Here is a 144,179-nt window from a genome sequence, read left to right as displayed (position 1 = left end):
TTGGTGTGTTTGGGCTTGTAGGGTTTAATTTTGGGGTGGTTGGTTTTGGTTTTTGGGGTTTTTTGTTTGTTGGCTGCTTTATTTTAGGGGTTTTTTTTTTGTAGTTTAAAATAGAAAGAGTAGCTGTACAACCAACACCCTGATAACAGTTATTTCATCATTTCAGGAGCACATAATGCACAAAAATTCTCATTCTGCCTGATTTTACATATTAAGCTGACCATTTTATCAGATACATAATTTCTTATTATTGACTCATTATATCTATCTGCTGAAACACAAATTTGCACACGATACAAACCGATATTTTTGGCTACTATTTCTTTATATTACATTTACATTCAAATGCCAACCATCTGCTTGTGGTTGACAGCATCTAGGCAAATCTTTCCTTTAAATCCCAGCATTTTATTTCACCCTTATTGGGTGAAGCATGTAAGTCACATTTCCCTGCTTTATACTGTGCAATCCATTCTGTCTAACCTATGCATTTTAACATTAGACATAGTAACCTATTGAGCCTAGACCTAGCAGAACAAAACAGAACTTCATGAGCATAGTTTATCTGAAATGTCTTATATGTCTGTTACGGAATGAGATAAATCTTTGATGATGCCTTCTGTCTCCCTGACATTAGGAGAGACTAGGTAAATAGTTAGACTTAAAAGATTAACTTCTAACACTGGTATTAGAGTACCAAGCATAAGCTTAGAAGTGAAGTTTCAATTAACTAAGACTAAGAGATAAAACAGTTTTCTAATCTTCAGCCAAGCATTTGATGCACAGTTTCTCTAACCTACGTGATGTGTACATCAAGTATTTCAGAAAAGTATTTTGGTAAAACACTTTTAATACCTAAAAAACAGCAGACACACTGCTGGCTCATAGACATCTTGTTGTCCCCCAGTCTTCCACAGAACTGTTTTCCTGCAGGTCAACCCAAACAGAGGGTTTGGTGGCTGTTCAGAAGTGGCAAAGGGAAATATAAGATAAACAGAATTAATCAGTTTTATTATAGAGCCTCCTCTCTCCTCGAGTTTCAGAGAAATCGGTAAGATAAGTTAAAGCAGCCCTCAGGCAGCTTAAACATGTGCATTCAGTCTTTACACAGCAGATTGTCTAAACTCTCTTTGTCCCTGGCAATATAACAAGGGCCACGTTTACAAGTGGGTGACCTGCTTCTGAAAGACAACTGAAATGTTTAGAACCAGATAAAAAAAGAATACTTTTCACATTACTCCTCACATCCATTATAAGGTCTTTTTCAAGGATGAGAGATTATTTATTACAAATAGTGCAAGGAGAGGACTCCCACATCACAGTCAAGGTCCCCATGTGCAGCACCATGTGCACACAGCTCTTGAGCCCAACAAGGGTGATTGTTTTGCTCCCTTCAGTGCCCGGAGCCCCTAGAGGAGTTGGAGGGAACAAGAGATGCCTGGGTCCCTTTACAAGACCAGCAGCAGCATTTCCTCCTCCTGCAGCCCTGTCAGCCTCCCAGCTGTGCTGCATCAGCTCAGTGCTCCTATTAGGGCCCCTGGGCACTACTACTAGATAGTGAGCATTAAGGGATGTAACATGCAGCAAAGTCTAACAGTGTTCATGCGTCACTAATTACCATAATGAGAAACTTGCAGCACATCAGCCAAGAAGAATTTGCATTGATTGTTTTTTTTTCCCTGTTCTTCAGCTAGAAAAGGAAGAATTCCCTTGGATCCCCACTTGACCTTGAGGGCTTCTTCTCCTCTTTCTGAGCGTAGATATTCCTTGGAGGTGCATGTAAGGCGGATGAATAAACACAGATTTAACCCCAGAAATTATTTGGTTTTTAATAGGCTTCCTACTGAGAGTGTATATGTAAATTCTAGTTGTGACCAAGGAAAATAAATGGACAAATTTCGTCTGATTTCAATTGGCACAGGCACATTGAAGAGCAACTGCTGTTTTCACACTGCTCCTAATTCACTGTAAGGCCCTGCTGCATGTTAGCTATTGATCTTAGACGTTTCTGCTGGTGATTACAAGCAGTGACTCATGAAGTATGCATTCCTATTTCACTACAACAGGGTTAATATTAGAATTGCTTGAAGAGTAAATGCTCACAAAACACTGCTATTAGCTAGAACAATTTCTTAACAACAGGGTGTTTTGTTAAAACCTGTCTTCTGTGATGAATCTATGCTTACCAGAGAAAAGGCAACAAAAAAAGGTTTCTTGAGCACAAGATATGATACTGAAAGGCCTCCCAGGCCATTGATTCCTATTCTCTGCTCTAATAGGCATTTCCTGTTTCCTATAATCCATTCAAAAATGTATTAAGCTCCACTTTAAAGCTACTTAAATTGTTTCCCTCTTTTACTCTTATTGGAAGGCAGTTCCAGACAGGTGGAAGGTGGCTAGACAGTTGTATTGATCTCTAAATTCCCTAGAAATTCTATTTATAAAACGTTAAGCATTTTGTTAAGGATTTCCAAGTGGGTGTTTCTGATGGCTCAATACATAACAATTGTTCTGCTGATAACAATCCTCTGCATGTTTCATTTATAATGATCCATTTTATTTTCCTTGTAATAATAGCATATTGCCATTTCATGCAGCTGTTACATGCACTTTATGAATGTTCCACTGCCTTTTTTTAACATAATTGACTCAGTCCTTTGAGTTGCCAAGCACCTGATCTCTGATTCCAGTGAGAGAGCCTTAAGCAATACCCTAAGGAAAGCCCTGTACCCAAGGACCTTGTTTTAGGTATACATACTTCTTTTTCTTAGTCATGTATTTTACACTGATTCATAAGGGTGGTTGGGATGGAAAGGGGCTTCTGGAGATCATCTAGTTCAGCTTCCCTGCTAGAGCAGGCTGCACAGGCTGGTTTTGAGTATCTCCAGAGGAGCAGAATCTACAACCACTCTGGGCAGCATGTTCCATGAGAACATGTCTGTCACTCTCATAGTGAAAAACTTTTTCCTTATATTCAGATGACACTTCCTATGTTTCAGTTTGTGCCTGTTGCCCCTTGTCCTGTCACTGGGCACCATTGAAGAGAATTTGGTTCAGAGTTCTTGACTTCTGCCATTTAAATGCATTTATAAGATCCCTCTCAGTTGCCTCTTCTCCAGGCTAAATAGGGCCCAACTCCCTCAGCCTGAGGGAGATGCTCCAGTCCCCTAATCGTCTTCAGAGCCCTCTGCTGGGCTCTGTGCCACAGTTCCTTTTCTTTCTCTTTCCTTTTCTGGAATGGGGAGCACAAAGTTGGACACAGCAGTCTGGGTGAGGCCTCACTAGGGCTGAGTAGAGGGCCAGAATCAACTCCCTTGACCTGCTGGCAATGCTCTTCCTAATGCAGCCCAGAAAAAATTGGCCTTCTTGGCCACTTGGGCACACTGCTGGCTTGCACACATTTTGTCGTCCACCAGGACCCCCCCAGTCCTTCTCCACAGAACTGCATTCCAGCAGGTCAACCCCCAGCCTGTCCTGGTGCCTGGGGTTGCTCCTAACCAGGTGCAGGACGCCAAATTTGCCTTTGATGGATTTGGCTGGGTTCCTCTCCAGCCCGTTCAGGTCTCACTGAACAGAACAACTTTCTGGTGTGTCAGCCACTCCCTCCAGTTCTGTATCATCTGCAAACTTGCTGAGGCTGTGCTCTGCCCCTTCATCCAAGTCTTTGATGATTAAGTGGAACAAGACTGGATCCAGTACTGAATGCTGCGGAACACTGGAAGTTCCAGGCCTTAAGCTAGACTCTGTGTCACTGACCACAGCCCTGTGAGACCTACCATTCAGCCAATTCTCAATCCCCCTCACTGTCCACTTCTGTGCCCTTCTTTTTCTCTACGTGCCTATAGATCATATCTGAGATGAATTGTTCCATCACCTTTCCAGTTGTGGAGGTGAGGCTGACAGGCAGTCAGCTTGCTGCACAACCTGCTCCCTACCCTAAGGATCTCAATTTCCACCTTTTCATCATCACTCCATATGAGGCTTTCTTTGAACTTCACATTCCCCAGCAACCTGCCCTTGCTGGTGAGATTAAGGTCCCCCAAAGCACCTCTCCTCATAGCCCCGCTATTACTTGGAGAAGGAAGCTGTCATCAATGCATTTCAGTAACCTTCTGGATTGCTTATGCCTGGCTAAGTTGTCGCTACAACAGACATTAGGCTGGTTGGAATTCCCCATTCAGACCAGGAACTATGACACTCCTATTTATCTATACAGGGGCTCATCTGGTCAGTCTTGCTGGTGATATGGCCTGTGGCAGATCCCCATTATAATATCACCTCTCCCTCCCCTCTCTTTAATCCTGATCCATAAGGTCTCAGTCAGTTCCTCATCCATCCCCAGGTAGAGCTCCATGCATTCTAGCTGGACAAAAAAAAGTGAAAAATAAATTACTCTAGATGGTTTAAATAAAAGTAAAACTTAGCTGTGCTTTTTTTATGTACCTGAATATAAAAAGGTAAATGCCATGTATGGTAGCAGTCTATTAACTTCCTGTAGTCACTCTCACTGTCATGGCTCATTTGACTGCTCATCAATTCTGAAGTGTGGTTACAACAATGACATTTAATCAACAGAGGTCTCCACTGCATCGTCTCCATGAAAGCAGGTTCTTACTGCTGGGCTGTTTCTTAGCTTTAAGGATCTAAACTGATCCAGCATTTGGTCTGGCCTCATGTTTAGAGGAAGCAATGCTCTAACACACTTTTTTTTTTTTTTAACAGAAAACAAACATTAAGAATGCAATTGGGAAACAACTTTAACCTACATATCAAACTTCTCTTTGAGTGCGTTCTGCATCTCACTGGTAGATAGAATACCTGATGATTTTGACTGTTCCTTTTCTGTATCTGTCTCTGACACTCCTAACATTATCTATTATTAAATGAAAACTCGACCCCTTTGAAATTAATGGAAAAAAACCTTCCTATTTTTAGTGTGAGTTATTATCTTTCAGTAAGGTTACTGCATGGATCGAATCTTTGTGCTACCAGCAAGTGCTGTCCCTTGACTTGAAAAGAACTCTGCAAACATGTAGATGCTCATGTTATTATATCCTGTTGAAGGATGTGAACATTGTACTTTGAAAAACAGCTTTAAAAAATAACAGCTAGTAATATATCTCATTGGACTGCTGTGAGATCATTCATAGAGTACAAATTAGTATTTGTACTGTGAAGCACCTTTGGATCTTTGGATGAAAGATGATCTGTTTAAACATGAAGAATTAAAATTAATCTCTCCATGGAATTTTTTAGGAATAAAAAAGACGAGCAATACAGTTTAATTAGTAAACTAATAAAAAATAAAAATGCTTAATAATGTACAATTTCTATTTCTCAATGGAAACCAATATTATACTTAGATTATAGTCAAGATATTATTAATAGAATAACTGAGTCAAATTAATCATGACTGAAAATCTGATTATCACAAGGGATCATGCTGCTACCATAGACTTCACAAACCTTTACTTTTATCTTCTTATTACAACACCAAATTTCTCCCTCTGTGCAGAGGGTGTACGGGATTTTCAGTTTTCAGCATCTTCAGACTGCTGCTTTGATATTCTAATGCACATCTTGTGAATGACGGGCCTCAAATTAATTTTTTCTTACAAAGAAGAGACTACAGACAAGGACAACTGTTTTTAATAATATTATTTACAAAGCGATAATATGCAATTTGTTACTTGTCAAAACAGCAGGAATTATGTTCTCATTCTATGTTAAATATAATTAGCTAATATTTTCCAAAGAGTATGCAGACAGAAGAGGTGTCTCATATTTTTAACTTTGTTGCAAATGTCATTGTTTGCCTTCGTTTGTTGTTGCCCTAAGAATGCAAAAATTTAGGTTATGGTTCCAGTATGCTCAAAAGAAATCTATTATTAAGAACTTGTATTTCCTCAGCCCTACATGCATTCATGTTCAATGTATGTACACATCCATAAAGATCTTTTAAAGGAAATATTTATTAATAAGATTGTGAATAATGAAGTATAACATAAATTTTCCTCAGAGATTATTAAGAAAAAACAACCAATAATACAACCCTACCCCCCAAAAAAACCCAAACTTCTAGCCTTTGTATCTTTTAAAGCACTTTTTTCCTCAAATAAATTATGTCTAATGTATTATAAATATATTTATTTTGGTTAATTAAAGCAGTTTCCAGTATATTTTTTTGGGACTAATACATTGCTTTGATGGTCTTGCTTAATGGAAAGGGGCTCTACAAGTCTTTTGTAAAAATAAGCCATGCCCTAAAGAGCTCACAGTAAAATGATGAGAAAGGTACATGAAATAAAAAACAGAAAAAGAAGAACAAAATAACAGCCTGGTGACATGCAATATAATGTAATAGAGAAAAGTTGTGGGTACAATTTGTAGTAAATCAGACTAGATCTGCTCTCCTAACTGCATCCACCCCAGGGAGGGGAAGCCTGGCAGCCAGTCTCAGAAATAGTCTCCTCTAGGGCAGATTAGTTGGATTTGCATGAGGAGTTCTTGGCTTTAGATCCTTTAGATCCTTTAGATCCTCTCTGGGCCTCACATAGTTTATACAAACCATTTTTAAATAAAAAGAGAGAGAGGGAGTGTGTATATAAATACATATTTGTATTTCTGTTGGTCTGACTGTGTCAGTGTGTGTGGTGTATAGATATAATTATTGATTTGAGGTTTGAGGAAAGAAGTTTAAATAACATGTCAGAAATAATGAGAGCATTGTGTTTTGGCTCACCTGAATGTTTTTTTATAGCATTAAAAGGTGCCCATGTATCACATATTTTGAGGCAGTGACGAAGGACATGGGAGGGTAGGAAGTTCCCCAGCTTGGTAGACAATAATGGACTGGGCAGGGCAGGGAGAGCAAAACCCCTCTAATCTGTAAAAACCATTTGTTGGGGTATGCAATCCAGAGAAACATATTTGGATTTAATTTAGGAAGGAAGTGCTCGGGTCAGAAGAGAACTTGCAAACAAATATTTTTAAACCATGGGCAGTCAGTACTCTAAGACCGAAATTGAGCAGGAGGAACAAATTACCTCATATTTAAATAACACTAATGAGCTACAAGAAGGACACTGGAATCACACATTTCTATAAGGATCAATAGTAGGATAGTTAATGCAAAATAAATATAAAAATGTCAAATTCATTTCACCTAGATTCAAATGTCTAATAAAGTTTAAAATTATATTTTTTCTTTTTAGAAAAAAATAAAACCTGAGTTTAAGAGGTTGAATATAGAATCTCTCTGGAGACCCTTTCACTCCCAGTGAGAGACACTGTCTCTGGAGAAGCCTGTTTTGCTGTACTAACTATGGAAAAACCTAAGGCACCTCCAGTCTTAATTATTAAGTCCTTGATTTTAAACATCTATAGATGGTTGGGTACCTGAGTGAGGTGATTATGTGCTACAACCCTCACTCTTGCTTGTCTTTATATCTCAGGTATAACCATGCCAATTGCAATTCATAGCAATGGCAGGTATTCCAGGGGCGAAAAAAAATTAACAATACCCACTCAATCAACCAAAAAAAATCCCAAGACCAGAGTCAGCCGGTGCGGCAGGAGCTAAGAAGGAAATGGAAGAAAGGGGTACTATGACTTCTATCCAAGCAATAGAGATCCCACCAAGGCATTTACCTTTCAGATTACAGACCATGTGGGAATGCAAAACAATAAAGGGACCCCACCACATCAGCTTCTGAGATACCCCCAATATTTAGCTGAGATTTTGAGAATCATGGGGGAAGTAAATGAGTCAAGGGGAAAACTGATATGGCAGTTTAAAGGCCAGAGCATAGACCTGAGCAATTATAAAACCTGATCTGGTTGGTTTTTTATGAATGTTTTATTAGCTCTCAAAGATTTGAATGCTGGGGAAAAGAAACTAAAAGACAGGCTTGTCCTCACGGTTCCCAGGCAATAGAAATAAGGCAATAGTAGTAGGTAGTAAAATAAGAATGCATGCCCAGTGCATGCCCAAGTTTCTTCTCCCTTATTTTTCTTTTGGTGTCATGATGTTTCTATTCTTGAGCACAAAATAAAAAAGAGGCTTAGTGGTAAGGGACCCCCAAATTCATCACCTAACTCCTCCTTTTCCAAGAGACAGAGTTGGAGGTCCGCTATGCTAATATGGCAGATGAATTTTTTCTTGTAAAAGTGATTTAACCAAGAGGATACAGTGCAGAAGAATTTACATCTGTGATCTCTGCCAGCCTAAATATTACTCGTAAATCTTGCATATCCTTTCTGCCCAGCACAAGCAATCTGGTGAATCTGCTTGGCATGTGTAGTAACAGGATATTAAGTTGAAAAAGATAATTTATCTTGAATGGAGTGTCTGCCATCCTGCCATTTTCTTAGACTGAAACTTCTCAATTCTGACCAGTGTGTTTTCTAGATTCTTAAATACCTTTAAAGATCTTAATTTAATTTTCTTTGTGCCTCAGTTTTCTGTCTTAAAACAATAATGTTTCCCTGAAAAAGTAAAGAAATTCATATTTGTAACTGCTCAGAAAATCATCCAGTGCAGCCCAAACAAGAACCTACATAAAAAAGGTAAAAAACTAAATGCCATATATTTCCAACATACATCTTCTTCTATTTATGAAAACACAGAGCATAATAAAAACTAGCAGACAGAGCTTTCTAGAAAACCTCTTACTGCCTAAAATAATAAGGAAGTTGTTTGATCATGCTACAAATATTACTCAAATGTTTCTGTCAAGGTCAGATTCTGGCAAGTGTCATTTTCTATTTGCTACATGAAGTACTATGTGTTCAAGTTACTGTGCAACTACCCCAGGGCTTGCAGAGCTGTTGCATGTAACTCTTCAGAACCATTTTGTCAAACATTTTTATCTACATTTGTTGTTCCTTTGTTCTGGCTCTACCTGTGTTTCTTCTAATTGTCCATTTCAATTTATGTTGGCCCAGTCTCATTCTGAGTAAGTTCAATATGCTTAAAGATGCATAAGTTAATACCTGTTTAAAGGACACTGGAGAGACTTGAAGCTACGCAATCATTTTGTATATGATACACTGTGCAAATGAAGGCAGGTAGAAGAGTATATAACTTATGAGATTCCAAGGAGTGTATCTCAAATGGATGCTAAAGAATACAAAGCATGTCTATGAAAACAAAAAAAAAACAGACAAACAAAAGGCCCCAATAAAACTTTTCTTGTTTTAGGTCATCTGTATATAGTGACTCACAGTTCTACTCTGAAGTAAAACTTACCTGCATTTCCAAGGTTGAAGGTCACCTGAAAAGCTTTTATATAATACAACATTTTAGTGTTTTGTTCTAATTTGCAAGAAACCTTGTAATGAAAAAGCTACTTTATGTTAATTAGTGGAATCCATATAAAAAATTCAAAGTTGTTCATCCCTGTCTTTTAGTCTTTCAGTAAAAATAATACTTTTGTTTCACCAAAGCTTCCAGCTTTCTGCATGTTTTACAAACTTTTGCATTACAAGCTATGAGCTAATTTTTTTATTTCTGGTGATATTGTTATCACAAAGCTATTCTCTGATACTAGTATATAATAGCTGATGCATTGGCTATATTTTATCATTCAATTGCCATTTATTTTATCCTTTCAAAGACAATTTTTAAAACAGAAGAAATCATTGGCACACCGACATAGGGAGAGAACTCTAATCTTTACATGGTATAATCCTTTTACAGTTGTTATTATTTTAATCTTCTGTAAAGAAACCCAGTTAACCTGGCTGCTGCCCAGGTCACCTCTCTTTGACAATGGCCAAGGATGACAATTTTCTGAAGAATGCACTGACACTCTGCTGTGGTCTGATGTGCTGCAGAATGTGGGACACTGCAAAGCTAAAGTGGGAGCAAAGGTCATGGATTAGAACGAATTAAGCAAACGTGGATTAAGAAAGATCAATGAGCAGGGACACAGACTCATCAGGCTCTGTTTAGATAATCTGCTTGCTCTGACTAACATTTGCTTCCAGTGTTACAGCTGAAGAAAATTTACTTGAAGCTCACTCTTGTCAGCTCCTGAGAAACTATCTGTAAATCAGGCAGACGAGACAGTACCCTGAAATGTAAAAACTCTGCCAAGGACTGATATTGACCCTGATCCCCAGATACTACAAGTACTGTGACTAAAAAGACAGGTCTGAAATCCCAGATGATGAAACCATCAGGTCAGTTGCTCTGGCTCAGTGTATTACCAAGGAGGAACAGAGAGAGGCAACAAACGATACTGTACTAAACTGTGGAATACTAAACCAGTGCTATCCTTTATTAGTGATGACAGAAATGTTGGCAGAAGAAACCTGTCATTTCAGAGGAAATAGCTTGTAGAAAAATATAATCCTACAAACTGATCAGAGAAAATTATCAGGGTCATAAAAGCTGTGGGAAGAAGTTGAAATGAGTGAAGTTCCCATAAGCCACACAGAGAGTAAGGACATGAAAAGTGTGAAGAGAAGCATTTGGATATTTACTGACTAAGAGTAGTCTCATAAGGAATTTGATCTGTCAGTCAGTAGGAAAAAAAACAATGTCCCAACTCCTGTTCATAGGATTGACATTTCCTACCCTGAGATCTACCTTTTATTGGTATATATTCCACTCACTTGCAAAGTTAAAGAAACAAAAATGCAAAATCTACCAAATTGAAATGAAAATGTAGTAGACATCATCCTATAGGAACCACCTCAGAAGTGACGATGTATGCTGAACGTCTCACCCAGTGTGACCTCATAAGATCTCGGATCCTAACCTCAAACCACTTTCGCTTCCCTAAATGACACCTAGAGAACAATAATTCTGTATAATCTAGAAACAGAAAAAACTTGTATAGCCAAGTTGCTTTTTTTTTCTGTTGCTGCAGGATTTTCTTAGTGGTGCACATTAACTGATTTGTCACACTAGCTATGTCACAAAGGTACTAAAGAATATTACAGATAAACCTGTAAGATTTCTGCTCAAGTGACAGTATACAGACAGAAAAACTACCTTTAAAATTAGGAGAAGGGTTGATTTCTCATAAAGTTACTGATGATAAAATACTTCCCTATCAGGGAAGATGTTAGTAAACTGTAAAAAATATATTTAACTTCCTATCTCTGTTCATGACTCCACAGGACAAGGTTAGTTCCACACAAAGGAAGTGTGGGGTATATGAAGATATTAAAATCAGAAAACAATGTCAAAGCAATCCTTTGTTCACATAATGAATAAAGCACTGAATTTGTCCCTTATAGACTGCTAGAACAGAAAGCGACTTGCTTATGTCTAGAAACTCATCTATTCTTAAAAGAATAAGAAACCTCATGATTTATGTTTACCTAATACTCAGCTTGGTTTGGTATTTTTTGAGGGACAGAAAAAAAGAAAAAAATAACAAATTCAGGTAATTTTTTTTTCCTTCCTGTTTTCCCTTTTTCTGGCGTTCAGGGAATGACACAGGAAATAATTACTGCAGTGCTGGACCTGAATTCAGTCCAATGTAGCTACCATAAAGCAGATCTTCTCAGGACAAGGATTCACCAGGTCCAAGATCCTTCCCTCAACAGTCATGAGTATGAGGGATGGGCATGCCCAGACTGTCCTTGCTCCTGGCATGCACTTGCAGCAGTAAGAGCCCGAGGGACTACCTGAGATGAAGGCTCCAGACTTCTGTGTTCAATAGAGAAAATGGGGCTGACCACAGTCCTTTAAGGATTCTAATTACACTGTTGGCTCCTGAAACATCTTGCAGCAATGAGTTCCACAATTTAATTACAGGCGTGATATGACAAAGTACTTCCTTTGTTTATTCCAAAACTGCTGTATGAAACTTGCATTGAGGGCTCTCTAGATTTTGCATTGTGAGAAACAATGAATAGCTGAACAGTTTACCATACATCTGAGATAAAGACTAAATTATCATTCTCCAAACAACTTATCTGGTTTCTCATCAGGATCTCTAAGAACAGAATACTCTCAAAAATGTACATAAACATATGGAAAGTGTATTTGTGTGAAAATCACCATATCTTGAAAGAAGAGAGGGAGAGAAATTATAGTAGCTATTTGTTCTTGGGTCCATGGTTTGGGACTTTTTTTTTTGTTTGTTTTATATTGACTAAGGAATCCTTGCTTCTAGCCATTTGTACAGGCAAATTTTAAATTATTTAGTTGTGGGAATATTCTCAGATATGCACATTTTTAAAGAGTATTCTGTTAGTGTAAGAGTAAAATAATTCCTGAAAGTACAAAGTTCATAATGTATATGATTACAAATTCCTTTTGCAATTTGCATAATGCCTTATTCACTCCTTGATATTTAAGGGCACTTATGGAAGGAATGTAAGTGTTATTACAGTGAGTGACATCCCATATGGCAAGTAGGATCAGCTGCAGCTTTGCACACTGTTGTCATTTTTCTGCTTGTACTACAGTCTTTGCATGATGTAATGTTTTTTTCTGTGGCTGTTCAACAGTCTACCATTTAAGCCTGCCATATTATAAAATGCCATTTTAAGGAGTTGCAGCTGAACCTGCTCACCAGAAGTCTGCATTTATTTCACAGCTGCCTGTCACACTGTCATCCCACAGGTGTATTCCAACTGTACAATTTTCCTGGGCCTCATCTTGTGATGTAAGAAAAATGTATTATGCAAGATGAAGAAATGGCAGCCAAAAAAGTAAATGCTGCTAAATGTCATTTTACAATACAACCTTGGCATGCAAATGCAAGTAACCTTAGAGGATGATAATATTTGCACTCTCAGCTAAATATGGTGTGCAAATGATAGTGGAAAGGCCAGATCCTGAAAAGTAAAAGTCCTCTTGAGGGTAAGCAAGAAATAGAAATGAAGTGTTGGGAGGGGGGAAGGTGTGCAGTGTCCATTAAAATAGGAGAAATTTGGGTGTTTTCTATGCTTCTGATCAACTGCCATCAATGCAAATTTTGGAAAATAGAGTTCATCTGGAGGCTATTTTCTGACATAAGTGGAATTACAGGTCTTTAAGTGTAATCCTGTTGCTCCATTCTTGAAGAGTATCAGAAAACAAGCAATGTAGACTGTATAAGTAAAAAAAAAAAGGAAGAAAATATATTAAATATTAATTTAAAATTTAAGTATAATCACACATTTAAGGAAACACTTGAGTATTTCTTTGAAGTTCAAACAACTATGAAGAACATTCTCTCTTCACTTAATTTCACTACAGTTGATCTCACCCTTCTTCTTTCCTCCTCAACATGCCATGCCTGTTTTTCTATCTGCAAGTCATCAGCAGTGATGTGACCACAATAGGATTCCATTTCAAGGTCAAACACTGTTGTATGTCTACATGAAACTTCCCTTTGACTCACTTAGCCTGCTGAAATACACAGGCACACTGGGAGGAAGATAATGGAAAATTAACTAGAGAATTTTTTTTAAGTGGGACATGGTGACTGGTCAAAAAAAAGAATTTCAAATCTCAGTTTGAATTTTAGATCTCCATTAGAAAGCTAGTTTTATTTATGACCCAATCAGGGAAACTGTAAAGGTCAACAACTAACAAACTCTTCAATAACAAAGTGTTTAAAAACCACTTTTCTGAATTAGAAGGGTAGCGTTAATAGAAATATTTTCAGTGTGCAATCATATAGAATTCCAATCCAGTGTTATTTCTAAGTCAAATAAGAGTTCTTGGGTTTGACATTTTGAAAATTAAAGACAGGGTAAATGTGAAGATAACAAAAGTTAAACTTGGATGTAAAGGAAAGGGTAAAATTAAAATACAAATACACTTTAAATTAAATAAATCACCATAACTTGTTCATAATTTTGGAGTATAGGTTATTATAGCTGAATACATTTAATGCTGTATTCTCATTTCATATTACTTTGGTGCCAGCACTGAGTTACAATAAAAACGAATGCCTTGTTTATTCTTAAAACTAATTGAGAGTAGATATGGCCTGATAATTTTGGTAAATTCTTCCCTGATTAATTTTTTTGAAACTGTAATAAGAAAACATGGCTTTATAGACAAGATAATAGAAAATACTGAAATTGGTTTATAGCTGCAATTGAAGTTACTGTTCCTTATCAAGGCCTTTACGCCTTGCTTTAGCTTGCTTGTTTTCATCAAATGAAAGACAAAGTACATTAGTGACAAAAATCTCTGCAACAAGGAAAGTTAAAATCCTACTCCTTCATTAATGTGTGTATTTCACGTCTTCCTTAATCTACTTTAAGTACTGATTTACCAGATATTTTCTGACTCTTGGTTAATAACTAGAAAGGACAGCCAAAATATCTGAAAATATATATCTTTATTTTCTATGCAAACAACAAATATCTTTCTTGACAATCTTTCTTGACAATAGTGTGGTTTCGCTAATTAATTACCCAGAGTAAATTTCACTGATGTGAAACAAACACCTAAGGCCTATTCTTTTTTTTGACTTGGAAATCTGAAAGTCTCTTAAAGAAAAAGATTCTTAAAGAAAAGTGTTCAGTTAGAATTTTGTTAATTTTGTGCAGTTATGACCACTTGCTTCTTTTATATGTTTCATATTAATTTCCCATTGAGGGATTTGCATTTAAATAGCAACAGCTGCAAGATTTATGGCTTAAAATATTGACAAAAAATACAGTGGAAAGGTACTGAAAAGTCTATTGCAATTTCATTATGCTGGCTTAAAATTTTACTTTCCTCTTAAAGATTTTAATTCCACTGGTGAGCTTACTTGTTATTTATACAGGAAACAAAACCAGTTCCTCTTTACAAGCTTCACTTTCACATGTATAATAACAGCTGCAGATACTGTCCAAGCTGAGACAGAAGGGGGTAATTCTTTTGATCACTCTGATTTTTGTGTTTCTGCTAAATTTAGGTAAATTTGCAAACTAGAAAAAAGAGATCTACAGAATGAAAAAAAGTAAATGTGATTCTAAAGTAAACAGAGATTCAAAAAGAAAGTGATGACAGCAGGGTACTGAAAAAAATATATACTTTGATATCCCAGAAAACTTTCTATTTTTCATTTTGTTTCAATTCTTTGAAGGCTAGTTTCTTCTTTTTCTAAATGATCATTCATAAACAGGTCTCATAATGTTACAATTTCTATTGAAAATAAATTGTATTGAGAACATAACTTTTCTAGTAATTTTTTACCATTGAGCAGTTTCTTAGAATCATACTTGCTTTTCATCCAGCTTTTGAGCAATTTACTTTTATATAACATCCATATTTTCTTAGTATTCACTAAATTGCTGGAAATCCATGTATGGTCACTTAACAACAATTATACACGTAAAATTATATTCCTCAATGTATAAGAAAGTTTAGCAAGTTTGGAATGAGAACTTTAATGAGCATTATCTTCCAAGAGTAGTTACGGCAAACACAATAAATAGTAACACTTAAATGCAGACAACCACTGCTATTACTGAAAATGTAGTGTTGTACTTTTTGGTGAGCACTGGGAAGAGTAAAATCAGAAAATAGATCAGTGAATATGAAGAGCTGATACAAAACATAATGAGAGATGAATCACTTATTCTAACAATATCTTGATGGATGTGGGAAAGACTTCATTACATAAAAAACCCTCCTAGTTATTGATAATACTAAATAGATTAAGTAGTTGGACACTCAAAGAGATATATGACAGTCATATGGAATCCTCTATGGAGTCACAGAAAATCACAATCCCATGTGCAGTGGGTTGATGTGCATGGACAAAGGAAAGGAGAAGCTTCTGCTCGTATTTTCCAGCTACAGATTATTTTCAATAACTTCTGGGGCTTGTAAAAAAAAAAGAATAAAAGCTACAAGAAAAAAAGTCAAATATTTATCACTGATGTGACAAAACTTTACAAAGAAGGCATCATATTCCAGAAAATTTTTAAAAACTTGTATTAATTCAACATTAGTTAGAATTAAATGCTGTTCTAAATTAAGAATCCCTCATTAAAAACAGAACAAATGTTTTTATCATCTAGAATTCTTTTTCATAGCAAGTCTAATAATAAATGGGAAAGACATTTAAGCAGACTGAAAAATTATTAAATGAATGGCAATTTTTTTACATTTTGTATAACAAAAGAAAAGAACTGAAACCTTTTTCTTTAAAGAGTACTTTGTGTCCTGCATATAGTTTTTGTTTAGTAATAGTATTTGTCAGTGCACAATGCTTATGTGTAGAACTTCAAATATATTGCATAAATTCTCATGTTCAACTATCATGATTGATCTTACCATTACCTCCAGTTGTAGAAATGCCAATAATTTAAATTTAAGTTTTTGCTGCTAGTTTGCCTTTGAGAAGATCAAGCTATTAAAATTCTATCTTTCTAAAAAGAACTACTTCTTTCCAGTGAAAAAATTAAGGATCCTGTTACTCCATCTGTAACAGTATTTAGATTCTGCAGCAAAGAAATCTAACAAATCTGGGCAAACTGCTCAAACAGCTGACAGTGAACCATTGAAATAGCTCAGACTCCAGGGTTTGAAATTCTCCTTTGGCTCTACATTGTCTCAACATGCTATAGAGAAATGCAGAGCTCCTGTCTCTCAAGGCCTGAGTTGGGATAAGGAGTAAATAAATGTTCTTTAGAGCACTCTTCATCTCAGGAATTTTGTGCAACTCATAAGCAATTCAAAACAGATGTGCCACAAAAACTGAATATTAGATTAAATATTTTATGATTTCATAAGATAGAAGGGAGAAAAATAGAACACCATTCTCTAATAGGATTCTTTAATACACTTTCTGAAAAGATGCATTCTTCATTTTTCCAAATAATGCAGAGTAGAAAGTACTTTGGACCAGAGAATGTTTCTGTTTCCAAATGTCAAGAATGCTGTGGGGTGAGAAGTCCCAGATAATTCCAGACACAATGTCTGCTTCTAATATTCAGCATAATTGTACACACCTGTATAATGTGCCAATTTACCCAGGATGGTAGTAGGGTATACTGTGTCTTCTTGACTGAGTGTCTAAAAGTATTTTGCATGAAAAACTTCTCTACTGCTGGACACAAATAACAATCACAAGGAAGTTCAGCCCTGACCTCAGTATCAATGTGCTCAGTGCTAGACAGCCAGAGTATGCACAGCTTCAACTACTAAAAGAATCTGTGGAGCAGATTTGCATGAGTTTAAAGAATTATGAATATGGTCTAAGGCACTTAGTGCATTGTATCACTGGGTGTATTTAAATTCTTCCCTGTTTTTGATATCTATTTTCTTCTTGCTTTCTCCAAGCAGATGCTTGTTTCAGACTGCTAATCTGTGAAAAAAAATCTGGGCCAGAACTCAATGAGGAAAACTAATAGAAAAATGCAGAGCAAAAACAACAGACCACCAGCTTTAATTAGTTATCTACTTGTTGTAATGTAGTCTGATGTCCAAAAAGCAACTGTATAAGTATTACTTCTTTATATATCCAAATAGTAGCATAAAATCATTAAAAAAACTATAAGTGACATTCTATTATGTCTTCTAATTTAAGTAGTTATTACTCCACAACACATCTACTGTGTTAGTAGACATTAAGCAAACATTAACAAAAACAGAGAAATTTCATTAGAATGGAACTGCATTATAGGCTGATTTATTTTATTTTTTTTTCATCTGCAGTGAATCTTTTAGCCTAATAACAGTTATGACTAAGTTTAGAATTCTTACTGGCCCTGAAAGATGTCAAAAGAATTTTCCAATGAAAATGTCTTACCACTTTATCCCCCAGCACCAGACCCCAGCAGCCTGCTCTCATTTTTTGTGACCTACTGCCACATGAGAAAAACTCCAACAATCTTTAATAAAAAAACCCCACTGCTGACCTTAGCTACAACTTTTCAGTACACCAGTTCCTGCTCATACATTTCACCTACCACAGGCAACTTTTCTCTGATGGAGCTTCTTTCCCAGCATACAGTCTTCTCCAATTTACCTTCATGGGAACTTCTCTCTATACTGTAATCTCCACATAGCCAGGACATACATCAATGTCGATAAAATGTTTTGAATGCAGTGGTTTGTTCCATGTGTGTCATTAGCTTCATCCCATCCCTGCTGGCATCCCTGATATATTCTTTGTAGTTTAAAAGGTAATGATCATTTTTTTCACTTCCTCCTCCTCAGTTTCCTATCACATGATATTAATAAGTGTCCATTAGTGGTGCTGAAGTTACCTGTAGATAAAGAAGCATCTTTCTTATTAAATAAGGTTCAGCTGCAGCACAGACCAAAGAATGTGTTCATCCATTAAAATGGACTCATTAGCTTCACAGGATTGTTTAAATGTGCATATTTTGATAATTATTGCATAAAAACTTTTGGTCAGGTTGTACCTAAAAAGCATCAAGTATGGAAATGTCAGCTGTGATAGTAAAATAATATATTCAGTTTAGGGAACTCTTTTAGTTCCACAATGCCTTTTTGGCTAACAAATACTGCTGTACTATTCTTAGATGTTTTGCTTACAGAAATATTTCAGAAAGTTAGCATTAGCAGCTTCTTTGCTTCTCTTGTCTCCCCTGAGAAAAAGTTAGCAGAGAAGAGCATTTGGTAAAGAAGCACTTTCCAATACATTTCCAGTGTGTTTTACTCTAAGAAGAGAAAGGTTGGTGAAACAACAGCCAGCTCTTTTGTCACTGAGAGCAAAGGGAAAGGATTTTTTTTTCATTCTTTCAATGGTATATGGAAGACCACTGAAATTTGAAGATCAGAGATATGATTCTCTGCCCTCTAATGTGAAGAAGGCAACAGAGGTCTGAAACCAGAATGAAATTCCCAAGTGCAGGCACATGAATAATTGAATAACAAGCTGTTTAGAGAATACTGAAGAAAAGATTTCAGGAGGGGACAAAAGAAAAGAGGAAAAAAGAGAGAGATAAAAAGATAGATTTTATTTTTTTTATGAATAAAGAAAAACGTTCCTATAATCATAGAAATCAGTAAAAATCCCCAAATTTTGGGTTTTTTTAAGATAAAAATATTGAATTTTATTGTGGATTTACTTTGGTTGGCTGCCAGGTGCCCACACAACCACTTTCTGACTTCCTCTCCTCAGCAGGATGGGGGGAAAATAAGATGAAAAATCCCATAGGTTAAGATGAAGGCAAGATTATTCACCAATTACGATCACAGCCAACACAGATTTTACTTGAGGAAGTTTAATTTATTGCTAATTAAAAATAGACTGATGCCTCAGGTTTTAGCTTTTATATCTTTCAGCTTCTGTTCTGCTTTAGTCTGAAAGTCTAGGGTGCATATTAGGGCATAGTAAGCTCTCTTCACAGAATAGGTAGACAAAGCAATTGCTCCTCTATCTGGGGACCCGAGGACATCTGATCCAGATCTAAGGCCCAAGAGCATAAACAACAGTGGACTGAAGAGAGAAAACAAGAAGGATGGGACTCCATGGGCTAAGGCTGTAATTGGACAATTAACTCCAATATGCTAATGGACCAAAACTTACAGAAGTGTGAGACCCCGTGACTGATCGTGCATTTTGTGGCCATTTTGGATTGTGCTGCCCAAGTTGGATCTATGAAGGCCTCTTAATAAATACCTACTTTATTCTTTAGCTCTGTCTAGTCTCTTCTAGGTCAGTTTGCACAAGGGTTCATAATCACAGCCAACACAGATTTTACTTGAGGAAGTTTAATTTATTGCCAATTAAAAATAGACTCAGTTACTCCGAAACAAAAGCAAACCAATCCCCCTTCCTCCCTCCCAATCTCCTTTTTTTCAAGGTCCAAACTCTCTTTCTCATTCCTGACTATTGGACCACCTCCTCATGCTGAGCAGCATGTGAGGCAGGGAATGGAGCGGTGGGGTCAGCCCATAGCAGCTCCTGTGTGTCACTCCTTTCTCCACCTGCTTTTCTGAAGTTCTAGTATGGCTCCCAGCAGTTTGAACTTTCTCCATGACACATCCACCTGCCCTGGCATGGAGTCCTCCATTGGCTATAATGTGGATCTTCTCTTCCCTGTGGTCCTCCACGGGCTGCAGGGGCACAGCTGCCTCACCATGGTCTGCACCAGGGGCTGCAGGGGAGTGTCAACTCCAGTGCCTGGAGCAGCTCTGTCGTCTCCTTCTGCACTGACCTGGGTGTCTGCAGGGCTGTTCCTCTCATATGTTCTCACTCCTCTCTCACGCAGCTGCTGTGCAACACTTTCTACCCTTTCTTAAACATGTCTTGCCCAAGGTGCCACAGAGCCCCTGGCTGCAGGACCCAGCTGTGCTCTGTGCCCTGTGTGGGTGGGTTGGAGCCACCTGGATCCAGCTGTATGCAGCTTGGGGCAGCCCTGGGCAGTCCTCACAGTGGTCCCTGGAGACCCCACTGCCTGTGCCTGGACACCAAACACATCAGTTCATATAGAAAGCAATTTTGGTTTAATGTGGTTTAGTTATGAAACAAAGCAAATAAATCTTAATAATTTCTCCTCCTGTTTGTTGTGATCGTGAAACCTAATCAATTTAATTAAAAGAGACATCTTCTCAGAAATTCTATTGATTTGGATGAACTCCCATTTCTCCATGAAATACTATTTTTAAAAAAGTGGCCAATTATTAGCAATGCATTATGCCCACCTCTGCAGGCTAACTAAGCTTCATTAATGACAAAAAAGGGTTCTAAAACAATCTGCCACAAAAACTTTAAAATTTAAATCAATATCAGAATTTTCCTGCTTATTTTAATATTTAAATGCTATTAAGAAAGACACTATGCTGTTTTTAGCTGGAGTAGTTATCTTCCTTCACGGTGGCTGATATGGGGTTATGTTTGCATTTGTGCTGAAAACAGGCTTGAGAATACAGAGATGGTTTTGTTATTGCTGAGCAGGGCTTACACAGAGCCAAGGCCTTTTCTGCTTGTTGTTTGTACTGCCACACTGGCAAGGGGGCTGGGTGTGTATGGGAGGTTGGGAGGGGACACGGCCAGGACAGGTGATCACAAATGACCAAGAGGAGATTCCAGACCATGTGACATCATGCCCAGTATGGTGGCCCAAAGAATATTCAGTGATTACCTTCTACCTAATATATGAAATTACTCACAAAAGTAGACAAGAACCTTTTTTCCACTTTTCAGAGAGCTGAGTGCTAGGTTGTCCATTTTGATGATATTGCTAGAGGAAGGCAAAAATGAGAAATGTCTTGGATATGGGGTTGTGAAAATAACTGAGCTTTGGGTGCAACAGTATTTCACACTGTGTCCCAGTAAATGACATCCTCATGCACAGCCCTTGAAAGGGCACATGGAGAACTGGATTGGCTCTCTCTAAGTGCTTGCCTTTAAGGAAGAGAGGATAAATGTCTCTTTGACTTTTAAAAAAATAGATAAAGTAGCAATAGTACATATTATAATTAATAATGATCACTTTCAGAATACCTTACAGCTTCAAAGCATGAAACCATTGAAACCATCAAGTAATTAATGTTTACTTAGTGAAATTAACATAATTCAATATGCAAAGATGATGAAACAACAGAGGAGTTTTAAAACACACAAGCTAAATCCCTGAGCCCACCTGAGAAGCTGCACAACTTTGTACTATCCTTGATGTGCTATGTAAGCTGACTGTCCAACAGCAGCAGAGTAGACTAGTGGAATAAATCATTTGTAAAAAAAATACAGTCTCAAAAGCAATCCAGGCTTTTAGATGGTTCTCTAGAGGGTCAAAATCACACACCTTGATGTTCAAGCTACTCATGCTACTAATAGATAGAAACGAATTGACCAAACAGACATTAAGATTTTGTCTTTTTTTTTCTTGTAAGCAGCATTTTATTGCTAATTGATTCTTAACATCTTATTCACAGTATGATTCTGCATTTTTATCCACTTAGAAGTTCCATTGACTTAAACAGGAGTAGTGAGTGCACAAGGAATGGAGAATAGGGCCTTTGAAGTTCAATATCATTATTTAGATTTTAGGCATGCCTAGAGACAGCACTCTAGATTAATAAAATGCTTTGCTTCAATTAGATCTGTGTCTCCTGCATCCCTCCCCAATTCCCTCTGCCCTTGTTTAACATACTCCCTTATCCCTTCACATTATCCAGACAGGTGCTCTCTGCTACCAAAGTGTTGCAAGTTTCACAGAGAAGATTCATCGTGGGGAGGCATGGTATATATATTGGTTTCTTGGCTGTGATGTACAAAGGGAGAATGTATGAGTCTGTGTACGAGTCTGATTTGTTCTCCCTGAATATATTGTTTCAGAGATTCTTTAAAAATATCTCTAACAAAAAATAACCTTAAAAGATCTTTTAAACAGACATATTAACTTCTCTGTGTTGCAAGCACATTTTCACAATCTAGCACAGAAAATTTAAATCAAAGGAGTATTACTTCTAGCTGATTAATCCTGGGGGAGAGGGGAAAAAAATATAAAGAAAAAATATATATTCTTTAGTATATATGAACTCAGATTTATGCCATGATTTTCTCTCATTTTCCACTGTATTAAGGCCCCTCGTTTCAGATTTCCTTGAAAGAGATTTAGGAGCATAATGCAATGGCCACTGAAAACTGACACATTGTGCAAAGTGGGGCCAGGAAATTATAAGTTTCACATTGAGTTCAATGGGAAAGTCATAAGGCCCTGCTCCTTCTCCCTTGGGGTATTTTCCTGTTTTATTGTCAGTACTATAATGGGCAATCAGTTCCTGAAATGGTGCCCTGCTGTCTAGATGAAGCATTTATAGGGTTTTTAAGCAGTCCATTTGAACACTGCAGAATAAAAAAAGTCAGCCCTTGTAAGTTCAGATTTTAGGGCTCTGATCCTGCACTGAGCCGTCAGCAAACCTCCTGCCCACTTGGAATTCAGAGCAGGATAAGGGTCTTGATTTCCACATTTTCTGCTGCAATTCAGACCTTTATTTATCATAGCTGGAAACAACACTACAAATAAAAATGGTTCTAAATCCAAGTGTCTGTCCCTTTTAAAAGTTAACTTCCTAGATTTATGCACATATATTTACATAGTAATCCTCTGAATGGAGAAACAGCTCCTAATGAATTAGGGGATTACTACAAAAATATATAAATCATCACAGATGCTTTCCATGCAGAAACATTAAAAAAAAAAAAAGGTTCAAAACTCAAAGGAAAAAAGTCTGTTTAAGGGCCTAACATCACAAGCCAGATCTAAAAAAGAGCTAGAACTTATGGGCCAGATTCAATATAAAATTTAGGCCTAAAGTGAAATGGAAAGAATTTAGGGATCACTTAAGGTTAGTCTAAATTAAGATTTAGAAGCCCAAACTTGACTAGAGCCCAGATCATTATCTAGGTCATCTCTTTTCAGCACTTGTTAATCCTTACTATATACCTAAATCTATAAAATGTCTTCCTGTGAGGCTTAAAGTTTACTACTGCTAAAAGTGGCCATACTTGTTCAGCCCTGGATACTGAAGATATATGCCCATTGCCCAGATTATAGTCCAGGCTTAATCAAGAGATAGTAAGTCAGTGAGCTACTTCTCCAGGAAAGTCTGAAAATACTGCTATGTTGTTTGCTGGGTTTTTTTTTTTTTTTTGTTTGTTTGTTTTGGGTTTTTTTTTAACATAAATTTAACAGCAGCCACAGGAAAGAGGATGTTCCACCTGCCTGCAGACGTAGGTGGAACCTCCATGAAGCAAGAGGTAGGGTATTGGAATAGATAGAAAGTTTATGGGTAACTCCCTCTTAGTTTAGCTGGAAGAATTAAATATGATGTTTTTTATTTCAGGTCTTTATTTCTAGAACTAAATTCCTCACAACCAAATGGCATAGGCAATACATTTGTATTCTGACATAGAGAAATTAATTTCTGTCCCACTCAAAGGACAGTCAGAAAACATTCTCTATGGTCTTTTCCAGTTACAATGGCTTAATTTCAAGACCCAAAGCAAACATTTTTCAGCAACTGTCCTCACCAAATTGTGATGCTGTTTCAGGTAGTCACAAAGCTTAGTGATTCAGGCCACTGTTGTACAGAGGAGGAATCAATTGCTTTAAGATTTAAAAATCTCTCAGTAGACCAATGGTTTGCAGCCAGCCTACAGTTCAAAAGGCAGGAAGTGCAATTTATCACTTTTCAAAATCATTCCCTTTGGTGTTTATCCCCCCAAGGTGTTTAGGCTTTTAAAATCAGCATCTCACTCTTTTAATCTGAATTCTTTAACATCAGAACAAGAATTTATTCATGGGAACTAGCTACTTACTCTCAGCTGAATGACATATATCTGAGTTCAGGATACCATTTTCATTTTGGGCTCAATTAACCTTGTCTCATGTAAAATAAAAAAAGAAGGATAACAGCATAAGCGGAACAGAATTTTCTGTGAAGACTGATTTTTTTTTTTTAACATACATTGAAAGACTGAGGACATACATCCATAGATAGATGTAAAGATGCACAGGCATCTATCCCAAATTTAACCTGTCTGGCTATAAGCTGACTCCAGTTCCAAGGCTGGATAGTAGTATTAACATGGCACCAAGACCAAGTTAACCAAGAATCAGGCGACTCCTGAGAAAAGAGAGAGTGTTGGCAACTTTGCAATTTTGAAAGGTTTGAGACTATTTCAGACACTCCCTCAGCCTCAATGAATAGTTCTATTCAGTAGCAGGTGATAATCCTTAAGAGCAGGACCTATATACACAGAGAGAGCTAGTAGAGACACCCTACTGTGAGTGGTTTTTTGGCAAGCCTCACCAGAGACTTTGGCAGCCTCTCTTCCTCTAAAGTGCTACTGTGCTTTTGCATGGTTGCATTCTTCATGCAAACAAATACCAATGCCAACCCTAAGAACATGAAGAACTGATAATAATTATTGTTTTCACTGCTGGATAGCGGAGAATAACTGCAACATCGAGAAATATCATGCTCTATGAGAATTGTTTTAGAAAATATATCTATTTCCTTAAGCTTAAGTATTAAAATCCAGTTATCTGACAACACATTTGAATTGTGTTTTCATTATACACATGTACATTTTGAAATGGATTACCATTTTTAATTATGGCCCCATGTGGTTATCTGAAAGGAGTAATTAGTAGCTTCCAATAAAAGTTTTATGTTAATGCTTGTGAAATAATGTATTAGACAATTTTAGAATAAAATAAAATAAACTAAAATGAGGAATGTCTTAAATATCACAACATTTGAGTCCAAACAAAATATATCTTTTATTCAATATTTTCTACTTGATGTCATGTTTGACAAAGTACTTTCAGTAAATATGCATTCATATAATTTCAAAGCTGGAAAATATTTACTTGCTTGGGTTGGAAATATTCCTTTACAGTATTTCTAGTGCTCAACCTAGCCTCTTCTGGACTACCTAGTAAAGATTTTAATTCTGGAAAAAGGAGAAAATAAGTACCACAAAAAATTGTGATGAAGAAAAGACATGAAAGAGAAAGAAATCTAAACAGAGACATAAAGAGCAATAGGTTTTACAAATTAGGGGCAACACACCAGGTTGGATGGGGTTTTGAGCAACTGGTGTAGGGGAAGGTGTCCCTGCCAACGGTAGGGGAGTTGGAACCAGATTAACTTTATGGTCCGTTCTAATCAAATGATTATATGATTCTATGATTATCTATTCACAAGTTAGCAGTGAAAACTATTTCCGAGTTTTCTAGCAATACTCTATCATTTGCATGCAACATAATACAACTAAAAAATCACTTAGGTTAGGTACTGACTGACTTCAACTAGTGTTAACAATTGTTGAGGTGGGAATAAGCAGGGTTTTATTGCTTGTCCACTTGCCTACAGGCTGCAGCTCTTTGAAACATATTCTCTTTTTGAACCTTGCTGTTCCAAATCAGGGAACAATAAGATTTGTTCACAAGAGGAAAAGTCCCCTACCTCTAAAAAAGATAAAATGTTCATGGCAAGATGACTCCAAAGAATTTCTCTGAGACACTGACAATTTGGGCTAGCCTGAAGGCTTTGCTCTGTTGAACAAACACAATTCATTCTGTTTTGTGAGGAATGCCACAGTGAGTATGCAGGGAACAGTGAAGTGTCTGCTGGGTAAGCTGAGAGATTCTTTCTCCTAGAGTTCTGGATTGTGATACAGGAACAGTTAAAGCTGCCAAAAATATATGCGTAAATGACTAGTCTTAATTTCAAGATCTCAGCAGCAAATGACTCACCTCATGCATGACAGTAGTTCCTAACCTCTTGATACTGGCTTGATGTTAGACAGCCTAGAAATCTATTGGAGAGAAATGTTATTGCAGAGCTCTGAATTATACATATTTTAGATGCACCAAGGCTGACAAGGCTGTGTAGGTGGAAGATGTCACTCCTACTGGCTGTGTCTTCATTACTGAAATTCAAACATTAGCTCTTTTTCACTCCAAGTCTTTTGTTTACAAATGAATAATGAGAGCTCTAATTTGATAATTAATTCTTACTCCACATATTTTTGACTGTGTCTTTTGTTTACTCGTAGTTGGCATACAGGGGTTTCCTGGTCTAAGGGTGAAGGGAGAAGGATACACAACAAATGACAGATGACCTAACCACTATTTATGTTCACTTTTGGTGGTTTTCTCCTACATGGAATTAGCACACATATGAGTTTACTTGTTATTGCAGTTTTAAATTATTTGGGCCAGCAGATGAAAAGCAAAGCATGATAGTGATGCAGATGAAAAGCAAAGGAGGATAGTGAGGACAGTGGTTCTCTTCTTATCCCTTTGCCTCTAGCACATGAGCTATGCTTTTTTTTTCCTTCAACAATCTATACATCAAATATTTATATTCCTAGTTCTTTTACGCTGATAGAGAAATTCAGTTGGTATTTCCATGAGAAATTCTACTTCTTCAAGAAAAGAAGAATCTCAAGACTCCAAGCCATCTGCTTCTCAGAAAAAAGGAATCCTTGCAAAATGTTTAGAATATAAGAATATTTTCAGCAGTTTGTAGGATTTAAATACAAATTAAAATTTTAAACTTAGGGGTCATTGTATGGAGACATTACTATTTATCTGTTTCTACAGTTTGAGTAATTTTACCTGATACATAGTAGGTTTGTAATTGCTTCATGAGGGAGTCTTGCTCCCTGGTAGACTATTACAGCTAGATCATGCTTCTGTTTTTCTCTTGCATCTGATTTACCTCCCACTTTATTGTCCTCTAAGATAATGACACTGCACTTGATACAACTATTTTTTTATCTCTTTCAACACTGTAGTTATCCACAATATTCTAAAATTTACTCAGATTATGATCTTCCATTGAACTGGTGATCCCTCACAATGCTGTTATGATGTTTATATCAACGACCTCGATGGAATACAAATAAATTTCCCATCAATGATGTTCCTGGATCTTAATACTTTTCCTTCTAACATAAACTCTTTTTTTCTAAAGCATGAATGACTGTTGTTTTCATTCACAGAAGTATTTTCAGACAATAATCCAAATTGCAGAAGAGATTGTCTTGAGGAAAAAACCCTAATCAGATGTGCAAACAGGTGGCAGCTCTGATACACCACTGCCTGGATGTCACTGAGAGACCCTGTTTATTTAGTTGTATCTGACACAAATTTAGCAGCTTACAAAAAGAAGAAAATATGACATTTTCTTTATTTCTTATTTTTAAATAAAAGTTACAAACTCAGTAGCAGCCCGTGAACAATATTTGTAAATTTAATGACTTTGCAATAGATTGGTGGAAGACTTAGGGATTAGAAGGTATGTCTATGTTAGGAAGCAATATAGTGCAATGGGGATCAATCTGTGGAGTGAAACCATTAATTCAAGCACTCTGCACTACAAACATTTCAGATGGGGTACTTTAGAACAGCTGCAGACTTTTCTTACTTGCACCTGCCTAAAGTGCAGGGCACAATTCATCACCTGTCTTCTGTGTACCCCATATCAGGGATTAAAACGTACTCTTTATCTATCCCTTTAATAATTACAAACACTGGCAAAAATACAGGGTGAAACATCTCCCTAGAGATAAAGTGATGTACTGACTTTGACATGTAATGAGAGACATCAGAGTAAATCTGTTTAAGAACTCTTCATTTTTTACCAAAGATGTACCAGCAACACCCACAACTCTTACGATATCCCGTAAAAAGAATTGTCTTTGAATTTCAGTTACCTACTTTTACAAGTTAGAAGCCCTAAAATATCTCACAAAGTTTTATATAAATTTGAATTTTGAATGTTTTTTATTTGACATCTTTCATATAATTACTAACTTGTTTAAATATCACTGTGCTATTGCCTGAGGTAAATGCAGAAGAAAATCACTATGTTCAATGTTATTGTCTTACAGTTTCATCCCCTCTGTCAAACTGAGAACTTCCGTTAATTCTGCAGGGGAATTTTTATTTCATTTTCTTGTTCATTCTAATGTGGATGAATAAATTGCTGGCTATCTACTTACAGATATAGAATATTTCCTGTGTCAGTTAGCCAAGCTTAAAATGGATCTGTGCAATTTTGTCATTGTCACAGAAAGGGTTTTTTCCCTACTGCACAATGAAATATAGAGAAAATACACATTAACTTTTCTCAAAAATTTATTTAAATGATTGATAGTCAAATCAACTGCTGTTCATTCTAAGGCAGGTTCTCAAACTTAATACAAACTAACTTTAGGAAAGAACCAAGGCATACTTAAGTAAGACTTTTTCTTCAGAAGAGCTTGGGTGCCAAGCAAGAATTCTACACTTACATACAACAGCAGTGGAAAAATACAGCACAGTGCTTGAAGTACTCAGTAGCAGGGGGAACTGGGCACTGACTTCCCTACCCAATTTACATTAAAGTGCCATTAGATTAAAAAAGTTATGGTGATGGCAAGACTATGGACCAGAATGCAAATCTGACTCTTCTCTACTCAGTGCAGTACCTTACATAGTAGGAGAACTAGGTTTTATTGCAAATCTCTAGCTGTTGTGGCAATTGCTCTAAACATTGAGCTAGTCATATGAAGGGCAGACTCCTACGTGAGGTCCAGCCTCATGCAGGCAGCTAAGTGTGTCTCAGAGTTACCTTCTCAAACTGGAAGGGAAAGGGTGTTCAGACATCTATTTTTATAATTTCAAATTGACTGATCTTGAAATCTCTCTGTTTAATACTCCAGTATCTATATATTCTGTTCTTAGGTGTCTAATTCAGCAAAAATCTGTTCCTGGGATACAGCAAATAGCATATACTAGCACACAAGCTTTCCTTTGGAGCTTATTCTTAGGCTACAACAACTGCTTTAGGTCTCCACGTGGGAAGGTTTTGTACCAGTGATATTTGCAAATCTCTGATATCACTTAGGAGGTGACTAACATTTCCACTGGTAATATCCCGCTTATAACTAAGCTCTTGCCAGAGGCCATGCATATTAACACCAAACTTCTCACAGCATTAAACTGGTAGGTGTCTTGATAATTAGATTAAAATTTCATAAAACAGAGACTACTCAGTGTGCTTCGCAGCAAAGCCTGAAACACATTCTGAGTATTTCAGATATACTGGAATATCTACAAAAATCTTGGCAGGACTCCAAATCAGCCAAATCTTTGAGGAGGACCAGTCTAGATCTTTCTGCTAGAATGACCTCTCTGAAAGAAACTGAAAATACAGGCTTCATCAATTCTTTCAACAAGGATAGCTAGATTTTTGTTCAGAAAGACTCAAAATTACTAGGATGATTAAAAATATGTTCAATTAATAATTAACTTATAAATGAAACCATTTTCTCTCCATTTAGTTCCTCTGTGATCTTAGAGGTAGGTCCTTGCTTCTGTATTTTATTTCACTCATTCTTGAAGCTTCCCAGCTGGAGCAAATGCCACAGTCCTCTGTAGTTAGTAGGGACACTGCTTCTGTTATCCCTGAAGTCTCTAACAATGCTTTCAGTATTCCTGACCTGCAGGGTACCAATTCATTGCTGTAACTCTCACTGCCTCCTACTTCTCTCTCACCTTTGGCAAACCCCTGCCCTTCCTACCCCTGTGCTTACTCATATTGCTCTCCAGAAAAAATCTAAAATCTCCTATAGAGATCCACATGGCCCACTCATTTTGAAGGAACGGCAACATAATTTTGAAAAGTTAATTAATAGAAAATAAGGAGACGAAAAAGTAAAAGAAAATTATCTTAAGAATTTACAATTGTTAACCTGACTCTACAAAAATGGTCTAAACAGAAGGCAAGTAAATATCTAGGTCATCCCGTTTCTTCATGGCCCTCTTACACACCATCTCCTTGTTCAGTGTGCTGGCAGTTTTGCATCCCAGGCCTATCACCCAATACACCCTTAGACTGCAGAGCAAGGAGAGCATCTAATTCTGCAAAACTGCAGCAGTAATCAAGGGCTGCAGTATTAATTTTTAAAACTACTGCTCTCTTAAAAAGGGTGCCTAAAGTCCTAAAGTGGCTAAAGAAAGATTACCTCCACGGCTACAGAAATTGTTTGAGACACAAATTAAACAAAACTTAATATTTGAACCTATATTCAGACCAGGGGCTTTTTGTTTCTTTGTTTGCTAGCTTGTTTTTTCAAGTTTAGTTCTGCCAACAGCAGTTACAGCATTGATTTCATAAAGGGAGTTTGAAACCATTGATTTCATATGGGCATTATTTGATCTCATAGGAGAAATGAGGAAAAAGGATTCTATGCAGAAATGTTTATTCATTGGTATTCATCTCTTAAAGCTTTCTGTGCTCTGTGATAATATGACCTTTGTATTTTCTATTGATCACCAGACTTGTGTTCAATATAATACTTTATTTAAATAATAATGTATTAAGGCATATAAGTATACCATATGTTAACTTTCATTCCATTTGTTTCTTAACTTATACTAAAGGGTTTGGATTTGGGGAAAAAAAGTTAAATATGTCCTTGAAAACTTGTAACTAGATCTTTATAAATATTACAAAAACAATAATTTTGCATCAGTATGGTGAACAAGTAGCAAAGTGCCTGAAGAATATAAATTGAATGTTCTCTAGAAGAATTGGTAAAGGTTAAAATTCATCATTTTAACTGATAGGCTTTCTTTGGGAAATAACTGATGCAGTGAATACAAAATGCTATGATAATTTTGTGTTTCTCCTCAGTGGTTTTTTTCCCTTGAAAAATAATATTTCTTCAATAATAGAGCACACATTTTTTCATTCATTCTATAGCTAAGGTTTCTAACAGTGCTGGTCTTCATACACAACTGATAGTTTTTTTCACTTTAAATGAAATCTTTTTATCTGAATGGAATGAACTATTCTGTCCAGGAAAGGAGAGGTTGCACTCCTATAGGAAATACACAGTGATTCAGATCATTTTAGGAAAAAAATTAACCTAGGCATGGTATGAAGAGCTGTTGCTAAATACCACATTTACTACCACAGTTTCCATAGTGATTTTCAGACTGTAGCAGGCTGGAGGCTAAACTAGAAAAATAGGCATAAATACAATTTATGGTAGAAATAACAACAGTATTTAGGAGCATCTGTTTGTCGCAGGCACTGCACCAATGCCAGTAACAGATAACTTTTCAGAGTCCTACCATCTACTAAGTGAAGCAGAAAGGCATTGCTATCTTTCTATAGTTAGAAAATTGAGTTACAAAGAAATTGAAAGATGTTTCTTTCACAGTCATATAGGAAGACTGCTACAGAAATGAACTCTGATCTGTTGAGTTTCAGACCAGGTTATAAAATAGGCTTCAATTTTCCATTGAGTAAATTTACCCCGTTTAACTATTACTCAAACTGCAGATTAACCTCCTGTGCTGACAGCCGGAAGGAGCAGACTTGCATGTAAATCCAGTATCAATTTGTGGAGATTAGCTAGTTCCAAGTAATATTATTTCCTTCTATCATGTCAATACTTCTGCCCACAAAGGAGTCTCAGTGCATAGAGTATTTTAAATTTGGGATCCGAAAATGGCTTTTAATTGCTTTGCCAATTTAAAACTTGTGAATATGATAAGACTGTAGTAAAACAGGGACACACAAGTCCAGAACTGGCAATCAGACTATCATTGGTTCAAACATTTCCAAACTTTCTCTGTGAGATATTAATTGCCCACTCTGAGTTTCAGGCAAGCTGTCGTCTCCAGGAAAAAGCTCTGTTAGACAAACCCTGCCGCTTGGCACTGAGCACCACTTCAGTAGGCTAAGAAAAGAGCTACAGATACATGCACTCAAGCCCCATGTTCAGAAACTGCACTGTGCCACTACAGGTTAGGGCTTTCTTAATTCACCTTCAGACTGACAAATCTTTCTAAAAGTTCACCACGAAACGCACAGTGATTCCGAGTATGTGTTTGTGTGAAGTTCACCCCTAATCTTTACATGAGCTAAGAATTATTCCTACTCCTTTTATATCTCTCTTTTTTTTCCCTCCTTCTCTTTCTGCAGGCTGTTCAGATAAGGATTTTCATTGTCATTGTTCCCACTCTACTCTGAATAAGTGGAGTGTATGAAAAAGCCAAAATCACAAAAGGACTCGCAAATACTGATGCCACCATTGGACTTGAATTTAAAGTTATCTCACAAGGACACTGCTAACATTTATCCTCCTCTCTGCAGGCCAACAAAGTAAAATATTACTTGAAGTCTCAGATCAGTTTGTGCAAGAGCGTTTCATTTTGACTGATGTCCTCTATTAATATCAGGGATGCTAGTTAGCTTTAAGACACCCCAAAGGGTAGTCAGCTAGTTAAAACTCCACATGAACCTCATGCCAGCTGTTTAGCCCCTTGAAAGTTTTGCTGAGCATTGACAGAAGACCTTATCAATCATTACGACTAAGTGCCTTCAGACTGTCCCTTCTAAGGGAAGTCAGCTGAAGTACCATCTGCTATTTTGCTTTCAAAACTCATTGGTCTCCTCTAAGCCAGCCGCTCCACTTTTGAAATTACATTTCTTTTTCAGGAGAGTGATGGGCTGATGAAGAAAACTTTTTGTTTTAATAATCAGCAGTTTCTATGATGTGACATAATTTTTGCAGTGCTCAGGGCCTTTTACAAATCAAAAGGAATCCAACTAAAACAGTAATTAATGTCAAATGACTAGTCACATACGGTCGTATTTAATTAAAAAGTTCTAATCTTTGATTAAAACTCCTCACACGTTCTTGTGACTGCAAACTGTTGTCTAAAAAGAGAAAGTAATTGGGTACATAATCTATTGTGTCTTCTAAATGACACCTGCTAATTGTCTCAGCAGCAAATGGCAACGATTTAATTTAGGAAGTCAAAAAGTTTATCTTACATGTTCAACAGATTTTTTTCTGTATTATATTCTTTTACCACATTAGAAAGATCTCTTCCTGAGTGATCTTTATCCCTCTAAGAATTTTCTGCTCTCTAGCAGCATGATTTCCTATAGTAAATTCAAAAGATATTATTTACTGGACCATTCTTTTAATGTGCAGTTAATGTTTAAAATGCCATTAATCTCATTTTTTTTTCTAAATATTGATTTATCTGAACAGTGGATGCTACAAACAGGTTTTTATACTCATAGCTTACAAGGAGAAAACCAGGAGGAGTAAGCCATAGAGATTATCTACACAGGAATTCTGGAATTCAGAATTTCAGCTGGTGAAAACTGGCAGCTATAGCCACATACAGCACTATATTGAAGGACCTTGTCCCTTTTCCTCATCCCCTTGGGGTCTTCGCTTCAGTACCAGCAGTACAAAGAACACTGTAAAGGCAGAAGTGCCTCAGAGGAAAGAACATTCTTTACCAGCTTCTACTCTTTTTTACTTTTACTCATCAGTGAAGAATGCAACTATGATTTAGCAAAAATTATAGTCATTATTATGTTTGTGTTTACTGCTGAGGTGCTCTTTTTTCCTAGGCTTATGTTTAATCTGCTAGCTATATTTTCTCTTTCTGTCTTCTATGGCATGATCATTTGATGTCTGCAGTTTTTCTGAACTAGAATTGTGACACTCCAAATATATTGGAGTGAAATTCCCAACAAGTATTTTGTCTGCTTTATGTCTTATTTTACCAATATATTAAAAAGCCCTTTGGCATGTTGAATGAAGCATTCTCAGAGAAGAATGCCATCACTGTCTTTTGACAGCATATGTTTCAAAGCCACATGTAATCCACAGAGCCAAATGGTAGGTGAAGTGTGTCTGCAAATATATTTTGGTTCTGATGGCTTCAGACACCAGTGAGCTGTGACACCTCCAGTCAAAACTACCTACTTAGGCACAGTCATTTTCAACTTTCTTGCAACTGAAAACACATCTGGACCCCCATCCTAGTATCAGGCACTGGGATGCTGCCACTACAAAAGGACCATTGCTACCCAAGTAATGGTTGTGAAGATGTCCATGTGGAGTGGCTGGATGGCATCTCCTAACTGAGTTGAGTTCTACAGAGAATTCTAAGTCTTTTTTTCATCTATAAATTTACAAAGAAAGGAAAGAACTGCTTTCACTGCTGTACAGACAGAGAAACTGGAGCACAGCAAACAGAAAACAACTATCCAAGATCACAGGCCTAATCAATAGTAGATTCAGCAAAATAAACTTGCATCACCTGATTTCCATATTCCTTCTCTACAGTCAAAATATAAAAATAGCTCTCTATCAATACACATGAATGTATAGAGACAGATAACAATATAGGTGATCTAGAAAGCTTTCCAACTTTTTCTACAGTAAGTTGGCTGCAGCATAGGATAGTACATAAATGTAGCAGAAGTGTTGACTACTTTTTTTTTTAACATAATCAACTTTCAAATATCTGAATTTGGGCTCCTTGGACAAATCATCTCTTCTGACTTATCTACAGTTTCTTCAGTTATTCATCTTCTGTTCCTGCCTGCTTCATGCCTCCATTATCTCTCACCTGCCGTGACCTCTTAGCCACTGTAACCTTCTTCCTTCTAACCTCTCTCCTCCAGTCCACTCCAAACACTGTAGCCAAGGTTATCTTTCTTGTTCATGACTTTGATCATGTCAAGTCCTCTCTCAGTCCCTTGGGTGGTTTACTGTCTCTTTACTCTACAATGTCAAATTTCTCCTCTTCAATTTTGAGGCTTTGCAAGAGTCTGCCTTACTCCACAAGTGGACTGAATCCTTACTCCTTCCTGGTTCTGATACAGTCCTGATTACTGTGTGTATCCATATCTCATGCATGACTTCCTTTTTCTATTCCCAAAGCTGTTTACAGTGCCTAAAATATCCTCTCTGCTCTAACCTGCCAACCAACTTAACACTCCTCTTTCATGTTTCTTTGCTCATTCTGTGTAAATCTGTTTATGAGTGCTTTGGAGAAAGGGCTTGTTTTTGAAAATATGAGGTGTTTGTGAAGTTGCAGGTATAACAATGAAGTTGACAAAATAATTACAAAATTTACTTCATCCACTTGCATCACATTGTAAATAAATATACAAAGTAGCATTTAAATATATTCATACTAAGTAAACAACAGAAATGTCTCCAATTCTCTTCTTCAGATTTATAGTGCAGGAAAGGAAAGGAATAGTGGTTACTATGTGTGAGTCAGATATAATTGACAAATTTGATTCCTTCATCAGGTTGCCTTTCTTTTGAAAGCTGACCACAACCAGCTGGTATGTATTTAAACCACAGCCTGAACTTTATGGTTGAGTAAACTTTTGATTCTCATTAAGATGTGACCCCTGAAAAATTATATGAGCTCTGTGACTTTCTCACAAGAGTCTTGAGCCATCCATTAATTTTGAAATAAATATGGTGCCTTTCAACAAAACAGCTTCTACAGATACACCTAAATCTGTAAAGCACAAAAAAAATGTTGGGCAAAAGTTTATGGCAGCAGTTTGATTTCTCCCCTCCTTAAAAAACAAACAAACAAACAAAAACCCCACAAATACAACAGAACCTTTTATTCTTAGGAGTTTCCTCAGGCAAGGGGCATTTCAGCTTGCTTATCACACAAATCTTCTCCATAATTCAGCTATTAGCAACAAGATTCTATAATCTATTGTCAGTTAAATTAATGTTTGTAAATCTTTACTGTTGATGGTGTTATAATACCAGAAACATCTAAGGGCAACTGCTATCAGTTTTATTGATAGAAGCAGTGGGAAATTGAAAGAAAAACTTGCAGCAGCAAATCAGTAACTCTTTCTGAAGCAAATGCAGTGTATGTGATAAATTTCTTTTAGTTTAGCTATGAAATGAACTAACAAAAGAAATAACAAAAAATTCCTGGCCACATAAGATTTGCATCTTGATATGTAATTAACTTGATTAATTAGATGTATGCTTCTTAAACTGTAATGAGTATACAAATGAGAAAAAAAAAAATTAAAAATTCTGTATCTGATGCTACCAAATGTGGGAAAACAATCCCCCTCTCCAATTTATCAAAGTAATTTTAACAGCAAAAGAGATAAAAATGTGTCATTATAAAGTGATATAGGAATTAATCTGATTGAGAGCTCAACATACAACACTGGTCACTAGCTGCTTAAACTCAGACATGCTTTCACATTTGTGACACATACTCCACACATCTGGAGACACATGCCAACTTCATCTATCTGCTCTAACAGTGTTGGTAGAAGTTCTTTTTATTATTCTTTCTTTGAAATACAACAACAATGCTAGAAATATTGACACCTATAATGAAAGCTTGTTGTTAAATTCGACCACACCTGCTAATGTCAGGTGTAATTGCACTGGTTTTAGTAAAAATGTACCAGAGATTCTACTCCCACTTCATGGTGCTAGTGAGTTAGTGTTGATAATGACCAAATCTAAATATTTTGATTGCAAGTACTGTATTTGAAAAAGGAAATTAAAAATTCAAATTTCACTGAAACAGACTATCTTTTCTTTTTCAGTGTATCTCTGAACCAAATTGAAGCAGAATTTCAGTGTGGCAGCCAAGTATGTTTACATACTTAATTTTAAATAACTTTCATTACCTTTTAATAGGATAATTTTTTACTGGCTGGTATGGTAGAAATCTTACAAATTAGTAACTCCAAAATCATTGTCGTGCTCATCTATACTAAGATTTAAAAAAATCACCTTTCTTTGGAGTACCACAGTGTGTACTTTTACTGTCTCCATAGTTAATGGCAAAATTCTATAGGGAGGGAGGGAGGGAGGGAGGGAGGGAGGGAGGGAGGGAGGGAGGGAGGGAGGGAGGGAGGGAGGGAGGGAGGGAGGGAGGAAGGAAGGAAGGAAGGAAGGAAGGAAGGAAGGAAGGAAGGAAGGAAGGAAGGAAGGAAGGAAGGAAGGAAGGAAGGAAGGAAGGAAGGAAGGAAGGAAGGAAGGAAGGAAGGAAGGAAGGAAGGAAGGAAGGAAGGAAGGAAGGAAGGAAGGAAGGAAGGAAGGAAGGAAGGAAGGAAGGAAGGAAGGAAGGAAGGAAGGAAGGAAGGAAGGAAGGAAGGAAGGAAGGAAGGAAGGAAGGAAGGAAGGAAGGAAGGAAGGAAGGAAGGAAGGAAGGAAGGAAGGAAGGAAGGAAGGAAGGAAGGAAGGAAGGAAGGAAGGAAGGAAGGAAGGAAGGAAGGAAGGAAGGAAGGAAGGAAGGAAGGAAGGAAGGAAGGAAGGAAGGAAGGAAGGAAGGAAGGAAGGAAGGAAGGAAGGAAGGAAGGAAGGAAGGAAGGAAGGAAGGAAATTACAATAGTCAAGCACTGTTGTTTAGCCCATGGGTCTCAGTTTCCTTGTTACTGTGGAACACAGCAGCTTTCCGTTTAACATTCCAATTTTCTCCCTGTGTGATTTTCAGTGATGTGACATTTAGAAGGGATGACAAAATCTCAATACTTGTTTATCCCATAGGTCAATATTCCAAATAGTTGTCTTGATGCATTAGAAATGTTAGCTGCATTACTGTTAATATTGACACCTGATATTTACTTCACAGAAGTAAAAAAGGTCATGTTTTTATCATCGTTCTTCCTAATTAATTGCATAAATATGTTTAATACTGGAAAAGACCTGTTAAACCCAATGAGAATTTGTTCTGTTCAGAAGGGTAAGTCCTAGGCCTTGGTTACACTATAGCCAGCTATGAAGAGATTTAATAATTTTAAATTCATGCCATTTATGCACAACAGTAAGTCCCCCAACATATTGGTATTTGCCTAACTCTGTGTAGCAACCATCTTTGTTCCCTCTATGTGATAAGGCGTGAACACTAATTATTGTCATTTTTCTTTTTTGGTCCACCGACTGGAAGGACGACATGTATAGAATCTACCAGAGAGCATCCACAGCTTCAACTCTAAATGAACATATTGAAATAGAATAATGTCTCCAAACATAATAAAGAGATTAATATTCAAATTTACTTTAATATTCAAATTTACTCACTACTTAGTAGAAGCCCTACACTTTGAGTATGTGGGCATTTAGTGATGTATTGTTTAGATCTGCCAGGTGTAATATTGTATTGTATCTTATTTTAAACTCTTTGAGCTAGACAGCATAGACAATAATTCGATCTCTTGAGGTGTTTCAAAATCTTTCTGTGAATTTTTGAGATTTTTCTTTCATGCATTTACTCTATGATAAGTGGCTTTTCAGAGGTTTGGGTCCAATTCCCTTGGGACTGTAGCCAGTTGTTTGAGAAAGCTGCTGTTTACTCCATGACAATACACAATGGCCCCTGTTTGTGAATTCTTTCTCATAAAATCTGCAAACCAAAGAGCTTGCTACATGAAATGCTTTAGAAAAGTCACAAGCAAAACTTTGAGATTCTCCTCACTCATTCGTTAAAAAAAACCCAATCAAAAACCCCTGAAAGAAGTTGTGATTAAAAGTTCATGAATAATTGTTTTTCTTTAGAAATTCAATTGCATGGGGACTTGGGTGATTTTTGCATCATATGAGCCAAATGCTATCAGGATCAAACAGATGAAGGCTGAAATCTGGTTATGCTTTGATGAACTTTTAGTCAGAAAATGCAATAAGCAGCTACTTGGTCTGCAAGAGCAGAATCAGGACTACAGTCATAATATCATAGAGACAATTTATGTCTGCTGAAGGAGTGCTATACTAACATGACTACAGCCTTTAAAAATTAGAGACAATGATCAGGAACACCACATTAGAGAAGAAAACAGCAAAGCAATTGAAAATGCATTTCTTCAGCAGTTTTCTGTATTATTATGTATTATAATAAGAGTTCAATAATATCTGATTTAGGACATTTTTGTGACCTAATAAATTTCATGCAGTTTGACACCTCATATTAGCAATTATTTTATCTTTCTTGTGGTCATATGTGGTCTTCTCCAACATGCAGGTTTTTTGATAGACATTCATCACTGTAGGATGAGAACATCTAATACTAGTGCACCAAGAACTACAAATTAATCTACTTTAATTTTGTTCTGGCACCCTTGCTTGAAATAGAAGTGTGTGACCTGCTTCATCTTTATAAATTGAAATTACCTACATACAATTTTGCATATATTTTCATTAAAGCAAGCTAAGTAAAGAGAAAAGCCTTGCAATTGAAGCAGAAACTTCCTGAGGTGTAAAATGGTCATTGTTTCTCATGAGATTTCATTCCACTGTATCAAGTCTGTCCACCAAAGATGTCAGTCCCTCTCCAGATAAACTGTATTTATGTCAGACTGCTCTAATGAGACAAAACCCCAAAACTGTCAACCAGTCGTCACAACAGACTCGGTCTTTTTGATACCCTGAGTCATTAAGCACCTACAGATAAGGGTGAGATGTTGAACTTGGCTGGTGTGCTCTGAGACAGGCCTTGTGCCCTCACATGTCAGGTGGCAGTGAGCATTATGCATGCCCTGTAGTACCCTGGCAAACAGAGCTTCCCTGGCAGTGAGGGTGTGTTTAGAGCATTACACAAACAGGATATAAGTGATCCTGATCATCATTCACTATAACCAAATGGTGTGTTCTTGTGCCTTAGAAATGCTTACATGTGCTTAGTTTGTCTTTTCAAATAAGTTTTTAATTAAAAAAGCAAATTTTACTTCTTTGGTAAAGATTTAAAGAACAATCCTCCAAAAAGCATTTCATTTAGGTTTGATATGAGTTACTACATGTTAAACGGGAACTAGCTATTAAGAAATACAGAGTAAAACAAGGATAAAAACCCTAATTATATAATCCCTATGTCTAAATAAATGTATTTAAAATAACTATGCTGTTTTAGTAACGCAACTGACTCATTAGCTCTAAATTAAATACCTGTAATGTAAAACAAATCTTACCTTAAAACATTACCCCTCCCAATATAGTAGACTTTCCTTTATACACCACAGTGGATATGCTTAGTGAAATAGGCAAATGGCAGAAGTTAGCCCTTTAAATGCCTCTGCACATTAAATAAAACTGTCTGCAACATATATTTTGTAGTGATTTATTTGCAATTCAGACGTTATCTCTAGATGTATGTAGAACTGTTAAGTCTGCTAACAATTTTAGAAATTATAATAAAACATAAAATTGTAGCAATTCATTCATGTTAATTTACTGACACTAAATTCCTCAGGGTAGCAGCCATGAATACACTTTCTTACATAAAACTAAACCTGTTTTGGTACCTAACACATCAACATTAATGACAGAAACACTACCCAAGATTTATATTTGCATAGATTTCTTTGTTTGTTTGTCTTACTTTATTTTTTGCATAGCTTATCCAACATATTTATGTACTCATCATTAAGATGCCTTAAAGAACCAAATTTCCAGGACATGGACATTAAACAATTTTTAAAAAATCAAGCCTGTTTTATATATCTTTATTAAAGATAGAAAAATTCACTAAGCATTTTTAGTGGTCTGAAGGACACAGTATTTCATATTTTAATTTTAGGATCTGTTTTTGTTATTGCAGCATGTTTTAGGATTTTTTAAATGTTAATTTTGCACCTTGGTTATTACATTCTGTTCTGGCTTTTTTATAGCACTGGCTTCTGACTAATCACTTATGACAAGACTGTAAGACAACAGTTTGCCTGCAGAAAGGGGGATGCATAGCAGAACCATCCCAGGAGCAAACAGAGAAGGGAATTATGACTTTTAGAAACATTATTTCCTCTCTTACCCCTGGCTCTAAGGGGGGCACAAACCCCTACTGCTCTGTACTGGCAGCCAACTGTCAGTTCAGCTTATCTCAGATAGCCAATGTGTTGAGGGGATGAAGCCAAAGTCCTGCATGGCCTTGAGCACCAGCTGCCAATGCCCCATCAGGACAGGGACCAGTGGCCCCTCACAGGCTGCTGTCATCACTCTCCAGCTTTTGCTGTGACCTGAAGTCACACTAGCCCATGCCAGGAAGCAAGCCCTCAAGTCTCCCTTATTTTCCTGCACAATGGGGATAAGAGTATTTGACAATCCTATTTGGTGATTATGCCACTGAAACCAGTATAGAAACCTCAATTTGGTAGTCAAACAAGGCAAAACAATAATCTCCTACCCTGTCACCCAGTTGTAGATATACCTCATTTTGTAACTCCTGAGAGCAAATTCCTCATAGGTGGACTCCTCCCTGGATTCTCTCTTACCATCCGGAGATGAAAGGGAGCTTCGTACAAATAAATGGCTTATGTTGCACCTACAGACGTGTCAAACTTTGAAAACCTCATGCTCTAGACAGCCTTGCCTTGCTGCTAATTGGTATGTTTTTCTTTAAAAAGTGAAGATTCTAACCTTTTACTTGACAGATATGTGGGCAAAATGCCACACAACATTTTGAAAGCTTACCCATAGTCTGCTGTTTACAAGTTTTATTTATGTTGGAGCTCACACAGGAGTATACAAATGAAAAGGGTTAGTAGGAACAAAACTGGATAGTTAGTTTCAATAGATGTGTAAGCTGGCAAAGAAAGTTTTCTTTGCCAGCTTACACATCTATTGAAACCAACCATCCAGTTTTATTCCTACTACAAAAAGTCTAAAGATGTTGCTCCCTTTTAAAAGGCATACAAATGTAAAACTTGACTCACAGATTTTTTTTTGTTATCATAATTTATTCCTAGTTGTGTCCCCGAACTTTTGGGATAGGGTGCAAAGACAGTTTCATTACCTGTTTTGGGTTCTTTGTTTTTACTTTAGGTTTTGTTTTTTTCCTTCTAATCTTCTGAAATTGCAGCTAGGAGAGAGTAAATGGGATTCCATCTCTCTGAGAGATTTAGCAACAGAATTGTTTACAGAGTTGCAATCAGTCATGTTTAAAGCAGAGCTACTAACTGCATAACTAAATAAGAATACTTTGGAAACAGAAGGGTTGCATAACAGGTAAATTTAGCTTGTAGAATCTTTAGTGTCCAATGTATAAGAAATTTTATACACCCTTAGGAGAGTTTGAAATTTTGTCAGGCAGTGCAAAATGCTAGCTTAGAAAAACTAAAATGAAAAAAAAAATGGAAATAATTAATTACCAGAAATCTGGCTTAACTCCTTTGTTGTTGTTGTTACTGGTTTTGTTTCCAGTATGAACTTCATCTCCTGCAAATTGATCTACATGGATTACTTGGCACTTATAGTTCAGGCTTACTCTCTTCAGCGAACTGGAACTTGATTTCCAGCTGCACTTAGAATTCAAAAGTTTTAAAGTTTTATCTTCATCCCACCTGGTGAATTTCTGTGGATCAGGATTACCTAGTACTTTACATGTGAATTATTCTGGAGTCTTCCTCAATCTTCTGCTTTCTACCAATACTGGGAGGTGGCAGCATCAGCTCTGAAGACACTAGTCTTCCTTCACATGAAAATTATTGATACTCACATGTCTGACTGATGTTACAGTTTTTAATCTCTAAGCAGTGCTCTGTGAGGAAAAAGTGATGCATTGAACATTACCACACTTCTTTGGCTACAGCCAGTAAACATTAGCTCCTAAGAAATTGTAATACTGAAATACGAGAAGAGAGAAGAGATTCAGTGAAAAGCTGTATTGAGATTTCAGTGAATTCCAATGTATTAATTACTATTAATAATATTAATATAATGATATTCTTACGGACCTTCCTGCACAAGAAGCATGAGAAATATCCAGTACCTTTCTTAGATGCTGTTGGGTCCGTAATTTTGTCTGATATATTGTTCTTTTTAATGAAGAGAAGGAAAATATTTGTTCCATACCAAATCTCACTGAGAATAACCTTAAAGGTAGGATATTTTTCTTAGAGTTCCAGCACATGATTTTGCCCTTAAACAGCTCTCATGAAATATACTTATCAAGAATTTTAGTGTCTTTTATTTATCAAGAATTTAAGGTTAGGGTCTCCATTTTCTTTGATTTCCCTGATCTTTGATATAATCAAATATGTTTAGAAATGTTACTTTGACTACAAAGGCCTACAGTGACAGAACAAGGGGGAATGGCGTTAAAACAAAAGAGAGTAGGTTCAGATTAGGTATTAGGAAAAAATCTTTACTGTGAGGGTTATGGGGCACTGTTACAGGTGGATCAGAGAACTTGCTGATCCCCATTCATGGAAGCAGTCAAGGCCTGGCTGGATGGGATTTTGAGCAACCTGATCCAGTGAAATGTGTCTGTACCCATGGCAGGGGTGCTGGAACTAGATAATTTTAAGGTCCCTTCCACCTCAAATCATTCTGTGATTCTATGATTTTGGCTTCTCCAACTTTGTCCTCTATCAGTACTTCTGTCTGTAAAATATAAATCATTTAGCCAGATCTTTGAGTTTGATCTGCTTCTACCTTTTCCTTAAAGCTAGCACTATCAGCACTCCCAAGAAAGTTTTAAATCTCAAAGATAAGATACTACCCAAAGCAAAGCTTGACAAAACATCCAAAATAAGACAGAATAGAAAAGGTGCAGATGAACATCCACTGGCTCATGCTGATGTAAAATGCCAGGTCTTCTTGTCCATGCATGGTCCCAGTCTGGCAGCTCTGCAGGTTTGCAGATTATGCACAGTCCGCTCCCCAAGCCCAAGAAAATATTTTCTTTCCTTCTCTTCTGAGATGTTATAGAGTAGTTCTGTTCCCTGCTTTTCTCAGCATTTATTGGAGTTTCTACTCACTTCTGATTTTGTTTTCTTTCCCCCTTCCTCCTTCTCCTTTTTATCCTGCATTAAATTTCCTTATTTGACAATTCCCAAGGAAGGCACAATATTTCCAGAGTACAGCCTAAGCCAAAGGGGAACAAGACAATGAAAACTTGTCCTGTCCTGCCACATAATCTTTGAAAGACATAGGAGACATTAACCGTTAGCAATAACTGCAATCAAATTAATTCCATCTACTAAACCAAGTATTTAAAAAATTTAATTATGTTTATAACTGTCTGAACAAATATTTAAATCATTATATTATTGACAGGTCTGTGTGTTCTAATCTCTAACAAACTTGTCACAAAGAATTCACAAAACAGATTTTCATCAGTGAAATATTTCATTATTCAGTGAAGTAAAGCATATTGTTCATCTCTATATGTTTTGATGTAATTTACTGTGCAAACAAAAATTGTCAGGTTTGAGAAAAATCCATACAATATTTGCTTCAAAAAAGTTTTAAAATGCTTTGGAGAATATCCTCTGTTTGAAAACAGAGATATTTCCTTTACTTTTTCACAAGATCTAGTGTCTGTATTTACAGTATATTCCTATCTCACTGCTACGGGCAGTGCATGCATTATGTTAACACGCCAAGTAATACGATCGTATCACTATGCCATGTCCTACTCCAGCACTGGCATCATGCTATAATCAAATGGCTAAAGTGTTTTATTTTAAAATGTTTTCATTTTTTTAAAGGAAGCTATGCAAGTAAAAACACCAGCCCCCTTAACCATTATCTGAGTGTCTCTGTCTCTTCATCATTCTGCCCAGAGCTGCTGGGCAATTTCAATCAAATTTGCCAATGGTTTAAGGTGGTTTTAGTTTAAATTTCATTTCAGTGACTGGGTATGTATGCAATATAAATTGATACCCTGAGAGAAGTAAAGGTAGCTGTTGTACCTTTCCAGGCAGCTGCTGCCTGGCCCAGCAGCATGTCCCTCTCAGCCAGCCACTCATAGCTGCAGGGCAACCATCAGACACAGGAGGAATCTGGTACTAGTGGCAGAGAGAAAATTAAAAGACACACCTGTAGGAAACCAGTTTTCAGTATTTCAATTGCTCTTAAAGAAATTGTTTTTTAAAAACTCATTAAGAAAACTTCTTAGTCTGTTTGAAACACGCTGGGTTTTATCTCGGTGTGACCTGTTTTCACTGTAAAAAAAAAAAGCGAGAAATGTTTCTGTATATTGTACTAAATAATCATTAAATAATGTGGCTGAAAAGAGGCATAAGAATACAGATCCTAAGACCTCACATCTGGCCTAAAACTCACCCTTACTGTAAGCCCAATAAATGCTTGTGGGTGTATGTTTTGTGTTTCCAAAATGACACAGGTACAACTGTAACCATAATATTCCTGGCTACATAGAAGCCATAGGTTTCAACTATTTCAGTGAGAATTTCACACTAAGTTCCTACTCACTAATTCAGTTTGCCTGAAGCCTTTTAAATAGTACTGGGCCCTGCTTCAGCAGCCTTTTCTTACTCCTCGTTCTTCTTGGGTCCTATCCTCCATTAGCCCACTAACATCATTTGCAGACACTTACCCTCTCTTGCCTTTACCTACTGCCCTGTTATTTTGTATTCCCTTTCTCAGTAATTCTCTCTTGAACATGTCTTGCTGGTGTGACCTCGCAATTAAATTGACATAAAACTGCTTACATACAGAGCAACAAAAGGGGTTTCATCTGTTGCTCTGTTACAACTTTGAAACAATACTAACAAACAGAAAGAAGTCTTTGTCTATGCAAGTTGTACTAATTTGCTACTATGGGATGGATCAAATCGGTGGAATGGTTTCTATTGATTTCATTGAGTTTCTGAACAGTACTTCTCTTACATTTCTCTAAATGCAATCAGTCATGTTTAGCATAGAAATAGAAATATAGTTTCTATTTTTAATATTATAAATAATATATAATAAATAATAATTAAATAATAATATAATTTCTATTTTTAATTGTTATTTTAATCCATTTTGTACTACTGCTACAAAAAATAAATCTTTCCACACCACAATTTGTTGATCACCCTTTTAGTCTTTTTAAAAGAGAAACAGATTTTGTACGTTTTAATCCTCAAACATAGTAGCTGATATTAATGGCTGCATATTTTTAACAGTTCATTTACCTCATTTTCAGATTCTGTAAGAATGCTTGATGACTACCATCTAGTTAGATGCTTTCTGCTCTTTAAGAATATCACTACTGACACCTTAAACAAGCCCACATCTCATCTTTTTTACTAAAAAGAAGCTGACCTGAGGAAATGTTTTCATTTTCTATGAGTATTAGAGTACAGAAATATAATTTCGCTGCAGTACTTTTTGGGCTACAGCTATGGCTAAATAATAGGCTGGACAGTTTTGTCATGGCTTCCTCACACAGGTAAAGCACATGTTTGTTTATTAGCAGGTAATTAATTGTCTTACATATGGATTATTTGTTCCTCAAATTTGCTCCTTGGCCTTTCTAATTTTACTTCTTTCTATTGTTCTCAAGCTGATTGGATTTGGGCTTTCCCGATGATACATTTTAGGCTCAAATACCTTAAATACTGAACCTTGACATTTAACTATATTGATCTTTTCCTTGCCTTCCTATTTTCTTTTAGTTGTTTAGGGATTATTTGTTCTGAGACTTCTCTGCTATGCTTAAGCACCCTCCCTACCAAGACAATAGATTTTCATTTCAACACTTCTGATGGAGGGTATTTCTTATTTATATCCCTTTTTTTATTTTTTGAAAGAAGAAAGGTTTACCTGTCTTTGCTAAAGATAGAATAATAAAGTACTGGATTTCATCATGAACACTTCACAAAAAAAAAAACCCTGAATACAGTTGTTATGTTTTCAATAAATTTAAAAAAATGTTTGGAGATGTGTTCTGTTACTACTTGTTATTTAGGTTAACATCAAACTATGCCTTCCAATAAACAAACATTTAAAGTACTGAAAAGTAGCATTCCAAAGCATAATTTAACTCCATACATAGTTAATTGTTAGGGCTGTTATATTGGACTTTGCTCCTCTGTTGAGCTTCTCCTTCACAGAGTATTTAATGTGCTTTTATTGATTTGGCAGAAAGTACAAGTCTTCTATGGGTGTATTTCTATTATTAAGGATTTGTGATTTTTCTATGTATTAGCCTCTCCACAGACCAGCTTTCTCTCCAAGCTGTTAATAAGCACTTTTTTTTATTTTGTTTTCTTTTTTGTTTGTTTTTTCAGCAACAAATACAAACTGTACATTCCACATATAGTGACATGGCACAACATATAGGTATTAATTGCATTCATGTGCATTACCATCATACATTTAATTTCCAACTCTTCTTTGTGAAAAATACAATTTCTGATGAATGAATATGAAATTATGATGCCAGTCTAAGCTATCAAATATGTAATGTGTGCTAAAAAATTGACAAAAAAGTATTATAGATATACTGTAAAATCATCAAACTAATAAAATATTCATTACTTGCACAGGTGGATTAAAATCAATAAATGCCATTTTGTTGTTATAAACTGTCTGATGCAACAAACATCAGCCTTATATTCATGAGCAGGCGTGATTTTTTAATGTGTATTTTTCCAGTTAGGCATCTAAGTCTTTATTGGGTTTAAGAGCCACAATTTGTAAAGATGTGAAGATGGCATGATTTCCAAGAAATCATTAGAAATAATTAACAATCAGCCATACCTGAGAATAAGTATTAACATGCAGCTCTGCTCAACTTAACACCACAAAACCAAGTGACTTGTAGAGCAAGGAGTTTCATTTATCATTATCACCTGACACTCAGTCAGAGGTTTGAAGATCCAGTGCTAGTGTTTCAGATTTTATTTTTCCTCTAAGTATTCCATGCACGTCATTGGGATCAATGGATTGTTGTAAGCTGCAAGATGTTTGATAAAAAAAAGACAAATTTTACAAGCAAAGACTCGAGTTACTTGTATAAAGGGTTATATAGTTTTTCCCTTAATTCAGAGTCCCAAGTACTTGTTTTACAAACTGCAGAGTGCCCTCAAATGTATTGAATTCACTCTGGAGTAAGAGCATTTATTGTGTAATGCTGAGTCATATAAAAAAAAAGTACTCACCAGGCTGAAGAAAAAAAAAAGTGATGAAGACACTAGCCTCCTCCAAAAAAAAAAAAAAAAAAAAAGGAAAATTCATCCTGGGTTTTGAAGCTGTTTTTTATACTAAACATGACAAACATTGTCAGAAATATATTACGCATTATATGCCACCGTAATACAAACTATTTTAATTTTTTTTTAACTCCTGCTGGTGCTTTCATGCTCTGAAAGGAAACTATTGTTACCACATGTGCACACACTTAGGCACAGTGTGCAGCCCACGGTATGTATGTACACAGACACGTACACACACACTCACGCCCCGCAGGATGCACGGACACGGGATATACCCCAAATGCAGCAGTACCTCTGGCACGCTAGAGGGAGCCATTACATAATTGCAATGACCCTTTTCTTCCCCCCCCTCAATTAGCAGAACTGGCGTGGAAAAATCTCTGGACATCCTAAGACATCCTAAAGGTTTGGCATAAACTGCAGAATAAGGAGAGGAAAGCAGAGGACTCGAGTTGCAGTTAGCCGAGGTCTCCTGATGGCTCAGGGGCTTACGCTGGTGTTTGTTCCACTTTTAATACTGTGCTGCTTTTATAGGGAACTTCTCCAAATACGTGACTTAGCCGAGCACGCCAAATTCCCTCAGCCAATCTGAAGCCCTCATGCAGAAAGCAAAGCCCATTTTGTAAACATATCCTTTATTTCATCTGTCCGTCGCTCTCACACAGAAAGTTGGCTCGGCTGAGAGTAGTGGTTTTCTGCTGCCACTAATGTATGTATAGTTTATTTATACACTGCATTTTAACACGGCATTAGTTCTATAACGGTTACTAGCAGACTCGCTCTTGATGGCAAACTATCTGTTTCACAGCTACAAAGAGGTCCTCAGGACGAGAAGATGGGTCTGGAAAGAACATTCATTTGAATTTATAAATCTGCAAGACTTTTTCCAAGTCATATTATATTTATGGACATAATAACTCAGGGCTGAAGGTTATTCTATTGAGCAAGGCAAACGAGCAGCTGCCTTAACTGACTCTTTTAAGAGACGCTCCTAAAATAATTCAGGAGCGTCTTGTAAGTGCTCCAGAGTTGATTTTCTTCTTTTTTTTTTATATTTTTTTTTTCCTCCTTTTCCCTAAGTGATTCTTGCTACTTACACGCTCGTCACAAATGGCAGCTTCATTTCCGTACGCACGGGTCGAGACCGGCCCTCCGGCAATCCGAGCACGCACCTTTCCAGTCTCAGTCCGCCCCCCGCCGCCGCCGCCCCCGGCCGGGAGCCTCCCTTGCGTGCCGGGGGCGGGGGCGGGCGCCACTGCGGCCCCCGGCCCCTCACGGCGCGGCTGCCAGCGCCTCGCTCCCCGCCGGCAGGGGATGCGCTCCCGCCGTCGGGAATTGCCCCTCGGGGAGGGCGAGACCCGCTCGGGGCGGCTCCCGCAGGGCCGGGGCGGAGGTGGCGGGGGGTGTCTCCCCACCCACACGTCCCTTCTCCCGCCGCGCATCCCGGGCCAGCGGTCACTCGGGGACCGCGCGGCGGAGCCAAGCTCTCGCCCTCGCGGTGCTCTGGGCGACTTCGGCAGCGCCGCGTCCCCCCTGCTTCCCCACCCGTCAACGCGAAGGACTTGTTAACGCGTCTCACAAACAAATAAATAAACAAACAAGGGCGGCGGGGAGGCAGGGGTGAGGGGGAGGCCGGGTGAGGGGCCGGGGTCGCGGCGCTGCGGTGCGCGAGCGGCCAGACACCGCAGCCCGCGCGAGCCGCTCGTGCGCCCCGCGTCCCCCTCGGAGCCGATCTAATCAATGGCACCCAGCGCCCGCCGCGGCCCCGCCCCCCGCCCGCCTCCTCCCATTGGCCGGGCCGCGCCGGGGCCGGCCGGCGCCGCCGCCGCCCATTGGCTGGCGGGGAATCCGTATCAATGTTTAAGCCGCGGCGTGAGGTGAATAGCGGCAGTCGGAGAGCGGCGCTGGGTGAGCGCGGCGCGGCGCGGCGGCCCCGCGAGTGCTGCAGTGAGGGAGGCGAGGAGGGGGGAGAGAGAGAGAGAAAGAGAGCGAGCGAGCGAGCGAGCGAGCGAGGCAGAGCGCGGCTCCAACTGTTGAATTTTCACTGAATTCTCCACTTACCTGCGGGCGGCTGGTGAAATGGATCTGGTTTATCGGGGATCGGCGTTCGCTCCGCGTGCTGCCTGGCTAAGACTGGCGACCGTCTGTTTGCAAGGGGCCACCCATCAATGAGGCAGAGAAGAATAATTGTTTTTTCTTCTTTTGCGTTTGAAAGCCTCCTTGCCACACGTTGCAGAATTAACTGTGTACTTTGGGTCCGGACTCAAATAAAGGAGAAAAAACAGTGCAGAACTGAGACTCGGAACTAGATCTGTGAGCTATGTATTGGAAACCTATGTTTTTATTGCGTTTTATTTTTTCTTTTAATGTGAAAGATCTCTGATATATTTCACACATAACACTGAGGAAAGGTGGTTAAAAACACTCAGCAAAGCAGGAGACAGACGCGCCTCTGTGCCAGTGAGTGGATAACAGCCTTGTTTTCCTGATCCTCAGTCTCCCGGAGAAAGAGGTATAGTAAAAGTGTAGCTGGATCCGACACCCCCACCTTCTCCTTTTTTTTTTTTTTCTTTTTTTCCCCTTCTTTCTTCCCTCCTTCCTTTCCAAAATATAAATCTGATTAATTTCTTTCCTGTCTATAGAGTGAGTCAGAGAAGCGTTAGGAAGAAGCTGCAACTAATATCTGTGAAGGGAGGAACATGAGGCGATAGTGAATGTGATTTGTTCCGCTGGATCTGACTCATCCAAGCAGATTGAAACACCTGCATTTCTGGATTTGCCATTCATTTATTTCAGGTTGTTAAAAGAACCTGAAATAATATTTTGCTACCCTTCCCCAGTATTTACCTATACACTGTATCACTAGGAAAGGTGTATATCAGAGAGGGGCAACGCATCTGGCATTGCTGCCGCTCTTCTCCCTGTACCAAGATGCTCAGAGAGACTGTTAAAGCTTTGAAAGGACTGCAAAAAATGCATCACACTGATCGCGGAACTGTATAGGTTTTAATATACGCGAGTTAATCGATTAAAAGATCTCCCACTTTATTCATCGCCAGGATTGTTTTTCCTCCTCTTCTCACCTCCCCTAAATGAAGAGGGCTAGGAGGCAGTGTCATTGGAAGGAGACGCTGAATAGAAAGAAGAGGCACTTGATAGCGCAGCCCTGTGAATACAGAGACTGTTTCCCTTTTAGCGAGACTAAGAAAAAGAGAGAGAGAGAGAGAGAGTGTGTGTGTGTGTATGTGTGGTGGCTTTTCTTTCTTCCCCCGCCCTCCCACCCCCTCTCTTGCTTCTTTTTTTTTTTTTTTTTTTTTTTTAATAAATCTATGCGTCCAGCTATGGGTTGCCTGTTGCTTTCCTCTCGGCTGGAGAGAAAAGCAAACTGGAATTAAACTGCATCGAGAAAAGTGCAGCTCCTCAGACACGCATACGCACACACGCATAGATACACGGAGAGAAAGGATGTGGTGGTGGCGGCGGCTACTGGCCTGTCTTAAAGAAACCCAAGCGTGCTGCTGATTGAGCTTTCTCTCAAAATATATATTTACTGTTAGAGATGAAGGTGAACTGGTGGGTTTCTTAAATTTTTCACCCCAAAACGACGGGTGGGAGGCTGGTAGTAAAGGGGGAGAAAGGAAGCTGTAAATCCGAACACTAGTTTTTGCGGGAGGGGGCGGAGTGGTTTGGGTTTTGGGCTTTTTTTTTAATGTGTTTTGTTTTCCCCTCTTGCCCTGCAATCCTCATTCCCTCTCCCTCTGATTCGGGAAGGAAACAGTGACCCAGGGTGTACGAGACAGAGAGGGGGGAAATACCGACGGCAGCGAGATGCAGCTCTCCGCCGCAAGCAATGCAAGATTAGATCTCTAAATGCAGCAAAACACTCCCTGAAAACCAACAACCCCGCGGTGCAGTCAGACATTTCACTGCCGCTCACTGCACACGAAGAGGGCTTCAACAACAAGCTGAGACTTTTTTTTTTCCCCTTCTGTCTCTCTCCTACCCCTCCACTCCATCAATCGCATCACAAGCGATGAGTAGCAAATAAGCTTTTTTACCTCTGCTACAGACCTGTGACCATACCCTTCTTCTATGTATATATAAATACACATATTTAAGAAATATTTCTGATCGTTTTTAGAACAACAACCACTGCCGCCGGTTTTTTTATTATTGTTATTATTTTTATTATTCTTTGTTCATCTGCGGGGATTCAAGGATCCGGAACACATCGCCTGCCCGGAGGAGAAGATCTTTTGCAAATTTTCTGATTTTTGAAACCCTCCCACTGCCGAAGTTGGACAGACGAAGTAACTGCGAGAGGACTGTAAGCACGGCAAGCTCTTGCTGAAACGCTGCCGAAGCTGCTCCCTCCCCTCCCCCCGACCCCCCCGATTGCTCCCTCCCTCTGAGCTACATGGTCTATTTGCTGCCTCTCATCCTGTGTCTCTGCAGATGTTTTAGAGCAACAGGTTCAAGAACTTGAAATATAGGGGTGGGGAAAGAGAAGGGGGAAAAAAAAATCAAAACCAAAAAGGAAGGAAAGAAGGAGCCGTCAGAGGAGGAAGAGCAACCCCAGCGCAGGAGGCAAAGAAGACGGGGATAACCCTGGTCATCGCTGCTGCTCCTGCCGCCCCCACCCCTGCTCGGGGATGTACCTTTCCATTTGTTGCTTCTTTTTCTGCTGGGCTCCCGCCCTATCGCTGAAGAACCTGAATTACTCGGTGCCGGAGGAGCAGGGAGCGGGCACGGTCATCGGGAACATCGGGCGCGATGCGCGGCTGGCGGCAGGCGCGCCGGGAGGCGGGATGCTGCCCGCGGAGCGTGGCGTTCCCGGCGGCGGCCCCGGGGGCGGCCGCGGCCCCAAGTCCACCTTCCGGGTGCTGGAGAATTCAGCCCCGCACCTCCTGGACGTGGACGGGGAGAGCGGGCTGCTCTACACCAAGCAGCGCATTGACCGTGAGGCGCTGTGCCGGCGCAGTGCCAAGTGCCAGCTGTCCCTCGAGGTGTTCGCCAATGACCAGGAGATCTGCATGATCAAAGTGGAGATTCAGGACCTGAACGACAACGCACCATCATTCCCCTCTGACCAAGTGGACATGGACATTTCCGAAAATGCTGCACCAGGCACCCGCTTCCCCCTCACCAGCGCCCACGACCCAGATGCTGGGGACAATGGTCTGCGCACCTACCTTCTCACTCGTGATGACTACGGCCTCTTCTCCCTCGATGTGAAGTCCCGTGGTGATGGCACAAAGTTTCCGGAGCTGGTGATCCAGAAGCCATTAGACCGTGAGGAGCAGAGTCACCACACCCTGGTGCTGACGGCATTGGATGGTGGTGACCCACCACGCTCAGGCACGGTACAGATCAATGTGCGCCTCATTGACTCCAACGACAACAGCCCCATCTTTGAGGCAGCCTCCTACGTGGTAGAGCTGCCAGAGAACGCGCCACTAGGCACGGCAGTCATCGACCTCAACGCCACTGATGCTGATGAGGGTACCAATGGAGAGGTGCTCTACTCCTTCAGTGGCTATGCACCTGAGCGCGTCCGTGACCTGTTTAGCATCGACCCACAGAGCGGCCTCATCCGTGTCAAGGGTAACCTGGACTATGAGGAGAGTGGCCTCATTGAGATTGATGTCCAAGCTCGGGACCTGGGGCCAAATCCTATCCCTGCTCACTGCAAGGTCACTGTCCGCCTCATCGACCGCAACGACAATGCTCCCACCATTGGCTTTGTCTCTGTTCGCCAGGGAGCTCTGAGTGAGGCTGCCCCACCAGGCACTGTCATTGCCCTGGTGCGGGTCACCGACCGTGACTCAGGCAAGAACGGGCAGCTCCAGTGCCGGGTGCTGGGCGGTGGCGGCGGGCCTGGTGCCGTTCCTTTCACCCTGGAGGAGAACTATGACAACTTCTACACTGTGGTCACCGACCGACCCCTGGACCGTGAGACGCAGGATGAGTACAATGTGACCATAGTGGCACGTGATGGGGGCAATCCCCCACTTAACTCCACCAAGTCATTTTCTGTCCGGATTCTTGATGAGAATGACAACCCACCCCGCTTCAGCAAGAATCTTTATGTGTTGCAGGTGCCTGAGAACAACATCCCTGGAGAGTACCTGGGCTCAGTCTTGGCCCAGGATCCTGACTTGGGCCAAAATGGGACAGTGTCTTACTCCATTCTGCCTGGGCATGTGGGAGATGTCTCCATCTACACCTATGTCTCTGTCAACCCCACAAATGGTGCTATTTACGCTCTGAGGAGCTTCAATTATGAGCAGACAAAGCACTTTGAGTTCCGCGTGCTGGCCAAAGACTCAGGTTCACCCCACCGTGAAAGCAATGCCACAGTGCGCGTCACCGTGCTCGATGTCAACGATAATGCACCCCTCATCGTCCTGCCTGCCCTCATCAATGACACTGCTGAGCTGCAGGTGCCACGCAATGCTGGGGTGGGCTACCCCGTGGGCACCGTCCGCGCCCTGGACAGTGACTTTGGGGAGAGTGGGCGCCTCACGTATGAGATTGTGGAAGGCAATGAGGAGCACCTCTTTGAGATGGACCCCACCAGTGGTGAGATACGCACCTTGCACCCCTACTGGGAGGAGCTCAGCCCTGTGGCTGAACTGGTGGTAAAAGTCAGTGACCATGGCAAGCCCAGCCTCTCCGCTGTGGCCAAGCTCATAGTCAGGGCCTTGGCGGGGCCCCTGCCCGAGGCTGGCGAGCCGCAGGTGAACGGTGAGCAGCATCGGCGGCCGCACTGGGACTTGTCACTGCCGCTGATTGTGACACTGAGCACTGTCTCCATCATCTTGCTGGCTGCCATGATCACTATTGCTGTGAAGTGCAAGCGAGAGAACAAGGAGATCCGCACCTATAATTGTCGAATTGCCGAGTATAGCCACCCTCAGCTGGGAGGAGGGGGAGGCAGTGGCGGGGGAGGAGGAGGCAGTGGCAGTGGAGGGGGCAAGGGCAAGAAGAAGAAGATCAGCAAGAATGACATTATGCTGGTGCCCAGTGAGGGCGAGGACAGCCGGGGTCCCCTCAATGTCATGAACGTGGTGAGCAGCCCATCCCTGGCCACCTCACCCATGTACTTTGACTACCAGACCCGCCTGCCCCTCAGCTCTCCCAGGTCTGAGGTGATGTACCTGAAGCCCGCCTCCAACAACCTGACTGTACCCCAGGGACATGTGGGCTGCCACACCAGCTTCACAGGGCAAGGGACTAACGCCAGCGAGGCTCCCCCGAGCCGGATGTCCATAATTCAGGTAGGAGACTTTTAGAATACCCTGGACCTCACTTTAGACACTGGTTTAATTTTCCCTTTTGTCTGCAGTGCAATCTGCTGTAAGGCACTACTGTAGGAACCAACACAAGTCACTAAAGAGAGGTGGACTTAATGGAAGTGGAACCAGACAACATCTGGTGGGTCTGGTTCTGCTGTCTCATTGATGTTTCCCATTTGATTCAAAAGAAAACGCCCAGTGAAACACAGACAGAGTTACGGCAGCGCCAAAGAGGTGCATGTGAGAGTGTGGGCAGGCATTTAGCTCATTTGAGGCATGCTGGGGGATTTTCCCAGGAGACTGTCAGACAGATGTAGGCACTTCCACAGGTTTCACTACTCTTTGGTTTGGGGTGGAGAAGAGGGAGGGCAAGTGGTCCTACCACCTGCAGTAACTAATAGGACAGGGAAGAAATTGCACACTGAGGACATCTATTGCAACAGTGTATTATAGCCCTCCAATCTTGTATATAAATATGAGCTATCATTCCAAGATGTATGTTTTAATTTTTTTTAAATTTCCTTCTTCAGAATATATATCCATAAATATATTTTTTGACAGTATCACTGGGGCCCCATTGCCTCCTCCTCTCCCCATAAACAACCAATTTTTCAGTGCTGAAAATTCTGCTTAGTCAAATAGAAAGAAAATGTATGTGGTAACTTCCTCCTACCTCCAAATGTTAACAAAACTCACATCCTGTCATAAACCAACAAAACAACTAGTCAGATTTCCAGTAGCCTGAGTCAACATTGATGATTGCTTTATAGTGAAAGACTTACACACTCTGTCTTCTACCAAAGCTCATTTAGAAATTGTCGCCGGGCTGCATTCTGCTGCCAATCATATCCACACTGTCCTCTACTGACTTTTGTGAATGTGAGAAATGGCAGAATTTGGACCATTGGATATAGGATACTAATCAAAGAATGACTTAATTTTTAGCAGGTAGTTTAAAGTTGAAACTCAGAAGATTTATTTCAGAGCAGTGAACTTGCAGAGTGAAGGTGAGGGCAGAAATTGGCTCCAGTTGATTTAATTTAAAGTATTACTTCATGATTAATGCAGCTTAATGTTCAAACACTACAGGTATGTTCCAAAGTGATTTTTAACGTTCAGATTGAAAGCAGGCTCTGGATAATGACTATTAAATATATTTGAAATGTCATATCTGTTTTATCCTGTGCTTCTCCTGATATGCTGTTCTGAGTCATAGGGGAATGAGCTGAGTGTATCAGAACTGACACAGACTCATTTTGTGTATGCAGCTAGTGGGAAAGAAGTTGCACTGTAGTCACTTGATGTACCTAAAGAAGATTCATAATACCTTGGAGTTACCATGCCCTGTGATCTGTGAACACCAAATGTTCTACTTGCCAGGTGTATCTAATACTTTAAGCTGAATAGAAATGGCCAGTGGTAATTGACAGATTGAAGAACCAAAATTCAAGTAATCGATGACCTGGAAATTGAACATGTATAACTGGGGAAAAAAAAGAAAAAAAAACCTGCCTGTACAAGGTCACTGTAAACTAATCCTCAAGAAGCTATTGACTTGTGACACAGAAACAATTTCATTTTATGCCTATCATGAATTTGTGTTGCTATCAATTAGGTGAGCGGAGCAATACTTAAAATCTGAAATTGATTTTAACTAAAAGTGACACTTTAGGAAAGAGTTTAGGTTAGGGCACAACCAGAGATAATTTGATTTATTACTCATGCTTTAAAAAACAAATAACTTTCCATGACACTTGTTTAAGTAATGTCAACTTTTTTTTTTACTGTAAAATGGAGTTGTCAGAAAGCTAAAAAAGAAACACTCCACATTTTTTTTCCTACTGACAAGTGTAATAGTTACTAAAAGACAGAAAATTATACTTTCCTACAACCATGTAATGTCTATATAAAGCAATTAATTAATGTATTGATGCTACTGAATAGTAAAGTTTCACTTGTAGTGTAAATCCCTATGGAAAATATGATTCCTTCTTTTTTACAGTGTTCACTGTATAACATCAATCATGATTTTTTTTCCCTGAAATCTATATAAAGCTAAAAGAGGAATTTCCTCCCTTAAAAAGTGTGTTGTGGTTTCTATAAGAATTTTCATTATGACAACTATGGAAAATGCTAACTGAAACTCCTCATAACATATATATCTAACGTTGGTCTTATTTTCCCTCATTATCTACACAGAGTGTTTTGGAGGTTTTCATGGTCCAGTCAGTAGATTAGAAAACATTTGGTTCTACCTAGTGTACAGCCTGTTCTAACATACTTACTGATACTATATTTTGTAGTTGTATTGGCAAAACAGACACAGTAAGAAACAGTGTACTTGGTTTCTATTTAGAAAAGGCTCAGATTTAAAGTAGCTAGAGGGGAAAATTGATCCTCTTCACTGTACTTTTGCATTACTAAAATACATTTTGTATTCTCCATCTCCACATCCCTGGAGTAAATTTTATATAAAATTTGCATTTAGAATGTAGGCACTACTTTATGTCTGGTCCTGTACTTCTGCCTCATGTAAAATTTAAACTGCAGACTTAAGAAGAAATAGTAAAGGATCAGCCCTCTCTCTGGATCTACTATATCTTGAATCACTCCAAGAAACCTGTGTCTGCATATGCAACTTGCACAGTTAGGAGTCAAGGGTGTAGGCAGTGGGAAAAAAAATAAAATCCAGCTGCTTTATCATCTCTTTTAGTTAATCAATCCAGTTAAGCAGTTTTCTTCAGTACCTCAGTAAAGGGAAGGTTAACAATTGTGTAAGGGTTCTCTAACAAATGTTCTGATTAGTTTTTACAGATATATTTTTGAAACATGATAATCCCATACTATGTAATTCATACAATGGAACTGCATTTCTTCATTCTCGTTTTCTTGGCAAATGTTTAATGGCACAATAATCTTTAAAACGTTATATATACATACATATATATGTGTGTATATATATATGTACGTACTATACGGAAATGTATATACATGCTAAATATTATATTAGTACTTAGTACCTCCAATTGATTCTATAAATATTTAATAGCAAATAAATAATTTCTTTCTCAGTAAGATTCAAATTTTCTCACTCTTATTAGGAGTGCATATTTTTTTTCCTTTCACTTCCCAATAAGATCTAGGGAAGTCAATGAGCCTTATGGTTCCCTAATTTCTCATGAAAGTATTTTACTATACAGATAGCCCAATTTAAATCAACAAATACCTGTGGAGTAAAGTGTTACTTAGTGACTAGGGCCTTCAGACTGACCCAAAAGGACCACCAGTTGAATGAAATACTTCCTGATATGGGTAAGAGTGGTGCAATCTTGCCTCTCTTTAAGTGACTTCTGTTACACACTAATCACACAATTTGACAGCTTGTGTGTTTGCTCATTACTTTGCAGCATCCACCTATGTACCACAGTTGCCTGTACTACTTATATATGAGTCTATGAACTTCTTCAGTACCATAAAAATGGAATAATTTAAACATGCATGCGTACATATAAGTATAAAATGTTGGCTGGACAGATGAGGATGCTGTATACATTCAACTTTTATTGGTACAAGAGACTTGCAAGTTTTTAGGCCCTCTGAAAACTGATAATTTGTGATTTGATGTGCATCTGAGATTGATGTGCATTAAGAAAAGTGTTTGGTAACATACTGGGAAGTTACACATTTACACTTCACCAACCCATGTTCTATTGTTCTTATCTTCAGCAATCATTTTCTAAAGATAGTTTAGAAACAGTGCTTTCAAGCAAAAGTCTGTTACAAATATTTAAATATTGGGCAGTGCTGTACAATTCTCATTGCCAGGGTCAAAATTCCATGTGACTTTCAAATCACTTAAGAGCCAAACTATTAATTTTTATTGGGAAGAAGAAAAGCAGGAGAAAATGGAAACTCAACATGGCTGAAAGAAGATTTCTGGTCACTCTAGACCTTAAAGAAAATTTGGCTCATCTCATTCTGGTGACCTACTCATTTGACTAAAAGAAACAGAATTTTTTGCTTTATTTTGAAGTGCAGACATCAGAAAAAAAAAAAAAAAGTACAAACATACATATAGGTGTATCTCTCCTACCAAAATTTTGAGTTAGTTAGTTTGCCTTTCCCTGTGTGAACAAATCACTTCTTCTTGCTGATTTTCAATAGGTAAGAGTAGATGGATAAAGGAAAACAAATAGTTTCTATACACAAGTAGCTTCCAGAAATAGATTCCTCAGCGTGAAATATCTGTAGTGTAGAAAACTGTCTGCAATATGCAAGAGTAGCGTTGATCATCCTAGAAATTATTTATTGCTATACTTGTGGTGTAATTGGGGAGTTTTGTAAATGTATCAGGAATAAGGTGGGTGTGAATAAAAAAAGAGGTGGTCACAGCTTTTGTTAAACAACAGCTAAAAATGAATGTGCAGAAAGAAGCTCTCAAGCTGGGGATCGCTCTATCTGCTGTACCAGGCACTCCCACAGCATTTCAAGATAAAGTACAGATCATTCTTAATACTTCAGGCACCTTATGTTTATGATGTGACAATAGATTAGTGTCAAGTCCCAGTGCAGCTTCATCTCCAGGTGTCTGGTAATACCTAAGAAGACAGAGTCTTCAAGGGAAATAAAAAACCCATGAGCCATATTAGTGCTGCTCTGTCTTAAATAAGCTATTTCATACTTTGAGAAACTTCTGCTCAGAAATTTCAAGATTACAAAAGGAAATCTGCAGCTGCTGCATATAAGGAGAAAGCAGCTTTGATCAGAGAAGTTGCACTCATCCTCAGCGATTTAAATTCCCATCTGAAAACAGAGATATATATGTTTTTTTATATCTCCTACTTCAACTGAGAAATATTATTCTCTGTTCTCACTAGAACTAGTACAAGGTAACATTTTTCATCAAGAGGATACTAGAGCACTAAACATTTGCAAGTTTGCAGGTTTGTACTCTATATATTCCAGAGATTCCCAGCTGCATATTCTAGGGCTGTATCTAAAGACACTAAGTTGTGACATGCAATTCTCGAACTACCTGCCTAGGTATCATTATTGTGGCTTTAATAGTATTTTGCAAGGCTAGATGTTTTGCAAAAAGAATTCCTTTGAATGCTTGCATTTTGTTAATACAGTCTGCAGTTTTGTGTACAGTCTGGTTTTGTACATTGCACATTTGCGAACAAGGTGTTGCATTGTTCTGCAGCTTTAGTTTCATTCACTGGATGAAGTCCATTCTAGAGTTGACTCCGTAAAAATTTCTGAGCGAAACCTTTCCTATGCGTCCATGAAGCTTTGATTAATTTTTTTTTGGTCAATGTGCACTGCATAGTATAGAGGCACAAAACACATACATTTTAGGACCAGATCTGGCAACACACCACTCACTGTGGCATGTGCACAGGCTCCTGAAATAGACAGAGGAAGCAGAATTGAACTGCTTTTTTGTGTTACATCTGTTCTGGTCTTGATCTGAGTTCTTTGCTGGTGATATTCATAGCACTATTGTTTTAGAAGGGTCATTCTTGATATACAGGTCTATTTGAAATCTAAAGAACTTTCCAAGATGAAGAACTGTAATAAAGAACAATAAAAAAAAATAGAGAAAAAAACAAATTAAGAATCTAAAGTGGAATATTATGAAAAAGAAACATATTATGAAAAAGAAACAGTCTTTCCAGAACAGAAATTCTTGTTAACAAAAAAATAAGTATAATAATATCTCTGTAGAACTTGCTGTTTTATAAAAGACATGAAGCAAGTTATATAAGATTGAGTGTCACAGCTCTCAACTGCTCTTAAAGATGTCTGAGCTTTCTACATCTTTGTGTTCACTGTCACTACCTAAACTTAGCTGGAAAGATCCCTACAATTTTCTGATTATCAGTGCAATTTCAATGACTGATCAATCCTTTGAAGAGTTATCTATAACAACATATTTTCTCAAGATTCTATTATCCTTCCCCATGTTGATAAAAGGCAGTTCTTACTCATAATTCGGTCAATAGCATAATTTTGACTTCATAAATGATTTTGGTGGTTCAAGAGTGAATCGTGATGAGACCTCTATGGAATGCAGCTAAGAATAGAATGATTGGGCCCTTCATTTTGAGGTTTTAGTGTTTTGGTGGTTTTTTTTGTTGGTTTTTTTTTTTTTTCTTATGCCATCTTTACAAACAATTAATGGGACTGGAATTTAGATGTTTTTGCAACTATGATGTGAAGTGTAACTCAGCATCATAGAGTGGCTTAGGTTGCGCAATACTTTCAGGATTCCAATGGTAAACCATCAAGTCTGATGGTTAACCCAGAACAATCGTGTGTACAGTGGAAAAGAAATCGAATACTCCATTGAACGTATTGCTGAACATATGCTGCCACATGTTTTCATATATTTCTGAAACTGTGAATAATGCAGCATTATTATTAAAACTTATTAAATATTTTTACATGGAAAATTAGCAATAGGTATGTGTGAAATATTCACAAATATTACTTGGCATTAAGAAAGCATAGATACAATCTGGTTTCTCTGGTAAGACAAAAGTATCATTAAAAAATTCCTCCCAAGTCACAACATCTGGATGTGAACCAGCTGTGATTTGATTAAAAAAAAAAAACAGTATTTTTTTTGGTCTTTTTTCTCTTCACTTCCTCAGGAAGCATTAACATATCAGCTAATATTTACATATATGTTTCCAAGTATCATGGCTAATTTGTTCTTTCTTTTGTTGTTTCTACAAAAGTTAAAAGTCTCAAGTTAAATTAGTTTTAGGTTTTGCCAGGCAAGGCAGTCGTTCTACATGTATATGGGTTGTTATTTGGTTTTGGTTTTATCTGAAGAAAACATATATGTTGCATGGCAGAATTCTTCAGATACTTCTTCAAGCCTGAGGAGCACCTGCATGTATGAAGAAAAGGCATTTTGACACTAGTATTAATGTTTTCCAATAGGTAAAAAAATTCAGTGATGAGAACTTAAACAGGGATTTGTTGACCAGAGCAGAAACCCAGCTCTGTTTTTATCTTTAAAATATAGAAGCAATCCTCTGATGCCAAAAGGTCAGTGTGGAGCAGTTGGGGCAAATTTTTGCAGCAGACAGCCTGAAAGCTTTATGCTTTCAATTGTATGGCTACTTCAGCTGTAAGAGAAGTGGTAAAATTAGTGCTTAAGTGTTCAAAAATACGGGAAACAAGTAAAACTCTCAGGGGACAGCAGGCTCTTGCCTTAATAGAAAAAAGAGGAAAAAGAAAAGTAATAGAAAAAAAGTACTAGAAAGAGAGTGGTAAAATTACTGGGGAAAAAAGTTCCTTGAGTTTAAGTGTTTTATTTGTTAAGTTTTTAATGGAGCATCAAGGATATTAACAAGTCACTGCTTTTGTTGATGAGATGAAACAGAGTAATGTGCAGCTGCCATAATTCTTAGCCAGGGTGCATTCTAAGCCCTACTAATCTATTTGTCATAGAGCAACCTCTGTTTTTCAGTCTGCTGCTGTTGACTTTTTTTTTTTTTTAACAGAAGAAGATTCTGGATTAATTACTGTAATTCCTATGAGAAAGAAAAAAAAGTAAATTATTAAGCAGTTTTGATAAAATTCTCAGTATTAAGTACTACATTCAAGAAGAAGCAAATTCTTATGAATGTCCCTGTTAATTAGGATATTAGACAGTGCTTTAAATAACCTTCTTGAGCAGTCATATATTTTCTAGCTAAATCCCACAGGCTACTGATACATTTCCTTCTTAATAAGGTCACACAAGAACCATCTCTTTCTCCTACTGGCTTGCTTCCACTCGGGAGTGGTATTACCTGTAGGGAAAGGTACCAGATCAATTCATTTACTTGCTTGAAATCTCTTTTTTTTTGTCCTGAAAACTGAGGAGTCCGTCTATATACAAAGACAAAACTCTATAGTTTCAGTCAGGTTCTAGTGTTATTTGTCCAGAGGAACAGCATAAAGATCAATTTATATCTCACTTTGGTTTACTGAGGGTGTATCTCCTTTTCCAACCCTCAAGACAGTCTCAGTCCCATACTGGTCTATTTTCAATAGAATAAGGTATAAGCAATCTAGGCATGTTAAGTCCTTCAAATTAAGATATTTGATTTTAGCCATGGACCTTTCTACTGGCTTTGTGGCATATGTATCAGATCAGAGTTTCTCACATTCATAAAGTACTTTAACCCGTAACAGAAAAGTTCCTAATCTCATCCTGTTCCCTGCTGGGTGGCTTTGTGCTGCAGTCCCTGCGGCCTGCCAAAGGAGAACTCCAAAGGGAAAGGAAAAGTCTTGTCATGGGATGTGAACGCATCATTTCAGCTGTGTGGGTGAGACCTCTACTCAACACTTTGTTCTTGCAGTGATAGTCATGCAGAGCTATTTTCAGAGGGTGGTTCAGACCATCTACTGATCTGTGTATGACATGTGTGTATTGCCTGGACTAGTTCTAGTGACACTCTGATTATTCATATTTCCAGGCCTTTTCCTGGAACACTTCCAGGCACTTTTATTATGTTGAAATGGCTCTTACTGTTCATTGAGCATCCAGCATAGTACTGTTGACTATGATTGGTGCATGTGCATATATCTATTAAAACAAAAAAAAATCAGACAGTTAAACCACGTAATCATGGGAAAATTAATCATAACAATAAAAGGCCATTTAAGTTAACAAGCTTTGTGATCAAAGAATAAATACAGGTTAGATAAATGAGACTCTAGATGTAACTAATCTACATAAATAAGCTTCCGTCCGATTAGAGGATAGAACTGTATTAAAATAATCTTTAAATGTTTTAAAAGTATTTTACTTTAATACTTTTATAATTTCTAGTTTAATTTCATCATATTTTTAACATTTCTACTCTATAAAGAGACCTGAGTTAAGTGATAAACTACTTTTACATGCTTTTATGTTTTGATTAACAATGTTTACAATGCAAAAAAAAGTCTAAACTAATACAAGTAAACAAAAGTAACATCATAAGTTTTCATTCTAGTTTGACTGTGTTGTGTGTCAAAAACATAAAGCATTTTTAATGTCTTAATTTTAATTTTTTTATGTGGCAATGTTTTTTGATTGATTTTTAATTAAAGAAAAACATTAAAGGGAACATTTAAAGGACAATTTCTTGTTTACTGTCTTTATCAGCAGAGAGCAGCCTTTGTAGTGTTTGAAAGCTGGTGCATTAAAAATCAATTTCAAGTCTTCAAAGCTGCAAACTCTTGCTTGCTTTGTAGATATATACTGTTTTTAAAATCATTGGAAGCACAGTTGACAATTGAATTAAAACAAAAGGTAAATAATGGTTTCATGAACATTTGAAGGATTTTAATGTATTTTTAATAATAACTACAGGAATATTTTATAGCGACAGACATGTGAATAACAATTTGTAGCTTTTAAATGCATAATTTGTTCCCAAAGACAGTTTTGTGTATTCTTTTATTAAGAGAATTTTGTTTAAAACTTCCCTTGGTGTTATTCTGTTGTTTTTACTGAATACTATGATTCAAACACAGAACATGTCAGTCAGTTTCTTTACTTACTATATTTCTGTCTCACTCTTCGCTGATTGCTAAGCAACCACTTATGATTGTTTAGCTAGTAATCAGTTTAAAAAAAAGGTAAGCTGAGGTGGGCTAAACAAATGTTCATTAATTCTTAATGAAAATATTTAAATTCTATAAAATTTTAAAAGTAACAAAGAAAAGAACATTGTCTTAACGATGTACCTCAGATTCAGCACTTGAGTGGCTGCCAGCAGAGTCAAAAATGCTCTTTTTGTGCAAATCTAGAAAAAAGCATGTCCTTTGTCAGTGCATGAGTAATTTTGAGGCCTGTGGAAATATACATATATATGTATAATTAAATTAATAATATTTCTTTCAGGGTAGGATCCTTAAAACACATAATCAGTGATCATTTTAATCTAAGTCAACATAAAATTAGAAACATAAAATTAAATGGATCATTTACAGGCGTGGGGTTGCTGATGTGCATAAGTATGTGCCGAATTCAGCCCAGAATCTGTTATTCTGTGTTACCTGAACTGCTCCCTGTTGCTTCTCTCCTTTGCTTTAAGAATGCTGCAAAGCTGCAAAAGCTGTTAGTTTCACTTAGCCTCCAACTACATTTTCTCGTATTCTGTTGAGATAGTCCTGATGTCTTGCTTTCTTGCAGAGACTTGAGTAATTTGATATGCAGATTTGAAGATCATAAAAACAATCCAGTTTTGATGATCATGAGCCCGATTATCCAGCCACAGCTGTAAAGTACCAAGTGTGTTCTTCTGTGATCTCTTCAACATTTCAGTGGATCAAATGACAATAAGGATACAGTGGAATTCAGAGTGCTTGGGAAATAATGAAATTAAAAGCCTTTTTAAAATGACAGACAGACAGCTTAGAAACTATTATATTTCTAGGCTATGGGCCAGATATGCAACTGTGTGTACACATGCATACATGGATATATTCAGAAAAGAGAGCAGAATGGAATCAAAAGATCCATCTAGATGGATAAAAAGCATTATTAATGAGCAATGTGCATCTATTTTTATTTTTTTTTAATATTGTGTATGATCTGTACAGAGCTGTGTAGCAGTGTTTTGGAAGATGCTGTCAACATGCACCTTTTGCTGCAAACTAGAAAGCATCAAGTTTAGAGACAAATGATGTTGTCATTTTTTTTCCTGAGGCAAGAGTATTGGTAAGGAAGGACCTAATTTTCCACTTCGTGATGGAATCCTGCTATCAAACTTTAGGATTGAGAGTGATGATTAAAAGGAAGTATAATTCATGCAACATGTGAAAAGAAGCAGCACTTAACTGATTCCATAGCCTGCATTAGTTATTAAAAAGCACATGATAATTTGCATCTCATAACTCCAAGGCGAGAAATATATCAGTCAGCTTTGTAGCTGTTGGGTGAAAAGGAGGTGAAAACAAGATGTTGTCTGTTATGTCTTTCAATATACAGTCTAAATTTTGTCTAAATCTGAACATGTATTTTGTCTATTTAAACCACATGTAGCTTCTTTTCAGGTGTAACAGGTGATAGTATTGCAAGGGGCAGAAGCAACTGTATCAATTTATTATATTATGTATTCATTTGCCATCACATACATGATCTTTCCCAAAAGTATATCTCTCATTATTGCAACAATGTGATTTAACAAAATAATAATTCCTTCAAGCGTGAAATAACTAATTTTAAGTATTTTCCTGGGCTCATTTATTTCAAACAACCTACCAGAATTTTGAAGAGAACTTCAATTTCAGTTCATTTAATATATGTATAGACAACAAATAGACTTTCCTTCATCCCCTGATATTGGCAAAGGAAACTTAGGAATGAATATCTGGATTTCCAGATTTTGACCTACTTGTAAAGCAAGAAGAAGCTGTTTCTATTAAACAAATGTAAGCTTTGGGAATTTTGCTTAGCAATTGCAAAAATATTTAGATAAATCACTTGCAGTAATACTTATCTTGCTGATACCTGTGAATGAAGAAATAGGCACACATGCTGAATAGCCATGGGAGGAGAACATTTTTAAGGGAAAGTTTTTGTTCTGATTTAAGTTTTGGGTTTTCTATAGTGTTTTATAATAAAGACAATTACACAGTAATTTGGGTTAGAATGCATGCCCAGTTCCCCATCTCAAAACCCAATTTGTTACTACCTGTGGCTATTTCTATTAAAAAAGAAACATAATTACTATGAGTCTCAGCAGTCTAAAAGTAAATTTTTGCAATTACAATGCTTCCCTTGGGCAGATATATGAAATGGCAGATTAATTCCTGCCAGTCTATTCCTTGCACATTCTTAAGGTTACTGGTAGCTTGGACTATCATTATATTGGTGATGGTTATTATCCTGTGGCTAAGGTTAAAGAAGGAATGCTACTATAAACCCTTAGGGCTGGGATGCTTTACCACTGCCTTGCAGAGTCTCTGTGCTGAAGTGTGATCCACAGCATCCTAGGAGCAAGATACCACTTCTGTTTTCATGGAAAGTGGATGATTTTGCTGTTGATTTTAGCATTGCTTAGAAGGATATTTTGTATTTTATTGCTTTATGCCTCAAAAGAGTTAAATAAAAACACCAAACAAATTCAAGTTTAATAATTCTTAGGAATTTATCAAGACATTAATAAAGCCGCAGGTAGTTCCTTAATATTTTATCGCTTTTGTTTTATTCCAAATAACACAATGCATGAAACACCTGTAAACAAAGATGGCCCTGAAATTATATAAATTAACAAATTCCCATGGAAATAATTCATCTTCCAGTGTGTTTTTCTACCTGTAAACAAGTTTTGAGAGCATATGAGTACATGAATTGCATGCAAAGGCGGTGCTCCTGGAGATCACTCTCTGCAGCTAAGCACCTAACTCCATATTGAATTCCAGTGAAGTTGGAAGTTGGGGTGGCTTCATATGGGCTCATGATCCACCTGCAGGGAGCAGCATTAGTCTGTGTTACATATGATCTGGTTTGAGTATCCAGGAAGAGCAGTAAGAACAATCCCAAGTTATTTATTTTACATTTTGCATGAACTTTTGTTTGAACTTTCTTGCACTGCACCAGGAGTGTTTTGTTTTCTTTTCCCCATTTGAAAGAGGTTTCCACATATGCCACTTCTGAATGTCAACTTGGGGACATCTGTGATGTGGGCATTATTTAGAGAAGGTTTCATTAACTAATTTCTTTGAGAGGTCATAAATAAAATTTTAAAAAGTAAAATATATATGCATCATTGAGTTGATGTTCGATGCATTCCACTTTGGAAAAAAGTGCTCACATACTGGTGCTGAGCATCCTGCTAATTAGAGAGGAAGTCCATAATTAAATCCCTGTGTTCTAACAAACCCCTCAGTCAAATATTAGCATTCATGTTCAGTCACTCTATCCCCGGTGAAACCTGAAGCAGTGTCCTAGATATTGACAAACCAACACTGCTTTGGAACAGAACGATGACTTTATCTAATCCTGGAATCTTTGCAAAGAAAATATCTTATGTGGATCTTCTTAATTTTACAGAAAGATCTGATTTCAGAGTCTTGATATGGCAAGCCATAATGAGAAGGGCAATCCAGAACATTTTTTTCCCAGTCTTTTAAGAACTTACAGGTCAAAGTCAGCTTTTAAATGTCTATGAAGTTAGAGATTACGTGTGTTAAGTGGGTGTTGTGTCCTAGATGAGGTGATCCTATAAAGAAAGGTAGCAAATTTTTATTTTACTTGTTTTGAATCAATTTAATATACAGTACTATCAGAAGACTGTAAGTTAACACTGAATTGACAGAGTTGTGGATGCATGCACAGAGCCGTGTATAAGAATAGCCTTATTTTTTTTTTTCTGTCCAAGTCTACTTGACCACCACTACTATGCTTATGGTGCAATGGTGTATTCAAACTTTCCATTTTATGAGGTACCTCATCATAGACACATGACTGTTATGACTTTAAAATATATTTAGGGACAGAACCTCTTGCTAAATTTGTGCAAGCCTAAATTATTTATCTTATGTCACAAATAATAAATCAACTCATCACCATTTTACAGTTGAAAATCTCCTTGCATGACCGTGTGAGTCTGTAAAGCTTGATGATCTACTATTCTGTCATAAATTCAGCCATTATTTTGGCAGCATATTTAGTGCTTTCCTAGTGCTTAGAGGAAATAATTATGCAAAGGTATTTGTGTGAAAGTAGGGCTTTGTATCTTGTCACAAAATGTTTAGAAAATAACTTGTTGAGTATTTTTAAGAAAAAAGTTGAAAGAAAGAGTTGCATGACCTAAATAAGAAATTAAACAAAAACTTGAAATGTAAGTATTAACATCTGTGATATTTTTCTGAATTCCTAGGGAATTTAAGGGAATCATTGCTTTTCTGGTGTGGGATTTTAGAAAGAAAAAGGGGATAAGGCGGCAGCTTTAAAGAAAAGGAGGTGATCTAGATTTACCCCTTTTTTTCTGATCGCCACCTAGGAAGAAAGCTTCAGTGTTTCCTCTTTGTGTGTGTTTTCTGTGCAGGCAGGGTGGCTTCAGAACCAAATCCTGCTCCATCTTTGTTGCTAATTTCTTTCACTCAGTAGGGAAGAAACACAGAACTGGAATTTCGTGCCGCATACAGCATTTGCTGCCTAGCTAATCACCTTTCCCCGTCACTGCCATTACAAATCTGTTCAAATGCAACTTTCTTCAGCATACAACATATGTATCTGTGGGAATGTAGCACACCATGTAAAGGCTCACTTAGCTGGTAATTGAAGTAAGCAGACTGATCCAAGGGCTATTGAAATCAGTTTGAAAACACCCATTGATTTCACTGGACCTCAGGTCATGGCTTTGTGGGAGTTTTATTGTTGCCTTTAGTGTGAGTGTGGGTTGGACAGAAAAAGGTAAACATACTGGATAGATGTTAACACAAAGTTAACAGATTTTAAATATCCAGTGTCTCTGTTTTCTCCTTATTAAATATGATAAGTACAAAACAGATTAACAGTTTCTAAAGGCCATAATTTGTTCTCCTTCTCCACCATCTAGTACTGTGGTGTTTATAAGCTTTTATCTGTTCAGAAAACATTTGTGTTATGTTGCTCTTAGAAACAGGAAATAAGCAGTGGTAAGAATAGGAAAAAAAATTCACTGGCTTCACTGAGAATTTCTGCTAAGTAAGAACTTTCAGATGTGTCTCAAAATTAAAAAAAAAAATAAAGCCAGGAGATCAACATTGAATGTGAAAGACAGAAAGAGAGAGAGAAAGAGAGAGAAAAGAAGAAAGAAAGAAAGAAAGAAAGAAAGAAAGAAAGAAAGAAAGAAAGAAAGAAAGAAAGAAAGAAAGAAAGAAAGAAAGAAAGAAAGAAAGAAAGAAAGAAAGAAAGAATACAGTTGTTCTTATGCAGAGAAATGGGTTCTAAACATTTTTAAATTCTAAACAAATACTTTGATCATATCCTTACATTTCAAGGCAATATTTCAAAAGTTTTCCCTTTATTTTTAAATTTCCTATAAATTCTAGACTTCATATTTAACATGAAAAATCAAAAGAAATCCAACCAACAAATGCTATCAAAGACACACTCCTATGTGTATTGTTATTTTGAGTTCATGGTATGATATTCTTAGAATAAGCTGGATATTGTGATAAGTGCAGATTTCATTCAGGTTAGCTAATTGTAATTGAGTCTGTTATGCAGTAAACATAGTATCTGTTAGGAATACCAAGGTAGACTCAACATGGTGGGAGCCATAGATAAAAGGAGCATTAAAGCGTTTCAAATTCAATCATTAGGTTTCATTGCACCCATCTGCTACCAGAAAATATAATGGGCAGCTTGATTCATTGACCCTTAACTGTCATTTTTGAACCATGTTTTCTTAAATCCATATTTTCAAGTCAGACTTAGAGAGGTAATTTGGTAAGAGAATACCCAGTATATTTTAATGCAATTACTTTTTTCTTTTCTTTGCTTTTTTTTTAATATATAATCAGGTTTAACGGTCTCTTGTATGTTGTACTAATCCAGTGAAAGTAGTTATTTCATATTGAATGTGGTTAAAAGCAACTAATGTTCAACTTCATTAAGATTTCTATTAAATAGAAGGTTTGCTGAATTTCTGCTATTTTTTAATTCATGAACTAATACCTTTTAGTAATTATTTCTGGGGATTTCTGTTACACTAGAATTATACTTACATGTTTCATTTCCACAAAGACTATACAGCACAGCACAAGGGCTAAATACAGATCGAAACTGTGGAGTGCTTTGTATTTTGTTTCCAAAATATATTTTATCTCTTTCCTTTTGTGTTATGAAGCAGATATGATCTTTTGGGATGGGGGGGGGGTTTGGAGAGTGGGGTGGGTGAAGTGCCTACATCTCTTAGCAGTTCTATATGTGTGGCACACAAGTAGACTGTGTAATAAAAGAGCAGTTTTACTTAGTGAAAGCAGGAAACAATGTGATAAATGAGGATAATTTAATGTTTTCTCAGCAATGGCAAACTATTATACTATTCTGTCATCTGAAGTTTTTGTAATGGAAAAAAGTGGTTACATGTATTTCTTTACACAACAGGACATAATTCCTGAAATATTTATGTAATATAGAGACAGATGTATGTAACCTAACCTTATAATCCCATTTCACAGCTTTCCCAAATACTGGGAAGCTCAATAAATGGGAAGCCGATTATATTGGCACTGTAACTCTATTAATAGGATTCGGATTTGCCTTATTGACAAGCCAGTACTGTTAATATGATCCAGTATATTAAATTGACAGGAAAACTGGAGCGATAGAATGTATCTACATCCTAATTGACAGGGAAGCTCTTTCAAAAGGTTCTTAATGTGGTTTTTATTGACAGAGTAGCTTCAGTAAGTACATATCATTGGTGAGCAGTGTAAATTTATTGAATGCAACTGTACTAGCAGATTCAGGTGCAGTTATTGTTTTGTCTTCCCATACTTCCATCTTTACTTTGCTATAAGTTGTATAAAGCTCTCTTGTAAGACCTTCACAAATGCTTGTTACAACACTAGTCTAACTGCAGCTCTCACAGGCATTTGACAAGTTGTGAATTATTTTAAATGTGTTCATCATTTTTAAATGAATAGCGGCAGTGCAGAGCAATGCAATAATGTGTCATGAATTTCATTATGTTTATTTATTGACGCTGTGATAATGTTATTGTACTTTCAGCTTGAGCTCTTTCTGTGGTGTGATGTTTGGCACTTCTTCCTACATTCTTATCTTGCATCTTCTCCAAAATGTAGTACAACTTCAGAACTCATATTACAATTTCTTTTTCATAGTCACATTTGACAACTTTCCACATTCTCTTCTGGGATCATGCTAATTTCATTGCACTTCATGTTTCTCCAGTGCCAAATAAAATAAGTCTCAGAAACCTGAATTCATTGTAAAAAACCCAGCAATTTGAGTTTGGTCTGGAAAATCTTGATTCCCTTTTCCATGGGAGAAAGTTTTGGGTTTAGTTTCCATAGTTTTTCTTCTTCATATCTTTCTTAGAGAGAGATGTCTGACCTTAAACACACATCCTGCACTGGTAGAGAAGCTGAAGGCTTCTGTTGAGCTGACTTCCCTGCCGACAAAGAGACAAGCTTGTTCCTGAAATGCTTAAATCTTTTATTTCATATCAGAAAGTCTGATGTAGGTCTGGTCTCACCTCATCTTTTGAATGTCACTCAGGTCTACTTTTTTTACCAGGATCACTTAAAATTCTGTCATTCTGTAGTGACCTTTTTAGCTTCTTCAGTCTTCTGACTTGGTGCAGTCATCAGTGAGATGAGAGGAACCTTGTCTGGGCCTTGTGATTTCTAATTCTTGCACTTTGTTAAATTCCCACAGCCCAGGCTTCTGCCATCTTTAGTGTCTTATGCATTGCAGAATAAACTCTTGTAAAAATTAAAAAATTAGTTAATTTCATTAAACAAATAGTGAAAACAACTGAAATAATCTACAGTGGCTTAGTATGACACCCTAATCAATAAATCAACAATAATTTATTTTGGTAACAAATATGGTACTTGCTAAGTGAAAACAGGATTAGGCATTTATACAGGGAGACCTGCATTCCTTTGCTTATGGGAGAGGATGGTAGTGTCTGTCCTCAGAGTTTCACTTTTCAGAAGTCACTGTGCAATTGACTGAAGAGCTCAAGACCTGTTCCTCTCACAGTTTTGATTTTCTCTTTCAAGAGGAAGAGAAAACATGAGCCACCAGCCAACACTTTAAGAGAGAGTACAGCAGCTTCATGAATGATTTTGCCTTGTGCATTTGACTGTTTTTACTGCCCTGTGTTTTCAATGTGCTTTTGAAGAATGCTCTATATGTCAAAAATTCACATAAACACACTGTAGGACTTTTAACACCAAAATACACATCTTGCAGCAAGTGTGAAATTTCCCAAATATGTACAAGTCATATAAATTATATATCAAAAGCATTTTCAAAGGAATGAGAGCGGAGAGCACATAGTGGGATAATATTTTTTTTTTAATAGCCTATTTAATTTTGTCCTTGAAAGGAGTAGAATAACCTATGAGAGGTTTATGGCCAGTTTTTGGTTTTGTTGTTGTTTGTTTTTGCTATTGGGATAGCGAATTTTCTTAATGAAGTAAATCTTGTGGAAGCAAAAACTACTTTTTCAGGCTAACTATACACACTCACTGGCAGTCTTATACTGAGAAGTCTTTGCGAAAAATTGTACTATGTTGAACCCACACTGTTCCTAACAAAATGAAGACAATTGTCTGCTCTTTCAAAACTCAATTTGGCAGAATACAATTCTTTTGCCTCGAGAAGAGATTGCCATTATATAAGATCTTTGTTTCATGGGGGAAGGGTGAATACTTGGAATTCAGCTTTTAAAGAAAAGGCACAGAAGATGCTTGAATTAGATATTAAGTGGCAGTCTGATAAAGGTGAGAGATGTTTCATTTCATTTTTGCATTTAATGTTTAATTAAAAAGAAGTTAGAGTCAGCAAAGACATTTTGCTTTATTATAGTTCCAGGTATGAGCACCTACATAAAATGGAGCTGCATTAAATAATTTCAGAAAATGTGATACTTCTTCTTGTAATTCTCAGAAAAAATTATGAATATTCTAGTCGTCTAATATTCATAAATCTGATTAATGTCTAAGTCTTTTTTGTCATATTTTAGAGTACATCTTTCCCTTATATGACAATTATTTCTAGGCATAATTTGTCAAGAATACTTAAATATTGAATTTCTCTCTCTGTCCCTGTCTCTTTCTTTCTGACCTCCTCTTTTTCTTTGTAGGCATTGATGATTTTTTTTTTCTAATAGACAGACCTGTTGAGTTGCAAATTCTTTTTTAAAAAAAAATCTCTAATTTTATTCAAACAGTATGGAATACACCAAATATTGCTAGAAATCCTCAAAACTGTGGCATAAAAATGTTTTTATTAAAAAGTAAAGAGAAAGAGAAAAATAGTGACGAACCTCTAATTTTTAAGAAACAGTCTGCTTTTTGCAGCAATTCTTGAAAGCAGAAGACTTGTGAAGTTGTGTACTGTTCTCTTAATGAGCAATAGCAGATTTTTTGAAACCTGATTGATTATTACGGTGCTGTAATTCTAATCCTGAATTTAAAAAAAAATAGTGAGTGCAGAGCCACAGTAGGACTCCTTTGTATCTATAAAAATAGCATAATATTTCAACAGAAGTAAACACATATACCTTGTGAATATGAATTTATGAAAAGATAAAAAAAGGAAAAGAGATTAATATAGCCCATTGCTAAAAATATTCTTCATAATTCATTGTGTAATGCTTGGCCTAGGCTGGTTCAAGCTGTTTCCAGTGATGAGGTTTTTACTGTTTTTTTTCTTATGGGTTTATTTAAGGTTAATGGATCCTATGAAGAATTTGTTTCTCATACTCTGTTCTTGGCTATAATTTTTCATTATCCTTTCTCTAAATTAAACTTTTGGAAACTATAGCCATTCCAGAATTAATTAGTAGAAACTTAACAGTTGACTTTCAAACTTTCGAATGGTTTTATTTCTGAATCTATAAAATTTAGTATTCCAAATATACCATGTGAGACCTATACTTGGCAACAATTTAGTTTATCTAGGTCCTCGTGTGGTCATAATATACAAGTCCTGACAGGCGCAATAAACTGAATAGTTTTGTTGACAGTTGATGCACTTGGAAAGATATTCTATGTGCTGTTCATGAAAACACTGTCCAGTTAATGATTTTCCGAGTCCCATTATTGAACTTTAGCAATTATATTGTTGCTTTTGAAATTCCATACCAGAAAATCCAACCAGCTCAAGTTACCTAGGGAAGTTCTGGGTGCTCCATCCCTGGGGGTGTTCAACACCAAGTTGGATGGGTCTTTGAGCAAGCTGAACTGGTGTAAGGTATCCCTACCCTTTTTGGGGAGAGAATGGGTATCCCTATCCATTATGGAGAGATGAAATTTAAGGTCTTTTCCAACCCAGACTGTTCTATGATTCTATGAAAAGTATATTTTTCACAGGTTTAATTTGCCTCTTCTTTTATTTTCCTTCTCTTCAATTCACTGAAGTAAAAGGTAACAAAAACTGTATATTTTCTGAAAGGATGTAACCCTTTCTTTTTAAATTTTTGCAGCTTTTGAAAGGTTCCTATGCATTCTGACCTCTTTTTAAATGGCTTTTTTTAATGAGCTTCAACTTCTGAGAAAGCTGTATCAAATGCTTGTACAGAAATCCTCAGACATTTTTCTGCAACATTACACTAATGACGGTGTTCATAAAATTTCATATTTGATCCAGAGTCACATATTAGAACAGATAGGTAGAAGAAAATATTTCTAAAGGTCTGTTACAGCAACTGTTAAAAAAGAATACCTGTTGAATGGTTTAACAGCATACTCTCGTTGGAAATTAGCTGGTTCCACTAATCTGTGAAAATGAGCCATAAAACCAGGGCCACTTCTCTAAAGTGGCTTTGGACAGTTAGGTTGGTATCACAGACTTTAGTTTTCTGGTGGCAGTGGACATTACTGCTTTTTTTTTTTAATTTTAGATAACATTTGTCCTGCTACTGGAGAACCTGTGCTGTGGTAGCTGCTGGTGATCTAGTTGATACTCCAGCCCTCAGTCTTGAATCACAGAGATAAAAAAAATCACATTTCTTTACTGTTTAACTCTGGTGACTTTTGGAGACAGATTGTTCCCGGAGATTTTTTTGGAGGGAGAGTGAGAACGAGGGTGGAATCTGTTTTATTTTGTTCTTCAGAAAGTTAACGATGCTGGCATTTGAATAATTTTTGGTTATTTAGCAACAAACTGCAATTCCAGGCAATTCACTTCTGATCTGATGCATCTTATTTAGCTTTAACTATTGCACTGGACATCTTGCTGGTTGTCAAGATTCCCCCATGCCAATAATGTTCCCCAGGAGTATGATGTACCTGACACTAGATGACCAAATGGGATAGTTTGTATTTCTCGAAGGCACATTGAGGGATTTTGGCTGATTAGCTAGAGTAGCTGACTAGAATTTAGGTGGTTTTCTGCAGGTGAACTGTAACCTACCTTTAATCTGGAAGTCTGAAGTTTTGGTAATTTTGTTGTCCTAGAAAGGGCTGTATATCCAGAGAAGAACAAGAGGGTTTTTAGACTTTTTAGGTAGTATTTGTTTCTTTGAGTTACAGCTATGCAATTTAAAGAGGTATGATTAATTCATGAGCTGGAATGTGTAATATCACTTCCATAAATGTTAAAGTGTAAAAATTTAAGTATATGACCTCTCACTTCAACTGGGATTAAAACAAAAAAAAAAAAGATTTTAAGGGAGTTAGACATGTTAGACATTCGTCTCTCTCATCCATTGTGAAGCAGATGTTTACATTTCTAAGATTCCTCCAAACTGCCAAACCTTAAAATGATTTTATTTTATTTATCACAAATTTAATAGATATTTTCATACATGAAACAGTTCTCCCTTTGCTGCCCGTATCTCAGAGGACTGTTACAGCTCAACACAAGCATCATACCTTCATAATTCATAGAAGAAGGACTAATGCTTTTAGTGCAGAAAGAACAGTATTCAACTCTGAGCTCTGTGTCTGTATATGATCATCAAGTACTTACATTTGTTCTTTTGTAATAATGAACTTGCTGTGACATGGCATCCAATTCATAGTATTGCAAAATTTGCTTCATAGAAGCAAAATACAATATGAAAATAATTGGTAAAATTATTATCTAGGTCATTAAACGTCTTTAATGATTACCATAAATGCAGAATTTCTCAGCAGCTAAGATGTGGTCATATTTTCTATTTTAATATCTGTGTATTGGCTTACCAGGATGCATGAAATGCTCTTTTGCTATGAAAAAGCAGAGACAAAAAGAACGACTAGTTCTTACAGTGGTCCAGTTTACAGTTAAGTTCTTAGAACCATCAAAAAGGAGAAGTTATAATTATTTTCAGGACAAAAGTCTGACTTCTAATGGTAGAGAATGAATGAAAAAGCAGTTTATAGCAGGCATTTTGACTGCCAATGTAATGAAAAATGGAAATGTTGATTCTGGTAGCAGCTGTGTTTAAGAGGAGACAGATGTCTTACGTAAGTAAAAGCATAAGGTCAGTTTTCCTGGATATCTCTATTTGAGATATTAGACATAAAAAAGAGACATGAGTCCTGCAGTTGTAAAGGTTTATTCAGGTTGATAAGTGCTGGGTTCGGTAAGTGCCATAGTGGTTGTATATGAGTGTATATATATATCTCTTTTTGCTGCACAAAAGAGAGATATTAGCTTGAAACTTGTAAGAAGAAAAGAAACAGCAGAATTATAGCTGCTTCAAAAATATGATGTGCTGCATTTGAGAAATACACATAAGAATGCTGAAATATACCTCCTTTTTTGTTGTTTCCAATATTTGTTTTTTCTAACTTGATACATACTAAATGTGAAGATGAACTTTTATTCTAATTGCATATACTAAAGCTAGGATGGATGTGAATATAGTATGTGTTATAATCTTATTTTTTGAACAAAAGGATTTAGAAACTAGAAGAAAGTGCAGTGTACATTGACATACATGCTGAACGGAAGATGGTTCTATATTTTCCACCCCTTCTCTAAAACACAAATACATCCATGGTATACAAACACATCTATTTCACAAGTCCCTTGGGAGTAACAGGTGTCTGCCCAATTTCTGTTGCAAACAGCAGTGACTTAAATTCTGGATAAAACTTTTTGCCTCTTTTCCAAGCTCAAATACTCCAACCATACAAGAAGTCGCAAGTATTTCTAATTACCTCCTACTGATAAAACCAAAACAAAGATAAAAAAATGGGGAGTGGGGAGTGGCAGGGAAGTCCAAATATCTAAGATCCCCGTCACCTGTGTAAGCACTTGCTGCGTGACATTAAATCTCAGGCCCTCAGCTCCATTAATTGAGTGCTGGCCGTGTTACGGATACTGATCCGCTGGATGCTGCTGCGAAAGCCGGAGCTGCTGCGGAGCAGAGTGGTGTGATGTGAAGTGATGCAGAAAACAGTAGAAGCTCTGTCGCTAGGTCAGCTGCAAGGAGAAGTGACGTGCGTGAATGTACAGTATGCGGAGTTTTCTGAATGATGCAGTCTCTCTTTCTCCCAAAGAACTTCAGCTAATGATACAAGGGGAATTCAGTTCCCTTTGGCAGGACTCCATGTTGGTCTGGATCCTTTTAATACTTCTGCTTCTACAGTTACTTGGCTCGTGCTGCTAAAAATATACATGACAGACTTAATGAAAGTGTCTTCTTTTAAAAACTACTTGTCAGCAGTGATCATTCAATATTCTCATTTGCATGTGTGGTTCTCATTATTCTGAAATAGATATTAATACTGATGAAAATTAAAGAGAGGAAATCCAAATATTTTCATACTTGCATTTTTCCAGTAGCATCTGAGAAACCCCACAGCTAATCAGCCATCAATTTTCTTGATTTTTTGTTTATTTTTTTCAATTCAAGTGTAATATAGCAGCATACAAAACTGTATTACAGCAGCAAGAGCTTCAGAATCCCAGTAGATGATGTAATTATGATTAAAAATTAGTATTATTGAATAATTCACTTTTTTAATATGCAAGAGTTATTTTTTTCTCTCATTTTCAATAACCATCAGTCTTAATATCTATCTAATGAAAAAACATAAACAGAGTCATCTGTCAGGTTACTAACAGAGAATGCCACTTATTGGAGCTTCATTGTTTACTTTAGCAGGTAATTTGTGGACCGGAATCATTTAATTGTTCTGAGCACATAATTACATGCCAGCATTTTCCAATTTAATTAAAATGTACAAATCTGAAGATTAAGGGAATTTTTGAATTATTAATCATTTCTCCTCTAGGAAATCTTGTTGCTCTGCAGGAGATTTGTCCAGTGTACAACTATACGTATTTTTTTCCTTCTCTTTCACAGACAGACAATTTTCCCGCAGAGCCCAATTACATGGGCAGCAGGCAGCAGTTTGTTCAAAGGTAAGGCCTATTAAATAACTTTCTTGGCTTCCCCATTTGCATTCTTGTCAAAATTGCTTTGCCAGAGAGTACAATTCAACTTAGAACAAGTAAATACAACACTCTCTCTCTCTTTTTTTCTTTTTTTTTCTTTTTTTTCAATATGTTTTTCAGTAGCTCCACGTTCAAGGATCCAGAAAGAGCCAGCTTGAGGGACAGCGGGCATGGGGACAGTGATCAGGCTGACAGTGACCAAGACACTAACAAAGGCTCCTGCTGTGACATGTCTGTTAGGGAGGCACTCAAGATGAAAACTACTTCAACTAAAAGCCAGCCACTTGAACAAGGTGAGTGAAGTCTGCAATGCCTACAAAAGCGTAAAGTCTAAAACCTCATTATCAACCTATTAGTATTGCAGTTGTGGTTTATCAGAAAGGAGTAAACCGCTGATATTATTATCAGAGAAAACAGTAAATCTTGTCATTAGCCCAGAAAAAAGAACACAGTATCTTTCAGAATGAACATAAAATGAAACCACAAGTGTCCAAGGCAGATTAAAAAAAAAAAAATTAGTACTTTTGAAAAGGATTAGGATATACTCTATCACCACTGGCATTGCCTGTGATATATTATATACAATCCTTCTGTCAAAGCCTGATTTAGAAATTCAAACTAGACACAACTGCAACAGATAAAAGAACACCAGTCATTTATATTCCTCATGTAGTTTGGAGAAGAGGAAAAGAAAATGCTTTGCATAAAAGACAAGAGTAAAAATGAATCAGAAGAGGTTTTCATTTCATGGATGCATTTTCCTATTTATAAGGTTGATTCCACAATTAAGACTACCGTAAGAAGTGTCTTATATACTAATACTAATAAAATCTTATTTTCAGTGTACTTTCATTCACATCCTGTGAAGGTAGCAAAGATTGAGACTGTCTGTGAAACAGCAAAATGACTTAGATCAGGACAATGACAAAGTTCTCTGCCAACATTCATTCTGACAAACAAGCATAATTATTTCCTCAAACTGTGTCCAATTCTTTTTTTTTTCAGATGTGTTTTATCTAATTAGGAGGTTTTTTATTTCCAAGGATGCACTTCTTTTTTTTAGAGAATCAGACAGACAAAGCACTTGAGCATTCTCTGCCTTTATGTTTTGCTTCCATGCTGTAAGCAATAAAGAAGTGCATCACTGAATGATTTTTAAATGTTTTGTGTGTTTTCCATTATTTTACTTTGTTGTGGGGAGGGTGTCTCAGTGTTAAAGATAGTTAGGAAATTAGTAAATCAGTCAGCCTTAATAAGAAGTTATATTTCTAATTAAGCAGAAATATCCGATAAGCTTTTTATTAATTGTTGATTAATTGGACCTCGGTTTTTCACCTCTTAGCTTAGTCTGATGTGTAGTACAGTCATAAGGAAATACATATTCAACTTCATTTTTCTGATTATGTTGAGATTGCAATATAATTTTTGCAGTGCAGAATATTTAGAATGCTGAAGTATAATTTATTCTTTATACATTTGGAGGTTGACCTTATATGTGACCTTATTTTCCAAGTAATAAATGCTGGAAAGATTATTTTTTCCTGACCTTTTGCCACAGCAACTCCCTGCTTATAATTGGACATTGATCTGTATAAAGATGCAGTGCAGGATTTTTTTTTAAAGAAGCTATTGGAACATATGTCTTATTCTCTCAGTTTTGTGTGACATGAAGAAAAAAATTCTGGATTTCCATCTATCAAGTATAGCAATGAAAGAGCTTTCAAATTTTTAAAGTTTCACTAGGAAACTATCTAGTATGCAGATTAGAAATGACTGTTTTTAAGAAAAGGACTGTATGGCCAGTGTTCATAATACTGCAGTTTGTCAGCAGCATCAAACTCAATTCTGGTCAAAATATATGCAATCTAGTAAGCACATTATGCCAACCAATCCCATTGCTTAATTTCATTAAAATGCAAAGAGTTAGATGAAGGTTTACATTTGTCATTATACCTAGTTGAGCTGCCCTATTCATCAAGGAAAATTTATTCCAATCACTCAGATGAATTCTTCATGTTCATCTGAAATATATATTGAATTGTGGACGTTAAGTACTGTCAGCCACTGATCTACAGCAGTGGCTGTTTATGTGAATTTCTTTGCTGAAGAAAATAAATAATGGGGATAGAGAGACAAACTATTTTTTCCATTTTTTAAAATATTTTTCTTTCCTCCAAATATAATTACGAATAGTAATGATATAAATTTGTTTGCTTGAATGAACTCTTCTGTCTCTAGTGTGCTGTAATAAAATCATTGTTGTAATATGAAAACTGAACCTGCATCAAGCACCTTATGAGATTTCAGGTCATCGCAGTAACAAATGTGGTGCTATGTGATGTTCCCAATGAAATCAATGATTACTTGTCATTGAGCTTAGTATGATTAGGGTTCTTAGCCCAATGTAATATTTCTCTTTTGAAAGAAGATAAATAAAATTGTTTTCTCTAGTCATAAGCCAAGTTGAAGGAGGGTAAGAAATATGATATATGTGATTAGGGTAGAAAAATAATTTAATTTTTCTTTAGAGAAAAATTGTTTTCTGGGAAAAGGAGATGGAAAGCTTGCTAGAAACAATTGTCTCCAGCAATGCCTGAAGCAATATCAGAAGTTGTGTTTCTGTCATCATTCTGGATTATATACAGGGATGGGAATTCGCTATTTTGTAGCCATGTTCTAGGCTTGATTATTGTCTTTTAAAGATATTTAAAATACTTTAGCTTCTGCTATTAGAACAACACTAATAATTAAATCTTAGGAAATTATTGAAAAATCATCTGGATTAACTATGAAGTTAGGATCTCGATGTGAGAATCCTAATTAAAAAATGACTTAAGTTTGACATATTCTTCATGTAATTCCAAACACTATTGTCAGGCATCCAATTCTGCCCATGGCAGTAATAAGAATTCTGATTGCACCAGTGTTTTGACTACAGTTTTGAGCCACTCTAGCCCAAATTAAAAGGCCATACTGTGATAAAAAGTGTGTTGGCAGCACTACAGCAATTGTGCTTCTCTCAGTAACAAAGTAGGAAATTTTACAAAAATAATTTTTTGTAGACAAGATCTCTTCTGATTTCAGCATGAGATGGAAAGCAGTCAAACTTACTTTATGATTTTCATTTAATTAATGAAAACAGTGAATGATAGAGCCTGTCAGTTTACTATTGAAATATTTGATTTCAAGGAAAATATATCCTGATAGCAAGTTTTGTCTGGTAGTGATTTTAAACATTTTCACAAATGAGAAAGACAATGTAAATTAGATATAATTAATTTGATAATTAATGAAATGCTTATAGAATGGCCTTGATGAAAGCAGAAAACCCCCCCAAACTGTAAAAATTATCATGACAGTAAGTCTTATGTTTCAATAAGCACGTCCCACTTTAGTTATCTCAGCCTTATTCTCACTTGCTGTTATATCCAAGCCACCTTCTGCATAAGAATATCTCTTATAGTCTCTTAAGCCTACTTGTGCTATCTTAATCAGCTGTCTTACTAAACAGCTTTTTCCATATGCCTGCTACTCTTTTAATATAATGGTTTTGGATAAATTAGACTTGTTTACCTGTCTTTTTTTCCACTTCTATTGCTGATACTTTAAACCCTATCACTAGTTTGGACAGTTTGAGATCACCCTACACAGAAGTCTTACAAGAATTATTAGTTTTGAACACATCTATTGTAGCATGTAATATTCACTTTTTGCATTTAAATAACAATTGTTTTGTATGGTATGGTTTAAGAATAACATCAATAATCTATATTTCTTTAAAGTTATCCAAAGCTGGAAATTATATCATAACCCATAAAACATAAACAATAATATCTACAAGGGAGCAGTAAAACAGCAAGATGTTAATTTTATACTTAGTGAATCCTGCATATGCTTACCTTATAATCAGTAAAGAATACCAAGTTATGGACTTTTCTGTAGTTACTCATAAATTATTGTCTTTGTTAGATTTCCCCAGGAATTTTTAGTTTCTTTTTCTTTTGTTCTGTTTTTTTTTTTTTTTTCTGTCTGTGTTTTCTTGTTCCATTGTAAATCTACACTTTCATGTGTTTGTCAAAAAAACTTCAAGGGATTAAATATCTCCAAATTCAGTAGCTTTGTTGAATTTTTGCTTTATCACTGTGCGTTACATCTTTCTTTCAACACAGTTTCTTGCCATTCACAGCTGCATCCCATAGAAGAGCCATTTCTACATTTGCTGTTGCCTCATTAACAATAGTGTGGATCCTGAGAATAAAGAAAATAACCAGAAGTAACTGCTTGGAGGAAGGGTGAAATTAAACTCTTCATAGCATAGTTGTCAGGGTCTCCTCTAGGACTAAGGCTGCCCATCAGGCTTTTCTGTAAAAGAGCACCATTTTTGTGTAGGGTGTTGTTACTAGTATGAAGAAATGTAATGTATCTACATGAAAAAAGTGATACTAAGTCTAATTTGAAAATATAATAGGTCTTCATCACAACAAAAATACATTTGCATCACAACTTATGCAGTTCTGCATGTAAGTCTTAGAGATAAAAATTATATCAGTTCTAGAGACTCTCTATGAACAGTTTGTTACCCTTTGTGTTTGCCCACTGAATGTGTTCACATAAGTCTGTAGTAACTTGTTCATTTGCAGTCTCCGTTTCTAAACAAGACTCATCCTAGAAATCAAGTATCCTGCATTATCCATCTGCAGCAGAGCAGAAATTGCAAAAATTTTTTACCACAATTTTTCTGGGCTATCCATTAATTTTCTTGGCATAATCTTGCTAGAGTCTTTTGGATAATTAAAATCCATTCTGTTTAACTGAGTTAGAATCAGTCTAGACTGATAAGTGCAGAAAGTTAATCAAGCACATTTCTGCTGTCTGACATCACCACCAATGCTTTCCATGCCATTGGGAATGATGAGTTCTTTTATGAATACACCAGCTTAATGAGATAATAGGAAGATTGTGGAGAAATATTTCTTTTCAAAGTTTGCAAAACTGGTGATGGCCTTTTCTAAGAAACTGATGGAGGCTGGGAGTCTCCAGGAGCTGGCAAAACATGTGAAATCTTTTGTTCAACAATGCTTCCTCACATAGGTTTTCTCGTCTGGACAGAACATCTATCACATTCTCTCTGTGCTCCGAATATCTGTCAGACTGCTCTTCTTGCTCTGACACCACTTAATAGTCTTTATGTCCAGCACTACCATCCTTTCTTACTTGCTAACTTCTAATATGGTCAGGTAAGATGCTAACTTGCTGTTTACTTGCACACAGTATCCATTTTCCAATTTCACCTGATGAATTGATTTCCAGGAAAGCTCTAAGAGCAACTTAATTGTATTGAGGGTCTCTTTCCTTTTTTTTGGTATGTCTCAGTCGTAGAATCTGTTTCTAGAACTGTAAATTCTGGAAATTTTTAGGTGAAGCCCACACAAAATGAGGTATTGAGTCTTGCATTTTCTGCTTCTTTTTTGTTCTTTTCTATATATTTTTCTCATCTTTTCTTTTGGTTTTGTGTTTTGTGGAAGCACATGTATGATCCTAGATGAGGACTAGCATAGGTCAAAGAAAACTTATCTGTAATGTAACTGTTTCTGATTGACCAAATTAGTTATCAATAAGAGATATTTGATTTTAGCCTTATTCTACTGATGAGATTTTAAGATTTAAATGTAGGTAGAAATGCAGAGCTTTATGAAAAATAATTCTTTGACATCTACTCTGGTGTGCATAGCAAGTTCAATATGACACTGCAGCCACTGACATTACTTCTTTCCTTTTTTCTGCTGTGATTACTTGGTTCAGTGAAACATTACTTCTAAATATATGAGAATTACCAGCATTATTATTGGTTTCATACTACTTATAAGTCTTTGTGAATAGTGATATTGAATCTTCGATTGGGATTAAACTCTTAAATTTATATTTCACTTTTAGTCAGAAGAAACTTATAAAAAGTTTCAAATGTTCTAAGTGTCTTGATCTCAAGCATTTTAAGATGATCTAATACTTTTGCAAGATTTTGTTACCTGGGCTGAGCTAGACTGTGCAACTATTCAATAGTTCCCTTTTTTTGAGAGATCAGAATTATATTCTCCCTTGTAACCAAAGTTAATGAACTACAGAGAAAAATGCAGGTCAGTTGCCTTTGCTGTACAGATGATTGTCAGCTTTTCTCATGTTAATACCTAGTAATCTATGACATATCTTTTGCTGTATAATGTCTACAGCAAATTATATTATGGATTTAGACAAAATAAAGCGAAAACTCTCATATCTGCCAACTTTTTTTCACTCAGAGTATTATGTTGAATATCTCTCATGGTTTAGCTTCTATTCTTAGACAATCTCCTAGTCTACCAGTCAATTTAAGTTCATCTTTTAGATTTCAGGTATTTTTATACCAAGTTGAGATTTATGATTGAAGCTGTGTGACAGTTTCAAAGCAGAATCCACTTTGTTTGGTGCTTCCTCGTTATAGGTGGGAGGGCTCCCAGGCACAGCTTCACCAGTGTGCTCGTCTCAGAAGTACACAAGCAGCTTTGGTTTTCAAGCAATGCTATACAGATAATGTGTGAGGAAGAAAATTTTTGTCCTAAATGAACAGGAAAGTCAGAAAAAGAAGTGAAGTGGCATCCTACAGGAGAAGGGCTATATTCACTTAATGCTTCATGACTTCTCTGCCTCTATTTTGTTGACACAAAATAGAAGAGTGGTGCAAACATTCTAGCAGCTGAAGTGACAGTGAATACAGTTTGCATCAGATTGCTTTAGCCTATTATTGCTGCCTGTAATTGCCCATTATGCTGCATTTCAACCGGTGCTGTGTTCTGCCAAACTGGGGTTTTAATCAGGTACATATTTCATCACCTGGCAGATTATTGCCATTACATATCTGGTAGCTGTGAAATTTTGTGAGCAGCATATCCCACAATTAATGCATTTAGCCAAAGATAAGGGGGAAAATTTTTATAACTGACTTTCAAAACATACAGAAAGAGCTTTCTCCATCAGTAGACACAAATATGTCACTGTGGCAGAGAGGGATTACAGCCATTCAGCACAACTTCATCTATGCACCATTTGGTGTGTCATGCTACATTTTTAGGTAATTTCATTTCTCCTCCATATTATTTCTACTATTTTATAATTTAAAAATACTTCAGTAGTTGAAAATTATGTGTATTTTGGACCTGTTTTGTTTTCATTGGATGCTTCACTATCGAATCAATTTAGATAATGCCCTTACTAACATCTGAAAAGTTCATGACTACACCAATAAAAGTATTCATAAATTTCAGAAGAGTTTTCTTTGATGAGCTTATTTGCAAATTAATTCATACCATGCACTTCAAGATCACAAGTCTATTACCATAAGTCTCGTATCTGAGATTCTAATATTTGGTGCTGTAGCTGTTGGTGCTCATCTTTCCGCTTTACTTCAGAGGCAACAAAGCAGAATATCCCTCCCCTGTCACTAGTGGAAATCTCATTACATCCTTGCTGTACTTTCTGTTTTGACACTGCCTTTCCTGGGGCTGAGCACAGTTATTGTACTGCAGTTTGTTCTTGAAAGGCTTAGAATCCATAAGTTATCTTTTCACTTTATTCCCACCAGAAGAGCAAGGGAAGGATTTGCAGTTCTCAGTAAGATGAGGTCCTTCTATGTCAAAATCATTATCTTCAGCTAACATTTCTTCTTTTCAGATTCTTTTTATAAATTGAAAGAAAAGTGGGGGCATAGAAAGATCAACAACTTTTGAAACAAGGAAATCAGAAAATAAATAGTTTTCATAGTATCAGGTTTTATGCATTTCCCTGGGTGATAAATGGATGTTCACTACTTGTGCTTACTTTTGTTAATGAATATTTTAGGGCATATATTCATATATTGGATGAATACTTAATATCAAGGAAACTATTGTAACAGAACTAGAGAGTCTATTCCTTCCTCTTGCTCTGTGTCTGAAAATGTCCTTGAATGGTGTACTTACAGGTTTCTTTTAATTAAGCTTACATAGAATTAGAGTATTAAAAAAAACCCCATACATATGAAGGTATGTGTGTTTATTCAATAATATAGAGAAGGAAAATAAATCCATATTCTCTCATCATTTGAAATCATCATTTTATGATTTATGTATCTCCTCTTATTAAGTCAACAGAAAATACTGATATGATAAACCACAATAGTGGTCAAGATTTAACAAAATCCCATTGCATATTGCAGCCACATTCTTTTCATCAAAAAGAAGCAATGTTCTGCAGATGGAGTTCCCATGAAGATGACACATATTATTAGATGACACATATTAGTTGGAAATCTGAATTATTGTATTTATCAATAGTTCTATGTCCAGCTGGGGAAGACAAAAGAGAAGTGTCTTAAATAAGAGACAGGAGTTAATTATTCCATTCAGCAATGCTTTAGCTGGAATACTACTAATTGTATTTTGTTCTTCTGGAACAAAGAGTATCTCCTAATATCTGTGCACGCTAATAGAGACTGTCCTTTTCATGGCCTTTTTTCTGTTTACATACTACTTTTCTTCTATGCCATGGCTTCCAGAGGGGGAAATGTGGTTTATTTTAATTTGGGCCTGAGTTGCAGCATGCTCTAATTAGGGATACATCTACAGTATGCAGTTTGTGGGCATATGTTAGAGATAGATCTGGAAGGATTAAAAATCAAAAAAGAGGTATAATAACAGCAGAAAATAAAGGTTTGTGAAACATTGCCTGTAGGTGAAGTTTGAAAGAAGTGTTTGTTTAGAATCTGTGTGTGTTTAAATGAAGAAGGACTGGAGTGAAGCATAACAAAGGTCTTTGTGTATATAAAGTTGTTATAAACAGGATAGTGCTTGCATTTTCTTTTCTTTTTGTTTAATTTTCTGGGAGAAGTATTTAAGTTACATTTGAGACAGAGCTTTATAATAAAGAGGTGTAGGCACTGTAGTAGACTATCCCTGTAAGTTAAAGAATACCCTTTCCTGGAGATTTTTAAAACAGATTAAATACACATTTGTCAGTGATAATCTACATTTATTTTAAACTGTCCAGGGCCAGAGGATCCACTCTAGTCCTGCTTTTTATGGTGCCAGAATGAAATATGGGGATGTATTGCACTGTCCAATCCTGAGTAAAACATACTGAAAGAAAATATTTGCTCTGATCTGTTCCTCATTGTCTTCTCTGTGAACATCTTCATCTTGAAGAACTCACCATGTTAGAGAATTGCAGGGAGTGTGGATTATTAGTGCTTCCCAACAATAATATGCAGCATTTAGCATGGTCTTGGCTGAGAGACAGAGCTGCAGAACAATTAACCAATGGAACTTAGTGAGTCCATGTCTCTGTAGACAAAGTCTCTGTACTCCAGTGATACACAGTGCCATGGATCAGCCTCTGTGCACCTACTGCCCAACTGGATCTCCAGAATGGCAGAACAGCTGGTTTCCATTCCCTGCTGCTGCTTTCTCCTATTCCAGCTGCTGCACTCAAATAACCTCCCTCCCCCAAGTGGGCTTCATATGGTTTGAAAGGGACTTAATGTACCTCAGTGCACAGGGAACTTTTGATGCATATTTCATCATGTTTCAGTTCTTTCTACAGGGAGCACTGCATGTATAACAGATGTTCCTGACTACTACCCTTTCCTGAAGGTGACATGCCCTTTTTTGTGTTTCATCTCGAATGTATATAGAGCTGGTAATGCCTGCACGGTACTAAAAAATAGTGCTCCATGGCTGCCCCTGTGCCGCATGCCAAGCTATATTTAATTCCATCTGCTCCCCTCTGCAGAGTGAAATGGAGAAGAGCATATGCCCAGTATAACCAAGTCACACTGTGGCACAGATAATACCCCTTTATTTAAGAAAAGTATCAGTATTTTTTTTAAATTTAGGGCCCTATTCTTCCAGGTTTTTTTAATTCATAAATTGTTTATATAAATTAGTGGGGATGTTCATGTAATTACATATCAAAAATGAATAGTCTTTTATTATGTATTATTATTAATGCTGTTTTATTAATATTGTATTGTACATATGTAGTATACATGTCTATATATGTCCACATACATACCTATAAATACAAAAATAAGACATCATTAATGATATCCCTGAAAACCAAATTTTTTAATCTATATAAATCCTAACATTATAGAAAATTTTATTTTATGCTTGCTTGTTTTAAAAATGCCACTATGAGAAAAATTCACAAATCTATTTACAAAAAACACTCAATTTTTTTCATAAAGGTTGTTTTAGAAAGAATAATAATTCCGAGGCAAAAGCTGTCAGAATAAAATAGAGTATATAATTGTAAAGTGGTACTTTACAAATAAAGTTTTAAAATATCTATTTAATAATGTATAGCACTATCTGACCCAATTTTTATTTGAACAAATGAATACAGTTCTTACATAAAAAATGCAGTTTAGAGACAAGATCTCTAGACAGATACAGAGCCCAAACAACCTTTCAAAAGGTGCAAATCAAACATAAAAAAAGAAAACAGAAACAGAACTGTGTCTGCTCTGACCCTGTGGAGAGAGTTTTGCAGCACATCTGTAACCTTCATGGCCCTGGGAAGTGTATACTGGATCTGTGTGTGCTGCTGAATATGAATATCCCTGCACTCTGTGGGACATTCCTGCACTTTATCGGAATATTCCTGCATTTCATGTCTGATCAGTTTTAACTAGTCATATTTCTTTTCAGCATTGCTAATTTGATTTGAAGCAAGGATTCTGTCCCTTATCCTTATGGTATTTTGTTTTTGTTAGAAAAGTTCACATAAATTGCTTCTTTTTGAGGGGAAGTACATGAGTAGACAAGGATGGAGACACAAAGCTACAGTGAACATTGAAGCTACTGCTGTAAGGAAAGCTTTAAACTCAGCTTTACTTGCTGGTCTTCTGCTTTTTTGCTTCTCAGGATTACCAGAGTACATGAATAACCAGAGCCATTGCTGAACTGGACCATTAAAATTATTTTAAAAAATCCAACCAAACAAAAACAAAAAACAAACAAACTAACCCAAAAAACCCAAAAACCAAAAAAACCCCAACCAACCAAAAAATAGAACAACCCAAAAAGACCCAACAACAACAAAACACCCAGACAAAACAAAACAAAACAAAATTATTTTGGCATTCATGTTTGCAATAAAAAAATAAGTCAAGTAATTTGGACCTCCAAAATAAAACTCTCTCAAAATTTGTTTTCTTCATTATATTGACAGTGAAAATAAAATCCCAGAAGGTGTTTAAGCCCATGGCATATAAAATTGTGAATTTTTCTTATGGATACCTTTTTTTTATACAAAAGTATTGACAATATTTATATTTTTGTTACATTTATAGTCTGTTTATTCATTCTTTATTATTAATGAATATTTTCATTCCTTTATATTTTTATATGTTTTTTTTCTGTGCATTCACTTTTTTTTCTTAGTTTATGGAGAATAACAGAAATATGTTGCTAAAATTTTGGCACAAGAAAAGAGCCTCCCAAACACCGTCTGGACTGTTACTGATTAGTGTGATCTCACCTTCCTTTTGTTATTGAGAAATTTTACCTCAATTACTAATTCACCATTATTTTACAGTGATTTCAGGAGATGTGTAACCCTCATAGGTATGGCAAAATAAACCAGTATTTAAAACCTCAAAATACACCAGTATTTAAAGCCTGAGAACTTCATTGCTACTTAGAACCTAAAGATTACGTTAAATTCTTTAAAGACATAGATTCAGATGTCAGTAGAGGCTCAGATTTATTAGTGAACTTATTAAATGTCTTTTTCTGATATGCATAAGTATGGAAACCTCTCACAGAGTGAGAGTTAAAGGAAGAAAAAGAAAAAAAATATTAACTTAGATGTTAAGGGGGTGGGAACATAATGTGTAACACAGAGGAGAAAAGAAAACCAAACAAGCAAACATAACATTCAGATTTCATAGGAACAAAGAAACTGTTTGAGGTAGTGGTTTTTTGTTAAATTTAATTCTCTGCTGAAAAGTGATAAAAATTTGTATTTTTTTCTAGAATCGAGCTGTATTTAGATATTTATAAACTGGAAATATTTCATATCAGAAAAGTGCTTGCTTTTTTGCAGAAATTTATCATGGTCAGCAGAACTGTACTACCTTGCCCATATTTAATCAACACAGTATGCTATTTTTTTTTTTGTTATAAATTTACAAAATATATCTTTGCTTTTTTGATTCAGTGTCAGGTAATATAATTTTTTTGCATAAGCCTTTGTATTAAAAAAATAAGTTTTCACAAAACTTGGATGATATTTTTCCTTTAGATGTGTGAACATAATACTCTGGAAAATAGAAAAAAAATTAAGAAAAATGTTTAAGACAGCTAAAAGTACGCTTCAAAATCTTAATGAAATACAGGATATTCTAGTTAATGGCATCTTCATTTAGACTGAATTTTACATTTCCAAAATAGATTTGAAACTAAGGCACTGGTTTTCTTCTAGATTTTTAGCCTTCTATAAATACAACAATATGGACAGACCTGAGGGTTTTGTTAGTTACAAAAAAAAGGAACAGAATGCTTCCCAAACCTCTACATTTTCTAACCCTGTTGAAGAAAAGAACAGCCACATGTTCTCAGGAACATTGTCCCTATCATTTCACCTACTATCTCACCTCCACCTGAGCTAGTTGCCCTAATTCTTTATAGTTAATTAGCTGATGAGCTCTCTAGAACTGCTGAGGAGTGTGAGGTACTTCCAGAGTATGATTCTTTTGATCTGTTTAAGATGAATCACATCCTCTTTACTGTCAGTAAAAGATGACTAACTGATATAAATAACTGTATATACCTAAACCTATGAAAGAAGAATTTCTTTGCAGGTTTTGAGGGAATGAGCTTTTTGCAGACTGACTATTGTTTATTACAAGTTTTGGGCTTCTGTGTTTCTTATTTGTGTTAGAGGTGTTAATTGTTCCAGCCCAAATTTATTCTGGAGACATCATCACAAATTTATTTAGCAAATCTTTCCCATTTCATCAGTCATGCTGTAGAGGTGTTGAATCTCTCTTCCATGGCAGAAATATGATTTCTGTTTGCATGCCTGTTATTCTCTCTTCCACATATTTGCAGATGGGAACTGTTTTTTCTCTCACAAAACCAGGCGACTGTGTAAGGTGCATTATTTTTTATGCTTCACTTAAATATTTATCTACTTGGCTTTTGGTTTGGATTTATATGGCCAAATTGGTAGTGCCAGAAGCAATGGAGTATGGTGTGTTGGAGGTTTAAAATTAGAATCTGAGATCAACCTTCTAAAAAGCCCTATGTGCTGAAATGCCTTACTGAAATGACTCACAAGAAAAGAAGTCGTGGTCTTGGATTATATGGACTTCTTAAAATCAAAATAAATTAACCTATTTATGTGACTGCTGGAACTATTTTAATTTAATTAAATACCAAGGGATGAAGAAATATATTAATTTAAGGATTGATCTCTGTGTAACATATCTGTTCCTTACATAATGTTAATCTTCAGTAAATTTTTATCATTTGGTGAATGGAAGTAATTCATGAACTTTTTAAGCCTAGCTCCTTATAACATCTAAGACAGTTCTTGTATGTTCATTAAATAACAATGGATTCTGGAATAGCTGTTAATCCCCAGCAAATACATTTAAGAATCAACTGGCATTTCATAAACATACAGGAGCAATCCTATTAAATCTAAGTAAATATTTGTTTAAGAAACTTTAATTCTATCCCATTTTATCACACCCACTGTAGGGTGTGCCGCTATGATGGCAAGGTGAGCTTTATCTGCATGAGTACACCTGCCACTCTCCTCTCAGCTCCATCAGCAGAGCCAGCTGCTGGAGGTGCTGCACATGCTGGCACAAAGAAGTGTGCTTCTAACCTTTCTGCACTGTGCCCCTGAAAGAGATAAACTAAAATAAATATATATTCATATAACTACATGAATGTCAGTTTTCTGCCAAATAGCTGTGAGAAATGGGGTTGTCATATATATTTTTCACACTTCTAGATGACATATCTTTGCCAGCAATGCTTCACAATATAGATCTGGTCTCACAAGTTGCTATTCAGCATCAGCGTTATTGATAGAGAACATAGTCTGCTTTCTTGCAAGGCTCACACAGAGAAAGATTGAACTGCATTTTTGGCAAATTGAACACTGTTGTCAGGAATATGTTACACACCTTCTCATGTACAGATTAACCCTAATAATGACTATTTAACTCTGTAAGTGCCTCTCAGAACTATCTTAGAAAATAAATCCTCTATACTGTACATCACTCAAATACTTACGACTGTATTCTGCTTTTGTGTTTGCTCTTTCAGCTTTGTTAATGTAAAAACAAGTAACAGAGTAACCATCCTATCTGGATTATTTTTCACTCTCTCTCAAGGCAGTCCCTTTTCTTTGGGAAATTTGAGTATTTTCTTCTGATGGTTCAGTTTTTTACCCACAAAAAAAAAAAATTTTTTTTGGTTTCTCCAGTATTTAACTACTTCTGCAAAGAATGAGAAAATAGAGAAGTAATTTATAAAACAAACAAATCCTCCCCATTTTAAGATAAAAAATAATGATTTCTTGTGAAAATATTAATTAGAAAGTTTTAAATGACTACATATTGGTATTTCAGAAATTAAGGGAAATATAATTTAGATTAAGGTCCCATATAATACTTTATGCTTTGCTATTTACAGCTAAATTTGTAGTTCACAAAATATTCTAAGTTTATATATTTTACAGAACAGGAAATCCAAAGTGTTTATTACTATAAATAGTGTAACAATTTCTTCAGTTTACATCCTTGCACAGCTTTTAATATCTCTCTACCTTGCCTTGTATCAATAGAGCTAATACAGGCCAATTTAACCCTTAATATTATTTCTGATTTGGGGTTTAGATCGCTCAGCTTTTTGAAAATTACCTAAGTTTTTTATTTACTACCATCAGAAAATTTCACTCTGAGAAAGATAAGAATTCAATATTATGATTATTATATTCCTGGAAAAAATACTAGCAATTTTCAAAAGGAGGGACTTTAAGCTTAAAGCAGTAACTTAGTAATAATATTGGATAAATAAAAGAATTAATGAAAAGGCAGGTAAATTTTCTATTGGACATATGAAATTTTTAACTGTATTCCTTCTGTGACTTCTCATAATTCGGGTCTCATCTTTCTTTTTCTATGTCACCATTCCAGTGTAGATTGTAAAATGTAGCTTGTCTGGGGCAGTCATGCTGGTAGCTACATATGCATTTGATTTTATGATACTAAATTCTTAATAAGGAATTATTTTAATTTTTTGGTACAGATAATTTAATATCTTTTATTAAACTGAACTAAGCTAGTACTTAAAAATAGCTCCCTGACATTCAGAATAATGGATATGAAAGCAAGAGTAATAAAAATTGCTGGGAAGGTGCAGTGCAAGCACTGATTCAGCAACTACCACACTGATTTAAACATTTTCTTTGGTACATAAGATATTAATCTGTAGGGCTTTAAAAGCGTTTGAAAACAACCCCACCTAAAAAGGGTTGAGGTGTGGAAGTTACACATGGAGTAACAGACTGACTCATTGTGCAGTCTAGGACAACAGTAGTATGTGTTTGTCCTTCACTTACAGCAGATGAAGGTAATTCAATCATCCACCCAAATGCCAAATCTGAGTCACCTTGTGGAATTTCCTGTTACTCCAGCGTTTGCACAGAGACTTCAGGACAATTGCAATTAAGAGACTAAAGGAAAGAATGCAAGAAAATAAAAAAAAAAAAGGACATTTTTTGTCAGCCCTGTGAGGATTTTTGTTTTGTGATTTTGTGTTACAGACACTTAACTTGTCCTGTACGACAATCTCTACAACTTTGGTGTGTGTACAAACACACTGCTTTTGATTGAAACCTGCCACCTGATAATTTCACTGGCAGTGCCTAGTTCTTGCTTTAGGAGGAACAGTAAATAATTGTTTCCTATTAGTCTTCTCAGTGACAATCACGATTCAAAAATCTTTTCATATTTTCCCTTTGTTGTGTCTTCTTCAAGCTGAAAAACGTTAGTCTATTAAATCTCTTCTCTTATGAAAGCCTTTTCATAACTTTGATCATCTTTTTTGTCTTTTCAGTACTATTATATTCTTTTGAACATGGCATGAGCAGATCTGAATACAGAAGTCTAGACACAGTAGCTATGGATTAAAAGAGTAATGTTCTGTGGTTTAATCTTTATTCTTTTCCAAAATACCTTCTTTTTCTAACTGCTCTGCTGATGAATTATGAGCTGACATCTTCATTTAGCTGTCCAGACTAATACAGAGATTAGTTTTAGAGTCCCTTGCTTGGGTATTGAGAGTTGTTACTATTTTCCATCATGTATATTACCTGCATTTATTGACACGGAATCTCATGTGCCAATTACTACTTTTTCAATTGCATGACATCTATCTGCAACTCTTCACAGTCTCAGATTTTGCTATTCACTTTTGTTTGATACCAAAGCTAATTTAAGTGATGCTGTTACAATGCTCAAATTTCATATTTGGATTCCATATGGTCTGCTGATTTGTTAGGAGTAATTTTACTCTATTAATCTTTTAGTTCTAGTCAGTTTTAATGACTCATTTCTATCCCCAAAATATCTGCATTGTAGGAATCACCCTGGGTTTCTTCTTTCCAAAAGTTTTTTTTTTACTTTTTTTTTAATTATTATTTTTTTAGGAGCGGGTACTTATGACCTTATTTTCTTTCAGCACTCTGTATGTGCAGATTCTCTGTTAGCCTCACTGATCCTCTGGCAGACTTTCATTTTTTCTGATTTTTTTGATGAAATTCCTCATTAATTTCTGCGTCATGAACAAATAATCCTCAAAAGCTTTTTCATACTTCCTTACAATATTGTAACATTTCATGTGTTGTACTTAATTCATTTTTCTCATCCTAATTTTCTCACAATTTTGACTTTTTTCAAAGTATCTTTTTACTCTGGCTTTTTACATGGCTTTCTTCAGTCTGCTATTTCGCCATGCTGGCAGTTTTTTTGTCCTTCAAAAGCGTTTTTGATAAGTGGTATACAGTTTCTCTGGACTCCTAATATAGTATCTTTAGGCAGTCTGTCATGCTGTCTGCAAGGATTTAGTCTTTTAGTTGCCCTCTTCAATTTCTTTTCAAAAAGCTTTGTCATGTTCAGGTAGCTCCCATTTTTTTTAGTTAAATGATACTGTAGCTTTTTTTTTTCCTTTCCTTTTTCTCTTTTCTGTAGATGTTAAATTTGAGAGCTTAGTGGCCAGCATTACAGTGTAACTTATAGTTACTTTTTCCACCTGGCTGTTAAATGCTAAAAAATAAATCAAGTAAGCACTGTTTATCCTCTCCTGAACTCTTTGACTAGTTGTTATAAGTGCATTGTACTTCATCATTCCTATGTAATTTGTATCTTGGAATTATAATTATGCTGTGTTACACTGGCTGTTTTCTTCCTATTACCTTTGTGAGGCATCTTTTGCATCACATTCCTCTCTTACAACCAGCTGCTGTAGTTCTAATCCTTTAGGCTTTAAAAAAAAAGCTTAGAATCAAGTAAATACTTGATTTTGGTCTGGTTACCAATTTTTACATTCCCTGTTCAATTAGGATTTTATTTGCTGAAATTTTTCTTTGCAATTCCCTCTCCGAATATGACCAACATTTACTCTGCCCTATTTTTTTACCTTTTTCACTTTACAGTTTGTGACTTCACTCTACTTGATAACTTATCTGAGATTACTAGCTTTTCTATACCTGTCACTTGACTTCAATCTAAAAAACATTATCATAGACAATTCAAATGTCACCAGCCTTTGGTTTGCATAATGCCTAGTCTTCTTGAATATGCACCATTCATAACAAACATTTCCTTGGTTGGTATTTACTATACCTTCCCCTTACCAATTTTCAATCTAAAAGAGTATATGAGCTTTGGCATCTAAAATTCAGAAAGTAGAAGCAGAATCTCTACAGAAATGTGGAAATGCTGCAGAAATGTGATGTCATTTTCAGTTCTTTCTAAGGCCTTTCTTTTCTCTCTTTCTCAGTAAGAGAGAAAAGAAAAAAAGGAGACACATTTATTCCAAATCAATATAGAGAGATCCTTAGCTGTCTCTTTTTCATCTTGAATTTTATGTCTTGCTTGTGATTCAATTGACTCAAGTCTGCCTCTTCATAATGAATTTTTATGAGAGAGACTTGATAGTTATACCTGTAACTAATGTTCAAGTAAAATTCAATGTTGTACTTCCTTTTTTAATGGAAAAAATACCCACACCATATATTGGTTGTCTTTGATGACTGCCACCAATTTCCTATTTTCAGCTCCTTCTGGTTTTTATTCTCACTCTTCCTGGGAGTTTTGGCAACTAAGGATAACCTTTTTACGTACATATACAGACAATGTCCATTTTTTCCTTGGTAATATCACATATCAAAGGCAACAATGATATTTTTATTGTTCCCTTGTTACACAAATTTCCAAATTCCTTGTACATTATCCTCTTGTCATTTCGACTCTCCTCACCCTTGGAAAAACACTTTTAGAGATCTTTCACACTGTATTGTGGCAAAATTCTGCTTAGGAATGCAAACATTATTATTACCATTTTTCCCTCAATTTAGCACAAATTTTTGATTTTTTTTCTATTTTTACACAGTGAGGCACATGTGAAAACTTGTCTAAATTAACCTTGCAGAGCTATTTTTTTAATCTTTATTTAGGCTTAAAGTACAGTCAGTCACTTCGCCTGAGCTTAAATCCAAGTTAATCCAAAGTGTCAAAGTGAGTAAGAGTAAAGAGAATCAGGACATTTTAGATCTGAATAAGAATTAGAAAAACAAGTAATGAAAAGAGTAAAACAAGAAGAGTATAAGAATATCTACTTAGTGGTTTGATGCAATTGAGCAAATCTTCTTTATCTGTCTTCTTTAATTTTTCAGACTGTTTCTGTGTAGCCTCAGACAGAAGTAGGTGTGCTTTTACGTGCTCTGGTATTCACTATGGAGGTTTTTCATCAAAGAAATGCCTTGAGATGCTTTTCCACCTGATGTTCAAACCTCTTTTATGGGCTGCAGTGGAATCTGTTTGGGTTGCTGTAGCTCCTGACTAGGCTGCCATAGCTTTGTAGGGATTGCTGCAGCTTCTTGGTTGAATCTGGTTAACACAAGGTCATTATACCTGAGAGAAGCATGTTGGTAATGCATCCTCATTCACCTATTGCTCAGATCCTATCAGTAACACCTTCATACTCTTACTTTTTGCAAATAAACCATGGCGCTCCGATGTCAGGGATTCTCTGACCCTGAAACTGAGCTCAATAGCCTGGCCACAGGCATAGCTTGTAGTCTCTTTTACCCTGCAGTACAGAAAAGTCACCTCCTTGTGTAACCACCAAGAGTCCATTTCACAGAATTTCTGTAAAGGTTCAAGGTAAAATCCAAAAAGAACATTATGCTAAGAAGAAGGAACACACAGCCATGAATCCTGGCTATGCTGACTTCTGAATTATGTCTGCAACATGAGAGCTGGATCAGGCCAAAGGTGGGCTCAGCACAACTCCAGCTGCATGGAAATTACAGGTACAGCTTTTACTCTAGACAGTTTTCTGCTCTGGCAGTTTTACACTTATTAAGCCAGATTCGGCTAAAGAATCCATAGAAAAGGAATCAACATTTTGAGCTCCACAGAGTGTCACTCATGTTCTCAGACAAGAATAGGAGTCTCGCAGTTTATCTAAGGGGCTTAACATTTTTTTTCCTCCAATTCTCATTCAATTACAATATATATTTATTTAAAATTCCATCATCTGGAACCTTAGGAAAAGATAACTTCTTTCCATTTCAGTTTTACAAAGAGGTTAAAGTAACAACTGAAACTTGTGGAATATTTGACCCAGACATGTCCTGTTAATAGCTTGCTTGCTGATTCAAACGAGCGATGCCATCAATGCTGTATTCAGGATTTCCTTACTGAAAAGAACAAAACAGGTCTGAATGTAATGTTATGGTACACTGCTCTGTCAGGTTGAACAGCTCAAAGGTAGACAAAGATACCTGCAACTCTGTTCAGCTGAGCTTGAATTCCACCCTGATGCATGCTGAGAGTAAGCATTATATGCTTTACTCTCAGCGGTGACTGCCAGCCGTGTAACTCTTCAAGTATATCCTGCCATTTGTTCTATCCAGCAGAAATGGGTTTCATTCCAAAGGAGCTCTTCCAAATACTTCAAGGAATAGTGCGCAAGGAGGGTGAGTTCAGGAAAAAAAAAAAAAAGAAAAGAAAAAGACAGTAGTTTTATATAAAAGGAAACAAAATCCATCCTGTTTCCTTGTGAAAAGCTTTAGAATGTAAAAAAAAAAAATAAATTTTGAAGTCATATTTCTTGTGAAAAGACAAAGAAAGGTACAGGGCATTATTTTGTTAAGAACAGTATGCTGAAGTCCATAGGATTCAGATCTTACCTAACCTTTAATCACAATTCCAGGTGCCAGGTGCCTCTTCTTGCAGCTTGCGAGAGCCATCTACCTCAGACATTTAGATATCGATGTGAGAGTTGCCTGTGCTCAACTGTTTACTGGGAAAGTGTCCTGGATGTGACCCCATAACTCTGTTGAAATAATTTTATCTCACTGGACCCTGATTTTCATTAGAAGAGTGGGAATTTGATATGTGGATGGGGAGCAGTAGGCATGGTGTATCCCAGCAGATCCACACAATGCAAGTTTGCTGTAGCCATGGAGGTGTTAATGAGAGGCTTGACTTTCCAACCTGTAGCTAACAGATGTGGCTGCTTTATTTACTGCATTTAAACTTCTGTGTTTGTTTACTTCACTTATTTTTCTTTGATTGTTTCCTCAGTGCAGGAGAATCTGACTGGAGCTCCTGTTTATTTCTTGTGATGTGTCTTTTCATCAAATGACAGACATCAACTGAGAACATTTTTCTTCTAGTCTTGAGAGCTTCATGCTCATGAGAGTGACCTAGATGGACACAGCTGTCTCATTGTGCAGTGAACAGAGAATTATCCTCAGATACATCCTGCTCAGCAAAGCCGTAAATATTATGGCCAGGTTCTTGAACTGGCATTGAAAATAAATGGAGAACCAATGGAAAATATGAGTTCTTGATATGACAGGTTGAGATAGCTTGTCCTCTTAAACAATTAACTTTTTTTGTTCTGTGCTTGTGTCCTTGCCTGTTTTCTGTATAATTCTAAGTAAAACCATATGAGCAAGACAAGTTTATCACATCAATGATTGCTATCCAATCTGGCATTAAAAAAAAGGACAATGCTTATTGAGGTAAAACCAAGGAATTTCAGTTCCTTTCTCTGATGAGATCTTGAGACTTTGAACTACTTGAGTAAGGTTAGGGTATATAATTTAAGGAAACAGAAAATATTCCTAACATACAGATATTCAGAATGTTGATTTTTCTTTCAGCATCACATTCTTCTTCATCTCTCTGACCTTGAATAAGCTGTTCTTTACCCTTTAGATTTTGTGACACTACTCCAGAATATATAAGACTGGGGTCCATGAGTTTGTGGCCCATAGCAGCTCCACTTACACTGTCTTTGTAATGCATGTGGGCAGGCTTGCAACTAAAGCTCCCAGGAAGGATCAATGCTAGAAGGGCATGAATGTGTTCAAAAGAAGGAAACTTTTAACATTAAAAGGAGCAATAAAAATACAAGTAACTGTTCGTAAGTATTAGATCCTGATAGCAAGGATGGGATCTCTTATAGTCCCTTCAAAAATAGAAACTTATTTTCACAATTTTATCTGGTTTAAATCAATTAACCATCCTTGTTCCATACAGTGCATTCTCCATTCTGTAGATGAGAATTTTAAAAAACTGAGGACTTATGTTCCCTCAGCAAGTTGGTTCAGGAAGGTGAACTAATTTTTTTTTTTTAATGTTCTTTTAGGCACTTGAACCTACTCACTGTAAAATTGAAACCAGGTAGAAACAATGAGTAGATTCCAGGCAGGAATTATCTGGGTTCGTTTTACATATTGTAAAACCACAGCCTAAAGAAAGGAGAAGCTTGCTTCAGTCAGAAGGTAGGTCTCACTAGGGATATTTCCTAACCCAAAAAATTATGAATCCACACTGCAAAACTGCTTAAAGCAACACAAAAAGATGACAAATGCCATGGATTTTTCCCACACTTGAGTAAAAATATTGAGCAAATCATCATCAAAACATCTGAGCAAATGAAGAAGTGGGCAGTCACTTTAGCCTGTTGCAGGTTAAACAGCTTTCTGAAACTAGGCACGTCTTGACACAGAGATTTTTATGTGTTTTTCCACAGATGCTGCAACATGCGAGAAAAAAAAGAAAAATATTTCCCTATATCTTATAAAGTAATCAAACCCTTTGAATAATTTGTGCTACATATAGGCATGTTGCAAGATAATCTCCAACTAGTTACAAACTAGTTACATTATCTGCAATTTTGGGTTTTTTTATCTTTCTTATGTAAGCTTCTTGTTTGGCACACAGAATGAGTGAATGTTCATTCTGCATATGCAAAAAAGCATAGCCCTAAAGTTTAAGCAGTAGGTTAGATTTTCCAGTTACCAAGCCAGATATACAGCAAGATGGAAACTATCATTGTGTAAATGATGAGACATAAAACTCTTAATATGAATGTGTATGTATTACTTTGCATTTAAAAGTACATATTTTATTTATAAAATTTACTTACAGATAAGATATTAGAAATTCCACTATTATTCATTATGTAGTGATTTATGTTTGTTTTACAGATCTACCCAGATTACAAGTCCCATTTAGTTTGTAAATACCCCAAACTTCATCATTCCAGGCTGAGAAAGTAGTGCATATTTCTGGTCAATTTTTATTTTTTTCAAATTGATGACTTTCTATTCTACCATTTAAAATTTTTAGAGGTATATCAAACAATAATGCATTTTTCTTGCAAGCTGTAAATAACTACTGTGAAATAATTATTTTCCCACAGAAAATTCCAACTTATACTACACACAAACAAATTAAAAGAATTTTAAAGATTCTAAATCTATAAAATTCATTTTTTACAAATAAAATACACATGCCATTGCAATACACCTGGTCATATGTCTTAAAAATCTGAAGTTCATAATAGCAGAAAAAAAATTTATTTAATTAGCCTAGATAAAGTAAGTAGACATTCCACTCTAAGGCATGAAGTTTTTAAACATCTGTAGTATTAAAGGAGATACATTATAAATGAATTACAAATCTGCATTAGGAGGAGTTTCTAGTTCCAACAGGGTGCAAGAAAGAAATTTTCTCTGTAGTAGAGCAAAAAGAAAAAAAATCAGGCATGAAGACTGCCAGTACATACATGTGTTTAAATTCTTACCACATCTCCAGTTGATTGACATCTTCAATAAGCTGTTAATGACCCACTCCATTTGCTTTAAATGAGCCTTAGATTTTTAGATCTGGTGAGTTTTGTAGAATGTTGAATTAAGTAGATTTAATTGCCTTTTTTGGTTTTTGTTTTCATTTTAGTAATTCATCATTCAAAGGAATAGTATAATTTGCCATCATAATAAAGTTTCTCAGGAACCTTTCCTTTGATTTGACTTCTAGATGCAAAAGTGAGTACTAGCCATAATGAAACAGTATTCTTCTCTGAGCTAGGCTGTGTGTATTAGGTAGCAGTTATTCATAAAATAAGTTTTTCTCATACCTACTTTCAGTTTTTTAAAGAAGTAATTTAGCAGCTCTCTTGGAAAGAGCTGTAAGCATGTTGGAAATCAAAGATGACTCTGGCTCTGTTCATGAGATGGGTTGGTACTGCATTTTTATTAGCATATTTTCTTTCCTTCTACTTTGATACTTTCAGTCCTTGGGGCACAGAGCTGAGAAATATAGATTGTAGCTATCATGCCAGATAAGGAAAACAACGTAAGTGATGATGCAAAATGTATTTTCTCTGACAGTGAACAAGCTGAGACTGGCTTGTGTAAAACAAATTTTTACCATCTGACTGCGATGGGCTATTCTCACCACAATGATACCTGCTGTGGAGCAGTGTTATATTTAGTTGCATTGTAACAGCATTTCTTTCAACAAGTGAATTGCATATCGAGATGTGGTGGCACAGGAAACCATGGCTATTAGTACACCATCAGCATTTTATATTCAGACATGAAAAATCTGTATTGGTGCCAGACACTATCTAACCTGAGATTGTGATAGAGGAAATTATTGGCGAGAGGGAAGTGGGGAGCTGGATATCAAACTGCCCGTGAATGTAAGACTTTGTTGCAGCAAAACAAATAGAACCCTAACTCTTCCCATCAGGAATGAATAAACACTTAGAAGACATGATAATCAGTGAGCTCTCTTACTTCCATTCGTGTTGGACATTCATATGGGCAGAACTTCACTGTACAAAATCTGACCTCAGTCCTGATGCAGACTTGCACACCAGTCAGCTTTCCACAAATGTTTAGCAAGCTCACGTCTGCATAAGGTGGAGTGTGTACAACTGCAGTTCTTACACGTACATCATGGAGGAGGGAAGTCCATGTGAACCTGAGTAGTGGACACTCCCTGTGCCTCTTTGGTTAAATTCTGCTGTCTGTACTTCCCTTCAGAAGGAGGATAGCCAAGAACTGCACTTATCTGGTAGCCACCGCACTTTGGAGAAAAGGGAGTATGACATTAGCTGAGTTAAAATGAAATACAATATCTGGGTTAAAGTAGTCACCTGGGCTCTCTGTGACCTCATCCGTGCAAGGCTGTAGCTAATCAGTGTTATCTGGTGGAGTTGTATTTTGTCCCCTCTCATACAATTTCTATCTGATCAACAAATGACATATGATCTTTCATCCATCTTTGTGTCTCCAATAAGCATAAAATCTGTTGGGGGAGTGGAGACAGGCAGAAGGAGAAGCAGACTAACCTTTGCAGCTCGATTACAGAGAGAACAATTTGTTTTTGTAATTAGAGCTCAGCAGTGATCTCTGTTTCACTGATACTCAGCTCGGTGTAAACAGAACTCAATTTTGACAACTGTTTAGCTCACGGCACAGTTTTAAAGTATTAAAGGATAATGGAAGACTTATTAGATTAGCTTTTGCCATGATCTTTTAGTGTCCCAGATAATTATTATTTGTGATACAGCTGAATGGTTTAGGCTTGTGTTAGTATTATGCATGCATTTCTGCATAATACTTTATGTGCTATTGATGGGCACTAAAATATGTATTAGGAAATATACATTTAGTCAGATTGCAGAGATATTAGTGGTATTTTCAAGTGGATCAAATTGTTCTTTCTGTGATTTTTTTATTTTGTTTCCATCATAGCAGTTCTTAGTTCCTGACTTTTATTTTTTTAAAAAATCTGTACAGTTATCTTCATCATTATTCTTATTCACACTTGTGTGACTTTTACCAGAATCCTTTGATCCAATCATGACATTTCCCCCCCAGCATTTTAACATTCCCTCTATTTTGTGTGTTTTGGAGTTGCATAGCTTTTTCTTACAGTATCACCTTTTCAATCTTTCTTATTTATTATTTTAAATCATTCCTTATAGTCACATACTGTTTTTCACCTTGTTATTTGACTTTTCCTCTAATTACGTTTTAATTAGGGTATGTTGTTTCTACCTCTGATCTTATAATTAGCATTTTTCCTTTTGATCACCTTTTGTCTCATTTTGCATAAGATATGTATTTTTAATCTTTTCACCACTTTTCCCTACACAGTTTTACCTTTCTTATTTTTATTTTTTCTGGCTAACCTCATTCCATTAGTTTGACTCCCTATCCTGCTTTTGGCATGGAAAGAGTTCATTATCTTCCTAGTAGCTGGTGTGATGCTGTGTTTTGTTTTTAGTACGAGAATAATGTTGATAACACACTGATGTTTTTAGTTTTGCTAAGTCGTGCTTACACAAAATCAAGGACTTTCCATCTTCTCACAAAGGAGAAGGCTGGAAGCATACAAGAAGCTGGGCAGGAGCATAGCCAGGACAGGTGACCCAAACTGGCATGAGGATATTCCATACTGTATGGCAGAATGCTTAGCATATAGTCTGTGGGGAAAGCTGGCCAGGGGCCGCTGCTCGGGAACTGGCTGGGCACCAGTCATTGAGTGGTGAGGAGCTGCATTACATATCAATTTATTTTCATTTTCTGACCCATTAAACTGCTTTTATCTCAACCCACATATTTTCTCACTTTTTTTTCTCCAATTCTCTCCATCATCCTGCTGCAGTGGGGAGTGACTGAGCAAAGTTGAGTGGTGCTTAGTTGTCGTGTGGGGTTAAACCACGACACTCCCCTCTGATCAGAAACATTACTTCTAATCTTTTTTTTTTTTTAAATTTCCAGTAAGTATTGTACATACTCTATTGTCCTTGTTTACAGCAATGTGATTTTCTTATTGTAGAAGTCTAAGTTTGCAACTTCTTGACAGTTCTGTATAGATTAGGGCAATACACTAGAAGGTGACTCCATAATCACCCTGGAAACAGCCTAAATTTCTGGAATACATGAGAAAAAAAAATTCTATAGTTTTTTCACATTTGAATAATTGCACTCTCTCTTAAAGTTCGTCAGGAAAGCAAGTCTATGTCAGTGACTAACTTAGTCCTTTAACAAAACATGAGTACTAGTCCATGAGTGAAATGTGTTTGTATTTTCATCTCAGTCTCGAAATGAACACTGATGGCTCACGTTATAAAAGCACAAAGACTGCTTAAGGCAAAGACAGCTCTGTCTCAAGGTTAATGGCCCCAAATATTTTCTGCCCTAACCATCTTTTAATGTTTTGGTTGGATTTGGTTTTGGGTTTGTTTTTTTTCAGATTAGTTCAAAAATTTACTCTTCAAAAAAAGAGTCCAACAAGAAGAACAGTAACAGTGACTGCGCCCTGTGATCCACCTCATTCTTTATCTTTTATATAATAATCTTCATGCTGTCTTCATTCATGTGTGCTGCCATCCAGCAGGATTGTTGGTTGCTGGTTTTGTTCATGTTAGCTATTTCATGCTCACGATTTGCATTCCTGTTTGTTCTTGCAAAATGCAGTAACTTAAAAGCATCCAGGCCTTTTGGCCATATTTTCAATTTGGAACTAGAAGTCATGTATCTATTTCTGAAGAAATCATGCTATAAATATATATATGTGCACACATACTGCCAAGTTATCATGAAAAGAGCAGGTAGCTCTGAAAGTCAACCTTTTTCTTCACTGCTTTTATTATCTATTAGATATTTCTGTTCATTCTGTTGATACTCATCACAGCAGTCTCTGAGTACCTCCCAGCAGTATATTAAGCTCTTGACTTAAGTTCTCTCATTTTCTCTCTAGAAGGAGAAAACAGATGAGTGCATCATTAAATTAATGCAGTTTTTGTAGTCTATGTCCCAAAGGACTCAAATTCTAATTAAAATTTGTAGTTGTGGCATGTCATACAGAAAACTGAAGAACATAAAAGTTAAGAAACATGTCATATGTAATCAGAGAATCTTAGAATGATGTGGGTAGGAAAGGACATGTATAGATCATCTAGCCTAACCTCTCTAACAAAAGCAGGACTCAACACCCTCGTTGTGAAAAAATCCTTACATCTAATCTGAACATATCTTCTTTCTGTTTTAAACCATTGGACCATGGTTCTGTCACCACAGGCCCTGATAAAAAGTCTTTCTCCATCTCTCCTATAAACCCTCTTCTGACAGGTTGCTGTAAGGCGTCATCAGAGCCTTCTATTCTTGCAGGCTGAACAGACCCAACTCTTTCAGCCTGTCCTCACAGGAGAGGTGCTCTGTGACTTTTTTGGAGGTCACCTCTAAACCCTCTCTAACAGGTCCATGTCTTTCTTGTGCTGAGAATACCAGAGCTGGACACAGCACTCCAGGTGGGGTGTCATGAGAGTGGGGTAGAGGGACAGAATGTCCTCCTTTGTCCTGCTGGCCACAGGCTACCAGGATGCAGCCCAGGATACCATTGGCTTTCTGGGCTGTGAGTGCACATGGCTAGGTCATGCCCACTTTTTCATCCATCAGAAACTCCAAGTCCCTCTCAGCAGGGCTGCTCTCAATACATGCATCTCCCAGTATTGATGCAATGCATTTTGCTTTATTGAAGTTCATGAGGTTAAAGATTCTTGTTCCTAAGTTTTGGTAGACAAAGGGAAAAAAAAAAAAAAAGAAGACAGAGGGAGCTTACTTAAAGAGTGTTTGAATTTCTATATTAAGGATTTATACTGAAATTCTCTTTGACAGAGCCTCTCTTTTTCCACAGACTAGGTAGGGAGCATAAAAAGGGCAACTTCTCAATTTACATATCTAAGCAATGTAGCCCTCCCAGAACATAGATTATTTTATTCTTTATACTGGTAGAATTTCAGCCCAGGAGACTAGAATATAGTTGTGAGAGTTTCACAATACCTTTGTGAGTCTTTTAAGACCATTTGCTCTGCTGAACTAGTAAATATGCCTTCATAAGCTGATGTTTTCCACGTATCTCCCCAGTGAAGGTAGCATCATTTTCCTGAGATAAAGACAGAAAAAGCTGTCATCTAATGCAAGCTGTTCACTTTTTAGTCCATATCATGTGAATTATATCAGGTAATATACATGATATATGATCAAATGATCATATTTAGGTAAGACCTGAAGGTACACTGATAATTATACTGTTCACCACAAGTGTGGGTCTTAGGTACTATTACTCATTTCTGACATAAAGGTATAGCACATTCTCCCTAGATTGAGGAAGATAGACAGATCTCATTGTTGACAATATTCAACAACATTGAAGTGGAGAAGTATAAGAATAATTAATGTCTTATCTTTCTCTTTAGAATAACACCCAGTGTACTGCCAAGTCTAATCCTTGACCCAAGTCCAGACTGAGATTCCAAGAATATTAAGTTTGCTAAGATTCTTTTTTATATAATTAACATCTTCTTGAACTTACTCAAGATTTAGATGACTGGATAGAGTTGGTGAATCTCAGTATTTTTTAGAATACTCATTTTGCAAAGAAAAGAGAGATGACTTATTTGAATGTCTGTTCCAGCTAGGATTGGAACCAGCCACCTTCCATCAATATTATTTGTCTTCCTGAGCTGCAAAGGGCATAATTCAGACTTTTTGGATTAACATTTACTTAGGGATGAATTTCTTTTATTGTTTTTGTGAATAGCTATATTGAAATTTGAGACTTTTGGTAGACACCTACCTTGCATGATTCAATTATAAACAGCATATCAATTTACTTATTTTTCTGTTATTTATTAAAAGATTAATAGGCAGTGTTATTTTAAATTACCATACCAGAACAGCTTTTTCTGTATATAAATACATATTTTATAATATTAAAATTGTAAAAACAGTGTTGTGCAGAATGTTGTATTTACAAGACTAAAGATTCAAGCAGCAGACATCAGATAAAACTTTTTTCCTGGGAACTTTGACAACATTGTGAGAAAACTCTAAAGTGGTGAAATCTGGAGGTAAGAAAACAAATCAGGTCTCATGAGGAGGAAGGCAATTATCAGAATACATAGAACAGCACAAATATTGAAATTTGAAAAGAATTTAAATTAAATATCAGCAAACCTTAACTAAGGCTTGTCAACTTTGTAAAAAGCATATTTTAAAGTCAGGAAAAATTCCCTCCACAAAGACAGGAAGACATTATTCTGAGAAATATCTTGTCTTGGTAGAACCTTGCAGTGATCTTGTGTATATGTAGTAATTATATTTTTACTGTTGTACAAGAAACATTACTTAACAGCCATTACAACAGCCCTGCTGTTGGTGAATGCTAGGAAAAAATCTTGAATGTCATGTATTGAAAGAGAAGGGAAATAAAAGAACAGACAAATTAAACCCATGTAAAATATGCTTTACACAATATCATAAAATGGTTTAGGATGGCTCTTAAAAATTATAAAACTTCTAACCACCCTGCCATGGGCAGGGACACTGCCACTGAACCAGGTTTCTCAGAGCCGTATCCAACCTGTCCTTGAGCACTTCCAGGGTTGGGACATCCACAACTTCTCTGGGTAACCTGTGCCAGTGCCTCACCACCCTCACAGTGAAGATTTTCTTCCTAATATCTGAATTCAGCTACTCTCTTTCAGTTTGAAGAAATTCCTCCTTGTCCTGTCATTACATGCTTTTGCAAATTGTCTCTCCATCTTGTAGGCTTCCTTCAGGTATGATGGTGGTGTACAGAAAATCTCTACCATAAACATAGGACAGTCTTGTCAATCAATATGAAAGAGCTCTTTGTGTTTGTATTGAAAATACTGGTACATGGTTTTTATTTTCTCTTTCTCACTTTTCTTCCCTCCCCACCCCCCAATTAATCTAATAAACTTCATTTAATTGCAGTCTGGACGGATTAATTCCAAGAATCCAAATTTTCTAGGCATGCGTAAGGGCACTGTAAGTTTCAACACAATCCATGGCAGGTAGTTCTAAGCAGATTTCCAGGGCAATTTTGGGATATGCTGGATGCAGGATGTCTTTCAGTTTCTTCCCACATACTTCTGCTTCCAGTCTTCCTCTTCTGCTTTGATTCCTTTGCTGGGGGCAGGCGAGGACGATGTGGAACAACAAGAGTTTTCTGCAACTTCGATAATTTAAAAGTGCAACTATCAAGCTAGGCCTTTCAAGTGTACTGAATAACTCCTTCATGAAAATAATATTTTTTCACAAAGTAATATTTTGCATTACAAAAGAATTTTTCTGTTTTGTATGCACATATTTATGGCTAACTTGACTGGGCACATTACAAAAGCTATCCATGTAATCTTTCATTATTAAAGCAGTTTCTAGCATTAGATAGCTGTTAAAAAATATCAAATGGTTTTTCCTACCTTTTGAAAAAGCGACATTTGAAATTAGACTTTGGTTTTGGTTGGGTTTTTTTTTTTCTGGTTTTAGTCTTTTGTTCTTTGTGATTTCTTTTTAAGTTGAAAATGATTGCTAAATTTCTACCTTGGAGACAAACTAGCCATCATTCAGAGAAACAAAGGAAAATTAAATAATTTCATAATCTGTAACTTTCCTAAATGTAATTTTGCCCCTCAAAAAGATACTAATGCTTCAGATTTCTTTAAAACTCATATTTAGTTAAGAAACATCTTTTATTCATCTTTGTCAAACTTACTTTACAAGGTATGCCATTATGCAATGGCAGAATTTCTCTTTAACTTTAAAACAACAGTTTAGAAGCTGCAGGTTTTTGACCTCTTAAAGAATAAATGTTTCATAGATAAACTAGGAATTTACATGTGTCTTCTGGGCTAATTTTTAACTATTCATCATGTCTTGTGAGAAAAATGAAAGCAAATAATATTTTTCCTTCAGCAGCAGCCATCAGATTATGTGGTGTCTCAGTAACAAAGGGTAGTATCTCATCCATATTGTATATAATACATTAAATATGGAGTGCAAATAAATGTAAAAAATTCATGCAGCAGACAGGCTGAAAAATGTTAAAATCAACATTTTTGCACAGGCATCCAGAATAAATGGAAAATATTCAATAGTTTTCTGCCATACCAAGAATATAGAACTAAATCAGTGACAGTATGAATAAAAACTCCAAGTTGTCCAGTCCTCAGTTTTCAAACAGGAGCAGTTAGACATTATTAAGGCCATAGGGAAAGAGTTTTTCCTTACCAGGCTTGCTAGGATTTATCTCATATAAACTCAATCAACATTGAAGGAATAATTCCAATTACAGTGTTTATGTGAACCTGAATATAGAATCTTCTAATTACAATAGGTTGTACATTCAATTACACTCACTGTGTTTTATTTACATGTACCACATAAAATGAAATCCATTCTAATTCTGCATAGTATTGTCTTTTGTAATTTGCATCATCTTGTTTTCCTTTGTGTGAACTGAAGATTTCCTAGAATTGTAGTACTTTTTCCAAAGTTAGTCTCAACAGGTTTAAACATTTTTTTAATTCCAGATAAATTAGAATCCTTTATTTATCCTAATAAGAATATCCTTTGGAAATTAAGGGGAAAACAGCATCTTTTATCTGTTCCTCTGTATGGAGGAACCCTTATATTTTAGTGGAAGTTTTGAATATCTGACAGTATAAGATTTTGCCATCTTGTTTAAGCTAGATGTCGAGTTCTAATTACTGAAATTTAGTGTTTGTAAAATGAGGTATAATTATCATGGAGCCATGGCTACTTTTGAGATAAGTTTATGTCAAATAAAAAAGCAAAGTGAATTTATCTTGGAAAAATAATACATATTCATAAATATGTGCTGAAAGACTACAAGCCTTTTTACAGAATATCTTTAAAAGGTCTGAAGTCTTTCTTGTTGTGGCAGACTACTGATCTCAGTCAAATTCCTTCAACAATATCTGGACAAACTCTGCTTTCCTGCTAAATGTGCTACATATCCAATAAAAGCCTTATAAACACGTGCATTTTCCAGACTTACTTTCAGGTGCTTCCACATGTTATGAGACCATATTCCAGATCAGGATAGAAATGTATACAAATTAGATGAGAAGCCAAAGGAAAAGAAGAAGAAGAAGGAAACATCTGCAGTACATCAATGGGAAAAAATGTTTAAGCTGCCTGTTATTAACTGCTCAACCTGTTTTATGCTGGATTTCTGCATAATTATGTTACAGAGGAGGGGAGACAACAGATGTTGAATAAAGATTGAAAGTAAAAAAATGAGACTGTTAGAAAAAAATAGTTGTGGTTGCTCACAGCTAGACATTTTTTGGCAAGACTTTTAGACAGCAATCTATTTCTCAAATTCATTGCCCATTTCTGCAAGATTAATGTAAAACAAAATGTTTCTTTTTAAGTCTGATCAGTTGAACAATTATACAGCTCCAATAATCCCCAAGTCAGTCTTTCAAGAAAGCAGCTGAATGTTTCCTCAAGCAGTTTCATAAATTAGATTAAATGAATATCATATCAGGTCAGAAACCCTATAAGCTCTTTTCATGGGAAGTTGTTGATAGCTTATGTAATTAGCTGTATTTTTCATTCTCTGCAAGTATCCAGATAATCCATACAAGATATATTTTTCACAATCTTTACAGAATAAATGCCATCAAACTATACTTGTATGTTTTCTGTTTCTCACACTATTGTCATGTCTTAAAGCCAACAGAACTATAATTTTTTAATAATGTCTCGATTTTTTTTTCTCCACTTAGTTGATATTTTCTGGTACTGGGTCCAACTGCATTAAGAAATTTCTGGATAGAGCTATCTAAAAAAAGGGGCTGAAACCACATGTAGGCACTACACTAAATCATTTGCATCACTGCTACACTGTATGCTCCATTTTACCCTGATTATTACCTGTGAGAGTCAGAGTTACCTGTGAGAATTATTCCTGAATACACTTTGCAGTGGTCTTTGACTGAAAGAATCTTGTGCTTTATTGCAACTGCTACCACACTTTTTCAGACATGACTATTCACAGGATTAAGATTAAATCAGAGACCATTTTGGAAGAGGGATTCAGATGTGAAATGAATCCTTTCTCCAAAGTTTAATTTTCTTCATGTTAACTAAAAATATTTTATTTTTCAAGCATTATTATTATTATTATTATTATTATTCCCGACTTTGCTTTCCTTTGCTATCCTCACCCTACATACCATCACAAGTAGACTTTAGACTGTTGATCTGCTTCTTTCAGGTGAGCAAATACTTCATCTGTTAGCCGTCTTCTCATGTGATCCAAAATTTACATGTGAGATTATAAAGATGTGTAGGGTTTGTTTTTTGAAAAGCTGCAGCTTAAAAAATCACATATCAGAGCTTGATAGACAGTTATTTTTTGAAGATCTTACAAATAATTTGGTGAAGAAACTGCATATTTGTATTAATTTTGCATTTAGGAGACTTCGACATAAAAATCATGTTCAAAATGATATCACTGGCTTTCGTTTTGGCCCTGATAGAGGTCTAAAGGAAAGCATGCTACTTGAAAGAAGTAAAAATGTATAAAAAGGACCATGTGAACCCATATTACTTTGGGTGTGCTGTGTGCGTGTGCTTTCTCTAAATACATTCTTATTACCTATTGCAAGTGAATAGCAGTAGTTTGATGTTATATTAGGTTTAAATTCCCAGCTACACCATTAGCACTAATCTCTTCAGGAATGCATGGTTCACGGTACTGGTAGGGTGATGGATCTGTCTGTAGAACCAGAACAAACCTTTCTTATGATTCATTTTTTGCCACAGATAAGCCATAAGACAAAGACAGCAGATTGATGGAGGCTTAGTTTTTCTGCTCCTGTTTTAAATAGTAGATGTAGAACAGGTTCTTCTATTTTATAGCCTGAAGCTGAACTGTCAACATAAAAAATGTACGGACTTAATACCTGAGAGCAGGGCAGAAGAATGACTTCCCAGTTTTTTTAACAGATGAAACCCTGAACAATATAGCTCATTACTACCTAGTCTAAATGTATTGAAAAGGCAGTTTTTGCTAAAGCATGAAATATTTTGTCTTATTATTACCTACTTTACTGAAAGACACAAATTTCAGCTGACAATGAGAAAGTTTTTCATTTACAACCTGCCTGTTCATGCTGAGAGAAATTCTATACCTGACCAAAACCATAAAGCTTGAAACACTACTGCTTTTTGCTTATGTGAGTGAATATGATTGACTCTCATTTGTTGTCATGTAGCTGCAGTCAGTATACAATTATGAATTTATTTAATCTTTACTTTGCAAAGGAAACCCCCAGAATTCATTAAAATATTCAAACTAAATAACTAAAGGTGGTAACCATTCAGGTTTTTGTTGAGATTTGGAGATTAATTCTATTTTTTATTTTTATTTTTGGATATTTTTTTCTCAATGGAAAAATAAAATTGTGGTGACTTCAGAAAACCATATGCCAGCTCTCTAAATAGCATTGATAGAACATTACACATTTTGCAGAAGGAACAGAATAAGAGAAACATGGGCTGAAAAAAACAGAAGATCAAGTTGAGAAACAAAAGACTGATTAATAAAATATTAAAAAAATATTATTAATAACATATTTCATTTACATATTTAGCAATAGCTTATATTTCATTAAAGCAAACATACTTTTCAGAAGGTATTTCTGCTGTTCATCACCACAGATATCAAAATTTATTCCTAAAAGGAGATCCTCTAGACGTGCATAGGATAAAACATCCTGCTATTTTTATTTCAGCCCACCTCCTTTTGACTAAAACTCTGGATGTGTGGAAAAACTTCAGTTAGACCTTAGCCAGAGCCCACTTTTGGATATCCATTAAAATTTGCTACATTATTTTTTCTTCCCACCAAAAAGAATTACTTCTTTACTAGACATTATGGAAGTGATTAGAGCCATGTAATTTGGCTATATATTTATGACAGAACCAATGTTGGTAAAACAGTCTTCAAGTTAAAATGTGCTGAAATGCAATCTTGTGTAGAGCTTATTAGACAAATAACATTTTATTTTCTAGTTTTATTTAATATCAGCTGGGGAAAAAATCCAAAACAATCAAACAAAGACATACCTAACACAGCTGAATTTAACCAGCACAATTTAGAGAAACTAAAAGTTTAGCTTAAAATATTTTATGAGGCAGGCTATATGTTTTTTATGATCATAGGTTCCTTTTTGATTTTATTTTGGTTTTAATAGATGTTGCCTTTAGACAAAGCAGGTATATACCCTACATTCCCTTTATTTCATGCTTGTTATCACATATTATGTACATGTAAATTTTTGCTTGTGCTTTGAATTCTTTATATTGACAATTACAAAATCTCCATTTTAAAAGTTTTTTTTTCTCATGTAGAAAATGGCATGCTTAAGCTTGCTAGGTTTAAAGATTGTTGGCCTGAACATTTTTATTAATAAATTTTCCTTCTTTGGGTGAACTGATCTTGGATGGTACTTAATTAAAAGTGTATCCAAAAAGTGATATTTATTGTTGGCTGGAGGTCTATAATATAAATCACGCTGGAGGATGGAATTGCTTCTTAGCAGAAGTATTTCTTCAGGTTTTGTTTTTTTCTTCCCACTAATACTTATGTTTTGCTCTGATAGAAATATGTTGGCCTCTTGGGGTTAAGTTTTGTCCTGTTATCTCTTGAAATTTCTTTCTTGCGCTTTGCTCCAAGCATGAGTACAGAAGCTAATCTGTAATCTTTTCATTTTTTAAAGTAGCACTAGGAGACCTTTTTTTTATGGAAGGGATAGGAATTTTTAAGTGAATTAAATTAGTTCCTTCTTGACTTGTGTAGGATGGTATGGTTTTCATTGATCATGTGTGAGTGTGTTGTTACGTGATGTAACACAGATGGGCACAACAAGCTGGAGCATGTCTTCCAAGAAATTTCAAGACAGCTTTCTTGAAAACTGCTATGAAAAAAATAGCACATTTTTATAGCAGGAGTGATTAATCAAAATAGGACTTTGCCTAACACAGAAACAAAAAGAAACCAATTGGAAGCCACTTCTGTAGCTCTGCTCATAATCACTGACAAAATTCTTTGCGAAGTGTCTTGTTACAGAAGACTGTATTTAGGGTAGGGAACCAAGTATTTTTGCCAAAAGATAGTAACCTAAATCTATATTTAGATATTTGGAGTGCCAGTTTGATCCATATTCATACACCTAATTAGGGATTTAGATCAACTGTAAATAGCTACATTGGCCTGCACACGATGTTGATTCTCCTAAGTAGAACTCCATATGCTATCTCACTCATGGACACCTTCCTCAGAGGCATACAAGGATCAGAATCTGGTGCTATGTAACTCTGACATTCCTTGCCAAGGTGTAAATGTGTGTACCTGTAAACAGAACACTACTGCACATCGAGTGGAAGTGGCTGAGTTAGTTCAGAGTCAATCTGGATATTTTGGTGATTTGTTTCAGGTTAATCTAATAATTATTGGGTTTCTTCAGGATAATCAGGATAATCTGCTTCTCCATGAGCAGTCATTTAAACATATTTTACATTGATTTTCTTAGCCATATTTGAAAAACTTTGACAGTAAACAGTTTATGGTACCATTAATGATCTCCTAAGTCTGTTCCAGATATTCAAGGAAAAAAAAAGAAATCCTATGTAGGGAAATCAGTCTTTCAAGAACAGTTATGGAAAGAATAACCTGATTTTTTTTAGATATTTTTTCAGGGTTTTTAGTAATAAACCCATGAAATTACATTCTGCATCTGCACATTTCCCTGATTACCCATAACTTCTGAACCAGTATCTATCCAAGGACGCAGGACTGAAAAGCAAGTTTCCACGAATTTTGTGGATATAGACAGCTGTAATGGACTATTTAAGAGTTCAATATCAGTGGAAAACTAATGTCACAGATTATTAGATGCTGAAGCCTCTTGACTGAAGAGAGTCATTAACAAAGCCTCAGTTACTTAGAAAGCTTCAAGCAGACTGTGTCTTCCAAGGCATGTTAGTCAATATAAAAATTTTCAGAAGAGAAGCTTTAATTAGTTCCACTGCTCATGGCACTATGTGATATTATAACCATATTATCTTTGTAGGCAGTGCAACAGAAACCAGTCTAAGGGACAGAAACAAGCACAGGAACATTGACAGCCCCTTGGAGCAGCTCAAGGACGACACACCTGTCACAAATACGCATTTTAGTGGGACAAACAGCATAGAATCAGGGAATCGTCGAATACCTTGTACTGGAAGGGACCTTGAAGATAAGATCCATTGACTTTCAACCCCCCTGCCAGGGACAGAGTAACCTTGCACTAGACCAGGTTGCTCAAAGCCCCACCCAACCTTGCAAAAAATATTCAAAATTCTGAAAAAGTTCAATTTCTCTTTGGTTACAGGTGGAAAGTTAAAAGATGTGGGCCGCTAAGATTTGTGAAGTTGTTCAGAACATGGTGCTAATAATGCAAATGTTTTGGGTTCAATCCATGTACGGGCCATTCACTTAAGAGTTGAACTCAAAGATCCTTGTGGGTCCCTTTCAACCCAGAATATTCTATGAAATCTGTAATTGTCAGTGAAATGACTCTCCAAAAATCAGGGACAAGCACACTTACTTCTGAGGCTCTTGGAACTCTGGAAAGACACTTGATTTGCATATATTGAAAGAATACACATTAATTGAATTCAGGGGGCTGTTGTACCTCTCTTTCCCTTCTCATAAAACCAGAATATTTCTATTTATAAGAAAAAAGTAGGGATATCCTCCTGATCTGTTCCCAGGTCCACTTTACTGAATGATGTATTCTGCACTTCTCTAAGAGGTCTCCATAAGAGGATGATAAATAAAAGGGTTTCCATAAAAGGGAGATAAATAAAAAGGGAGATAAATAAAAAATGAATAAAGGTCCCCATAAAAGGGACAATGCAAACAATTCAGCATGTGTTGGGACTGCTTTGCTTTGTGCATAAGAAATAAGCTGTTGGTTCTTGGTATAGTTACTAATTACTTGCAATTATCACCAGTTGTATTCATGGGAGAGGATGCTCTTTTATCATTGAATAAGATTGCAGTGTATGTTCTTTCTGATGTCTTATAGCATCTTATTAAATTATCCACTATTTGTGATTCTTTATCTGCTTTTTCTCAAATGCTTTTAAAGCTGCTTGGTAAGAGAAAGCATTTTAACAAATGTCCTTGAACTCTGAAATGAATTTAGTGTGTATATAGAATTGTATTCACACTTCTTAGAATCATCTCTTTTCACCTCTTCATGCAGTGTTTTCCTCCAGGTTGTTGTAACTGCATAGGAGGCTAACAGGTGCAAAATTAGTTGCATATCTTTTGTTCTGCCATGCAAGTATTGAAAGCTTTACTCATAGTTTCAATTTTAACATGGCGTTTTTTCTCCATTTATAGGTATTTTTATAATTATTTATAATTGTTAGTAGGGTAATTAAGTACTTGAGATAAGTTAGGTATTGTAGAAAAAGCTTTGGCTTTATGATATAAATCCAACAACATCCCTGTGAACATTACTATTTATGTATATGAAAGCAATCACTTGCAAAATGCCTGTGGGATGCAATAAGTGGCCTTTGTTCCTTAACTTTTTCAAACTCACACACTCCCAAGCACTAGTCTCTTTTGCCAGGATCTGTTCCACAATTCCACACCAATATGTATATGGAAGTGACATATTAAAAAATAAAAATACATTTTCAGATAATTATCTTGCAAATATTAAGCAAGGTTGAGCCTTCACAGATTAAATAATTGTCTAGGCTAATAACAGATTTTTCATCCCTATTATATGCCCAAGTTCATTAAGATGATGAATTCATCTTTGATTTTAGTCATGTGTGGTCTCACTGAAAATGAGGAATATTGCATACTCTTTCTGAAAGCCTTTGAAACTGAAATATTAAAATTTATGCTGTAAACAGCTGAGCAGCAAATTTGACAGACCTTACCCTAGTGACCACCTAGCATACCTGAAGACATTGATAGGGGACACAGAATAGATGTTTTAAAATAATTTTGTCTTTTTTCCTGTTCCAAACATTTCACTTTTCCCATAATTTTGGTGGGTAGAGGGAGGCTTTACACAGGCAAAAGAAATCTAAAATTCAGGTGTGTTTTAGCACCCGGGCTGTTTCTACATTTTAAGATAATCACATGACATGAGTTAAGGATTTTATCTATATTACAAATCTGTTCTCAGAAGGCTTTACATTTCCCATTGCAGCCTTTGATAATTCAATTAGTCTCTCAAAAAGTTGGGAGCAGCTGATAAATTCACTTTAATGTTAAATAAAGTACCCCAGCAGGTTTCTCTTAATATCCTTGCTTCTCAGGGAGCTTAACTCTAGACCTCCCAAATGCAACTTTCTGCAAGAAATATGAGGGCCTTTGGAGCAGATTAAAAGAACTGTCTCTACCAACATAGCTTCTCACCATTAATAAAGTTGCTTCAGATCATGGCAGAAATCTCACTCACTCAAATGGCTGTCCATCCAGTTTAATTTATTTTAATTGGCAGCCTTTGGTCCCTCCATGGAACAGATTCCTTGAATATAATGAATTATCCCACAAACAGAGAATAGCATTACACAAGCTGAATTTAACCCTTCCCTTTAAACATTGTCTTTTGGGATTCCCAAATCCTATTGGCAGACACTGATTGCTGAACAATAAGTAGGAGGGATTAGCTAGATCTGCATTGACTATGTCTTTGGAGACTGCTGACAAAAAAGCCAGTTCTGTTTGTCTACTTGTAGTAAATGAATAAAGAATATGTTACATGCAAAAGATGATGAACAACAGGATTTAGTGTGGTAAATAGATGCATGTCCCTGCAGAAATCAGATAGCAAAGCAGAGGGAAAAATCCTAACAAAAAAAATGCTGCTTTAATACTCACAAAGAGTTGGCCTTAAAAGGCAGGCTGTCATTGACCTTCTGTACTGGATTACAGTTTTGCTAGGAGGAAGCCTTGAATTTTAGATGTATTCATCCATGTCATCAAAGATGCATGTTGTCATCATAGTTGGAGCAGGCTAACTGGGACACTGAAAGCTTATAGAAAATGCTGCATTTTCTTCTCCAAAGTCAGAAAATAAAAAGTGACTGAAATATAAATATCCCACTTTGTGTAAAAAGATTTATCCTGTGTTTTTACCCCTCTTTGATTACCTCTTTGAAATCTAATAGGCAATTACATTCCAGAACATTTGCTGATTGTTTTAGAAAACAGATTTTCACAGTAAGCAAAATAAATATATTACTTTAGATATGATTTTTTCAAATAAAGATTTCAAACAAATTAATTTCTAATGAATTAGTCATAGGAAACTTTAGGGAAGATGGTTTACATAAACATTTAAATTTCATATATTATTTCTTCTCTTTTGTTTTTTGTCTTTAAAATCAGACTTACATAAGTCTGATTTTTATTCAGTGTTTAGCCTAAGAATTGCCCTTTATTTTCCCATACTAGTTCCACTTTTTCTTAATATAATTATTTACTTTTTAATAGCCCTTAGCTACCAAAAAACCCATGTCTAAACATGAAAATATCTACCCTGACAGATTCTATCTCAGTGTATCTTGTGAGTATTAGCCTTACTTCTCTGTTGAGTAGAGGCTCTGAAAAACCTCTTGAAGTGCAGGTGCAATGAACTGCAAATGAACGAATTGAGGATCGTTTGTAACATCAAGCTGGAATTGAATTTATTTGTATATCATGAAGACCAATAAGCTGTAGTACCTAAGTCTAGCTGTGGTAAAATTTCATAAGATCATTTGATAATGCAGATACACTTACAGGATTACCATCATTGGTTTTCCTCTTGATTATGTTTAAAGAAAAAAATAACTGCTAAGTGTATTAGTTTTTCAGAGGACTGTGACTGGTATTTTATGAACAAAGGTGTTGACAGTTGTTTATCACCATAGTTTGGCTCTCTGAGATACCAACTTAATGATGTTGAATGAAAAAGTACATGCCAAATGCTAGCTGAGAATTTATCTAAAGAAGGAATACTTGAGCTGATTTTGAAAGCAACAGATTTAATGAATGAAAGAGCTCAGTCCCACTCAGCCTTTAAAAAAAAATTTGAGATGAGATTTCTGAGAATGGAATCAGCATCTTGTGGGAATTCCAAATATGCTGCTCTATATCAATAGATTTACAAGTTGTCCAGTACTCTGCTGTGTTTAGGATTCAGCTAGGTCTGTGAGCCAGCAGAGCCTGTGCTGCAAAAAGCAAGGTATGGCTGGACAGAAGATTTGGCTCTGCCCCCAGATTCCTTCAGGAGAAAGGATGCTGTTCTGGTTAAGTTGGCAACATTAGGCTGGCTTGCTCTGGAGACAGAGTTGACCATCACATCTGGATTTCTCTTGCTAAATTTCTGGAATTAAAATAAAATGCCACTTCACTCCATGTCAAATATCCTTTGTAATTGTGGAAGAATCTATACATCAGCACAGTCACTCCCTGCTATGCTCCTGGTATGAACTTGGAGTCAGGGCTGTAACTGCGAGAGGGGTCTGGATCAGCTACAATTTTCCTCAATGAAGAACATCAGATCCCAATGTGTTCCTTCAGGCATTCAAAGTGCAGCAATTTGTCACAAGTCTTAATTCTGTAAAAAAAAAGGAATAGCTTGTTATAAGCATGCTTATCACAGTACAAGGGAAGAAGGAAATTTGTTTGCTTTTTCCTGAAAATAGCTCAGTGGAAAAATACCATGAAACTTGATCTGACAAATATTCTGTGGATTTCCCAGGATTTATGTGTGCATGGAATCACTTAGCTATTAGTTTGCAAAGGGACTATTTTCTTACCAATGGTAAGACAATGTTCATTAGGAGCACATTGTTGTAAAGGGGACTCATGTTGCTGAGTTACATATGTCAATCCCACCTACTTTACTTTAGGAAATATTGGGCTCTTAGACACAAAGCAGACAATTTTCTGAGTGCTGAAAATCTTAGCTTATAGGAAAAGGCAGACCAGCTGATATATATCCCTAACACAGACAAAGACAACTTCAGGACATCAACTCTGTGCATGTGAAGATAGATAGACCTGTGTATGGAGAGTCCTAGGTCTGGATCTTTTCAGTGCATTCTAAATGGCTCTCTGAAACCATTCCTCTCCATTATCTCCAGAGATGACATAAGAATTTTAGACTAATTTGAGTTGTCAAAAATTAGATTATGACTTTCTCTGTTTGTTGAATGAAATTATTCTGTTTATAGCTGCTGCTATGTCACTGATGAAACTAATACACAGCATCAGAATCTACATCCTGTGAGCTTTTATTCAGTTCCTTGACTGACAAGAACTCTCTCTCACACAGGACTTTAAATGGAAGCACTCTCTAGTTTGCTTGTTGCATGATAGTAAAAATTTTAACAGGAGAGGTGAAAAACCTGTGGCCTGTCTTCCTATTTCCTAGGGTTTAATGCACATGCTAGGAGGAAGTCAAGCTCTTCAGAAGATCTCAGCTGTAGGAATAGCTTTACTTTGAGTTCTAAATAGACTTGGGCAGGTACAGTTGCATTAGGAAAGTCTATGCTTTACAGTCTTGCTCAAAGAAATAAATCCTAGTAGAAGAAGGACCTTGAGGACATTTCATCTTTGCTATCATGACTAATTTCAGATGTCAAATGAGCAACTTTTTTTTGTTTTATTTCCTCTTCTTATTTTACTGGAAGAACTCATTTCTGTGTGTTTTCTCAATTAAAAGCATTTTTTTACTTTGCTGGAGGATTTTGAGATAAACATTGACACAAAGGTAAAAGTAACTTCAAAAGGCCTTCAATTTAGTATTAGTTCTATGCAGCTACCTCCATCTTTCAGAATATTACTGTTCTGCATGGTCTGTCTAACCAAAGAACAAGATTTTCCATGCTCTTTGATCTTTTAAAAATATATTGAAATCTGAAATCAAGTTCTTTGCCTGAGTCTTGACTCTGCTGGCAACAGCGATCTGAATAATGTAATACCACGTAGAGTACCCCAATAACACCTAAAAAAAATGGCATATCTTCAAAATCTGTTCAGCTATGTCTAGCAAGTGATTAAAAGCTCTGAAGTCTGATGTGGATAAAAGAGGGGTCATAAACAACCAAGACAGGAAAAAAATAAAGGAAGAATAAATAGAAAAAAAAGAGTTCCAGTTAAAACAACACTATTTGATTAAAAGATTTGTTCAAAGTGCAAATGTCATGCGAAGACAAAAACATAATCTCTACCCAAAGTTATAAGAAGGCACAGCTAAAATATTTTTATTATAGCCATAGTACAGAGTTCATTGGAAATCTTGCCAATAATGCAAAAATAATGCTACAAAAAAAAAATTCATCTCAACCCTTTAATTTATTTCTTTCACATTACACATCTAGGTTAGAGGATTTCTACACAGCAATAGTGGGGACAATTAAGTATGTTTAACACAGAGACAGATGCCAGATGTATGCATGTAACAGTTACAGGGGAAGCATATGCATAGTATCAGCTCTACAAATAGTCAGGCTCCCTAGGCACTCGACAGTTTTGAAGCTAAGGGAGGGAATGTTTTTGTGTTATAACATTTTCCCTTGGTGGTAGCAAATTAGCTGCCTTGTATCCATCTTCAGCTGGAACTGCAGAGTCACTTGAGAGCTTACAAATAAGTTTAGAGCTCTGCTAGACTGTTTCTTAGGTACCTGAGAAGTGGTATACATACCACACCTTAGCACAGGCACCTGTGTAACAGGTGGAAACAAAACAACAACAAAAATGTTTGATTTTCTTTCCCATAAGAAAAATTTTTCTCACCTTAATTCCTTACAGAATTTGTTCAAGGTCAGGCTGAGCCTTACTTTTAGATATGGTGCTTTATTTTTATCTCCTTGGGAATTAAAGAAATTCTTCTTCTTAAAGAAAAACAAAGCAAAGTTACGATTTTTTTTAGGAAACCCAGAAGCTATTTTTGAAGAATCATGCAGTAGGTATTGGGGCTCAGATTTCTCTGCTTCCATTATCTGTGATAATTAGAATTCAAGCTAATAATAACTGTGCAGGCCTCTTGCCTTTTTTCTGCATTAAAACAATAAGCCTGGGAGTAGGGGAACCCATTAAAATAATGTTGTAAAACATACATTAAACCCTAAATGAAGTAAATATTATAGTGATGAGTTCCAGTAAATTAAAAGATTCCTTTAAATACCCTGAGAAAATTGACAATGATCCATACCTAGAGTAGGTTTTACTGCATTTTATAGCAGGTTTTCCCCATTTCTAGGGATGTAGTATCTTCATCATCTCTACAGAGTAAAGATTTTCTTAAGGAATGTCAATAGATTGATGTTAACTGGCTTATTCTGAATCCTCCTGCAGCTTTAAATTTAGCAGCTGCATCTTTTACTTGCTTTACCAGAACAGTGTTTAGCTTATCTAATGCCTCACTGCTGATTTCCTTTGTAGGGTGTTCAGATAAGTAAGATGAGGGCACAGCTAACAGAAATTACCCTGACTGCATCTTACTTGGTGGTGATATCTGTAATTAGCTTTTAAGTCTATCTCCAAGACTAGAATACACTTTTTGTAAGAACATGGCTCAGATTAGCAGTTGCTAGACACCAGAAAAATAGCTTCCAATACTTACCAGGCTTAAAAAGTGAAGATATTAGTGAAAACAAGGAACACATAATGACAACATCTTTGGAAATAATTCCCCAAATTGACAATTTTTCTTAAAGCTGTCTTTTGTTGCATCAAAGTAGTCTGACATCAGTTCAGAAATTGAAGCTATAACAAATGAAAAGTTGACAAGTAAAAAGGTGAGTCTCAGTTGAGCAGCTGAACTGCTGCACATAAAAGTAACTAGTAGAAGAGATTCTTCTGTATTAGTGGTGTTAATATCTATAATCTCCTCAATCCTTGAAATATAAGAAGGTTATCTGTAACTTAAGAGTTCTGATGAAGGATCTGGGAAAAGGAAGATATGTATATTCTTTAGATATCTTCAGTAAGTGTCTTTCAGAAATTAATTCACTGTTCATGGAGAATCTGAAAATGTGGTACTGAATCTGTTTACATGTATAATTCTCTTTGCCAAACTGGTTATATTTAGAGAGTCAGAATTGAAAAATACATCCTTAATTATCCTTTCTGATTGATCTAATTGGAGCACTATCCAGGCAGAAAGTTAAGTAGGATAGCATTATGAAACTTAATTAATAGGGTAAGCCCATCCTGCAAATCTCTTTGGAAAGTGCTAACAACACACCAGAAATCTTCTAAATAATAGTCTAAGGGACCCTCTAACTGTATGATAATGAATACATTACTTAGCATGGGGAGGACTCTACACAAAACTCTTAAAAGTGTCTTTCTTTTGTAAGAAGATATTTCTGCATCTCTATGTCCAAGTGAGAGCTCCTTAAGATGTCTAGACAACCTAACGTTTTTTCTGAGAGCAGCAACATGAAAAGTGTTCTTCCTCCTATTCTGTCAGGTGCATTGTAAACCTTCCATGAAGTCCAAAGTATATGACCTGCTTACGACATCAACCCTTGAAGCAGACTATGATGCCCAGTAGGATTTTCCATCTGTCAGTATAAAACCCACATGGTCTCATTATGGCTGTTAAAAGAGGTTTTGAATGTAAATCCAGGCATACTAGCAGGAATGGGGAGGAAAAATACTCTCTTTCACCAAAGTGGCCATTCAGATTTTGAATGGTTCAGCATCCATGCAGCCTTTGTAATTGTTTTTATGAGATTTTGCAAAGGAAAACAGGTACCATTTGAAGAGCGTTACTGCATTGATTTTGTTTCGGACAAAACCAGGCTCCTACACAGGGGCTGACAGACTTCCATTAAACAGAGTCTACCTACAGTCAGGATGTAAACAGAGCCATCAAAAGAACATTGAGATTTCTTCAGAAACCTTTCATGTCTCTCTCCTCAGTGGCACCCTCCTCAGTCAATATCTGTAAACAAGTTATTATATCCAAATTTGAGGCAAGCTTGCAAAGCGAAAAGCTTGGTACCTTCTAATTAAAGATTTCTACACTGAGATAATTGGCAACTCTTAAGGAAAGTTCAGTGGTGTAACATATAGCTCATCACTGGTGGCTTGATGGTCTGACAGATGGAGATAGCTCCTTGAAATTATGGAGCTTTTATATTGGTATTTTTAGGAAATGTCAACAGCATGATTATATTTTCATTAATGTTGTCTTTTCTTCCCATTCATTGCTTTTGTTTGTCATAATCACTTGTTACCTTTTGTCTCTAACTCTACAATCTGTTAATATTTGTATAGGCGGGCTCACAATGGTCCTGGTTAATGACTGGATTATAAGCATTGCCGCACTACAATATGCAGCATTTACTAAGTGCTGCAAATTAGATATGGAAATCATTGATACTATAATTATGACTAGCTCACAATAAAGTTAGTAAAAAGAATGTGAATATCATGCAAATTGTGCAAATGATTACACAGATTCAATTAAGTTTCAGATTTAAGAATCATTGCTTTTGTAGATGCTAGTGCTGAAACAATGCCACTGTAATATCTTTTGCACTGCCTTGATCAAGAGTGAAAATGTTAAAAATGTTAAAAATGTGCTTTCTGAAAGATCCATGAGGCTGTCCTCTTCTGTTAATTATCGCAGTTTAGTTTTCCTTCTTTCTCAGGAAACAGCTTGGGGCTCTACAACAAAGATTTAGAGTTTAAAACTATCAATGTGTCATATTGCTAAAGTTTCCCAGTAGCTTCTCAGCTAAGTGCAGGGCTGGCTCATCGAGCCTTTGTGCATTTTCTACCTGCAGCCCTGGGCCAGGAAGACTTTCTTATGTGGGATGGGGAAGAGGTCAAAATGACTGTTTCATGACTGTTGTATGGTCTTTTCACTGCAAATTAGAGTCAGGGCCAGCCAACTTATAGGCAAATAGCGGAAATCAAGACTGGGTGTCCATTTTCTTCTTTCTCCTCTATTAGGAAGAAATGGGACATACTTTTTACTAGTTAGATGTTTTCAGTTTACTGCCAAATATAGAATTGTGTGTTTGTACCACTGAGAAAATTAGCGAAAAGTTTCAAGGGCCATGAGCAGTGTCTGGGTCACAGGTAGAAGCTGTTTTTCTGTTGCAGAAGTTTTGACAGTGTTGTGAATTTTGGAAGCAGAGCCTATCCCTGTCTGTGACTCACAGGTCTGATTTGCCTCCAGAACAGCAAGGCAGAGGCCAAAGACCCATTGTTGGGATCTGTGGACCAGCCCGCTGTGAGGATGGAAAATTTTCAGGTAACACAAATATTTTCTTTCTCTTATATTGTTTTTAATAAAAATATGTGATTGTCATTAAATTGTAATCATTTAATTAAAGCATACTTCTGTAAGAAATGTTTTAAATTTTTCATGGTGCTCCCTGTAATCCTGAAATATTCCTCCAATATTTATTGTCTAGGACAAATGTGAACTAGAATTAAATCCATAGGTCATCATGCTTTTATGGCTTTTGAAGTGTTTTATGTCATAACAATAAAAAACATATATTGTCTTTATCCTGTATCTAGAAAACAAGCAAACAAAGCCAACTAAACAAAAACCCAACATCACCTGTGGGAAAATGTGTAAGGATTATAAACCTCAGAAACTTGTATTTATAATATGAGGAGAAAAACATAGATCCAAGAGGTTTACAAATGTGGCAGTCCACTCTTGTTCTACTGCCAGTTATTTTGCTAATCTGAGCTACATAATTGCTTTGCCTGACTGAAAGGAGCCTTTAAACAGACAAGCCAATATAAATACTCAGATAGGAGACAGCTCTGTTTAATAACAGCAAGAGAAGTATAGAAGTATTTGTTTATCTCTGCTCATTTATGTCAAAATCAATTGTAATTAAACAGAAATCCAACCACAGAGGTAGTGCTTTAGCTGATTGTTCTCAATAGAAATGTCATATAGACCCGGTGTTTAGGACATGCCAAAGCACACATTATTTGTCTCCTGTAATAAATATCCACTTATAGCCTTTCCAGTTCTTTAGTAAAGGCTATTGCCTGTCTCAAATAAAAAAAAAAAAAAGAAAAAAAAAGAAAAAAAAAGTAAGTCACCGTTTAATGTAAGTTCTGTAAGGTTTTCTGGTCATATTTTAGGAATTACTGAAGTTCTGAAAAGCGGAGTTAATTACATCCTCTGTTAGATATTATGTGGCATTTATTGTCCATCTGCTTACACATATGTACAGAAAATACAGATCTTTCATATCTATTTAAGGTACTGAAAATATGAAGCATAGCATTATTTTATTAGTCTAAAACACGTACTGGTGTTGGTAGAGGTTTTTTAAATAAAATCATGGAATGGTTTGAGTTGTAAAGGATCTTAAAGATCATCTAGTTCCAACTGCCCTGTCATGGGCAGGGACACCATCCACTAAACCAGGTTGCTCAAAACCCCATCCAGCCTGGCCTTGGACACTTCCAGGAATGGGACAACCTGTTCCAGTACCTCACCACCCTCAGAGTCAAGAATACTGTGTTTTTAGTTAGACCAGGGAAATATAAGCTGCAGAAAATTTTACACTTTGTTTTGTAACTGAGTAAATTCTAAATGGAAATACTTTCAAATAATGAACAAAAATTCACAACATCAAGGCTGATCTACACAAGTCAGTGTATATGTATTCATTCACAGACAGATGTTTGTCATGAAAAAAAAGGGTCATCAAAGATGTGCTTTACTATTCACTGTAACACAATGAAGAATAGAGCATTTAAAGAGTGGAGGTATTGAGAAACTGCATGCTTTCAAAAAGAAGGCAGCATATATTTTGAAATAGGTCCTCTGGTTTATTTTTTATTTGGACCTGTTAGTTGATAGTCATTTCAGTCAATGGAATCAACCTATGAAGCATCCCTGACAATTAAGGCTTATTTTTAGCTTCCACATTCATAGAAAGGAATTTTAAAAAATAGTCAGTTAGAAGAAGGTGTTTATGCAAGAGCAAAAAACAAGACATCCCCCATTGAAAAAGAAAAAAGGATGTCTGAATGATAGACTTTCCTAGGACAATTAAAAATAACATGCACTTAGTCATGCACTTAGCTAGACATATTCTTATTTAGTCTTTAGTAGATGAACAAATGGCAATAAAAAGATACATTTTTGAGTTTTTTTGTGAGTGAGAAGTTCTTAGGAAGGAATACACTTGAATGACAATCAGTTCAAATCTTATAAATCATAATGATCTTACTCTGTCTGCTTTGTTTAACTCCAAATAAAATTTGATAAAATAATTTACAGGTTTTGTGAGGAATAGGATGGCATAGATCTAGCTGTTGGTCTAAGTCTATGCCTATTTATATATCCAGACCTTTTTATAGGGGTAATCAGACTTTAAATACACATAGATTCATTTATTTACATAAATATATATAAAAGCATATATGTATATGTGTGTATACATATATTTATACTCTGATTTCCCATATATGGGAATGTTGACATTTAGTATTATATTGTATGGAGTACTTCAATATAGACTATAGTGTTCATTATCCTATAAGTATAGTACATAAAATATTTCTTAGAATTGTTTGGCTGCTGATGTTTACTTTAAATTTGCTTTTTTGCTTTCTATGTATGTATAATTTAAATAATTAGGGACTACTTAAATTGCAAAAAACATTATATTTATTGACTTGATTTTTCCATTGAGTTACTGCTTAAAAAAATAATTCTTGAGCTTCCTGTTTTTTATCATTATGCAAATTTCATATAATTAGTGAGTCAAAATAACATATCTGTTTTAGCCATTGAAAAGAGCCAGTTATCTAAAGCATTAATTAATTAACTTCATAATGCAATATATTTAGGGTGAAATCAGTACTCACAATTAATTTTGTTCAGTATTTATAAAGAAAGTGCAGGAAATTGCAGATACCACAATAAAAGAATCTTTTTCTCTTAGATTGCTACAGAAGGCAGATATTAAATATAACTCATCTGCTAATAGAATAAAATATATAAGATACTGCTTTGCCAAAATACATACCTTGCATTACATTTTATATGTTGCCAGTATAACTCTCATCCTACACCATCTCTGAATTTCCATCCAGAATATGTTTCCTATCTAGGCGACTGTTGTTTACAGATATCTTGTTTCCTTTTCTTTCTACAGCTGATAATTTAGCAGTTCTATTTTAGTGTATGTTCTCCCCTAAGTGCATAAAGCACTTCTGACTGTTTACCCTTAAAGCTCCAGAGAGTTGGGAAAACCTCTAGACTGCTTCTGTTTATTGTACACACATGCACTGTTAAGGGTTTATTTTCAATGAGAGGGAGACAAGCACAGAGATAAAGACTGATGGTGCATATCACTCTACCAGCACATCTTGCTGAACAGCACAGCATATAACCTATTTTACATATATATATTTATATATTTACCTTTAAATTGATTCTATTTTCTCTATATGTACTAATTTGGCCCTTGGTGGTGATAGTTCACCTCGTGTTTGTAGTTTCTGCTACTAGTACAAAAATCCCTGTTTGACTTTCTTCGTTGTATGGTAGCTGTAGCAGTCAAAATTACAGGCTAATGGTGAGACAAGCAGCTTATAATGTATGATAATCAATACTCAAAATCCATTCTCTATGATGTGATATTAAAGAATGAAATGCAAAGCCAGAGATTTTGAGGGCTAGAGAAACAAAGCTCATGCAAAGCAGGTGGGTTTCCAGTCAAGGTCATTCAGTGTATTTTTTGCTGTTTTTTTTGGATTAATATTAATTCAGTCACTGCTACCATGTCCAGGGTGCAGAAATGGAAAGTTATTCAATACAATGAGTAGAAATGCAAGTATAAAAATTGCTTTAAAAAATACAGGAAATGGGAAGGGGAAAGAAAATAGAGCATGCAATATATACATAACATATATATGCTATAGATATATATCTTTTTTAATTAGAGATTGCCAACAAACTTTGTATTTTTGTTGGCAGTAATGAATAATTTAAACACTGTGACGGACCCCTCCTCATACCAGTGTATGTGTATGCATGTGTGTGAGAGCTAAAAATATAAATCTTCAAACATAACTTGGTTGTAATAAATTAACCTAATGAGTGTTGAAAATCTCAAAGCATAGCTTTTGGCAAGAACAGAATACCTACTGAATAAGTTTGCAGTACTTATTTCCAGTGACTGAGTACTTCTCTGAACTTTACCTTTAATCCCAGCTTGTTTGTTTCAATCTTAGTTCAGGGAATATTTATTTTTTTAAAGAAATACAGTTCAGTTGAGTTTTAGAAAGAGTCAGTGTGAAAATAGAATTTCCTAGTCCTATATTTCATATAGATATATATGTGTGTTGTCAATGTACAGAGCAGAGGATTACATATATATATATGAATATTTATTTAATTTATTTTAAGATAATATGACATAGAACTACTACTTGAAAGACAGAAAGAATTTTCCTGCTACAGATGGCTTTTTTGTGGTATAATGAAATAGACTGTAATGTTTGGGTTATTTTTTGTGAGAAAGGAAAGAGTAAAGAGGGATCTTGCTTTGCTTTGATAGAGTAATTGAAAAGAGAGGAGCAGAGAAAAGTACTGCTTCATTGATTGTGCAATTCTGAGCATTTTATGGTAGCTAATGTGCAGCAGAGTTTTATTTTTGTCTTTAGTTATAAAGCAACAAAATTGTTTACAAATATCCATACAAAGGATAGTTAAGCTTACAACATAAAAGTTAGTTGGGAAGCTGATTAGTTGTTTAGGTAAACTTTTAACAGTGCCAGAAAGCCTTGACTCAGAATTGTCATGAATTCTATATGAGAGAAAAAATAACTTCAGATACTGCTAGGGAAAATCCTGAAGAAAGCACCTATTTCTCCTATTTCTGTAAGTCCACTTTAAAAGTTAGAGGCTGAACTTGCCACGAGTCTACTCTGAAGGATCAGGAAGATGAAGGTGTTTTTAAAAATACATTGATTTGGTTTGTTTTGTGGAGTTTGATGTTTCTGAGTGATTTTTTTTTTTTTTGAGCAGGAGGAGGTAGTTTGGTTGTTTGGGGATTTTTTTTTTAGAGATAGAGAGTGAGAGTAGCAGTTTCCCTTGGCTGTTTTAAAGCAGCAGCTGTTTGATGCTGTAGAAACTCCAGAAAACTAGATAAAGAGAACTTTAGTGGAGGTGAACTAATGGGTGGAATGAGGTGTATAGCTATGTCCTTCATTTGTATGGCTCCCATTTCATTAAGCAATTGCCACACATATGTTGTCCCTGTGGTTATGCATACCAATGCCATCTCATTCAAGTGAAGTAAAATCAAATGCAACAAACTTAAATTTCTTCCTCAAAATCTTTTCAGTTCTGCCACTTTGTTACAGTCCTAAGGTTGGTGTTATTTTATTCCTGCTTTTCATCACAATTTTAGTTTTTATTGGATACTAAAATCAGCATGTGGATTAGTTTTCTTTGGAGATCATAGAATCATTGAATGGTTTGTGTCAGAATGAACCTTGAAATATATGCCATGGGCAGGAATGTCCCTCACTGGATCAGGTTGCTCAAGGTCCTGTCCAACCTGACTTTGAAATCTCCAAGTGTTGGGACATCAACAATTTCTCTAGGACATCTGTTCCATTGTCTCCCTACTCTCACATCAAAGAGCTTCCACCTCATGTACAAACTAAAAGAAAGCAGATTAATGCTTTCTTTTAGTTTATGCAGCCTGTGCATAACATCAGTCAACAATTGGCAGCCTGTGCTCACATCAGTCTGGGCTGTCCAACTTTTCATCTACCAGTAGCCCCAATCCTTCTCAACTGGTCTGCTCTCAATCTGTTCATCCCCCATTCTGTATTGATACTGACTTCTCCAACTCAGGTGCAGGACCTTGCACTTGGCCTTGTTGAATTTCATGATGTTCATGTGCCCCCACCTATCAAGCCTGTCAGTCCCTCTGATGGAATTTTTTCCCTCCAGGAAACCAGATGCACCACTCAGCTTGTTGTGATTCTAGGGTGCACTCAGTTCCATTGTCCATCTCATTAATGCAGATAATAAATAATGTTTGCCCGAGTGTGGACCCTGGAGGGACACCTCTCATTATGGTTTCCACTTGGACTTTGAGGCATTGACTGCAGCTGTTTGCATGTGACCATCCAGCCACTACCTTATTGATCTGACAATCCATGATCAAATCCATCAATCTCCAATTTAGCACCAAGAATATTGTGGCCATATCAATATTTGACCATATCAAAGGCCTTACAAAAGACTTTGCCGTGTCCACTGATGCATTCAATCCATCCTAGAAAGCCACCAGATTAGTCAGACACAATCTGTCCTCAATGAAGCGTTGTTGTCTGTATCTAATCACCTCCCCATCTTCCATATGTTTTGATATATCTTCCAGGAAGACATATTCCATGGTTTTTCCAGATACACGGCTGAGGCTGGCTCACCTCTATGAATTTCATGTACAAGGCCCCTATGTTACATCCTTTTGCTCAACAATCACTTTGTTCCGTTGTCCCTGTACCTAATTCTCGCTTGCTTTTGGTATTTTTTCAGGGTTTACACCAGACTTAGATTTTAAAGCCTTCAAGGAAGGGAGCTCATATACAGAATGACACTTTTTCATACTACTGTACCACTAAAAATATCAGTTCTGAGCAAATTATCGCAGGTTAACATCACTGTGACATAATACAATTTTAGTTTAATTAAAGTCCTATTTATTCATATCTTTTTAGAAATGTGAAAAACGGTTTATACTCTTGGATTCCCTTAGATCATCTTTGGTGTTTCTTTTGTCATGTTTCTGCAGTGCAATTATTCAATAATCAGGTGATGATATAAGATTACTAGGAATTTATTTTCTAATTTAGAAAGATGATGATTGCTTAAATTCTCCCTACCTTTGGCTAAACATGTTTGTTCTGCTTTTCTGAAGACTTGTTCTGCATGTCTGTATGTGTGTTTCATCCTTATATTTAAAGGTATGCTAACAGTTTTTGGTCTAAATGGAATTCCATGCACTTTTTAAATACTAAATTCCTCAAAAAAAGAGTATTGAACCCATATGCCTATTTTATGAAAGAAAAATTATTAAGATCAATGTATAGTTAACTGAAACCTAGAGATAATAAAAGGATTTATACTATTTATTATTTTTCTTATTCCTGATAGTTGTTTAGAGTTGTGAGTACAATTATAAGACAGTAAATATTGGCCCTAATGTAACATATTTAATGCAAATGACACTCAAGCCAAGGTTTTTAAAACAGAAAGTTTTCATTGAATTGTAGAATAAGAAATGCCAAAACTTCTGTTCTGAGAAAAGCGCAGCAAGGGAATCTCATTTAACTATATTCTTTGAAAGAAATAGGAATATAGAAATCCTATCTGAAGACATCATCAGTTCAAATAGTGTGTCACCATTTGTCATTCTTCCAAATTGTATGTATTGAGCAAATCCATTTTCACTTAGTTGCACCAAAACAAAAAAGGAGAAAACTGATTATATGATCCATACTCATGTCTAATAAAATTGCAATATGCGCTTTTTGACAAGCTTATATTTAATGCATACTGATGGAAGATTCTAGTTCTCTGTTCTCAGCAGGAAAAGTAGGCTTTTCAAGAAACCCTTTTTTATTTTGTGACTGTCACACAACATAACAATTACAAATGAAATGGAGGTGACAAAAGGGAAAAAACAGCTTGCTGATTTTTATGAAGTGTTTGTATTTCCAGAAAGGCAGTCATTGCTCAGTCATTTGATTTGAAAAATTAATCCTTATAATTCCTTTTGAGTTCCCTAAGTACTGTTCACTCTTTTCTAGCATGAGTTTTACAGAATAAAGCCTAAAAGATTCCTACAGCAGATTAATTTACAGATGAAGCTCAATTCCATTGAGAATGAGTCTCTAATGACCCCTTTATACTTCCATTGGGCTGTGTGAATGCTTTAATATGTGGAGAACAGAGTTAAATAAATCTATTGTCTCAACTAACAGGTTTATGCAAACCTTCTGAAATATTTTAATTACAGCTTCTTCTTTTTCTCCATAATTAAGAAACCAGATGTCAAGTAAGCCCATCACGTGATGATCATCGCCTATTCATTAGACTAAATAAATCCACTTATAATTAGAGTTTTTTCTCTTTCTGCTTTGTTTTGCAGAACAAGAAGAATGTGTTAACTGCACAGATGAATGCAGAGTGCTTGGTCATTCTGACAGGTGTTGGATGCCACAGTTCCCTGCAGCCAGTCAGGCTGAGAATGCAGATTATCGCACAAATCTCTTTGTACCCACAGTTGAAGCTAACGTTGAGACTGAGACATATGAAACTGTGAATCCCACTGGGAAAAAGACTTTTTGTACATTTGGGAAAGACAAGAGAGAGCACACTATTCTCATTGCCAATGTTAAACCTTACTTAAAAGCCAAACGTGCCCTGAGTCCTCTGCTTCAGGAGGTTCCCTCAGCATCGAGCAGCCCAACCAAGACATGCATTGAGCCTTGCACCTCAACAAAAGGACCACTGGATGGTTGTGAAGTGAAATCAGGAGCCTTGGCTGAACCAAGCAGCCAGTACTTGTCAACTGACAGTCAGTATCTATCGCCCAGTAAACAGTCAAAGGACTCTTCCTTCATTGCATCAGATCAGATGGCTAGGGCCTTTGCAGACGTGCACTCCCGAGTGAGCCGAGACTCCAGTGAGATGGACTCTGTTCTGGAGCAGTTAGACCGTTCAGCCCGGGATCTAGGCAGGGAGTCGGTGGATGCCGAGGAAGTTGTGAGAGAAATAGACAAGCTCTTGCAGGACTGTCGGGGAAGTGACCCTGTGGCCATCAGAAAGTAAGGGGGAAAATAAGGACAGGCTGGCAGTTGCATTCCTCTTCTGCTGATTGAAAGTAAATAAATAAATTCCCTGGTTGTAACAGAATTACAGGAATGAAGGAAGACCAATGCTGCTTTAAGGCTTTTAGTGAACATCTGAAGTGCCCACAAGTATGTTCTTTTCACTGCTCTTTCTTTTTGACAGATAACACTGGTTTCATTGTGACCAAACTTTCATTAGGACAGAGTCAAGTACACCAAGAACAAAATGAAAGAAGGAGAGACAGTGCCATTTTGACAATCTGATAGGAAGGTGTGAGAAAGATGGAATGGAAATACGTCTGATACTTTAAGACTGTCCTCAATAGCTGATGCTGACTTTACTGTTTACGTATAAACCCCAAGAAAAACAGGGTTGAATAATGCTGATCTGTGGTGAATTTCCAGCAGCCACCACAGGCTTCTACTGAAAGTCCTATAAAGAGTTCTTGTAGTAGTCCAAGCGACACCAAACATTAACATTCATTTGTGGTAAACATTTATGTACGAAATTATCTGCCACAAATATGAAATACGAAAAAAAAAAAGAAAAAAAAGAACAATAACACAAAAAGAACCATTCCAGATCATTATTCAAGAAAACATATCCTCATCATTAATGAAACACTACATATCATATTAAGGTTAAATGTAAAATTATATAGTCCATCTTGTCCTGCACACACATAAGCTAATTCACTTGATAAAATGAAAAAAAAAAGATTTTAATATCTATTTAGCATTTTAGTGTCCAACAAAGCTATAAATAGTTAGTGATAAGTTAAAAAAAAAGAAAAGGAAATGAAATAAAGTTTTGGAAAAAAAGAGTTACCGTAACGGTAATACAGAAAAGAAATTAACATTATTAACACTTTTTTATTCATTTGTGGACACTAAAATAGCTCAGGAAAGTGAAAATGTCAGACATCCACAAAAATCACATGGTCATTTAAATGTGCAAATGTAAGAAGATTCAGTGTGTTTACATCAAATGACATATTTTTATTGATTTATTGCAGATTCAGTGCATATGAGCCAAATTGTTGAGTGTATAAGAGCTATATTGTGTATTTTATTAAATTAATATATAGTTGTGTTGCAAAAATATTTGGGCTTATATTGTAAATGGCAAGTGTTGCCTCAGTAGCTGTCGAACTCTATGAGTTTTGTTTTTTCCTGCTTCCTTTTCCCCATGGAATATGGGAAGCAGCGCCTCAGAGCAAAGTCTCTTGTTTAATGTATGGTCTACGAAGTACTGCAGTACATAATCTGTTCAAAATATGTTTGAGTGAGCTGATGGAGCTAACTGAACAGCCTACAAATACATCCATCAGTCATGGTTATGTGCAAGTCCTTGTAGAAGCTTCTATTGCAAGCCCATGTTTAACAACGAAAATTATACTCAAACCAACATCTGGAACCTCCTTGGGTTTGGTTTTTTTTTTTCCCCAACACATGCAGCCAGCCTGTTCAATGTAGGATATTTGATTGAATTCTTCAGAGATGCCACCATTTAAAAAGTTTTGATGTTAAGTTTATAGAGCTGAAAATCATGTCAGTGCCAATGTGGCATGAGCAGTATTTTATCTGATTATTTAGAATGTGCAGTAGCTTACTGCAGTTCTAGATAAATACTGCTTATTCTGGGGGGTGTTTTTAGTCAGGTTTTCATTTGATCTGAATAATATTTGCAGAATAACTTAAAATAACTTGGGATGTAGCTTCTACTTTTTATTATGGTTTCTTAAGAATGTTTTTATTGCATTTGAACAATTCAAAATTGAATGAAACTTGGAAAAGAACAAATGAATTTAAACAGTACAAGAAGAAACAGAAGAATAAAATGTTTAGCTCAGGATTTGTCCCTTATATACTTTAGATACTCTGCTGGAAATACCACTAGGGCACATTGTTTAAAAACTATTAATTTGTTATCTTAAATTTAATCTGTACTATAAAAACATTTATAAAAAGGGTTGGCAATCTGAAATACCACAAGCCATATTTTTTTTATCAGTGCAAAAACAAAAGTTTACCCAACAGCCTATTTTGGCCTAAGGATTGCATTTAAATGGTGATTTTAGCTAGTCAGTCCTACAATGAATTGTCTTTGGGAAACACCAATTCTGACAGTTTAGTTTGCTTTTAGCTCCTGTTAAAAAATGTCTACAAGTACATGCAAAAGGAAGGATCTTGTACATGTCTTATCAAGCTACTCTCCATGTTTTGGACAATTTATGTATCTAAAACGTGGTGTTGTCTGTGTTATATAATTTTGTTTCCTTTTTTTTTTCTTTTTGGCCAGGAGACCCAAGATTGGTTTTGCTTGATAGCTTGATAGCTTGAAATTCCATAGTGGAGAGGATTCTTATTGTTTGATCAGTCTCTTCTACGTATTTCTGTGGTGCCCATCACTTCAGTGTCTGTGCACCAAGTCTTTAGCTCTGCCAGTGAAATCCATTATTCAGCAAAATCTACGCCAGTATGTAAATGCAGTCAAGTGATGGAGATTTGTGTATTTTATAAATGATTTTAACACTGAGTAACCAATTGTACAATTCATTGTATGTTTCTGAAGACATAAAAACCACAACATTCTGAGAAAGGGCTGTGCCAATGTAAGAGGAATTTACCTTAAGGCTCTCTGTCACTAGTGATTTACTAGCTTTAGCTGTTTAACACATTATCTGTATTTAGTAGTGATTATTTATTTACCACTCTGAGGTATTCAGAATTCATGACTCACAGCTTTATAGAAGAGTTTAGGAAATCTTGCTTTTATTTAATTTGTCTTTCAACTGCCTTGTTTTGTAGAACTCTGGCATACTGCTTCCCAGTATAAGATTATCCCAGGTTAAAAAAATTATTTCACAATTTAGAATGGATACATAATGAACCACTAAACCAGCAGAGCTTATACAATGTGAGTTTTGCTGGTTCAGTCAAAATTAACATGATTGTGTGTGAAGGACATACTGCACACAAAAGATTTTAAAGTGTTTTTTTTCTTCGTGATATCTCTACTATCACCATTGGAGAAAGAGGCAGGAATGAAAGATAAAGTTTATGAGTTATTTCTCTCATTTTTTACACACATGCTTTATAAGACTGAAAGGAAATATCTGTCACAAGAGTATAAAAGGAAAGTTGAAGCTGAGTGGCAAGTAAAGCAACTAATAAATTTGTACTGTACACTGTGAATAGCGAATAAGGCATTCTGTATCTTTTTTTAATTAAAACAAGCCAGCAACTGGGAGTTCCTTATACGATTGGCCAATCAAATCAGATCTCAAAATCAGACCTTTCTTTTTTCACTTTTTTTCCTTTAATTGGCATATTTATCAGGATTCTCTTGAACCATGATTTACCACTTAAAGATAGAGGTTTTCCAATCCAAGTTACCCCTAGAAGTCAAACTTTGTTCATAGTGGAGCAAGATACACCATTCAAACAAGCTTTCATGTTGCTTGCTGTCAAATGGAAGGGAAATTGCTGAGGTCAAGGAGGAGTCTGAAGCCTAGCATAACATACACCCACTCATTATTGTTTAATTGCTTTCTTTTGACATCAGGCAGCAGTTATTATTGCATTAATTTAAATGGGAGTTTTGGCTATCAAGATTTGTTGACTTGAAGTGTAATTGAATGAAATCTGATTAAGGTTTTGACTTCTCTGGCCCAATTGTGATACAGGTTGGCATTCTCATTTATCAGCCCCTGTCTCCCCATATGGCTCAAAGTTGCACCAATGACTGGTGAATGACACAAAAAAACCAAACAAAAGCAGCATACATTGTATGGATTTTTCTCAACCGCTATTGTTTAATGGCTGTGTTTAATGTGACCTATCTGGAAAATGAGGACTACGAATAAAAAGCGATTACTAATAGTGGTGTTGCCTGCTTTTGCATTCATTAACACAGAAGAAATGTGTTAAACACTGCATACCACAGGGAGCCTGATGGTAATTACTTTGGAAAAGCAACTTGTGGCAATGCGGCTGTTACAGCTAGTTATCAGTTTGCCAAAAAAATGACAGTTCCTGCTTCATTTATTAGAAATGTGTAACCGTTTTCTCTCAACAGGAAAGTGGAGAAGAGTTTTCATCAAGCTGGGTAGGTTTATCTTTTAAGCAGCTGATGCACTGAATCCCTACAGGCTGTTATTTGCTCATAGAAACATGGAGCTGAATAAAGGATATTTTGGTTTAGTAAACTGGTGTGAGTTCACCAGAAACATTATAAATGGAGTGAGGCTGTAAGTTCTTAAAGATTGTCAGCCTAGCAGGAGAGATCAAAACACTGCTTGATTATAGAAGTGGAGGACAACCTGAAGAATGCAAGGAATTGGTTTTTGCTTTTTAACTTTTTTAATTGTGTCTTTCTTAGGAGTGTGAGTAATTTTATTCATGTTGCTGTAAACAATGACAAATTGCTCGGAAAAGTATTACTCAGTCCTATGTCTGGTATTATGAGTTTGTTATAATTTAACACTTTCTTAAACCTCTTTTGTTCGGTTGGGTTTTGATGTATTTGAGGATTATGGTCAATCCCTCAGAATGTGTGGCCCTCTCCGTCTGCTCCTGTGTGACTGTAGCAATGACATACCCAATAGTGTAAATCCTGTAAACCAGAATTTTTAGGTGTTTTTGGTTTTCTTTTTTTCAGTGGGGAGTTTTTTGAGTTTTGTTTGTTTGTTTTGGTGTTTTTAAAAGTAATTAAGTATATAGACATTGCTTTTGACAGCTAAATAGAATTTCAGTTTGTTCAGAACACTACAGGTATTATAAAGGTGTGTGCTATTCCTGCAGACAGAATTACTTTTTAGACATTTCATTTTTTTTACAAGTCTCCTCTCCAGAAACAAAAACCAGCCTGCATCTAGTTAGCTGCCCATCTCAGGCACTGAAACCCAACAAGGTTATCTCCCCTTTTTCTGGATACATATATCTGTCTTTCTGCAGGCTAATTTCTAAAATCTAGCAAGTCATTGTTGTGCAGAGTCCTGACAGAATGTACCTTATGCTGCTAATGACCTCACTGGACAGGGGATGTTACTTTTACTGTCTTCAAGTGTGTGTGATTCAGAGCTTGGCTGGATCCACAGTATATGTAGAACAAGTCATAAACCATCCTGGCTTTTCTTTACCCAGAACACAGTCATTGATTTCTCATTTGGAAAGTGGCCAGTCCGTCAAACAGAGATTCTTAGATCTCCTTTAAGCCAACCACGTATTACTGCTTCAGGGTGCTCACTCATGGGATAAATACCCTATCCTTATCCTTTATTGAGTCTAAGACATGAAGGCAGCTGAAAGCTTGTTTCTTCAGTTAGTCATGTTTCCCTAAAAATGAAATTTCTCCAGTAGAAAGGACAACTGTCTGCTGTACGCATAGTTTGATTTGTGAAAGGTCACCTTAGTTTCAGTAGTGCATGAAGAAATGGATCAGGGAATTAATGAGCCATCTAAGAATTTTCCAAGATGCATACTCCATAATGCATATGTTATGATTCAGGGAAAATAGCTCAGCATTTTGGTTTATTTATTGTTGATGGTTCCCGATAATGCCTGGCTTATGAAAATATTTAGTTCAAATTTTGGGGAAACATTTTTCTCTGTCTGGGACACAAATTATTTTTAATATTTTTTTAATATTTTTTTTCCTAACTACAGACTAGTCATATGTTGGGCCCTTTGTTACTTTGTGAAAATGGTGTTTTGACATGGTTTCCCGCTTTAGGTTCTTTACATTAGAGATAATACCTTTGATTTGGGCAAGACTCCAAAATCTCTGGAAACATTCTGAAATTTATCTTGGTAAGAGGTAATAGTTTAGGACTAGCTTGAAACATAGATGATTGGACAGCAGATTCAGATGTTGATCTATGGAGGAAAGGAAAAATGAAAATTCCATTTCTGTAAACATTTTATTTGATACTTTGAATACTAACTCTATGGAAACTTTTTTATAGCGCACCAACTGAACTGCTACCAAAGAACTAGGAGAACAGTTGGCCAGTAATCCTCAGTGTTTTCCAAATTAAAAGCAACACCAAAGTTTTATCTGGAAATCAATTGATTGCTGTAGCAGTATAGAAATGTCAGCAACAAGAAATACTCCTTAACAAATTTGTGATTACATTTTGCAATACATGTACATTTTCCATCTTTGTGAGGGCAGTCACAGTCACACAGTCTTTTCAATGGTTTGATTTGAGAGCTATAAAAATGGATCACTAGACTGGCATCAGCTTTGAAATAAAAACACCATAGGTGTCTGACCATCAGGAAATGACATCTATTTATGTTATTACTGTCTACAGGATAATGTTCCATGCATATACTTTTTAAGCATTTTACAACAGGCATCAATTATGGTGCTGCATGCAGTAATGATTTCTACAACTGACCCTCTTCATCACCACTGCTTTCTTTTTATATGTCAATTTGAAATTCTTTACACTGAAAATTTATCTAATGTAGGGAATTTAGAGTAGAATTCTTGTTTTCACACTACTTATCAGGTAATAAAAGATATTCATCATAATATTTGTAGATAAGACCTCAATTTGTTTCTTTAAATTCTTTGATTTAAAAATTAATTAAAGTTGCTGAACTATATTAAAACAATGTTTTTATTTTCCGATTAAAATACTTATATTTTTATGAACAAATTCTTCATTCACTATTGTGAGTTCCATGGGGAATCTCATTAGGAGTATTGCAATAAACTAGTCAGCTCTAAATAAGAATATTTTCTTGATAACTAAACATATAGCCTTTTCATCTTCAGTGAAAAATCATTTATTTGGGGATTTTTTATACTGAAATTATGAGAAAAAAAAATCTGATATGTGTATTCTGGATAACTAATACATTTAACATCCTCTAACTATAATGCAGTTCAAAGTAGTGGTATTTCATTATGAGTATATGCTTAGGGACTTACCTCATCTTAGACCAGATGAGAAATTGTATTTACTCTGATTACACTTTGAGTCTCTATGCTTGAAGATGCATTGGCTATATGAATGATTCTGTATTCCCTTGTGCCTCATTTTAAATTGAGAACAAAAGTAGTATAAGCACTCCTATATAATTTAATAAAGATTTGTAGAATACCATGTGAATATAGTAAATTCAGCAGAGAAGAATGCATGTGAAACTATTTTAGCACCATTATAGTACTGCTACATTATAAGAGATTTAGAACAGAGATTAGCAACTGTTAATAAGCCTTTATCTTTGACCACAAGATAAGCTTCTTAAAAGCACTGTGGCTCTGCCTCAGTTTAAGGGTTGTAGTGCTAGTGGAGAGTACCACAATAAGGGTTCTGTTCAGACTCTAGGTTTCTTTTGTACTGTCTTCTTCTGGAAGATACTCCAGAGGCTGGTAATTATGCTTCCATAATAATTTTCTGCACCTCCATCAACCAGTGTAAGTGAACCAAGCTCCCTAGTATATACCAGTCCACTGCCACACTGCCACTCAGTGCTCCAATGTTACCTTAGCAGAGTCTGTTTAGGGATCCAATATGGACAGAAGGTCAATTTTGTTACTACATCTTTTTGGATATGCCAAAGTAAGACATAGCAATCCTTCTAAAGGAAAAGAACACCCACTTTTTGAAAAAAAAAAAAAAAGCGTGTATAATGACAGCAAGCACAGTCAGTCCTTTAATTTCCAAATGAATCATCTCTTTTAAAAGATTCCTACTTCTGCACTTATTAATAACCTTCTGTGCACTCCTAAATTGTAAAACCATTGCAGCTGCAGTATTAAAGTGTCTGGCAGTAGAAATCAAGATAGAGAAGGAAAAGGAATACTATGCTTTAGGCAGACATCCAGTTCCTATTACAACTTATCCCTTTAGCAGAGGTGAAATGTCAGGGGCCCATCATATTATGGCAACAGGAGGAGAAGTACAAACAATTGGAGGACGTCTGATTCAAACACTCTTGTACAAAAAGCTTTCATGGAGATTTGCCAAGCTTACTGTGGGATCAAGAATGTAAACTTGAGACAGCTCTGCTGATAACCAGTAATTCCTGTAGTCTAAGGTGATGTTCACATCACCTCCTGCCTGGAAAAATTTCAAGCTTCCATGGGCAATGACAACACACAACTGCAAAGAGCCACCAGGTGCAGCTGCCAAATCTTGAATCCCATAGCTTCTTGTAAGTGCATGCCAGCTCCCCTCATTCACTTTATTTCCTTCATCCCGAGTG

The 144,179-nt window shown here is 36.3% G+C and overlaps 1 protein-coding gene across 5 annotated transcripts; it reads left to right on the top strand.

Moving 5' to 3' along the window:
- Positions 1–50,056: 50,056 nt before the first annotated feature.
- PCDH17 (protocadherin 17) lies at positions 50,057–139,838 on the top strand. 5 transcript variants are annotated; one of them, XM_036388717.1, is made up of 6 exons: positions 50,057–50,660; positions 51,920–55,428; positions 79,434–79,492; positions 79,646–79,818; positions 127,253–127,344; positions 135,251–135,520. In XM_036388717.1, the coding sequence occupies exons 2-6, from the start codon at positions 52,801–52,803 to the stop codon at positions 135,422–135,424; spliced, it is 3,126 nt and encodes a 1,041-aa protein (XP_036244610.1). In that variant the 5' UTR covers positions 50,057–50,660; positions 51,920–52,800; the 3' UTR covers positions 135,425–135,520. The 5 variants fall into 5 exon arrangements, with proteins under 5 accessions (XP_036244610.1, XP_036244525.1, XP_036244431.1 ...); XM_036388632.1 differs by having other exon boundaries at positions 50,058–50,660; positions 79,649–79,818; positions 127,270–127,344; positions 135,251–139,838; XM_036388538.1 differs by having other exon boundaries at positions 50,059–50,660; positions 52,367–55,428; positions 127,270–127,344; positions 135,251–139,838.
- The last annotated feature ends 4,341 nt before the right edge of the window (positions 139,839–144,179 follow it).

Source organism: Molothrus ater, chromosome 2, assembly GCF_012460135.2.
Source record: "Molothrus ater isolate BHLD 08-10-18 breed brown headed cowbird chromosome 2, BPBGC_Mater_1.1, whole genome shotgun sequence".
Classification (NCBI taxonomy): domain Eukaryota; kingdom Metazoa; phylum Chordata; class Aves; order Passeriformes; family Icteridae; genus Molothrus; species Molothrus ater.
This window is presented reverse-complemented; position numbering and strand designations above follow the sequence as displayed.

Coding starts and splice junctions, on each gene's coding strand:
- PCDH17 (XM_036388538.1), top strand. CDS start 52,801: ATGTACCTTTCCATTTGTTGCTTCTTTTTCTGCTGGGCTCCCGCCCTA. Junction 79,493..79,645: donor AGGCAGCAGTTTGTTCAAAG/GTAAGGCCTATT, acceptor TATGTTTTTCAG/TAGCTCCACGTTCAAGGATC. Junction 79,819..127,269: donor AAGCCAGCCACTTGAACAAG/GTGAGTGAAGTC, acceptor ATTTGCCTCCAG/AACAGCAAGGCAGAGGCCAA.